At 44.1% G+C, this 121,189-nt stretch overlaps 3 protein-coding genes across 3 annotated transcripts; 2 read left to right on the top strand and 1 right to left on the bottom strand.

The window, feature by feature from the left end:
• Nucleotides 1-10,023: 10,023 nt before the first annotated feature.
• Nucleotides 10,024-77,148, top strand: STOX1 (storkhead box 1). The gene is made up of 5 exons (XM_036734675.1): nucleotides 10,024-10,107; nucleotides 10,189-10,423; nucleotides 64,561-64,713; nucleotides 69,092-71,519; nucleotides 76,764-77,148. Exons 1-5 carry the CDS (start codon nucleotides 10,024-10,026, stop codon nucleotides 76,918-76,920), a joined length of 3,057 nt encoding a protein of 1,018 aa, XP_036590570.1. The 3' UTR covers nucleotides 76,921-77,148.
• LOC118828215 (60S ribosomal protein L35) lies at nucleotides 26,871-27,309 on the bottom strand. The gene has a single exon (XM_036734677.1). It carries the CDS (start codon nucleotides 27,268-27,270, stop codon nucleotides 26,899-26,901), a length of 372 nt encoding a protein of 123 aa, XP_036590572.1. The 5' UTR covers nucleotides 27,271-27,309; the 3' UTR covers nucleotides 26,871-26,898.
• A 12,654-nt stretch (nucleotides 77,149-89,802) lies between the features above and the next one.
• DDX50 (DExD-box helicase 50) lies at nucleotides 89,803-116,489 on the top strand. Its single transcript, XM_036734676.1, has 15 exons — nucleotides 89,803-90,058; nucleotides 93,836-94,135; nucleotides 95,291-95,366; nucleotides 96,539-96,717; nucleotides 97,288-97,405; nucleotides 97,522-97,707; nucleotides 97,909-98,054; nucleotides 99,000-99,149; nucleotides 101,910-102,071; nucleotides 102,639-102,758; nucleotides 103,976-104,049; nucleotides 107,249-107,408; nucleotides 110,436-110,570; nucleotides 111,086-111,130; nucleotides 115,998-116,489. Exons 1-15 carry the CDS (start codon nucleotides 89,966-89,968, stop codon nucleotides 116,280-116,282), a joined length of 2,229 nt encoding a protein of 742 aa, XP_036590571.1. The 5' UTR covers nucleotides 89,803-89,965; the 3' UTR covers nucleotides 116,283-116,489.
• Nucleotides 116,490-121,189: the final 4,700 nt, after the last annotated feature.

Below are 121,189 nucleotides of genomic sequence, written 5' to 3' on the forward strand. Positions count from 1 at the left end.
GAACAGAAAGAGAAGATTGTATATAAAACTGCAGATCTCTATTATGTACATCTGATTTTCTTTTTTAATTAATTTTTGTCAATGAACAAGAATTTATTTTTTCTTCCATCTCCCCTAGCCAAATGAACTACCAGATGTCAAAGTTCACTTCAAACTAGCAGGCATCAAAATAATTTGGTTCTGAATAAAAAAAGATAGAGAGGTTCATTAGTGGAGCAGATTAGGCCCGTAAGTCAAGAACAGAGGAGCTGAATGTCTGATAAACCCATAGACTCCCACTCCAGGGGTAAGGACTCAGTATCTATCAAAAACAACTGCAAAAACTAAAAAGTAATCTGGTTTTTCTTTTTAAGTATAAAGCAAATTCATTCTGTAGCTTTCAAAGCTAACCTACTTATCCATGCTTCTTTCTGACCTTCCTTCAGCTCTCTTCTCTATAGTTTTTTTTTAAAGATGCCTCAATGACCCTCTTATGCTTTTTTTCCCTTCTTACTCATCCTTTCTCCCCCGCCCCCCACTGTCTTCTCTTCCTCGCAATGGAAAAACAAACCAAAAAAAAAAAAAAACAATCCTTTGTAACAAATATACATAGTCAAGCAAAACACACTGGCTGTGTCTGAATGTGTCTTTTCCTGAATCTTGAGACTGACTAGAATTTTTTTTTAAAAGCACTTGATTTTATTGAAGCACATTATCCTAAGAATTGTGAAATAGTGATGATGTGTCCTTCAGCCATGGCCTCAGTCATGGGATCATGGGTTCTGAACTTGCAAGGGTCTAAGGATCTAACCTCCTCATTTCCTTTTTTTTATTCAAAAGTTAAACCCCAATAACATGAGCATTTCCCTATACATTGTAGAACAGAAGAAAGGAATGGTACATGACACTGTTCAATTCTGCTACGTAGAGCTCACTTTTTCTTTTTAAGTGTGTAACAAATGTATCATGTTACTTTCAAAGTTATCTTGTTAGTCTGTGGTTCTTCTGGCCTTCCTTCAGTTCTCCTCTCATTTTTTAAAACCCTATCCCTCTCTCCCCTCCTTTCCCCAGTGAAAAGGAAAGGGAAACCCTTATAATAAATATGCATGGTCAAATGAAACAGAATCCCACATTGGTCACGCCCAAAAATGTATATTTCATTCTGCATTTTGAATCCATTACTTCTCTTAGTTGGTGTGTAGTATGATTCATCATTGAGGCTCTGGAATTGTCGATGATAATTACATTGATTAGAACTTTTAGGTCATCTAAAATTGGTTTTCTTTACATTATTGTTGGTTGCACTCCACTGCACCAATTTAAAAGTGTCTTTCCAGGTTTCTCTAAAGCCCTCCTCTCTGTCACTACATATGACAAAATGGCATTCCAATAAACTCATATAATCAATCAATCAGTATTTCATTAAGTGCCTACTATGTGTCAGGCACTGGGCTAGGTGCTGGAGATACAGAAAGAGGCAAAAGATAGTCCCTGATCTCAAGGAGCTTACAATTTAATTAGTTGAGACAAGATGCAAACAAATACATAAGAAGTACAGCTAGGTGGCGCCATCGTATACAGAGCACCAGGGACTAGAGTTAGGAAGACTCCTCTTCCTAAATTCAAATCCAGCCTCAGATACTTACTAGCTGTGTGACCTTGGGCAAGTCATTTAACCCTGTTTGCCTCAGTTTCCTCACCCATAAAATGAGCTAGAGAAGGAAATGGCAAACCATTACAGTATTTTTGCCAAGAAAACCCCAAACAGGGTCTCGAAGAGTCGGATACGACTGAAATGACCAAACAACAAGCTGTCTACAAGATAAATGTTGTCATTGTTTGTCCTTCGTTTTCAGAGAGGACCATTGATATCACAGGGTGAGGTCTTGAATTGGATTTAAGTGAGGCAGAGCTGCACAAAGTCGCCAGCCTCACTTTTTCTTGTCCAGCGGCAGGACAAAAGTTAAGACCATTGGCAATGGCCTGGAATGCAGTGGTTGATCTTGGAGTATTCGATGTCTGACCAAGCTCTAAGTGCTCCATGGCACCTATTTCTGCCATCTTCATGGCCATTGAAACAAATTGTTCTCATCCACCCATTCTGTTGGTGGAAAGCTTCACATACTTGAGGTGGACATCCCCCTAACTCACCAATGGTTTTGAGGCCTCTTGGTTACCCTCAACCTGCTTTAGCCCATCTGTTGAAGTGTGGCCACTGTGTATACTACATCTTCTTGGAGCCAGAGGTGAGAGTTGGGTGGCAGGTGGATACCAAAGGTCGATGAACAGCCCTGAAAGGGGTTCGGGGGCCCTCATACTAGAGGTGCCAGTCCTTCCTGATCACCCCATACATCCCAGGATAAATAGGAAATAACAAAAAGAATGTTCTGGAACTAGTATATCATAGTTTGTTCAGCCATTCCCTAATGAATAGGTACTTCCATTTCTTTGCCCCTCTAAAAGGAGCTGCTATAAATATTTTTGTACATATGGGTTCTTTTCCTCTTTCTTTGACTGGGGTATAGACTAAGTACTGTCTCTGGTTCAAAGCCTTTGGTAACTTTGGGGGCATAGTTCCAAACTCATTTCTAGAATGCCTGGACCATTTCACAGCTCCACTAACGGCACATTAATGTGCCCATTTTCCCATAGCTCCTTCAACATTTGTTATTTTTGTCGAGTTTGTCAAACTAATGGATCTGAGGTAGAACCTCAAAGTTGCTTTAATTTGCATTTGTTTAATTATTAATTTTCTGGCTACAGATAGCTGGGATTTTTTTTCCTCTGAGAATTGTTTGTTCATTACCTTTGACGATTTATCGATTAGGGAATAACGCCTGTTCTTATACATATGAATCATTTCCCTATATATCCTGGACATGAAACTTTTGAAAAGAAACTTGCTGCAAAGATTCTCCCCTCCCCTGCCCCATGATTGTTTCCCTTTTACTTTTAACTGTATTTAACTCTTTCATTTTCCAGAGGAGAAAATAGGTTCAGATTAGTAAAGTGACTTTCCCAGGGTCACACAAAATAAATAGCTGAGTTGGTATTTGAACCTAAATCCCTTGATGAATCCAGTGTATTTTGCATTTGTTTCTGTCATTAATATTCATGGTGCGCTCAGAGGGAAAATGCCTTAGTACCCTTCCTTCCCCCTGCTCCTTTCCAAAAGCCTGAGAGGAGAGACTCAAGACTGGTGGGGGGAGGGATGGGAGACTGAGCTCTTTTGAGCTGGGCTTGGGCAACTGGCTGGGAGCCAGTTCCCTTCAGAGGATTTGCATGTAAATGGGGTCAGGAGGCCACTGGGGCTACCCAAGCATTGCACCCTCCTCCCCCTCGCTGGGAAATGCTCTCCAGGCTACCCCTTCTCTTAAAAAGCCTGAGATTCAGCCTGACCTCCTGCCCCCCACCTGCCTGGCTGGGCTCTGTTTGCCAGGGTCCGGTTTAAAAAGCTGGAGGCAGGGTCAGTGTCAATGTCAAGACTGCATCGGTCCCTGGTGACTGGTAGTGGCTGGCAGAACGTCTGGGCAGGCTCAGGCATTCTTCCCAGAAGGCCGTCTCCTTGGTTCCCCTGAGAAGAGGCCTTAAGCCCTGTTTTGGATCCCATCAGCCTTCCCTCTGACCTCCGCCTTAATGAGCCTTGAGTAAAAACGTTCTAACTGGTAGGGGAGGAAGAGCCAGAGGCCCTCCCCTTGTTAGCAGGAGTCCTCTGGGTCGGTGTAACCCAGGAGGAGCTAAACACTGAGGGGCTGCTTTTTCAAAAAGTAAAATCCAGTCAACAAACCTTTAACAAATGCCTGCTTCATGCTGGGTACTGCCAGCCTTCCCAGAGCTCAGAAATAGCAACCCCTCACATCTATCTGTAGGATCATAGACCTACAGCTAGAATGGCCTTGGAGGTGACCTAGTCTAATGCCATCATTTTACGAGTGATGAAGCCAATGTCGAGAGATTAAATGACTTACCTTAAGTCAGGGGTGACCAGGGACAGGAGGGGGATGGGAAGCAAACACTTCTGCATCCAAAGTCAGCACGTTCCACTGCCCCTTCCACCCATCCACCCATCCATCCATCCATCCACCCATCCAACCACCCACCCACCCATCCATCCACCCACACATCCATCCATCCACCCATCCACCCACCCACTCACCCATCCATCCATCCACCTACCCTTCCATCCATCCCTCCCTCCATCCATCCACCCACCCATCCATCCATCCATCCATCTATCCCTTCCTCCCTCTATCCATCTATCCATCCATCCATCCACCCGCCTACCCACTCATCCATCCATCCATCCACCCACACATCCATCCATCCACCCATCCACCCACCCACTCACCCATCCATCCATCCACCTACCCTTCCATCCATCCATCCTTCCCTCCATCCATCCACCCATCCATCCATCCATCCATCCCTTCCTCCCTCTATCCATCTATCCATCCATCCATCCACCTACCCACTCACCCATCCATCCATCCACCTACCCATCCATCCATCCATCTGTCCAACCATCCATCTGTCCATCCATCCATCCATCCACTCATCCATCCATCCATCCATCCATTCATCCATCCATCCCTCCCTCCCTCCCTCCATTCATCCATCCCTCCCTCCCTCCCTCCATCCATCCATCCACCTACCCACTCATCCATCCATCCATCCATCCTTCCCTCCATTCATCCACCCATCCATCCATCCATCCATCCCTTCCTCCCTCTATCCATCTATCCATCCATCCATCCACCTGCCTACCCACTCATCCATCCATCCATCCCTCCCTCCCTCCCTCCCTCCATCCATCCATCCATCCACCTACCCACTCACCCATCCATCCATCCACCTACCCATCCATCCATCCATCCATCTGTCCAACCATCCATCTGTCCATCCATCCATCCATCCACTCATCCATCCATCCATCCATCCATCCATCCATCCATCCATTCATCCATCCATCCCTCCCTCCCTCCATCCATCCATCCATTCATCCATCCACCCACCCACCCATCCATCCCATCCACTCATTCATTCAAGAAGTATTTATTAAGGAGCCAGGCACTGTGTGACACACGAGAAATAAAGGGTCAAACATGAAACAAGCCCTGTCCCCAGATGAGATAATATATATAAAATGCTTTTTAAACCTTGAAATGCTAAGTAAACATTAGCTATAATGACTATTATTCCACTGCAGATGCAACAACGTCAAGCAAGCCTATTATGTGCCAGGAACACAGGATACGGAGACAAACATGAACGGACCCTGCCCTCAGGGAGCTTACCTTCTACTGGCCAAAACAAAAAATACACAGGAAAACAAACAAACTCCTTCTGAGAGGCAGCAGCCACTGTGAGTGGGATTGCACATGGGGAGGGGTCAGGAAAGGTCACCACTAGAAGGCTGTGATTAGGCGGAATAGCTGATGACAATAATTCAGGCTTATATCGTGTGTGCAGGGCATTGCGCTCGGGGCCTTACAATTATTATCTCATTCGATCCTGGAGACAGCTCCGGAGCTCTCATTATCCCCATTTCACAGATGAGGAAACTGGACCAAACAAAGGTTAACTAAATTGTTCAGGGTCACAGGGGTACTAAGTGTCTGACTTCAGGCCCAGCCCACTGCACCACCTAGCTGTCCTAGCTGAATTTTAAAAGAAAGTAGGAATTAGCGATATTAGGTTTGCAAAGCACTTTTTTTTAAAACAGATGTTGACTCTTTTGTCCCTCACAACAAACCTACCTTACAAGTGTTAGCCTTGCTTTGCTAATGAGGAAACTGAAATTCAAGGAAGTGACTAACCCAGGGCCATACAGCTAGTCATTTGACTCCATCTGCTTAATTCACAGGCTGTTAAAGATGGAAGGGACCTTTGAGGTTATCTAATCCAGCCCCTTTATTCTAGAGTTGAGAAAGAGGGGGGATCTAGAGAAGGGACAGGATCTGCTTGAGGTCACCCTGGCAGGACATCCACTTTTCCACCAGTCCTCCTTCTGAGTCCAACCCCAGCTAATTTCTAGAAGGCGGATGAGACACAGATAATTTTGATACAGCAACAATTCCTGATAAAGTACATTAAACACGCACAGAACAAAGTGCTTTGTGAAGTCTGAGGGGGCAGATGATCACCTGTGAGCAGGTTCAGCACGAGCTTTCTGGAAGAGGTAGCAATCATTGTGGGCTCTGAAAGATGGGAGTGGATTCAAAATATTAGGGGCTTCTTTTTCTCTATATTTATTTATTTTCTTTGAGGCAGCTTTGTGTAATACAGGAAGGAGCGCTTAACCTAGGATCTAGAAACTTGTTTTGAAAAAAAAAGTTGATAACTGTATTTCAGTTCAGTTGGTTTGTTTTGTAATCTTGGGTGATTTATTTTATGCATTTAAAGACATGATTCTGAGAAAAGGTCCATAGGTTTCACCAGATCAGTGATCTAAAAAATGGCTATGAATCCATGGTGAAAGGAATTAATTTCTAGACTCAGAGTAGGAAGACCTGAGTTCAAATCCCCCCTCAGAGAGCTTGTGACCTTGGGCAAGTCATTTACCTCAGCTTAGCACAGTGCCTTTTAAAATGTAAGCATTGGTTGACTGTCATCCTGTGAGCCACAAGTATCTTTCAAAGATGCAACCACTGAGTTAAGGCTAGATTGGGATATTTGATGGTGGACAGATTTCCCATACTCTCCTAAATCTAGGCACATGGATATGGTTTTTAAGGATTGGTTCTATATTCTTTGAAAATCAGTGGTCAAATTGAGAAAGAGACAGGCAGACAGAAGAAGAGAGAGGGGAGGAAAAGAGAGGGAGGCAAAGAAGAGAGGGGTGAAGAAGAGAGAAGAGAGGAAGAAGGAAGAAGAGGAGGCGGAGGAGAGAGAGAGAGGAGGAAGAGAGAGGGGGGAGGGAGGGAGAGGGAGGAAGGGAGCGAGAGAGAGGCAGAGAGAGAGAGAGAGAGAGAGAGAGAGAGAGAGAGAGAGAGAGAGAGAGAGAGAAAGCTGGCATTGACTATTCCAGTATGTCAGAGTCCTGGGATTTGCCACAGTCTGGTATTTTTCTTATCTGAGAGAAGGGCAGGGGCAGTCTTTGCCTCTGGTTCTGCTCAGTTCTAAACATGTTCAGTTCTCCCATACAAGACCTGGCTGCCATCTTGCTCTTCCCAGGGGGGAGGCCCATAGGTTAAATGCCGGCATTGTCCAAGGCCACAGATTGGAATCAACTGTGGGAGTTTCTGGCTTCTCTGCTCTCAGGTCAGATTTCTCCTTTGTGCCTCAGGTCACCAAACAGGTTTTCAGCCCCAGGTGAAGACCATCCTTAAATCAGCAAAGAAAAGGGAATGATCTGGACTCTGGGGCAGAAGAGTGGAGGCATAGAATAATGGAGCCTAGAACAGGAGGGTGGAACCCAGGCATCTGCCTCTAGGAAAACATTTTACAAATAATAAGTATGGTGCTGAGCAAGCCTGCATCCCCTCGAAGCTGGCCAGTGGGCTGCAGAGTCAAGAGGGCCTGGGTCAGTTTTAGCCTCTGCCATACTCTGACTATGTGACCATGTGACAACCTTTGCCTGCCCTCAGACTACTCTCTAAGACTATCCTTTTCAGAGCAGGTGCTCGTCTGTGTCAGAGAAGAGAATTTCCTCACCAGGAATTCCCTACACAGATGAAATCACAGATCTGTTGCCGCCAATCTCCTGTGCTCTAGGTTAATGTATGGGTGTACAGGGAGCTGCCCTTGGGGTCAAAAGGACCTAGTCCGGAGTCCTAATTTGTTACTGTTGTTCACTTGTGTCCAACTCTTTGTGAACCCTTGGATATTTTTTTCCGTGGAATTTTCTTGGCAAAGATACAGGAGTGGTTTGCAAACAGAGATTAAGTGACCTGCCCAGGGTCATATAGATAGTAAGTAAGAAGGGGGAACCACAAAAACTTAGGCAATTTATAGTGCAAATATTATGTTATAGTGGAAAGAACATTGTTTTTGCAGTGAGAAGACCCGAGTTCAAATCTATTTTTAGTAACTTATTTCCCCTCTCTGGACCTCAATGTCTCCATCTAAAAAGTGGGAGTTGGACAATACAGTCTCTAAGGTGCCTTCCAGCTTTAGAGGCAAAGATTCTGTATCACCGCTATCCCTTTGTATAGCAATAGCCTGGAGAGAAGTGTCCAGTTCTGACATGTGAGGTCCCTCTGCTTCCTTCACATCCTGGGATGCACTGGATATCCCACACCTGGGCCTGGGTGTTTTGGAGGAAGACCCATACCAGGGATCAGAAGAATCCCATAGAAGCTTAGATCTTGGAGGAAGAGAGAGGGGTTACCTGTATCCTAGCCCTGTGTCAACATCTGTCCCAGTGGTGGGACCAACCTTCAAATCCTTCAAGTCAGAATGTTAGAGATGGAAGGAACTCCCAGATATATTACCAGTTTATTAGGTTATGCTTAACATCCCATCTCCCCCATTCTAGCACAAAGCTCAAAGCTCTGGGCACAACAGACCCTCACGATGCTCATTGTGCCAGTAGTACAATGCTCTGGGTATAGTAGACTTTTGCAAATGTTTGTTCAATTGTTAGATTCTAATTCAACCTCCTGGATTTAACTGGAGAAAAACTGAGGCACAGAGGAGTGGACCTGATTTGCCCACGGTCACAAAAAAAATTAGCAGTCGAATTCCACCATGCCGAAAGTTTGAGTTTTGTAGGACAGATCGAGGTTGAGCTCCTACGACATGTCCCTCCCCGTCTGTGGGTGCTTCTCCTCCTAATGAAATGGAATAGGTCCTTGGGGGACTCTGTGCCCCTCACTCATGAGCTCTGGGACCTTTAGCTTGAAGCAGCTTAGCTTTTACGGGGAAAATCCTTTTTTATGCCAACTTAGCTGAGACTCCAGGGTTTAGAGGCAGTAGGCGAGGAACTGGGGTTGGTCAGTTTTTGCCTCTGCAAAATCAGGAACTTAGATGAAAAGATGTTTACTTCGTCCCACTGAGCTACCAAGAACAATGGGCCTTCCTTGGGGGACCAAATGTGTGCTTCCAAAGAATGAGGGGGGATATTTGGGGCAGATGAGAGGAGAGGAAGAAGTGATCAGCCATGTAGTGAAAATGGAGTCAGGAGGCTGGCAGCCCGAGCTCTACGCATGACCTTGGGAAAATCCCTTCTCTCTGGGTCTGTTTCCTTTTCCATCACTGGAGCGTGTGCACTAGATGGCTTCCAGGACCCTCCTAGCCCTGACATTTCGTGTTCTAAGGTCATTCTGAGGTCTAAGGCTCTCCCAGCTCTGACACTCTCTGTTCAACAAGGCAAGAGGGTGTGGGGTGTGTGTGTGTGGGGGTGTGTATGTGTGTGTGTGATACATCTCTTCGGTAGTCTAGCGAAGCCCACGGAGCCCTTCTCAGAATGTTTGTTACCGACGTTCCTATTTGAAGGATGCTCCACTGGGAAGTTAGTCAACTAAAGATGTAATTTCCCCATCCAAGTTCACGGCTCCCCTGAAATCTATTCACGGACCCCGGTTTAGGAACCCCTATTCTGAGTACTCTTTCAGGTCAACATTCTAGAACAAAATGTTCCAACATTCTGTATTCGACGTATTTTGGCCGTGAAATTCTGGGTTCAACGTTCCAATATTCAGTATTCTAAGGTCACCATTCGAAGCTGAAGGTTCTAATCGACTTAGTTCTTAGGGCCACGTTTGGGCCCTTTCCGGAGCAGGGGGCTCCCCTTCCCTTCTGCCGAACCCCGTTTCCCTCCCGATCCCCAGGGATTGTGGCTCCAACCCCAGATCACTTGCTCGCCTCGCCTCGCCCCGCCCCTTTCCCCCGGCTGGGGCCTTCCGGCCCGACCCTCCCTCACTCCGGCCCCCGCCCCCAGCTCGGCCCCCAGGAGTTTGGAGTTCGGGCCCCGCCCCCAAAGCCGCGTTCCCTAGGCAGCCGCTGCTGCTGCCCAGTAAGCCCATCTCCTGGCTGCAGGCTGCGAGTTGCGCGCTGCGGGGCGGCCGCCGGGGCGGGCTGGCCCGGGGCTGCGGGGCAGGCGAGATGGCGCGCCCCGTGCAGCTGGCCCCGGGCTCACTGGCGCTGGTGCTGTGCCGACAGGAGCGGGAACGGGGCGCCGCCGGGACAGCGGACCCGGAGCTGGAGCCCGCGGCAGCCGGGGCGAGCCTGGAAGAGTTGCTGCCAGCTGGCACCCCGGGGTCTCCGGAGGCGGAGGATGGGGAGCCCGGAGGCCGTGCGCTCTTCCGTGCCTTCCGTCGTGCCAACGCGCGCTGCTTCTGGAACGCGCGCCTGGCCCGCGCAGCCTCCCGGCTGGCCTTCCAGGGCTGGCTGCGGCGCGGGGTGCTGCTGGTGCACGGGCCGCCCGGCAGCCTACAGGTGCTGCGGGACGCCTGGCTGCGCCGAGCGCTGCGCCCGCCGAGGGGCTTCCGCATCCGCGCCGTGGGTGAGTGAGCGCGGGAGGGAGGGGGGCGGGCTCGGCCGGAGTTGGGAAGCAGGGGCGCGGGTACCTGTGGGCTGGCGAAGGGGTGGGGGGATGGGGCGAAGCTCCAGAGCGCGCAGGCAATCGGGTCTGGCTCTGGAACGCATCCTTTCTCTCCGGAGAGAGGCTAGGCTAGCAAAGGAGGGAACCTGACCCGCTTCGCTTAGTGTCCCCGCCTGGCAAGCACCTCCCTCACCCAAGTGCGGGACTTTTCTCATTAGGTGGTGAGCTCCACGCAGAGCAGCTCCCGGGACCGATCCCGTGGGGGCCTGCCTATAGACAACAAATAATTTGGGAGCAAAGAGCCGCCCCCTTCACGGCTAAACTTGGGTGGGCGGGCGGGGGTGACCTTCCAGTCTCAGACCAGCTCTTACCAAATGTTTTAGTTCTCTCCATCCCCCTACCCACCCCCTTCCATTTGGTTCAGAGCTGTGATTTCATCAGAGTAGGGAACTCCTGGTTCCTTGGAAGAAGGAAACCTTCACCACCGATGCAGACTGGTAACTAAGGTACAATTAACAGAGCGCACCCTGGAGCGCTGAGGGCGGCAGAGACTTTTCCAGGGTCACCCAGCTAGTACGTCAAAGGCTGGACTTGCACCAGCGGTTCCCCTCCAGTAGACACCTAAGATCCAAGGGGGAGGAGAATCGTGATTATAGGCGTGGTCATGGGGCGTGCCGGGAATATTTGGTAAATGATTACATTTCTTTCTTGTACGCATATGATCGGTAAACTTTTCATTTGTTTTCTTTCACTTTAGCTATGGGGCAGGGGGAGGTTTCCGAAAGCCAAGGGGTTCTGAGAATGGAAGGCTGGGATCCCCTACACTTCGCTAGCGGCTTTCCTGTAGCTTGAAAGAGTTCAGCCCAAATGAGGCGAAAGCCTCCCTCGTGTTTTGTGTGGGTTCAGCTGGGACTCCAGGGCTTCTCTGCAGGAGGTCGGGAAGGGAATGGTGTTGGTCAGTTTCGTCTGTAAAATGAAGCGGTTGGGCCGAAGGATTTCTAAATCTATCCGAAGACAAAGCTTTTTTTGTCCAAAAATTATCTTTGGTTTTTATGTCACCCTTATTTTTGAATATATCCCTCACCCTGCTCGGGAGCCATCCCTTGTAACAAAGATTCCAAAAAGAAGAGAAAAAGGACCACACTCACCGAGACTGACAATAGCCTAAGTGTTCGGCAGCGGAGGGTGGCAGGGAGCTGCATTTTCTCAGGTCTTCTCAAGGCCAAGTTTGGTCATTATTATTATGCTGAAAAGAGTACCTTCTTTTTCTGTGCTTTTCAACGTGTATTTTTTGTCGTTTACAGTTGTATTGATGTATTTTATTTTTATGTTACATGTTACTTCCATTTCTCTTATAACAAAATAAAACGTTGTTTGATAATACAATGACCTCATCTGAAAGTGCACACAGTATTTCACATTTGTAATACCCCTCCTCTGTTTTTTTTTTTTTTTAAAAATGAACAGAAATCGATTTTCTTTTCATTTCATTCCCCCACCCCCAATTGGGAAAAGAAAAAAAGAAAAAAGCTTTTCTTGCATCAAATATTCATAATTAAGCAAAATAGAGCCCTCCAACGCCTGTACATGAATGTATATGCCTCATTGCACACCCTAAATCCATCACCTCTCTTTAGACTGCTTCAGATCTGTGGTCTCTTGCCTGGGGGTGGCTCCTCCTGAGGATGTAGCTGGCCCATCTGTGCCTTTCTACCAGACTGGGTTCTTCTTGTTCATACCCTGGAAATCCTGTGAGTTGAAGGTACCCCCTTCCCAGGGTGCTGGAGTCTTTGAATGTTCCTGGGGAGAATTGCAGCATTGCCTACATCCATCTGTTTTCCCTCTATCTCACTCCAAGGCCACTCTTTCTCCTTCTCAGAGAGCATGCTTCCTGGCTAATACTTTTTTACAATTTACAGATAGTTGCTGCAGCCTTCATACATTTCTCCCCTGCCCTTCAAGTGGTCAGAGTTCTGATTTGTCAGAGATTTTTGCGATCTGGAATTCCCAGTTCTTGTTTTCTGTCCTCAGATCACATTGTATCTCTTTGTTTAGACATCTGTTCTATCCCCTTCCTCAGAATGTAAACTCCCTGAAGGCAGGGCCTGCTTCTGCTGTATCCCCAGTGCCTAGGACAGAGTAGATGCTTAGGAAATACTTGTTGGCTTGGCTTGATTAGGCTTGGGGCACCTCAAGGTACTGAACTGAAACCAAAGGCTCTGTGAGTGAAGCCCCTGATTGTTTGAAATTTGGACTGAACCGGCTGCTGAGCCCAGTGCTTGGATTGACCTGGGAAGATTGAGGAGCCTGGAGTGGGGGGGGGGACTGGCAAAGCCCTACCTTTTCTCTTGGCTAGGCTTAAAGCTGGTAATTCTCAGAAGCAACTCAAGTAGCTGCCTTCCTGACAGCTCATCTCTAAATAAACAGGGAAACTAGCTCCCAAATTACCAGCCTCCCAGTGCAAACCCTGCCTGACCTTTGCTTTCTTGTTCCCTTTTCTTTTTTTTTTTTTTTTAGAGAACCAGCCATCAGTCAGACTTTTTCTTGGAGTTTATTTGTGCTCTGTTAGAAGATAGAAAGCTTTAATGCTTTCCTTGAGTCTCCTTTCCAAAGGGTCACTCTCTGCTTGTGCAAAATATCTGTGGACTAGGTTCCCAAGCAAAATCCTGCCTTCGGTTCTGTGGTTGGACAGTCGTAGAACATGGAGTGTCAGAACCAGGAGGGACTTTAGAACATACAGTGTTAGTGCAGGAAGGGACCGTAGGGCCCTGAATGTCAGGGCTGGGAGGGACCCTAGGGCATAGAATGTCAGGGCTGGGAGAGACCCTGGGACATAGAAGGTCAGAACTGAGAGGGATCCTGGGGCACAGAATGTCAGGTCTGGAAGGGACCCTGGGGCATAGAATGTCGAGGCTGGGAGAGACCCTGGGACATAGAAGGTGAGAGCTGAGAGGGATCCTGGGGCACAGAATGTCAGGGCTAGGAGGCGCCTCGGAGACCACATCTAGTTGAACCTTCTCCTTTCCCAGAGGTGCTGACTGAGCCTTGGGGAGCTGCTGAGTTTCCTTTGGTGAAGGAGCATAGGTCTTTGGCTCACCCCTGTCCAAGGCTCTTTTCCCTTGTGCTGCCTGAAATTTCAGCAAGTTTTTCCTGTGAATATTTGGATGCTCTATCCAGTACTCCTTAAACAATAGGTCGTAATCCCATATGGGGTCTATGTAGATGGGGGGGGCAGTATAGAAATGGCAGTACTATATCTGCAGGGATTTGTGACTGTAGTTGGTTTGAAGGCAGGTTGTTAACAAGTCATTAGCTAAGCCATCTCTGGGCTTGGGGGCACTGGGGTGCAGTGGGGAGAGCCGGGACTTTGGAGTCTGAGGACCTGGATTCAAATCGCAGCTCTCTCACTTGCTACTTTTGAAGATGTCTTTTCCTCTCTGTCTGGTGATGGGTCTGCCAACTCTAAATGTTGTCATGCTGTGATTCCCTAATGCAGAAGTTCTCACTGCCTCTTTCTCTACACCTTCCCTAAACAGTTTCCCTATTCCCAAACTTAAAGTGTGAAAGAGCTTCCTGGGACCACTGAGGCACGGTGCCAGCATGTTCCAGAGGCCAGCCTTCCGTGCACTATTCTGTGCTGCCTCTCAAAGCACTAGATCATAATCCTGATTATTGTGTCTGTTTAAAGACAAATGTCCAAACTGGGCAGGTTGTGGAACTGGGCAGAGGGGCTGCTATTTTGCACTTATCCCACATCTCATCAGGTCTGCCCACTTCCAGCGGCATTCCCCACCCATGCCCATCTTCCCTCCTTCCCAACGCTTTATCCGCTGGTCTCTTGTTTCTCTTTCTGGTTTGAATTAGCTGTCCCATGTCTGGTGCTTCCGACATTAAATGGAGTATGAAGAGTGCACCAGGAGGGCAGAGGCTGGGCTGGGACAGGGGTGAGGGGCCACTGTGTTTGGGTGAGATAATGGAGGAGGAGTGTGTAAATCACAGCCGATAATGATGATGTGACACAAGGTACCAGTTAGGCGATGGTAGCCTTCGGTCTCTCGGCTCCATTCGCTGCCATCTGAAAGCCGTTCCATAATTAAGGGAACATTTGAAAGAGTGGAAAGGCAGTGAATGAGCTTGTAAACCCCAATCCCTAAAGTCCAACTCTGATCCTGTCACCCCCCTGCTCAGAAACACCACCACCAGTGACCGTAATTGGCATCTATGTGTGTTCGGGGCTTTTAAGGATTGTGCAGCCTTTCACAAGCGCGATCTCATTCAAGCCTCGCGGCCGCCAGTGTAGTAGGCATAATAGCTACAGCATCATTATCCCCGTTACGCAGATGAGGGAACTGAGGCTGAAACAAGCCCAAGACTGGCCAGTGATCACCCAGCCAGAAGTGCCCAAGACTGGCTTCAAGATGTCACCTAACTTCTATGGACTCCCTCCTCCAATGGGGACCACTCCTGTAGGTGCTCAGCATTTATTTCTAGGCATGTTGATACAGTGGAAAGAGGATAGGAATGGGAGCCTTATGATCTGGGTTCAAATCCTACCACTGCCATTTAATAGCTTTGCTTTTCACATCTGCAAAAATGGAGATGATCATCCTGGTACCATCTGACCCATGGGGTTGTTGAGAGGCAGTGGATGAGTATGGCAGAGGGAGTAGATGGAGCACTGGACTCCAGCATCCCAAGGCCTGGGTTCAAACCCTTCCATTGATACTTTCTAAGCTGTGCGACCTAGGGCAAGTCACAAAACTTCTGGGCAGGCCTCCATTTCCTCATCTGTAAACAGAAGGGGTTGAAGTCAATGTCTTCTAAGGTCCTTTCCAGCCCCTTTGATTACTATTGATAAACTTTAAAACACTGTAGGAATGTGAGTTATCAGTGGAACCCTCTCATGTCCACATGGGAGAACGAAGAGTGGGGTGATGGCCTGATAAGGTCAAGGCCATACGACTGATTGGGGCACAGCCTGGATTCCACAGCTGAGCTCTCACTTCGATGACATTTCTTGAACTGAACTCCAGAGCAGGACATATGATAGGGATGAAGCCTGAAACTCTCCATATTAGGGCCATTGCTTTTTAGAGCCCAGCTAGAGGTGTCAAAGAGACCAGAAAATAGCCAGAAGATTTATGGAGGAGTTGGATGAAATGTCTTGTAAGGAGAACTGGAGAAACTCAATGTCCTCCAGGCTAAGAAGTTGGAATTTGTTGGTGGCCTTCGATGCTCTTGCCAGCAGGGTTGACTGATCCAATGTGGGGATGCTTAGGGAGGACAGGCAGCCTCTCAGTGAAAGCACAGAGACATCAGAGGAAAAGGAACCAGAAGCCTCAGCATTGGTAGGTGCCGGAAGGCAAAAGCACTTGTTACTCATGTGATCTCCAATAAGTGACGGTCCTCTGTGGCCCTCAGTGTCTTCTTCTGTAGAATGACTCAAGCTCCTAGCTCTCAATCCAAGGTGGCTCCTCGATCTCTGCTGGGGCTGGTTGTCTGGGTAAGTTTGTGGTCCTTGCAGTCGTGGCAACCTTGGGCAAAGCCAGAAGGCCCCCAACAATCCAGGCCTGTACATTCCGGATATGGAATCATAGTGATAGAACGTTAGCACCCCGACAGAACCTCTGAGAATCAAATTCCACAAATGTTTGTTGTGCCTCTGTGAGGCCCTGATGGAGAAGCAGGGGGGAAAATGAAGTAACATCCTGCCCTCAAGGAGCCCTGCATACCACAGGAGGTTATGACTGTGAAGTCTCACAATCTCCAAGCATTTATTCCCAACCTTGTAGGTGCCAGGCACTGTACATGGTACAGTGACTACCGAGTACTGAGACTCGAATCAGTAAGATCTGAGTTTGAATCCTGCCTCAGATGCTTACTAGCTGGGTGACCCTGGATAAGTCACTTAACATCCTTCAGTCTCCGCTTCCTGGGAAAATGGGGATAATACCTCGCAGTGCTGTTATGAGGAACAACTGAGATAATGTAAAGCCCTTAAAGGGCTAAGTAAGTGGGAGCAGTTATTTGGCACTGGGGACAGAGCAGGGTTCCTAAATACAAGCTAATTTGAGAAGCGAAAGAACGTTAACAATTGGGGAGATCAGGGAAGGCTTCCCAGAGGAGGCAGCACTCAAGGTGAGCTTTGAGGAAAGATAAGGATTTGGAGGAGGGGCTGCCAATAGATGGGGGAACTGAGGCGCAGAGTGGAGAGCTGACAAAGCCAGGACTACAGCCAAGGTGGGGCAATGGAAAGACTGCGTGGTCACCAGATCTGGGTTCAGATCTCGACCCCTGCTTACCACCTGGGTAATTCACTTAACTGCTTTCAGTTCCCCCTCTGTAAAATGAGAGGATTGGACTGTGGCAAGATCATGCTGACTGTTCACATCCTTGTCAAGGGTGCACTAGGAGGGAGATCTTTCCCCACCCAAGGCCGGATTGGGAAGGAGACCAGTGAGTCCTGAGGGAGAAGTGTTGTGATGTCTGCCTAGGGGACGAGCTCAGACCTGGGAGGAGCTGGGAGCCATGGATCCCAGGCCAGGGGCTGAGTCAGGGTGTAGAGAGAGGAGATGAGGGAAACAGGGAGACCATGGGCTTTTCCCTTCTCCTGTGGAATGCCTGCTTCCCTTCTCTCACACAGGAGGAGAATTGTGTTTTTAGTTTCCTCCCTGGCCCCGTCCATCCTGCTCTAGTTCTTGGTTTCCCCATTCTTGTTCTTGCTTTCTACCAAAAAAAAAATAGCTAAAGGAAATGCACCAGCATTGAAAAAGGAAGAAGAAAACCAACCCTGGATCTTATACACACTTGGTGGTGTTGCTGTCTCTTCATTTCACTGCTTTGCCTGTTAATCTAGGCTTGAGTTAACCAGGCATAAAAGAATTTGCATGCTGGAGGGTGTTAATAGTCAACCTAGGCCATGAGGGAGGAGAAAGAGATCAGCCTTCCCAAGCCCTCTGTGCTAAAACAAAACAACAAAAAACCCAAGAGGAAATTCGTACTGATTGCTTTGCTTTCTTCCATGTCTTGCATTTCCCAATTCTCTCTCATTGTCTCCTTCCCAAAGAACTACCTTTTATAACAAAGAATTTTTTAAAAGGGGGAGAGGGGGGGAGGGAAGAAGCAGTTCAGCGACATTAACCAACAGTAAAAATGTCTGCTTTTCACCTACAGTGCTTCCCACCCATATCCCCCACCTGGGGGGCCAACCTTGATTTATAGGATTTCAAAACATTTGCCTTCTATTTGTTTGGTCTTTCCGTTTACACCATTTACGTCATTGTTTTCTTGGTTCTGCTCATTTTGTTTGGTTTGTGTTCTATGAATTTATCGTGCTCATTGCTTTGATGGCATGGTAACATCCCATTCTGTTCACATAACTTCTTGAGTCATTTCTAGTACTTGGTTTCCAGTTCTTTGTGGCTACAAATATTTTGGTGCATACGGTGCCTTTCTTTTTGTCACCAATATCTTTGGGGTATATGCCCAGCAGTGGGATCTCTAAGTCAAACAACATGGATATTTTTAGTCACTTTGAAAAGAGTAATTCCAACCTGCTTTCCAGAATGGTTGGACCAATTTGCAGTTCCACCAACAATGCATTAGTATACCTGTATCTCCACAACCTCTCTTTGCTTTTTGAGTAATTTTGTCAGGGTCCTTCTAGCATCTCCCCACAGTTGTGCCTGAGAAATGAAAAGAAGCTGTTTGTTGTCATTGTTCCTGACTTCCTGCTCTAGATTCATCCTCCCCAGTTTTTTTATATTCTCTGTGCCTGAGACCCCAGGAAGCTTTCGGCACAGCCAGATACATAAGACCTCCAGGGACAAAGCCCAGAACACAAACATTGTCATGCAGTGGGCTACCCAGAGATACTCTGCTCTGCTGCAAAAGTCTCACCTAGCTTTCTCCCCTTCTAAGATACTCAGTTGTTATCACAGTACTGTGGACCACCTTTACTGGGAGCCCAGGCTCTCTGAGTTAGTCGTTTGTGGAAATTTAGAGCTGGAAAGGACCTTCATTTTATAGGTGAGCACAGTGAGGCCCAAAGAAATCGTGAGCTCTGGCATTAGAAGGGACCTTAGAGAGAAAAGCACATTCCCTATTTGGGTTAGGGAAGTAAGTTTCCCAAGATCATACAAGTAGTAACTGGCAGAGGGGGATTTGAATGAAGATCTGGCTTCAGACCAAATTCTCTTTGCTGCCTTCCAGCAGCCTCAGAGAAGATAAAGCCTAGAGCCCTTGTTAGGGCCATTGGTAGTGGCTGCTATCTCCCTGTTCCTCAGCTCAGTTGCTCTGCCTTCCTTGTTGTGCTAACACCTGGCTTCTGGGATGGATGGAGTCAGAGGTCCAGGTGACATGTGCATGACTTGTGCATTAGAGCTCTTTTCCTTTTATGGTTCAGAAACTGATGTGCAGACAACCCCAATTAAGGCCTTGACCAAGGCCACAGAGAGAGTGAATGAAGGACCCTTGTCTCTATCTTTTAGATCTCCTAGATTCTCCTGAAGCACCACCTTTTCCTGGAGTCCCATGCCAAATCCCCTCAGCTGATAGTGGCCTCCCTCTACAAATCACCTTGTCTTCATTTTAAATATTCTTAAAAGAAGGCAAGTTCCTTGAGGGCAGGGACTGCTTCATTTTTGTCATTGTGTCCCCAGCAGCTAGCACAAGGCCTGGAGCTTAGTAGGCGCATACCAAAAGTTTGTTGTTTGATTTGTTAAAGGATAAGAGCAGGTGATTCAGGACTCCTTAAGTAGACATTCCCAGCAGACCTAGTGCTCTGGCCCCATTCAAAGGTGTGAACTTGTGGGCAGCCAGGCTAATTCCAGAATTGAGATTCGCTCAAGTTTAGTGATTTTATTTTTTCCCTTCCTAACTTCTAACACCCTTTGGTGGTAGGCGATTATCAGTTTCCTCTAAAAGAAGGGGGCAAACTGGAGCCTTAGACCCAAGAGGTACATTTCCATGATCTTTTATGCTCTGGTCCCCAGAGTGGTTTTGTTTTCATTCACCAACCAAAGGGGTGGGTCTCAGGATCTAGAGGGAGACAGCTGTGAACTGTGTGCCCTCTGAGATGTGTGTACTCTTTGTTTGCAGTCAGGAGGCCAGAGATGGAGAATGGATCATAAGCAGCCTTTGGGAATCTGATGCCAGAATAAAAGGACTGTCTTTGTGAACGGTGGGCCTGACCTCTGTGTCTAAGTGGGGGGAGTGCTGTTTTTACCTGCTGGTATTTTTGTGTCTTCCCCTGGATCAGGGGAGAGGATGTTTGCCAGAGGTTGAGTAGGTATACTCAAGAGCCTACCATGGAATCAGGAGGTTTCTTGATTGACTGAGAGACCCGAGATCATAGAATGGGTAAATGAGCCAGATCTGGGGCTCCAGAGTGGGCCAATGCCAAGAGGGGTTAGTTGAAAAGGCTATAAACATGGATGCCTGGCAGGGGCTTTGGCACCAGAGAGGGGGATGGGGATGAAGCTAGCCAGAGGGAAATTTAGTTTGAGACCCAGTCAGGTGGGGAATTTAGGCTTCTTTAGGATAGGTAGAAATCTTTGGGACAAAGTTTCATTCCCTGTAATTCTTTATATTACTCTTTTCCCTTTTAAAGTAACTCTTGGAGATGTACTGGTATGGTCTAGAGTTTGTGGTGACCAGGAATCAGAAGGGACAGAGGGGTAGGGGCAGTAGACTATGGTATCTCCTTATGGTTGGGGCTAAAGAAGGGAGAATTGGTGTAGAGAGATTTGGAGTCAGAAGATCTGCTTTGTTTGAAACCTGGCTTTGTTACTTCCTTATGGGAGGCAATGTGGAGGGTAGTGGTCAGAGCACCAGACTTAGAGTGAGGAAGACCTGGGTTTGAATTCTGCCTCCAACATTATCTCATTAATCCTCACAGGTAGGTGCTATTATCATCCTCATTTCAGAGTTGAGGAAACTGAGGTTAACAAAGGTTAAGTGCCTTGTCCAGGGTCACATAATTAGTAAGTTTCTGAGGCTGGATTTGAACTCTGGTCTTCCTGACTCTAAGCCCAGCACTCCCTCCTCATAAAGTCCAAGACACTTTTCTCACAACAACCCTGGTAATGTTCCCTTGTTACAGATGGGGAAACTGAGACTCATAGAGACTAAGTAATCTGCCCAGGATCATAGAGCTCATGAGTGACAGGGATATGATTTGAAGCCAGGTGTTCTGTCTCTAGAAAATACTTCAGAAAGCCCTGGAGCCAGAGTAGAAAGAGTTGGCTCTGGAGTCAGAAGACCTGGGTTCAGATTCTGCCTCTGACCATCTGTATAACCTTGGGTAAGTCACTTTAACTTCCCCAGGCCTCAATTTTCTCATCTCTAAAATGGGGAGACTAGATAGGGATTCTCTTAAGATGCCCTCAAGCTCTAGATTTATGAACCTTTAATTCTTTGGGTTTGTATCAGTGTCTTGGACCTGTTCCAACAAGGAGCCAGCAACCTCTTTCCCACCGCCTCCCAACTGACCTGGTCAGCAGAGGCTAAGGTCTGATCCTTTGACAGTCATAACGGTTCCCATTTCTGTAGCACATTAGGGTTTACAAAGTGCTCTAGGAAGGTGAAAGGTTAATGATGACAGCTTGCAGAACAGCCGCTCAGGGAAAAGACATAAAAATAGCCACTTGGCCAAACAAGTTTGTTCCCCTGGCCTCCCCTGAAATTGATAGCTGGGTTGTGTCCCCACCTCGGGCCTTTGTCTTCCAGTCTCCCGTCGCTTCGTAAAAATGTCGAAGGCACCTGGAGAGCTCATGGATACCATTCCCTTCAACTGCCTTGATTTGTCTTTTACTCCATATGTTGCCATGTGTTTGAGGGGAAAATGGGTTTTTCATTAAATCTGGAATTAGCCTGTTTTCCCCAAGGTCTATTTCTGGAGGAGGAATATCTTTTTTCCCTTGGTCCAGAGGTGACGTAAGGGAGCACAGCCCCAGCCCACCCTGAAGTAGCATTGGGTTTGAGTTATTAGTCCACATCTGCTCCTTACTGCCCCCGTATGACCTTGGCAAGCCATTTCCCTCTCTCTGAGCCTCAGCATCTGTATCTGTAAGATGACAGGTGGTTGGTCTAGGTGACTTTTGAAAGACTCTCAATTCTCTGTCTAATCTCTATCCTTCCTGTGTTCCAGCTTCTTGTGATTTGCTGGCCTGGTGGCTGACCTGCCTTCTAGGCAGGTGAGACAGTTTCCTGCCATGTGACATGATTGAAGGAGGGACTCTGTTATGTCCCCCACCTGCCTCCCAAATTTGAAGTGCCTTCACTTTTTAGTGCTTTAGGGGATCAGAGATCTCCATGGTGGGTGCCCCTTCTATAGTGTTGATGGAAACCCATCTGGGTCTTCTTGTCCTGGGCAGTATTTGTCTAGATAGGACTTTGCCTAAGTGTTCCAGACAAGTTCTACCCAAAGCCTTAGGAACCCTTCCTTCTTTGCATGAAAACAAAATGGCAGGATTGGCCTCATCAAAGACAAGCTTCTTTATTTCTGGGGGCCTCTCAGCAAACAGCTTCCCAAATGGAGGTCTGCACCATTTTCTTCTTATCGGTGTAGCACAGTATGGACTTTGGGATTGGGACATAGTATATGTATGCCATCACACTAGCTTTTAAATTTTTTTCTGTTTTATTTTTAACTCAACAATCATCAACAGATGCAAACATTTCAGTATACAAAGAACAAAAAAAATGGGTTACATATGCAACTGAATTTCAGTTACTTGTAGTTTGTTTTTTAAGTATATTTTAATTTAACAAGGTAGCATCAAAATTGCTCATTTTAGTACATTTGTGAATTTTTTAGTCTTTTTTCCATATTCTTAAATGTTTTATTGATCTTTATTTCATTCTTCTAGCTTGTCTTTTTTTCTTTCTTCCTCTCTCACTCTCCTCTCCTTCCTTTATTCCTCCCTCCTTTCCTCTCTTCCTCCTTTCCTCTCTTCCTTTTTTCTTCCTCCTTCCTTTCCTTTCCTCCCTTTCTTCCCATCCTTCCCTTCTTTCCTTCCTTCCTTTTCTGTTCTTCCTTTCTTTTTCTTTTCTTCCTTCCTTTTCTTCCCATCTTCGCTCCCTTCCTTCCCTTCCTTTCTTGCATCCCTATCATTACCCACTAACTTGCACTCCCTTGCAACAAATGCAGTCCAGCAAAAATCACTAAACACATTGGCTTTGCCTGAAAACATGTTTCCTTCTTTACACCTAGTCCATCTTCTCTCTGCCTCATCATAGGTTTTGGGAGGTTAGGACTGGTCACTGCATTAATCAGAGTTCAGCTTTTCCTCACTTCATCTTGGCAAGGGACCCAAAGTCTCCTGGGATGACTGGGTGAGGAAGCTGCCAGAGCCCAGGTACCATGATGGCACAGAAAGAGAAAGGCCTTTGGCTCTCCTAATTCATGATCTCCACTTCAACAAGGATGCTGTTCACCTCTGAATCCCCTCCTGATACACACCTAACTTCTGCCTTTTTGTTTGCACATTTCTTATTTCCTCCGCCCCCCCCTTTTTTTGGTTATTCTTTTCTTGACAGGCATCTTCAAACAGGAGTATTTCCATATACGTAGATGGACATAAAAAGAGGATTGTCCATGAAACTATGGGTCCCTATTATATATCCCTACGTACGTTTTAAAAGAAAGTAATGAACTGAATGTGGTAGTTTCACATCTGTTCTCTTTGCCTTTTTCTCTTTCTGGACCTCCTTCTGTTTTTTTTGTGTGTTTTTTAAAAAATGGTACAATGACCCTCTTTTCTTTCTTTTCTTCTTTTTTTTTTTTTGATAGCCTCACCAGTAGTTCTTGTTTCTCTTCCAAATCCTTTCCCCAAATTAAAACTGCCCTGTGTTGAAACAGCAACAGTAGCAGCAGCAGCAACAACTTCTTTGGTAACAAATAAGTATGATACAAATCCACACATTGGCCATGGCTGAAAATGTGTATCTCAACCTGTGGTTTGAGCCCTCCACCTCTGTTAGGAGGAAAGTGGTATGCTTCCTCACCTTTGGAATAGTGGTTGGTCATTGTATTGATCAGAATTCTTTAGTCTTTCAGTTTTTCTTTATACATTGCATCTGGTTCTGCTCACTTCACTGCATTAGTTCATATAAGTCTTCTCAGGTTTCTCTGAGTCCATCCTTTTTTTCAGATTGAAGAAAGGGAAAGGGAAGGACTGAAGAAAGGAAACGCTGGGGGCATAACTAGCAGTGTGATTTTCTTTCCCTGAGAAGAAAAGAAAGAAGAGATTCTCCGGGTCCAGAACCTTAATCTGTCTTTTTTCATTCGATTCCTAATCTGAGTTTCTATAGTACCTACCATTACATAAAGATCTGAAATCGCCTTGTAGGCTATAGTGGCCAGTAGAGTTTGGTGCAGCCCTCTCTAATTTTTAAAATGACTTATTCCCTTATTGGGAAAATCTAGGTCCAGAGAAGTGAAACAATGATCATTGAGAATCAGTAAATGGGGACTGAAAATATGAATGCTATAAAAACCGAAGCTCAAAAATACTACCTCCTCAAAAATCAATAAACATTTATTAAGTACCTACTACATGTCAGGTACTGTGCTAAGTTCTGGGGACACAAATAAGAAAAAGAAAGACCAAATGTTTCAGGATGCAATGAACAAAAAATAGGATTGTGTATGAAACTAAGTTTCTGTTACTTGTTTATTTTTTAAGTGTATTTTAATTTAACAAGGTAGCACCAAAATTGTTCATTTTAGTACCTTTCTGAACATTTTTGCTTGCTTTTCCATATGCTTAAATGTTTTATTGATCTTTATTTCTTCCTTCTAACTTCTTTCTTTTTTCTCTTCCTTCCTTTTCTTTTTTTCTCTCTCACTCTCCTTTCCTCCCTCCTCTTCTTTTCCCCTTCCTTTCCTTCCTTACTTCCTCTCTCCCTCCCTCCTTTTCTCTCATCCTCCCTTCTTCCTTCCTCTTTTCCTCTCTCCTTCCCTTCCACGGAGCTTACAGTCTAATGGAGGAAAAGGGGGAAAGGAGAGCTGCCAGAAGGATTCTGGTATAGCGGCATGATATTCGTAGAGTCAAAACCAAGCAGAGACCTTGATGGGAAGTGTATTTAGTTGTAAAAGTCTGGGCCCTCAAAGAGGGAGTCCTGGGGAGAAATTCATTGCTCTGCCCTCCAGCCCTCCAATTACAGGGGAGAGGCAACTGAGAATGCTAAAGAGGTTCTGAGTATCCAAGCTGAATCAGTCTCCAAGAAGATGAGAGATTTCAGACGATGAGCTTATCCTGAGGGAGGCATGAGGTTCATGGAGTAGAAACCAAGCAGAGCGGCTGATGGGAAATCAAACATTCTCTGAGCACTTCCCAGTGGAAAATCATCTTTTCCCACTCGGGTCTCAGGAAACAGTTTTTCTGTATTCTGTATTATACTTCATTTTTGAATCTGTTTTGTAGATTTTTTTTTCTTAGTACAGTGCTTAGCATACAGTAGGCACTTCATATGTGCCTATTGAGTTATCGACTTATGTATGCTTACATTCTCCTAGCTCCTATTATTGATGCCTTGTGTTTTAGTATTACAGTACTTTCTAGCTATACCTCCTAGCCTAGTCTTGGATTTGAACCCTCCCTTATAACAAAGAAGCACAGTTTAACAAAATCAGCTGACACAATGACCATATCTGACAAGGTATGAACATTCTACTCCTCATCAGTGCCATCTGCAGTGGATGGAGGTGTATTTTGTTGTCTCATCTCTGGGACCATGATTGCTTTTAGGTATTTCCATTTATGTGGTTTTAATTGTTGTATATGTTCTCCTGGTTCTGCTCACTTGCTCTGCATCAGTTCAGACAAGTCTTCCCAGGCTTCTCTAGTTTTTCTCATCCTCATTTATCATTGTCCAGGAATATTCCATTACATTCATGTAATGAATGTACAGACATTCCCCTATTAATGAGCAGCTACTTTGTTTCAAGTTCTTGGTTTACACAAAAAAAAGTGTGTCTCTGAGTATTTGCCCAGGAGATTTTTTTAAACTGGAATATAAGAGGTTAACTCAGAAAAAGGGGGAATCTTAGAGATCATTTAGTTACACGTTCTGTTTAAAATGTTATTTTCACTGATATCTTTAGTTTTTTACATTAGCAACTTAGACTTCTCATTTTTCAGTCATGTCTGACTCTTTGTGACCCCATTTGGGGTTTTCTTGGCAAAGATTCTAGAGTAGTTTGCCATTTCCTTCTCCAGCTCATTTTACATGTGAGGAACTGAGGCAAACAGGTGTGAGTGACTTGCCCAGGATCACACAGCTGGTTAGTGTCAGAGGCCAGATTTGGCCTCAGGAAGATGAGTCTTTCTGACTCCAGGCCACACCCTATCCACTGCCTCACTTAGCCAACTTGGACAGCCCATCACTATGTAACGAAAGTCCCCTTTCCCAAGCCCCTATGTCTATTTATATCTCAGAGGCACAGACTTTGTATCTGATTATTTTATTTTCCTGATATTTCCTTCCTCTTAACCATCTCATGTAACAAAACTTTTAAAAGAAAAAGGGGGAAAATACTTAAGCAACCAAATAATCCATCAACCACATCTAATGGTATACATACACCTAGCCCCCCCACCTTTTCAAAAAAGGGAGGAAGGTACATTTTTTTCAATTCCATTTTGGGGCAGGCTTTTTCATTTTAATCATTTAGCCATGTTTCCACTTGAGAAAACAGGCCCAGAGTGGAGGTGGGATGCCCAAGATCACTTGGTTAACTAGAGGCAGGGTCTTCTGACTTCCCTGCTCAGTGTTCTTCCCTCCCTGGATTCCCAGCTTCCCTGCCTGGTGTCTGCTTGTCTTCAGCAGCCACACACACTGCCTCTCACACTCCCAGTGTGGTTATCTGATCACCATCAGACCAGTACTCTTGGACCCCAAGGCAGCAGGGATAGCAAAAACAGCTGCTCCTTGTAGGGGCCCTCCCTCTCCCCCCTGCCTTAGGTTCCCCTTCTTCCCCACCCAGGAGACTTCCTGGCTCACATCTTTTTCTGTTTTCCTCCTAGCTGCCAGATGTTACCTCTTACCTTGCTCAGCTCCACGGCAGCTGGGGGTTGAGTCTGCAACAGTGTGAGGGATCCCATCCAAAGCCGGATGAACATATCCACAGATCCCTGTGTTATTAGGCCAGCCGAACCTGGGACCATGTCTGTATAGTAAGTGAGGGTCTAATAACCATCTGTGGTGAAGTGTGTAGTGCATCAAATTAGGAAGAAACAATTCTCTCGTCTGAGTCTTGCTGTGTGGCAGTGGGGGATGGTGGGGACCTCAGGTCATCCGGTCCAAATTGCCCCTTAACAGGACCCTCTCAATAATAGTTCTCATTTCTGTGATGCTTTAAGGTGCTTTTCTTAAAGTGCTTTTCTTTTTTTTTTTAATAATAATTTCTTTTTATTGAGCACCTTAACAAATCATGCCTTAACAGCAAATTTCCGAAGGGGGTACAGGCGTTCCTTCCTTTGCTGTTTTTTGGTCTTCAGGCTTTCCTCGTGCTTATTAAGCCTGCGGCGCATGGCACGAGTCTTCTTGGGCCTAAGGTCCAGAGGCTTGTATTTCTTGCCCTTATAGAATTTCCTGAGGTTCTCTTTCTGTGTCTGATTGATGACAGTTAGGACTCGGGCAATAGATTTTCGGACAACTCGGATCTTAGATAGCTTGGATGCAGCTCCTCCAGTGACCTTGGCCACTCTCAACTGGGAAAGTTCCACCTTTAAATCATCCAACTGTTTGAGGAGCTCCTCCTTCTTCTTCCCACGAAGATCCCTGGCCTTGATTTTTGCCATGATCGCCGATCAGACACACCGCCACCGCCTCCGAGGGGAAAGAGCTTAAAGTGCTTTTCTTGAAGTAATCCCGGGAGGTAGGTCATGCTAGGATTACTGTAGGATCATCCCTTTAGAGTTAGAAGGGCCTCAGTTAGTCCAACCCATTCATCTTGTAGATGAGAAAGCCAAGACCCATTGCCCTGGGCCATACTGTCACTGTCAGAGGTAGGATCTGAACCCAGGTCCTCAGGCTCCAGAACCAGCTCCCTTTTTATGGTAACATGCTATCTCTCTCCTTTTACTGTGTGGAAACTGAGGCTCAGAGAGGCTAATGACTTGCCCAAGGTCACATAACCACTCAGTGGTGGAGCTGGGATTCAGAGAATTCAGGTCTCATGGACTTTGAAAATGAGGAAGAACCTTAGAGGTCATCTGTTCTGATCTCTTTATTTTCCAGCAAAGGAAATTGAGACCCGGAGAGCAAAGTGGTTTTTTCATGATCACATAGCTATAACATATCAAAGGTCAGGATTTGAATCCAGGACTTCTGATCCGAAACCCATGTCTATTTCTGCCAAACTGAGACAAGCCTCTGATTGAGAATTCCCCAGTGATAGAGAAATGACTTCCTTCCCTGGTATCACTCTTAGCCCTTTCAGCAGCCCTCAGGGCTCCAGGCAGAACGGTGTTCTGGGACAAGGATATTGCCTTCCTCTCCATCTATCTTCATTACCTTGGGATTGGCCCACTGGTAGGATTATAATCGTATGTCATCTCTAGCCAGTTGGGAAGCTATCCATCCCAGTGGTAAGCAGGCCCTGGAGCTCACTCTTGCACCATCTGCTGGATTTCCTGCTTCCAATCTCAATTGGTTATTGTCCGTTCACACAACTGTGGGGTGGCAAAGACTTGTGTTCCGTATGGCCCAGAATCATAGGATTTCGGAGTTGGAAAGGGACCTTGGTGTCATCCAGGTTCAAATGAGGCCCCCAAGGTTAGTTCTCACTATAACATCCCTGACTAAGTGATCATCTGCTTAGAGACCTTCAAGGAGGCAAGTCCCACTACTTCCAGAGGCAGAAACTCCAGTTTTAGACAGTCCTAATCCTTCATTTCCCCCTTAGAACAAGCCTAAATGGGCCTCTTTGCAGTTTCCACCCCGTGCTCCTACTTTTGCCCTCTAGGACCCAGCAGAACAAATCCAATCCCTTTTCCATGGGACAGCCCTTCAGGTACTTGAACACAGCTTTCATGTCTTCCCTGCATCATCACCCAGCCAGTTATAACATGTCTCCTTGTTCCTTGGAGATCAGAGGGTAGAGGGAGGAGAGGCAGGGAAGAATGGCCCTCAGGATTCCCCATTGCCCTCCCCCATCCTTCCCCATCTCAGGACCCTTGATCATTATATTGACATGTGCTGCTGTGCTGAAGGTAGGTCTCTTTGTCCTTCCAGACTCTTATTAGATTGGAAGTTCCCTGAGGTTGGGCACCCTTATCTGTGTTTTGCCCCATATCTCAAGCCACAAGTTCACTGCTCAGTCCTATGATCATAGGATCATAGATTCAGAGCCAGAAGGGAACTTTAAGCCATTTCCTTCATTTGATAGAGGAAAAAACCAAGGCCTTGAAAGGTAAGTGACTTACCTAAGGCCACTGAGTCAGTAAATTGCAGTCTAGGATTGTATCTCAGGCCCCCTGACTCCAATCCACTTCTCCACAGTCAGAAAAAAAAGCGCAAGATTAGATTAGGTTAAAAAACTTGGTTCTGGCGTTGGTTATCTGGTTATGGGGCCATAGACAAGTCTTTGATCATAGGATTTGAGAGCTGGAAAGGTCCTTGGAGGTCATCCAGTCCAGCTCCCTTGTTTTGCAGTTGAGGAAACTGATGCCCAGACAGGCGAGGGACTTGCTCAAGATCGTGCGGAGCCCTCTCAGGCTTCTGGCAGCTCTGACCAACTATGCCTTTCTCTTGCCCTGTTCCACCAGTGCCCAGATCTGGGGCCTCGTCTTCTTCCAACTGGAGCCAACCTACCACCATATATATGCCAGCCCCTCCCAGGGGCACTGGAGGAGGATGGGAGCGTTAAATTCTAAGTTAACATTTAACTTTCAATCTAAATCACAGAGAGATCAGGGAGAATGAGAACCGAGAAAAGGCCGTTGGAATTGGCAGCTAGGATCACTCTTTGGAAAGGGCCATTTTGGTGAAATGATAAGGCCAGAAGGCGGATTGTAAGGGGTTCAGTCTTAAACATAAATTGGCCAGGAATTGATTATGTTTGTGGATGTTGTATCTTTGTTGCACCTCAAAACCACACAGTTTGTTTTAGGAGAAGAAACAATTACATACAGACCACTTTAAAAGCGTCAGGCCGTTAGAGAGGGGGAGGAGGGAAAGTGGAGGCACCTGTGTAGACAGCCCTTTCCAGGAGGTTAGCCACAAAGGGCAGATCTAAGACAATATTTAATGGATGAAGGTCTTTTTGGAATGAAGGACACATGGACATGTTTGTAGGCGGTAGGTAATGAGCTGGTAGACAAGGAGAGATTTGGAAGTAAGTGATGGGGTGTGTGGATGATCGAGTGGGCAATCTGTCAGAAACAGCAGGAAGGAATGGGATGCTTGAGCAAGTAGAGGGGTGAGCCTTGGTGAGGAGTAAGCCCACTTCATCATGTGAGGCAGGGACCAAGGAGGAGGAAGCGGCCAAAGGCATCTGGGTGATATAAGATGAAGAAGCAGGGAGAAGAGTGAATGATCTTGTGTCAAATGACCTCAATTTTTCTGTAAAATATGAGGCATAAAGTTCTCATCTGAGAGGGTGAGGGGAGGGGAGTCACTGGAGGGTTGAGAAGGGATGAAAAGGTTAGGAAGAGCTGCTGTGGGGAGCAGATAAAGCAGCATTGGGATGCTTCTCGTTCTTTCTCTGGGTCTCTGTGCTCAGGCAAATGAAAGGGTTGGTTCTGGAAAATAATCTGGAGTTAGACTAGAAAGATCGGGACAGTAACCTTGCCCTTGGACCTAGCAATCCTACCAGTGGGCCTATACTCTATGAAAGCCGAAGATAGAAAAAAAGAAAGGAAAGGAGGAAAGGGAAAGAAAGAAAGAAAGGACAGAAGGAAGGAAAGAAGGAAGAAAGGGAAAGAGAGAAAGAGAAAGAAAGAGAGAGAAAGAGAGAGAGAAAGGAAGGAAAGAAAGAAGGAAGAGGAAAGGAGGGAAGGAAAGAGAGAAAGAAAGGAAGGAGGGAAGGAGGACTTCAAAAGGTTTCTTCCAGTTCTAAGTATCTGCTCTTAGGATGTATTAACAGTCAAGTTTCATTGTTCTTACCAGGAAGGTAAGAGACTCTTAATATCATTCCAAGACTCTGTCTAGGCAAGATGGAGTTCTTGGGCCTGTCTTTGCCTCTTGTCTCAGTGGTGTGGATGTTGGTGAGTTGACAGGCCTGTTGACGCACTCTGGGTTTGTGTTTGATAGATGCTGATGCCCTTTGCCCCTTCAGATTGGCATCTCTAGTGGAGGCAGCCAGATCCAGGCTTGCCCCAGGTTACGGGAGCTCCCAAGAGACCCACACACAGCAGGGTGTGTAATAGCTACTCATTAGCAGACACCTTGTAATCATTGGGTCCATGGGGAGGAAGGAGCCCCTTGTTAAGGGGCAGAGGGCTCCGTCACTATCTTTGATCTTGGGCAGGTTCTTTTCTTCCCTCTGGGCCTCATTCCCCCCATCTGTAAAATGGGGATAGTCATCCCTACCCTGCCCCTTTGTCCTCTCCCTCCCCGCCCCACTGCCCAATCCCCTTCGGTTTGTGAGGCTCAGATGAAGCCGTGTGTGTGAGGAGTAGTAACATCTCTGCTGCGCCCCTCACTGCACTGTAAGGCAGGAATTGTCTCCTTTCTCCTGAGGAGGAAACAGAAACCCGATAGTTGTGTTTCACCCAGTGCTGGACCTGGAATTCAGAGAATCGTGGGGTTTTAGAATGGAAAGAAGTTTGGAAGTCATAGCCAACTTCCTCGTTTTACTGAATTTCCTAAGATCTTGGCCTAGAGAGTGTAAGTGACTTGCCCAGAGGCACACAGCTAATCAGTGTCGGAGGCAAGATTTGAACCCACGTCTTCCTGATTCCAAGGAATCACAGTACCGCAATGCCTCTCATTTAAAAAAAGTTGTATTAACACTTTTTGTTTTTACATCTAGTCATTTTTGGAACTACCCTTTCTTCTTCTCATTCAAAATTCAACCCTCTCTTGGGACAAAGAAAAACCGTTTTGAAAAAAAGAAAGGAGGGGCAGCTAGGTGGCGCCGGCCCTGGAGTCAGGAGGACCTGAGTTCAAATTCGGCCTCAGATGCTTGAGACACTTACTAGCTGTGTTACCCTGGGCAAGTCACTTAACCCCAATTGCCCTGCCTTCCCCCTTGCAAAAAAAAAAAAAAGGAAAGGAAAAAAGAAAGGAAAAACAGTTTATTAAACACGCCTGATACATGCACATACCATTCTGCCCTAGCAGTCCCTGCCTCCTGGCATACAGGAGGAGTTATGAATTATCTGTTCTCCAGAATCATTAATCAATACTCCCCCATCCCCACCTTGATTTTACAGGAGAGGAAACTGAGGCCTAAAGAAGGGTATATACTCAACCTCCTCATTTTATAGGAGAAGAAACTGAGACCCATAAAGGGATAGAGAGGCATGATCCCTTTATTTTACAGAGAAGGAAAGAGGCCCATAGAGGCAGAAGATCTTGGGACCACAGAGATGTGGAACTGGAGAGGACCCCAGAGCCTCTCAGATCCAATCCTGTTATACAAGTGGGGCCCAGAGACCTTAAAGAGTTTTCCCCAAAGTCACACTGGTAGTAAGAGGCAGGGCTGGGGCTTTGAAGCTGGGGCTCCTGCCTCCACCTCCAAGGCTGTCCCAGTCTCTGTTTTGTGCCCATCAAGTACTCCTTAACTGTGAAGGATTGTTCCTAAGCTCTTCTCCCAGGGAGCTTCCATACCAAAGCCTGGCCATAAACAATACAGACCGAGATATGAAGGACAGAAGCTAAGTAAATGCAGATGGGGTTGAGTGTTCGGGTTTATATGCAAGTGGAGGGGCAGCTTGGTGACATCCCCCAGGGTTGCCTTTCTTTCCTTCTCTCCTTTTTAAAAAAGTTTACAGACGCTTCTTGATTTCCTGGGGTGCCTTTTAGGACATGCAGAGAGGCCTGCAAGGTGGGCCATGAAAAGCACGTTTCCAGTAGGGGAGGGAATTGGGACCAGCTGAGGATGTTGATTTCCGATATTGTCACTGAGATCCTCCCTTTATCCCCTCACTTTCTGCCCCCACCTTGAGAGCTTGGTAAATGGTCTGTGATAATTGTTGTGGTTGAACGATTCACACATCCCTCCTTCCCTCCCACCCCAAGTTGTAAACATGTGAATAGAAGCCAACCTGTGGTGGTGTAGCTAACACCCCAGCAACGGCCAGAAGGCTGAGGCCCAAAGGGTGACATGGACCTAAGGAATGGACCAGGAAGCTGTAGTAAGAGGCTGACAGGGGCCTTCTCTGCAGTGACCTCTTCTCAGGGTCAGCTAGTACAACCAGGGACGTCTCTCTTTTTGTGGCTTGTTTCAAAAAGTATGTTCTGTTGTTTCCTTTTGTTTTTATATCACAGTCATCTTTAGAAGTCACCCCCACCATGAACCTTCCTTTGTAACTAAGACAAATAATTAAGCAAGGCCAGCAGACCAGAGTAGTCTAATCTGGTGGTGTATGCACCATGCCATACCCATAGGTTCCACCCTTACCCCATCTCACGTACCTTTTTTTAAAGGGAGAGAGGTGCTTTCTTAGGGCAGCTAGGTGGCACAGTGGGTAGAGTGCTGGCCCTGGAGCCAGGAGGACCTGAGTTCAAATTCAGCCTCAGATACTTAACTAGCTGTGTTACTCTGGACAAGTCATTTAACCCCATTTGCCTCAGTTTCCTCATCTGTAAAATGAACTGGAGAAAGAAATGGCAAATCACTCCAGTATCTCTGCCAAGAAAACCCCAAATGGGGTCACAGAGAGTCAGGCACGACTGAAAGGTGACCGAACAAAGGCACTTATTGCCTTACCTCTTCTCCCTGGTACTAAGAGTAGTCATAATTTAGACATTGGCTTCCCGCTGGCCTTCTTCATGTTTACGTGATTGTAGCTGGTGTTGCGTTGACTGGTCAAACAGCCATTTCCAGGGGCTTGTTAGAGTCACAGAAAGTTAGAGCTGCGAGGGACTTTGGAGAGGGAACCTTGGCCCAGGGAAGGCAAGGGACTTGTTCCCCAAAGGGGGACCCAGCTGCTTCCTTCCTGGTGACCCGTTGCTGCCTCTCCACACCAGGAAGGACAGACATTGTAGGTTTTAGAACGGAAAGGAAGAGACGGTGCAGACCATCTGGTGCAGCCCTCTCACCTTAGACGGGAGGAGCCAGAGGCCCTTAGAACCTGCCCATGTCCACAAAGGCAGGGAGTAGCAGAGGTGGGATTCCACTGCCTAACTCTGTCCTTAAGACTCGCCAGGTTCCATCGAGCACTGAACGTCATCCATTCCCCAAGTAGTCTCTCAGGGGAGAAACACAAAAACCAAAATTACTTAAGGGCAGCTAAGGAATTCGGTGGGCAGTGAGTCAAGAGGGCCTGAATTTGAATTCTGCCTCAGATAATCATCAGCTGTGGGGCCTTGAGTCAGCCACTTAAGCACCTCAATTTTCTCATATGTAAAATGGGGATGGTAATAGGAACATAGCCTGGGAGCTGGAAGGGGCCCCTGAGGTCGTCTGGGTCCACAACACGGCCCCCTCTTCCATTTTTATAGATGAAGAAACTGATTCCCAAGGAGGTGAAGTGACTGGCCCGCAGGAAGCACAGGGGCACACAGGTGGCTGCTTGAAGTATCATTGATTCAGAACTGGAAGGGACCTTAGAAACCATCTAGTCCAAATGTCCCCATTTTGCAGACTGGGAAGTTGAGGCAAAGAGAGATGGAGTCATTCCACTGAGGTCATACAGGCAGGAAGTAGCAGAGGCAGGGATTTGAACTCAGACTCCTTGACATCAGATATAGCACTCTGCTCTTTGCATGTTAGGCCTCTGTTTTGCTGTTACCTATGTAAGAGGTGCCTCAGAATTTCTTTCCGGGCCCTGAAATGCTGTCCAAATGTGATTCTTTTTGAACCCTGGCAGTGTTGGTGCCATGGTTGGGGTCATTGGTGGCTGGGGCTTCCCAGGCTGGTAAGGGGAGAGGCTGAGCCTCCTGCTATGGTCTTTCCTTAGCTTCAGGGCCCCCAAAGAGGGGCCCCTTTTCCCCCTCCCACATCCGTGGGGGGTTGCTTTGGCCTTCTGGCTCACACAACAGCAGTGGCACAGTAAGCATCTTTGCTCCTTCCCCTATCCTTTTGGGGGCCTGAATCTTGACATTTGACCTTTGGAGGCTGTAAAGCCCCCTTTCCCTGACACTGGATTACCTCCAGGTTCTGAAGGTGATCCAGTGCGGATGCACCAGGCAAGAAGGAGGCTGAAAACCCCAGATAGCCCATTTAAATGGGATGCCTGATAAAGGGGAGGGAGAGCCAGACAAAGAATCCCATTCTGTGTGGATAGAGAGAAAATCCACAGGGCACATAGAATGGGGAGGAGGGAGGTTTATCTTGGTGGGGGGGAGATCCTAAAAAAAGGCCTCAGTTTCATGTTAAAGCAGCCACTTCTGTGAAGGATAATGTTACATCAAAGGCAGAGCTCTGCGTGTTTGGTTTTTAGGTGCTAGTAGCAGTGCTATGTAGAAAATGAAAACCAAGCTCAATATTTTGTGAATGGGACCAGGGCTGTGCAGTGTAGTGGGAGGAACGAAGCGTTTACAATCGAAGGCACTGGGGTACAGATCTCTCGTCTGCTCAGTCTCTGTATGACCTTGGCCAAGTCACTTCCCCCTCCAGGCTTTCAAGGGGACTGACCTAGAGGAGCTCTAAGGCCCTTCCCAGCTCTAAATCTGGAATCTTTTGTAATCCTTTCCTAATTCGTCAGTCATTTAGGAATACAAAATTTTTTTATGTCCTCTGACCACGCTGCCTCATTTCTTCTAGAAGCCCCAAATCAGCACTTTGCAAAGTTCCTCTGCTGCATTAAAGAGCAGGATCTTAGCACCCAGAGCTGGGAAGACCTTAGAGGTCACGGAATCCAGGCCTTTCCTTTTACTCATGAGGAAGCTGGGGCCCAGAGCAGGCCAGTAACGTATCCAAGGTCACACAGGAGATATGTCTCTGAGCTAGGAAGATCATCTCTGGTGGAGGTGGGCAGGGTACCAATAATGAGGATAGCGATCCTCACTTCTGGAGGGTTTTAAGGCTTTGAAGGTCCTTTCCCAGCTTGGTTGGAATAGAGGGTCCTCCTCAAATTCAGGAAGGCCCGGGTCAAAGTCTTGCCTTTATGGCCCTGAACAAATCATTTATCCACTCCTGGCCCCGGGCAACTCCATGATTTGTAGGAACACCAATGAAATCAAGATCTGGCTTAAAAATAAAAAAATAAACTTTCCTTACTACAGCCCCAGGAGGGAGGAAGGAAGCAATTACTGTTTTGTGTAGTAGATCCATGTTGGCACTGAGTGGGACACAGCTTACAGAAGACCCAGATTCTGCCCTTAAGGAATTTATAACGAAGTAGAGCTTTAAGTATGGTTAACCCCCTTTTACAGAGAAGACTTAGGACTCAGGTTAATGACCTGCCTGGAGTCACATTGCCAGTGCCCAAACATCAACTCGAACCCAGATCTTCAGATTCCAAGGTACCAGTACTGTTTTCACTAGCCAGTACCCAGCCATAATGTTTTAGGAAGTAGGTCTTTAAAGATCACGTCTAACTCCCTCATTTGACAAATGAGGAAACTGAGGCACAGAGAAGGCAATTAGACAATGTCATTCAATGAATTACAGGTAAAACTGGCAGAGCTCTAACTAGGGATGGGCAAACCAGGCTTTGTCCTAGGGTAGTGAATTTTAGAGGGTGACAACCATGCTATCCTGGAGTGTACCTCTCCACCAGCAGCGGCCATCTCCCAAATCTTCCTGCCACACCTCTTCCCGTGGCTTATTTTCTCCGTAATGTACTAGAACCTAACTAGGTGGTTCAGGGCTTCAATCCAGGCCACCTTATCCCCCTCCACACTGTCTCCCTTTGTCCAAGATGTAGAAGACTAAATTCTATATATCTCTAATATCTACTTTTCTGTATTCTGTAGAGAGAAGTAAGTCATAATTCAGGGTTCTGGGTATGTAGGCCTGTTGTCAGGGACTTGCAGGCCTCTGACTGAATCCAAACTTCACAGAACAAAACCCCTTAATAAACGAATTTGTTCTGTAAAACTTGGACTCAGTCAAAAGGCTGCACCCAAGGACCTAGAAGGCCACATGTGACCTCAGGGCTGCAGGTTCCCAACTCCTGCAGAGCATTTCATTTTGGTCTGGCCCCAAACCTCTCCTTTTCACCTCCCCTCCCCCACATTTCTCTCAGCCTGACACCTCAGGAGCCCCCTAGGCCTGAGGTCTGGAGCTGGACTAGCAAATTAGCCTAAATTAGGGGAAGGTGCTAATTTCTTCCAGGCACAGTTGAGCTGCCCCAGGCCTTGCAGTCTGCTGTGGTTCAAATTTATCCTGCCTTCCTCACAACAAGGGCGGGGAGGGAAGCTTGATTCCGGAGCTTCTCTTATGTTGTCACTGGGCTTTGAGATGGAAAGTGAATTGTCCAGTGTCCCAAAGCTAATCGCGCTTACAACTCCCAGGCCGTATCCCGCTTCAGCCTGCCTTGTTGTCTCAGGAGCTTTGGACTTTTTAGAGCTAGAAGGCCCTTGAGAGATCATTTAGTTCAGCCCTCCCCATTTGACAGCATTGAAAACTGAGGCCCAAAGAGGTGAAGGGATTTGTTTAGGATGACTCAAGTAGTTAAAGGCAGGATTCAAACCCAGGTTCCTTGGCTCCAAGTCTAGCACCCTTTCTCTCTCTATATATATATACTTTTCCTCACCCTATTCTATACCTTCCTTGGACTTCAGCTTCTTCCAGTGTTTCTGGTACTTTCCTAGAAATGTAGAATTTAGAGCAGTTTGGCCTGAAAAAAAAAGATTGAGACAGATGTTGGTGTAGGGTAGGGTTTTTATTCTGGGGTCCATGGACCCCTTGGGGGTCTATGAATAGATTTCAGGGGGTCCTTGAATTTGGATGAGGAAAAAATACATCTTTATTTCCATGTTATTGTTTTTATTTGTATGTTGCTCTATTTTATTTTATGCTTTTAAAAATAAAATTCTGAGAAGGTGTCCATAGGCTTCACCAGATTGCCCAAAGGGACAAGAGCACACACAAAAAGGTTAAGAGCTCCTGGCCTAGCTGATAGAACACCGGACCTAGAGTTAGGATGGTTTGAGTCCCACCTCAAACACTTACTCGCTGTGACCTTGAGCAAAATCACTTAACCTCTCTGGACCTCAGTCTCTTCATCTGTAAAAGGAGGGGGGTTGGATTTGGTGACCTCTGGGTTCTCTTTCAGCTCTAAATCTGTCCCCATGAGCCTTCTGACAGAAGTTGGACAGGTGGGAAACAGAACGAAAAGATAGGTACAGAAAGGCTTGGGGTAAGGAGAAGTCTCGTAAGCCCTCCAAGGGGATGAGTTGCTGCTTGTAGGTTCCTAATCGCTGGGGTCTTAAGAGAAAACCGAATGACCACTCATCGATTTTGGGTCAGGTTGGGTTTGGCTGATGTGGTCTGAGATCCCTTCTGAGGGTCAGTGATTGTAGAAGGGACTGTGGATATCATCGAGCCCAGCCCTGATTTTACACATGAGGAAAATGACTCTCGAAACCCTGGCTGGCCCATTAGCTAAGGACAGAACCAGGATTTGAACCCATGTCTTCTAAGTCCAAATCTAGTGCTTTCCCCCCATCAAGCGGCCTCCCCCTTATTCCACCAAAAAAGAAACTGGGAAATTCAATCTTAGAGAGAGATCATAGTTTACATTATGTTGTGTTTTATTATGATTAGCCTGCAGAAGAGACGGTTTAGAGGCATCATTTTAGTATAACTCACAATCACATAGGGAGATTGAGCTGCTGCTAGCCATTGGTTGGATTGTTTGTGTAAGCAAATGGCAGATGACATACCACAAAGCCTGGCCATCTTAATTGCTTGGTTGTGGGTTATCAGTGTCTAAAACCTATCAATCAATCGATCAATCAACAAAATTAAACACCTACTGTGTGCCAGGCACTGTGGGAGGTGCTGGAGATGCAAAGACAAACACCAACAGCCTCCATCCTCAAGATCATCTCTTATATCAAACACAATCCAACAACACTGACTTTCCTGTTGAAAGGCCACCATGTTGGAACAGATTGATTGTTTGTCCATCTTGGGGTCTGTGAGCAATAAAGTCGGCCCCTTTCCCTTTTGTGAGTTTAACCTCCCAAAACAAGCCCCCAGTGGCCTTGAGGCCTTTCGTCCCTGCTGTCCAAACCCATTGCCCAGCAGGGGGCTTTTTTTAGAACTGACTTTCCCAAGTTGGCCCAGCAGCGTCCTATTAAGGAAAAACCACCAAACTGGAAGGCAGAAGCTCCGAGTTAGACCTCTGGCTCGTAGAATCTTGGGATTTAGAGCTAGAAGTAGTTTTGGAGACCACCTGGTCCAGACTCTTATTTACAAACAGGGAAACTGAGGCCAAGAAAAGTCAGATAAGTAGTTCAGGCTCACACCAGTAGTAAGTAGCAATGGAGATCTAACCTCATGTCCCTTGACTCATGTGATGGATGTAACTTAAAGACTGCTTGATTTGGAGCCAGGGAACCCATATTCACATTGATTCTGCTAATGTGTGACTCCAGGAATATCGCTGGGACTCAGTTTCCTCATCTGCAAAACCAGGACCTGGAGCTATATGATTTCTTTTGTGTTTGTTTGTTGTAGGGCACCCTAATAAGGAAACTCTCTCCATTGAGAGAGCTTCATTCAGCTACGGTCTTAGAGAGTGCCCTGAGGCACAGCCAGGTTCAGTGATTTGCCCTGGGTTTTATTGGGGGCCAGACCAAGAGAGAAAAGCTGAAGAGAGGGGCCCAGACCAAGGTTTTTCAGTCATTCCCAGTTCTGGATTGAGAATGGCAGCTTATCAAAGAAGCCGCCTTTTACCGAGTGGTTGGGAATTGGAAACTGGTTATAAAACATCACACTTGCTCCACAGTCCCTCAAAAGCACTTCCATTACAAAATGTCATAACTGTCCCACAAGCCACAACTGGAAGACAGGCCTACTGTTGTAAGATCGTCAAGGGTCCAGGAAAAGATGAAACCATACCAGCAATAGTAATCAGTCAGCAAGCACCTAGTATGTGCGGCTCACTGTGTCGGATGCTGGGGATACAAGAGGAAAACAAACAATCCCTTCCCTCAGCATCATAGCTAGAGGGCTGTTCCTTGGGTTATAAAGATCTGGGCCCCAGTTTTGTCTCTGACCCATCCTGGCTGGGTGTCCCTGGGCCAGTCACTTATTTCTTAGTGCCCCAAGCAAGACAGCTCTTGAAGGTTTTACCTTGTGGGTTGGTGTGCATTGGTGGGAGACTTTTTTCACTGGGAAATCTAAGGAAATCACATTTCTGGTCCAAAATAATGATAGTGGGCGCTTAAATCTCAGTACTTTTATTGAATATGAAATCTCATCATTTCATTTGCCTGCGCAACATTCCAGAGCACATTAAACAAAAGAATCAACAGAAGAATGTCTTGTTCCAGGAGTGTTTATGTCTGAACTCTGGGAAGGAGATGAGAATGAACTGGTGATATCATGAGGAGCTTGGCTTTGGTGCTTTTTAGGACCTTTCCCCACTCTAAATTCGGCGTTACAGGAGAATGTGAGATCTCAGATGACAGGGACAGTCTCTTTTTGTCTCTGGAATCCCGGTGCTTGGCTCTGTGTCCATGAGGACTGACAAGAGGCTTCCTGGGTAGAAGTGAATGCTTGGGCCCTCGGTGCTCACCCACAGGGCTTGAGCTTTCAGGGGCTCTGGCTCCTGAGCTCCTCCCTCCTCTCTCTCCCCCCTCCCCCTTCCCCAGGAGCTGATCTCGGCCAGCTGCGCGGGGCACACATTTAATGGCGGGAGCAGGCACTCAGCAGGAGGTGGGACATGTGTTTCTTGGATTCCTTTCATGGTTACAGTTCTTTCATCTCCGTCCCAGATTTTGATCCTTTCTGCAGCACAGGTTTAAAAATTAAACCAGATTAATTCTATACCTGGCTCGGGGCATCATTCCTGGGTTCGGTTTCATTTGGGCATGGATTTAGGATTTTTAGTTCCCAGATTTTTTCTTCCTCCTCCATTCCCAAAATAAATTTTATTTTGGGAAGGAGGAAAGAGGGGCTGCAGGGGGGGGAAGCTTCTCAGGAAGACTGCTTAAAGTTTCCGTGGCAGATCCCCTAAATTAGCCAGGAGGCTCTAGGACAGCTCCCTCATTGGGGACGTTTCAGAGATGTCCCAGGGAGTTGGCTGTTATTTTTTTAGGCACCACTGATTACCCCAGGCCAGCCTGCCTGCTCCTTACCCAGGGTTAGTTACTCTTACTGGGGAGAGGTAGGGACTAGAAATAAAGCAGGCATTGTTCCTAGTGTCCTGTTATCCCTGGGTTACAGTTACTGCTTTAGGGCAGGAAGGAACCTCAGGAGCTGTTTAGTCCAAACCCCTCATTTGACGGATGAAGAAACTGAGGCCCATGGAAATTAAATGGCTTGTCCAAAGTTGCAGACCTTGTAAGGTTCAGATGTAGGATTTGTCTTTTTTTAAATTCAATTTTATTTTACTTTTGGTTCCAAATTCTTTCCCTCTTTCTTCCCCCTCCCTTAACCATTGAGAAGGCAAGAAAAACAAAACTATATTAATATGTATGTCATGCAAGACAAATTTCTGCATTAGCCATGTCCAGAAAGGAAGGAAGGAAGGGAGAAAAAAGAAAGAAAAGAAGGAAGGGAGAAAGGAAGGAAGAAAAGAAAGAAGAAAATGGGCTTCAGTTTTCTCTCTGAGTCCATCAGTGCCAGATCTGGAGGTGAGAAGCACATTTTATCATGAGTCCTTTGAAGCTGTGGTTGGTCATTATGTCGATCAGAGTGGTAAAGTCTTTCCAAGTTGATTATCTTTACAATATTACTGTTACTGTATAAATTGTTCTCCTGGTTCTACTCACTTCATACAAATCTTCCCAGGTTTCTCTGAAACTACCCCCTTCATCATTTCTTACAGAACAATAGCATTTCATCACCTCTATACAATAACTTGTTCATCCCTTCCCCCAATTGATGGCCATCCCTTCAGTTTCCAGTTCTTTACCATGGCTATAGGTTTGTACATATGGGTCCTAGGGGCAGCATTTGAACCCAGGTCTTCCTGGCTCCAGGTCCGAGATTCAGTACTATAGTAATCCAGTGGATGACAACCTTGATGCTGGAGCTAGAGGTAGCATGGCCTGGTGCAGAACCAGGAGCAGCAGGTAGATGTTTCAGAGAGGGTAATTTGTACTTGACCTCAGGAAGACTCCTGCCAAGGAGAGCTGTTCAGCAGCCGAATGGGCAGCGGTAAGAGGTGGTGGCTTCCCCCTCCTGGGAGGTTTCCTAGCAAAAGGTAGATGACCCTTTGTGGGCTCTGCTGCAGGTGTCAGTTGGTATGTACAGAGTGAAGATTGCAAGATTTAGAATGTCGCCATTCATCACCATATTTTAATCGTCTCCCAACTCTGCAAAGTAGATCCTCTTCCAAAGAGCTTTACGTGTGTTATCTCATTTGAATCTCACCGATCAGCTATTGCTATCTTATTTTAAAGATGAGGAAACTGAGGCTGAGAGAACCTAAGCCAGGAAGGGTCTGAGGCGGCATTTGAACTCAGATCTTCCTGCCTCCAGGCTCAATGTTCTCTCCATTGTACCACCAGATACCTTAATGTATTGTAGTATTATCTCTGTAGGTCTCTTATCCCTCTCCTATGTACTGAGGCTCAGAAATCCAGAATTGGAAGGGACTGCAGAGGCCATCGAGGCCTCATTTTATAGATAGGAAAACTGAGGATCAGACAGAGAAATGACTTGGCCAAGGTCACCCCAGGGAGTGTCAGCTGGGATTCAAACCTAGGTCTGGTGGCTCTGGGGCCAGTGACCTTTCTTCTGTGCCTCCCCCACCCCTGATCAAAGCTCTGGGACTGCCCAGGGATGGGGCACTATCCAATGCTGTATCTCTGTGTACACACACACACACACACACACACACTCACATACTCACTCTCACACACATTCTGACACAGATACTCTTACACACTCACACCCTGACACTCTTACAACACACACTCACGCTCATACACTTACAAATACTCTCATACACTCACTCTTACACACAGTCACTCTTACAAACCTTATACTCTTATGCTTACACACACACTCATACACTTACACTAGGACACACACTCACACTGTGACACATACTGACACTCACTCATATACACACTCTGACACTCTTAAACACTCATACTCTTACACACACACTTACACCCTGACACTCTTACAACATTCATACTCTTACACTTACACTCTCACACACTCACTCTTACACTGACACTTACACACTTACACGCTTAGACAAATGACTGGAGGAGCCCAGCTGACAACTGGTCCTGGCTGTACTCGGTGGGATCTGTTTCCTTTTGCCGTCCTGAAGAGACTGAGTCTTAGTTTTCAGGTGACACACGCTTGCTCCCACAGCTTTCCCAGTGTCACAGGTGGAATCTGGAGTCAGTAGACCTGGGCGTGAAGCTGAGCCGGGTGATTCTTGTCAAGTCACTGCCACTCCCCCTCTGCGAGACTCAGTCTCCTCTTCTGGAAAGTGGCCACTTGCGCTGTTACCGCCTCTGGGGTTGTGGAGATGACTGAAGGCTGGAAGGGGCCTTCGGGTGGGTGGTCTAAGTCCCTTATATTACGAGTTTTAGTGACATACCTGAAGTCACCCAGGTAGTAGATGGCAGAGCTGGGGTTCTTACCCAAGTCCCACCCTTCATTCCGCCGCACCAAACCTTCTCCCATCATGCACTCCATCATCCTCATTATACAGAGGAGGAAACTGAGGCCCAGACGAAGACAGTGCTTTGTGAACTTTACAGTGGCTATAGAAATGTGAGTTGTTGTCACTATGTGGCCCCCCATCCCCACCCCAAGGTCTCCTTTATGTGTTGTCTACGCCATTCCAAGGTTAGCTCCTGGACCACGGGGACTGTCTGGCTTTCTTATTATATCTTATGCCCTGCTGCTTAGCAGAGTCCCTGGCACACAGAGAGTCCTTAACAAATACTCTATCATTTCTTCCTTCTTTAACTGTTAAATAAAGAAACCCTGTCTTCTTTGCAGAGGGGAGGGAGGATGGGTCTAGAACATTTCATACATTATTAGGTTTGGTTAATATGGGGGTTAGTTTTTTCTTCCTTTTCTCCTGTTCTTTGTGACAAGACATTGGTCTCTGTGTAGGGGAGTCTTCCCAGGGAGCAGGGAGGGAGATGTTTAGAAATGAAGGTCGTGCAGAAACAAAAGATAGCAATAAAGATTTTAAAAGAAAAGCAATTTGTGTGGCACAGAGGCCGGAAGATTCCACCCTCAGAAGACCGGCTGACATTTACATAACATATTAAGGCTTTCCAAGCCCCTTCCTCACTATAGCCCCGTGAGATAGGGTAGAAGAATAAGGAGGGGTTTGGGGAGACTCTGGGGAGAGGGGAAGGGGGACAGCTCTGCGTTTACTAGGCTGGAAGCCTTTCTCTGGGCTGCAGCTTCAGTTCTGGAGGGGGATGGGAGGTAGGTAAACATTTGGTGGGGGCAGGGGAGCCAATAGCTCCAGCAGATGGGCCCTGGGGTTTTTGCTGGGCCTCATTAACAACCTGGTGTAAATGTAGGCCTTGCCTTTCTTCTCTGGGGGTGGGGGGTGACTGTAATCTGAGGAAGCTTCCTAGCTATCGCAGGTCAGCAGTAATAATGGATGGATTAGCTGGAAGGTGGGGGGTAGTCAAGTGACCCACTGACCTGTATGTATGGGGCAAGGCTTGAGGTGAATCTTAAAGGAAGACCCATTGGTTCTTCTCAGCTTAATTGTGGGAGGAAGGAAATTTTAGCATCCTATTTGTATGGAGGTGGGCTTGTAGCACAGTGCCTGGAACGTAGTAGGGACTTTATAAATGTTTATTAAATTGAATTATAGAAGCCATCCTAAAGGCTTGCTGAGGCCCATGCAGCCCCCTTCTGCCCTGCCAAGATGGGGGTGGGGAGGGTAACTAAGAGGATTTAAAGAAAATTCAAGGGGGCTTAAACTGAGATCCTCCTGGCTTCCAGCTTCCTGACAGCCCACAAAGACATTTCCCATAGCTCCGTTTCCATGAAACCTGTTCCCCAAAGCTGCTTTTTACCTCCCCTGAAAAGTTCCCATTTTCAAATATTCTGTGATCTGCCAGGGCCCAGCTGGGGGTGTGGGAGACAAAATCCCCCAGAGCCCAAGTGAAAGAGGTCTTTGAGCCTGAAATAGGAGCTGATGCTTTCCAGATTGGGGAGAGAAACTTTCAGAGGCACAGTAAGAGACCTGAATAGGCCACTGGCCCAATTGGGGGATGCCAGGGGAGCACGTGCATGCCCAGGGAAGCCTCTCCAGGGTTGGCTGTTTTTGATTCCCGGCCAGACCCTGTTACATTGCTGTCTATTGGTCACCCACCCCCCATTCCCACATACTTTCTTATGGAAAGGGGAACTAACTATGGTACAATTGGGGGTGAATTTCTGCTGGTATCTTGGCTAAAAAAATGCATTTACAATCACCTTTTTTTTAATCAATGCAGACCTGTGATGTTATTGGTTATAGACAACTTTTATGAAGAAGACTGCCCCCACCAATTTAAATCAGGGACTGTTTTGCAAACTTAAAAGTCCAAAGACTTTAAGACTAAGCTCCCAAGGCACTTAGGAAATTACTTGCCCAGGTTAACACGTCAGCTGTGTGTCAGAGGCCAGACTTTCAAGTTTGCCCAGCTAAAGGTAATCTCTGCTGCCTTTCTATGAACCACATGCATCATTGACGTACATTTATTAGATACCTACTGTGGTCCAGGTGTTTGGGATACAAGCGCACCCTAAAATGAAGCAGCATCAGGCCTCAAAAAGCTCCCAGTTAATCAGCAAGCATCTACTGAGGACTTCCTCTGGGCCAGCACTGCACCAAGCCCAAAGAATACCAAGACAAAGACAGAAAAGTCCGAGAACTCAGGGGGCTTATATTCTCTCGAAGGAGATGATATGTACACATAAGTACATATAAAAAACTTTTTAAAAGATTTATTTGAAGGGTACCTAGGTGGTAAAGTGGATAGAGCAGTGCCTCTGGAGTCAGGAGGACCCGAGTTCAAATGTGACCCCAGACACTTACTAACTGCGTGACCCTGGGCAAGTCACTTAACCCTGATTGTGCCCCCACTACCACCAAAAAACAAAAAATTAATTTGAGATGAAGGGGTATGCTTAGTAACAGGGTGGGGGAAGATACCAGAAATGACTTCAAGTAGGAGATGACATTGGAGCTGAGGTTGGAAACCAAGTAGGCCTCCCCTGCTAAGAGGGGGAGATGAGGAAGGATCAGGGCATGTCAGGTTTGAGAGACAACGTGCAAAAGCTCACAGGTGGGAGATGGAATATCATGTGTAAGGAACAGCAAGTTTGGACAGAGGCTATGTGAAGGGGAGTGACATTCTAAGCCTAGAAGGGGAGCTTGGAGCTAGGTTGGGAAGGCCTGGAAATGCCAAACAGGTGTTTGTATTTGACCCTGTCGGGAATAGGGAACCACCAGAGAAACGGGTCTTAACTTTGCTAGTGTCCTGGACCTAGTGTCTGGCAAAGTCTCTACGCTAACCCATCATGTATTTTAATGCATCAGATAAAATAGAGGATTTTGAGGGCATCAATTATATTGAAGCACAATTATCCAAATATATTTTATATATTTTTATTTTAATATATTTTAAAATTTATTTTATAGAGTTTAAAATATATTTTTAAAAAACCAAGTCCACTAACCCCAGCTTGAGAACACCTGTATCTAGAATCTATTGATTATCAGCCACAGGGTCAACCGTCAATCAATAAGCATTTCTTTAGTGCCTGTGGAGTACCAGGCCTCATGCTAAACTCATCCTCGCAGAAGTGAAGCCGTGGTCAGACAAACTTGTGCTTTGGCCTCCGAGGAGAGGATGTGTCTGAAGCAGCACTTGAACCCAAGTCTTGCACACAGTGGATTCTCAATAAATGTTTGCCATATTGAATTGGCAGCAACCTGTGTTGATGGCAGGAGGGAAGGAAGACCCATGCCAATGAAATCTCAGATACCTCAAGTGTGGAAGGCAAGAGGGCAAAGCTATGTCTGCCTCCTGTGGAGCAGATACAGCCCTCTTTAGGGGTGCAGGAGCCCCTTACTGCTCCACAGCTCTCCCTGGGAGGCCTGTTGCTAGGTATTTCAGACTAGCTGGGAACCAATCGTCAGTAAATTCCTTGGGCAAATGGTGAGAATTACCCTGAAATAGATGCAGAGGTAGCCCCTATTTGCCTCTTTAAATCCTGAGCTAGTCCCTTGTGGATCTTAACAGGCACCTAAATTTATTGGCTCCATATAACAGGCTTCCTTTCAGGAAGGGTAGAATAGGAAAGGGAACAAGCATTTATTAGGCACCTACTATGTTTTGGGCACTGTGTTAAGAACTTTACAAATATTATCCTTGCTTCTTTAGGGTCTGACTGGTCTCTGTTATGAGAGGAAGCTCCTAGCAGCTGTTACCATTCTGATTTCCTGACCCCACAATTCTGGGCTATGGCAACCTTCAGCAGAATCTATTCATTTTGTGATAGAGGAAAGTGTGGTAGCATACTTTCAAAAACAATGTTTATTGGTCCAGTTTTTTTAAACCTCACTCACACTTCACAGTAATGACTTCACCTCCCAAGGAATCCTCCCTTGTAGCAAATAAAAAGAATTAAGCAAAATAAAATGATGAATCAGTGTGATTTTGTAGCATATACAATATTTCACACCTCTCTGATAGAGAGAAAAGAATATTTTGTCATCAGCCCTGGAACAGAGATGGGCCATTATATTAATATAATTTTTAAAAAAAAATAGTTAATTTTAGTTTTCAACATTCACTTCCACAAGCTTTTGAGTTTTAAATTTTTTCCGCCTCCCTCCCCTCCCTCCTCTTCAAGACAGCTGATAAAGGCTCTACATATATGTTCTTATTAAGCATATTTTCGTGTTAGTCATGTTGTAAAGAAGAATTAGAATGAATGGGAGAAACCATGAGAAAGGAAAAAAAAGAGAGAGAGCAAATAGTATGCTTCAGTCTTCATTCAGACTCCGTAGTTGGATGTGGACAGCATTTTCCATCATGAGTCTTTTGAAGTTGTCTTAGATCCTTGCATTGCTGAGAAGAGCATGAGGTGAAACCTCAAAGTTGCTTTAATTTTCCTTTCTCTTCATTAGTCACATGGAACATTTTTCATATGATTGTTGATGGTGTGCGCTTCTTCTTTTGAAAATGTCTGCTCCTATCCTTTGACTACTTACTTTTGGCTGTGATACCTTTTCATGAGAAATTTCTTGAAGGAGATAAAAGAAGATAGAAATAATGCCTCACTTTCACTTTCTTTCCATTATCAGGACTGAGTGCTCATGTTAGAGGCATGAGCAGCATCTTCTGTAAATATTTAGGGAACCACACTGAATATTTAGGGAACAACATTTAGGCCTTTAGGACTTCATAACAGAACCAAAGCAGCTCCCACGCAGTCTGGTGAATGAGTGTAAACTCTGAAAGCAGGCACGCAGAGCCCACCATCTGCCCCCCAGGGCAAACACGGTGCCCGTTCAGTGAGTACATTAGGAGGGGGAAGCCAATGCCACGCTGCTTTAACTGGCTTCAGAGCGGTTACACGAGATAGGGGTTATGAGATACGGTCGTCATAGAGCTAAAAAGGACCCCTGGGATCATCTGGTCCAGTCCCTTCATTTTTGCATGTGAATAAACTGAGGCCAGGAAGGGAAAACTGACATGTCAGACGGCCCATCAGTAACAAGTTTCAAAGCTGGGACTTGAACCAGAGTCCTCTCTATTCCAATTCAATGTTCTTTCTACTGTTCTGTAATGGAAGATTATCTACCCTTTAGCATAAAGCTGGTTTAGGAGAAGACTCACAGGCTCTACAGCCTTTATGATGATCTTGCCCAGTCCTTTCATTTTACAGATGAGGCCCAAGGAGGTTAGATGATTCACCCCAGTCACATAGGTAGCATGTGTCCCAGGCAGGATTTGAATCCTGCTCCTCTGACTTCAGAGTTGGTGGTCTGTACCATGCTGCCAAGCATGGAAGAAGGTGGCCAAGATGGTGATGGGGAGAATCAGTTGAAGGAACAGGTGAGGTCTGAGATAGAGAAGACTTAAGAGAACGCTCATCATTCAGAGATTTAGAGCCAGAGGGGATGGACCTTACTTACTTACTGAATCCATCAATCACCCATTTTACAGACGAGGAGACTGAAGCCCAAGGAGGTGAGATGGCTGACCCGAAGTAACAGAGGTGGGGAATGTCAATGCTGGGATTTGAATGGGGGTCCCCTGCCTCCAACACTGAGGACAAGTGATGGGCAGTGGAGGCTTGCTGGCCTATGTACCTTGCCTAGAAATTTCTTTTTTCACAGAAAGCAGAGTTTTGGGTGGAGTGTGTGTGTGTGCGCGTATGTGTGTGTGTGTGTCTGTGTGTGTGTGTGTGGTCCTGGAGCTCCAGCCAAAGGTCTTTCTGGGACCATTTAGGTCATTTTTTAATTTATGAATTGTTTGCCAAATGTCAGCCCACTTCCCCCAAGCTCCCCATGCCATGTTTTTTTCCACTAGAGATGTCAAACTGGTCAGCATCAAAATATGTCAGACCTAAGTGGGACCTTATCGATCGATGATCACCTCCCTCTCTACCCCGCCCCCTCCCATTTTCCAGAGAGGAAACTGAGGCCAAAAGAGGAAAAGTGACTTGCTTAAAGTTACACAAATAGCTGGTGTGGGATCAATATATCGACAAGCATCTTTCAAGCCCCTGGGAATAAAAACCAAAAACACCAGGCCCTAACCTCCAGGAATTCGTTGACATTCTATGGGAAACAACAAGTGTACATATGAGTGGATACAGAATTTATACAATGGAAATACAAGGTAATCTTGGCTCTGGTCCAATGCCCCAGTCCTGCAGATGGGGAGGCTGAGGTTCCATAGAGAGCTCCAGCTATTTAATGCTGGAGGTTGGGACCACAACCTGGGTCTCCTGGCTCCCTTGGGACTCCGGGGTCTTTCTAGCTGTGCTGCTGGAGCTCTTAGGTCCTGGGTTCGGTTAGGGGGGTCAAGGCAGAAGTGTTAACTTTGCTTTGTTTCATGCCATGGGCCACAACCCTCGACCCAGACCCTGGACCTTGATTATCTAGAGAAATGTGTGAAACTTTGTAGCAGAGGGGGACCTTAGGAAACCTTCCTTTCAAGTGCCTCATTTTTCAGATGGGCTCGTTGACTTGCCCAGGGTCACACAGCTAGTAATGAACAGAGCTAGTATTTGAACCTCAGACCTTTGACTCCAAAGTTTTTCTCACTGTACACCAGCTGGAGTTTTGTTAATATTGAAAGGAACTGTGTCCTAGAAAAACTAGATAACAGAGGCTGGATGGCTCCCATCCTGCCACTGCACGGGGTGAGTCAGGAATCTCAGCTTGGCACAAGGACTGATTCCCTCGATGGGTGCACATCCTGTGCTCGTGAGTGTGAGGGGCAGGCTCCCCGCCAGAGCAGCAGAAAGTGAGAATTCCTCCCTAAGCCCCTCCTGCCGGGCACCAGATGGCTGATGGCCCCCACCTCTAACCCCAGAGTTCAGCAGCTCAGGCTTTGAATTGACTTTAAGCAGGCCTGGGAACCTGCCATTGTTCACCTCCCTTCTGGGAACCAGTGGGTTCCTCGTTCCAGACTTTGCAGATAAACTTGTTGGGGCAGGGAACATGTAGGTAAACAATACTAGAGATGATGACGATGATGACATATGTGTGTATACAGCGCTTTAAAGTTTGGCAAGCATTTCACAAACATTACAGTGCATTTGACCCTCACAAGACACTGCAGGATGTTTTTATTTTATTTTATCTATTTTTACTCAGGTATTTTTACTTTATCTCTGTTTCACAAATAAGGAGGGACAATGACTTGCCCAGGGTCATTCAACAAGCATGGTTCAGAGTTTAGATTTGCACCCAAATCCATCTATCTCTCTCTGCCTCTCAGGCAGGGGTTATTATTACAATCTTAGTAAAACCACACCAAAAAATCCAGAATTCAACCATCCAGATAGTTAGAAAAAAGTAATAGGGCCAGATTTGGAGTTCCAATCCTGGCTCTCTTCTCACTACCTGGGTGACCTTGGTTAAGTCCCTTGTCCTTTCTAAGGCCTCATTTCCCTCCTTGGGAGGAGAAGGAGTTTGGCCTCGACGGCCTCTGAGGACCCTCCCAGCTCTACATTGAGGTTCCTACAGAGGGCCCACGTCAGTGATAGTTGGTGTCCTTTGGGTCACCCTGGGACACTGTAGAGTTCTTGAAGCACCTTTTGAATGAGAAAAGAAAAGCTAAGCAGTGTCCACTCTAACTGATGTCGGGAGTGAATTGGGATGGACGAGCTCCTAGAAATGTGCAATCCACATTTAATACAGTTGTTGTTCAGTCATTTTCAGTCTTTTCTGATTCTCTGTGATCCCATTTGGGATTTTCTTGGCAAAGATACTGGAGTGGTTTGCCATTTCCTTCTCCAGCCCATTTTACAGATGAGAAAACTGAAACAAACAGGGTGAAGTGACTTGCCCAGGATCACACAGCTAGCAAGTGTCTGAGGCTGCATTTGAACTCAGGTCTTCCTGACTCTAGGCCTAGCATTCTCTCCACTATGCACCTTGATGTCCTGTCTGGCAAAGAGTAAGCGCTTAATCAGGGCTTCTTAAGCTTTTTTGGCCCCAGGACCCCTTGACTCTCCTAAAAATCATTGAGAGACCCTAAAGAGCTTTTGTTTATGTAGGCTATAGAAATACATCTTAGTATTATGGTAAAAATAGTTTTGGCCTTGTGAACATCCTGAAAGGGTCTCAGGGGACCCCTGGGGACCATGGACCCCAGTTTGAGAACCAGGGACTAAATAAATTCTTGTTAATTGGTTGTAGGTAGTGCTTTCCCACTAACCTTTCCTCCAGCTCAGTGAGGTAGGGATTGCAAAGATTAGGATCTATCTAAGAAGTGCTGGAGCTCAATACGCCCCCATATCCTGAGCCTGAGTCCACGGCTTCTTACCTGGGCCCAGCACTGTCTCATTAACCAGGATATCTCACCGATGGCCAGCGACTCTTTATAAATATGAACTTCCAGTAGGCCTTTCCGATCACCTCTTAGGACAGTGCCTGCCACACAGTAGGCCCTTAATAAATCTGATTGGTTTTTTAAAAAATACGAATAAGAAGCATTGGGCTATATTGTTGCAGTCAGACTTTGATTTTGCCTATGGCTTAGGTGAAAAGTCCCAGGGAGTTGCCTGGGGCTGGGTGAGGTTAAAGGGTTTGCTCTGGGTCACAGAAGCAGGATTTGAACCCAGGCCTTTCAGATTTCAAGCTCAGCCATCTTTCCAGTGCACCAGGCTGTCCATCAAGTCTCAAGATAGAATGATGATGACAGAGAAAGGCATCATGGGATAGTGGCTAGATAGCCAGCTGGCCTCTGCTGCCAGAAGATGTGGGTTCAGGTCCCATTTCCCGCTCATCCTGGTTGTGTGGTTCTGAGTCAGTTTTGTTTTTTTTTTTTTCAGTTAGCGACATTCTATCCTAAGATTCTAAGTGCGAGAGCGGATGAGGGAGTCCCAAAGTAATAATAGTAACAGCAGGTAGTATGAATAACTTCTCCCAGTATGTGAACTCAGTTACCCATGGCTTCACTCTGGCCTTCAGTCAACGCATTCAAGAAAACAACTACCTGGAAAGAGCAGATGAGATTTCTCTTAATTTATTAATTGAGTCCACTCCAGGTCTTTCTGCCTGGATGGTCTCCAGAGGAAAGAGATATCTCCTTAAGAGCTCAGTTCTGGTCTACTAGAAGAGCAAAGGTATGAGGTTCTCTCATGCCTGACTGCCCCCAGGACAGTCGCTGGGGTAGAGAGGTGACAGGGATGTTCACAGGGAGATGCGGTTCAGGGTTCATACCATGTTCTCCTATGGCTCTCCCCACCCCAAAATCTGTATCAAGGTAAAATGTACATTGAAGGGAAAACCATGTCATGGGAGGGCCACTAGTCAGTCAAGTAATGGGGTGTGACCGGCAGGAGGGTATGGAGGCTTCTTGCAGGCTGTGTGGCTTTGGGCCATCCCTGCCCCTCTCTGGGCTGCCGCAGAGTCCTCCTCTATAAAATGTGAAGGAGTTGGATGACCTCTGCTGTCTTCTGAATCCTGTGATCCCAGTGCTAGGATTCATCTCACGTCTAGCGGAAGGACTTGCTTCACTTCATAGCCATCCTCTCCTCCCTTCGTTAAACTCCAGCAGCTAGTGCCCTATGTTGCCTCTGGGATCAAATATAAAAGCCTCTGCCCGGCTCTCAAAGCCCTCCAGAACCTGGCTCCTCCAGACCTTTCCAGTCTCATTGTCCTTTGTGACCCAGGGAGGCTGGTCTGGCTGTCCTCCATGCCTGGGACACTCCCTCCTCATCTCTGCTTCCTTCAGGTCTCGGCTCACGCCCCACCTTCCACAAGAAGCCTTTTCCAGTCCTTGATATTCCCGCATTTCTTCTGAAAGCATCCCCGATTTATCCTGACTACATTAGGTTTGTACATGGCGGGTGATTCCTTCATTAGACTGAGCTCCTGGAGAACAAAGATTGCTTGGTCATTTGCCTTTCTTAGTATCCTCAGTGATCAGTACATGGCACATAGTAGGTGCTTAATACATGCTTGCCCATCAATTAATGGGGGAAATAATTTTTCGCCACAACTTGACTAGTGTATAAATTAATTCAACGTGAAGTTATACGTGGTAGTTATATGAGATTCCAGGCCATCTTGGGGAGGGAGCGGGGAGGGAGGGAAGAAACTCTGGAACTCAAAATTATGGAGAACCGTGTGTGGTAAACTAAAAATAAAAAAAAAATTAATGGGGGAAAAATTCCCATCGACAAGGGGGGTTTGATTGGCATAGACTTCCTGAATATCTTTGCTCCAGCCCTTTGAAAAGTTCCTGTTGAATGAACCCCATTAACTATTCAGCAGAAGACCAATTTCTAGGAGGGAGCTCATTGAATATAAAGGATTGTCTTTTCCAAAACTCTTGTGACTGTGTCCATTTCTAGTGTCCTGGTCTCTTTTCCTGGATGCATATCTGACCTCTATTGATGGGTAACTCTTTGACGCTCATAGAAGGATGCCTTCACAACTTGTTTTTATTAAAAGGGAGAGCCGCCTAGTACTACTGGGCTAACCCTTTTTTGTTTGTGTTTGTGTTTTAATTTCAGTTGGTTTTCTGAATCTCTTGTAGCCGTATAACAAAGCCCCACACTATCTTATGCCCTGTTGATTTGGGCATGGTATCTTATCGCCATCTCAGAATGAGAGGCACATTGTTATAAGATACACCTTTGGTTGTGGGTTTTTTTTAAGTTGAGTATTATTTTTAATGTTTTTGAAAAAAAAATGGGTGGACATTCTGTCCTGGATAAAAGTGCTTTTTAAAAATCAAGGAACTGTCTTCAAGTTACACGGAACAAAGCATCCTTTTGTCTCAGCCTCGAGTGTGTCTGCCGGCCGTTTTGGTCATCAGTAACACACACAGGAGATACCTTTCCCACAGTGTGATTCAATACAGGCCAGCAAAAAGATGGTCTCAGATTTCACGGGCCGGGTAATTAGCTGAGTTTGAGTGGCTCCGTTAAAGTATTTGAAGGTCCATAATGCATGAATTTCTGGCCGGCTGCCTAGCACAGAGTCAACAAACACTTCTGTATGAGCTGAACTTTTTATAATAGGGAAAATTCTCTGTGTTGTGTGTAAGCTCACTAGGGTTAGGATTTGCCAGGCCGGGCTCCCTCACTGACCCCAGGGCAAGCGTGGAGCTGGGACATGAATGCAGACATCCCAAAGGGACTGCTTGCTCTCCAGGGGGAGGTGATCCGTGTTTCACTCACACATTTGGTAGTGTCCATACAGCACCAGGGACCTTAAAATTCTTTTAGGTAGATAACTCCAAAAGGCTCACGATGGAAAATGCTATCAACATTCAGAGAAAGAACTTCAGAGTCTGAATGCAGATAGAAGCATACTGTTTGTTCTCTCTTTTTTTGTTCTTTTGTTTCTTCTTTCCCGTGGTTCCTCTCCTTGGTTCTAATTCTTCTTTTACAACATGACTAATGTGAAAGTATGTTTAAGATGAATGTCTATGTAGAGTCTATATCAGATTGCACATTGTCTTGGGGAGGAGGGAAAAGAGGTAGGGGAGAAAATTTAAAACTCAAAATCTTATGGAAGTGAATGCTGATAATGAAAAATAAATTAATTAATTTAAAAAATTATTTTAGGTATCCAGAATTAAAATGTTGAGGTTAAAAATGGGCAGGACACTAGGAAATTCAACATGTGGGTTATAGGATGGTGGCCTTGGGAGCCAACTAATTTTACAAAGATGGAAACTGAGGATAGCAGAATTCAAAACGAGGAACTTTGAATCCAAATCCAGTATTCTTTTCACCATGCCCAACTGCCTCCTACACCTTTTGGGGAGAGGGAAGGAACAATCATTAAAGTATTATGGAGTTTATGCATTAGTCATCAACAAAGGTGTGTCAATTGAGAAGGAGGCGGAATGATGAGTGATGCCGGAGAGCCTGAGGGCTCTATGGGTACCCACAGGACTCTCAAAGGGAAGAAGGCCTTTAGTGCATTGGGCAAACCCTCAGTATGGGGTGGGCAAGGGATGGGGTGGGGAGCAGGTTATGTATCCATTAGACCTTTTTTGGAAGTTTGGTGAAGCCTTCTCAGAATCATGGTTTGTGGCTTAATTCAAAATTGAAAGAAGGCTCGTGAAAATAGAGATGTCATTTTTTCTCCCCATCCAAGTCCATAGATCCCTTGAAATTTCTCTGTGAACCCCAGGTTAAGATCTTCCACCTTAGAGAGTTGCCTAGAGAAGGGGTATCAAAAAGTGGCTCACCCACTGTTAAAAATGTAGTTGGGAAATATTTAACAAAATAAATAAAAATATAGAACATAGATAGTTAATATGTAGTTTTCTTAGTCAACATGCAACCACAGGGAGGCTCAGTGATCCTGTTTTTATTTGAGATTGACACCCCTGGCCTAGAACACTGAGAGTTAAAGTGGTTTCTCCTGGTTACCCAGCCATTATGTGTTAGGGGCATCATAAGAACCCAGGTCTTCCAGTTGAGTCCAACTCCAACGGAAACAGGGCCCCCTAAACTGTACACAATGTCTCCACAGGCTGCATGTTAACTTAGAAAACCACACATGTTTATAGATTTCTTTTTTTATTAATACATCAACATATTAAAATCCAATTTTAACTACATTTTAATCTCCTTTGACTGTTCTCTGGAGTGTCATGGACCCTGCATGTGACCAGTGGATGTGGCTTTGATACCTTAGCTCTACCCCAGGCTGCGCCTCCTTGAGATTCGTTCAGTCTAGTTGCATCTCATGCCTTCTGTAGACTTCATATAGAGTGTTAAGATGATTTCAAAACAAAACAAAACATAGTCCCACTTTGAGAAAGATGCTTGAGACGTGTCCCCAGTGGTCTGAGCAAAAACCTGTTAGTAAGGATGGATTCTAATTTTGGCCCTGACTTTTCTCATTCAGTGATCTCTTAGCTAATTTGTGTCTGTTTTCCTTCCTTCAGTCAACATTCAATCAGTGAACATTTATTAAGCACCTACTATGTTTCAGGCATTGTACTAAAAGCAACAATAATGCCGACGTATAGTACTAACCCGTTGAGACTTATCTTCTGAATATATGTCATATAGAAGCATCATTTAAGTATTGATATTAGAGCACCATCACGAGTGCGCATTGCCAGAGAGGGATGTGGCCTGTGTCATATCAAGAGTAAAGTCCAACAGATGGACAGTGTGGTTTCCTCAGACTGTTAAGAGAATCAGAAGAGGTGTTTTCATGCAGTATGGAAATTCATAGACAGCAGTCCCAAAGAAGGAGAGGCTATATGGTGGGTGGCAACCTGCACTATTCACACTGAGAAGATCTCAGCTTTACTGGAGCGTTGGATGGTGTGACGCTTGGGGCCCAGATTAGTTTCACACTTTTGTTCGTCCCAGGCCCCATCCAGAAATCCGGGGAAATTCTTAATCGAACAATCCAGCAAACTAACACCAAATTCAACTCGGAATTGCTGTCCAGGTGCCACATGCTGCCGTAGGTTCCATGACTGGTGTTGGAGCTGATCATAATCAGGCAAATTTCAGCCTGAGCCCCCATGTAACTCATTCTTTCTTAATAGACCAGACAGGAACCAGAAATCAAATAACAAAACTTTTAATTAAGGCAGAATAGCAAAGTAAATAAGAACAAAACAAGTCCCTTCTGCCCTCCCTTTCTCCACAATGGGATTGGATCTCCCACAGATCATTATTTTTTTTTGTAGGAAAGGGATTGTTTCTTGCATAGCTCACGCTCCTAGGATTCCACTCAAATTGTTTTGTGTTTCCCAGCTCTGTGTCCCAGTAACTGCTTTATCCCAGAGATGCTGGTTCCTCTCTCCCCTTTGCTCAGCTGTTTCTGCTATCCATCAGAGCCGTCGTCTGCTTCTTTTTCCTCAAAGGGAGTCTTGAAATAACATATGTAAAGCACTTTGCAAACCTTAAGGTACTATGTAAGTGTTAGCCATTATTATTATTAATAATCATTTTTTTAATTGGTTATTTTCCCCAGGTTTCATTGCTTCCATTCTAGATGTTCTGTCTCCTCCCCACTATAATCACATGTTCTCATACTGGTGTGTACCTGCTTTTTTAGCACTTTACTGCCTTCTTAATCATATTTATATCACCATAGATAATCCATATATACTTGATGACACTGAATCACAACTTGAAACTGTTATGAAATCTGGAAAAAAAATTTGGAGGCAATTGGGATTAAGTGACTTGCCCAGGGTCACACAGCTAATAAATGTCTGAGGCCAGATTTGAACTCAGGTCCTCCTGATTCTAGGGCTGGTCCTCCATCTACTGTGCCATCTAGCTGTTCCCCCCCCACCAAAATATTTTTTAATGCATCATCTATGGTTATAGTTTATCAAGATGCCAAAGCCCCATCTTCACTTGTGGGACTCCTGTTCATCCTTCACAACCTCAGATGCCATCTTTTCCAGGAAGCGTTTCCTGATCTACAGGGTTGGCAGTGATATTTCCCTTTGAACCTTTTGTTGCTCTCTTTTTCAACAATAATAAGCATTTATTAAGTAACTATTACGTGAAAAGCATTATTCTAGATGCTGGGGATATAAAAACAAAAAAAGAAAAAATTCTTGTCCTCAAGGAGCTTATATTCTACTAGGTGTATATAGAAACAGATAAGGAAATAGAAGTTAATTTGAGGAGGGAGAGAACAGTCAGTAAAGAAGCATTTATGAAGTGCTTATTATGTACCAAGCATGATGGTATGTAGTTGGAATTCAAGTACAAAGAATGAAACAATTCCTATTTGGAAGGGACTAACATTTCTCCTCCTCCTCCTCTTTACTCCTTTCTTCTCCTATTTCTTTCTTCTCCCCCCTTCTTCCTTCTTCTCTCTTTTCTCCTCCTCTTCTTTTTCCTCTTCTTCCTCCTTTCTTCTCCTACTTCTCCTCTTCCTTCTTCTTCCCCTTCCACTTCCTCCTCCTCTTTCTTCCCTACTTCTCTTCCTTTCTTGCCCTTCCACTTCTTCCTCCTCTTTTTTCCCTACTTCTCTTCCTCTTTCTTCCCCTTCTACTTCCTCCTCTTCTTCTTCTTCCTCCTCTTTCTTCTTTTCTCTTCTTCTTCCCCCTCTACTTCCTCCTTCTCCTCTTCCTTCTCTCTTTCTTCTCCTTCTCCCCTTCCTTCTTCTCACCTCCCATTTCCTCCTCTTCCTCCTCCTCTTCCTCCATTTCCTCTTCTTCATAATGAAGCACAACAAATGTTGGCATTGGCCATGTCCAAAGAACATACATTCTCAATCTGCCATGAGTTCATCACTTTTCTTTCAGCAGATGGGTAGGAGCTTACATTTTAATAAGGGAGATGGTCTTTGAGCCTTGTCTTGGAGGAAGAAAAGGATTCTTTGAGGGGAGAGTGAAAAGAGAGGGCATTCGTGGCATGTGGCACAACCAGTGCAAAAGTGTGGAGATGGGAATGTCATGTGTGAGAAATAAAGAGAAGGCCCAGTTTGACTGGATAGCAGAGTACTGTCCAACGAGGCTGGAAAGGTAGGTTGGGAGCAGGTTGTATAGGGCTTTAAAAACTAACTAAGGTAAAATAAGTCAGATTAGGAAGGACTTTCAGTGCCAAGCTCAGGAGTTTGTTTTTGATCTTGGTGGCAATAGGAAGCCCTCCCCACCACCCCCTCTAGTGGTACAGTGCATTATAACCCTCAGGATTGGGATTTTAGACTTTTGCTGAACTGTGGTTTCCACGAAGGCAGGAACCCTACCTTACCTCAGTTCCGTATCTCCCCTAATACTTGTATACAGTAGGTGCTTAATTGGTGTTCGTTGACTCAAAGACTTAATTAACTTATTTTGAAGTCATTCTTCTAGTGGGTAGCATGTCTTTCCCACAACTCCTCAAACTGCAGGTATTTGATCAAGGTTCTGTCTCTCGCCTTTCTCTCCTGAGCCCTGCCTTAAACATTCCTGACTGCTTTTTTCTGTGGCAAGGAAGGACCTCTCCAGGGCCTCATTACAAGCACAGGACTCAATTACTCGGCCAGGCGGACAAAGCCAAAGGGCTTTTCTCCTTCCGCTGGGTCATAACACGCTTAAATATGTACTTTGTTTTCTTCACAAAAAGTTGGGTTTGGGTGAAATGCCAAAAAAAGCAAAGCTCGTGCCAAGTTAATTGAAATGCCCCGGGCAGCCTCACCAAAATGATTGTGTCATTTAGAAATGGCTTATTATGGATTTATTTGTTTTTCTCGGGCAGAGTACCCTAGAATTAAGCATAACCAAGGCAACCATGAGGTAGCTAGGTGGCACAGTGGATTGAATGTCAGGCCTGTAGTCAGGAAGACTCATTTTCCTGGGTTCAAATCTGGCCTCAGACACTAACTCTGGGATCCTCTGCAAGCCACTTTACCCTGTTTGCCTCTGTTTCCTCACCTACAGAATGAGCCCGAGAAGGAAATGGCAAACCACTCCAGCGTCTTGGCCAAGAAAACCCCAAATGGGGTCACGGAGAGTCAGACACAACTAATCAACAAAATACAAAAAACAAAACTCTCTTGATAGGGGTATCCCTGGGGTGCAGCCCTTTGTGTAAACCTCAGGTGCTACCTTTTCCTAGCTGATCATCTCTTTTAGACTTTCAGATAATATTCCCTGTTTAGTGGAGAGTGTTTTAGAGTCACAAGACTTGAGTTCAAATGCTGACCTCACTGCTTTCTAGCCATGTCAGTACAGCAATCCTACCCAGCCTCCTTCATCAGCTCACTCTCCAGCTCTCCACTGAGAGCTTTTCATCCAAACTCAAACCTCCTACAGCTCCCCCTCCACTACCCTTCTCAGCTGAGAACTTTGCCTCTTATTTTATAGAAAAACATTGAATTCTTTCATTGTGATTTCCCTCTTCTCCCTCATCTCCTATCGCTCAGACACCTTCTGTGCCTTTCTCTTTCACCCTTGCCTCCCATGAAGAGGTGGCCTTACCCTTACCAAGGCTAAACGCTTTGCCTGTTCAAGTGACCCCTTTCCAGCCCATCTCCTCCAATGGATTGTCCCCTCTGGCATTCCCCGTCTGTCACTTCTTTTCAATCTCTCTCTTTCTACTGGCTCATTCCCTACTGCCTACAATCATACCCATCCCATAAAAACCCTCGCTCGATCTATCCATCCCCACTGACTTCCATCCTGTACCCACTTCTGCCCTTCGTGGCTAAGCTCTGTGAGAAGGCCTTCTGCAATAGGTGCCTCTACTTTTTTTCTCCCACTCTCTTCTTACCCCTTACAGTCTGGCTACTGACCTTATTAAAACTGCTCTCTCCAAAGTTCCTAATGATCTCTTAGGTGCCAAATCCAATGTCCTTTTCTCAGTCTTCATCTCCTTGACCGCTCTGAGGCCCTTTCCTTCACCTTCTCCTCTCTGATACTTTCTTCTCTCTAGGTTTGTGGGACACTCTTCCCTTGAGGTTGTTTTCTCTTGATCAGGCTACTCCTTATCAGTCTGCTTTGCTGGATCCTCTTCCAGATCACACTCTCTAATGATAAATGTCCCTCAGGGTTCTGTCCTGGGTCCTCTTCTCTCCTCCCTCTGTACTACTTCACTCAGTGATCTCATGAGCTCCCCTGGATTTAACCACAATCTCTAAGCTGATGATTCTCAAAACTACCTCTCCTGCCCCAGCCTATCAGCTGACTTCAGTTTCACATCTCTATCTGCTTTTCAGATGTCTCAAACTGGACGCACAGTAGGCATCTTAATATGTCCAATATGGAACTCATTCTCTTTCACCCTAAACTCTTCCCCCCACCTTCCCTGTTACTATAGAGGGCCCCATCATCCCCCCACTCCCTCAGGCACACAACCTAGGAGTCATCCTGGAGTCCTCACCATCTCTTACTCCTTTCCATATCCGAGCTCGGGCCAACGCCTGTTGATTTCACTTCTGTAACATCTCTCAAATACGTCTCCCCCTTCTCTCCTCTGACATGGCCACTACTTTGGTGTAGACCCTCATCACCTCATACCTGGACTATTACAATAGCCTGCTGGTGGGTCTGCCTTACCTCAAGTCTCTCAGATCCTAATACGTCACCCCCACCCCGCAGTGGCTGCCTATCGGTTGTTATTGTGTTTGTCCTTCGTTTTTGAAGAGGACCATGGCATCAGGGAAATGATGACGTGACTTGCAGGTGACTTTGATTTGAGTGAGGGAGGGCTGTGCAAGGTCAGCAGTCTCACTTTCTCCTTCACAGCCATCTGGGTCCTGTCACCTCCAGGATCGAATACAAAATGTTCTGTTTGGTGATCAAAACCTTTCATTATCTAGCCCCCTTATGCCTTACTTGTCTTTCTGTACTTTACTATCCAGCACTTATGCCACTCTGATCCAGTGACACTGGCCTCCTGGCTGTTTCATGAACAAGACACTCCATCCCTGATTGCAGGAATTTTCTCTGCCTGCGCCCCATGCCTGGAATGCTCTTCCATCTCATCTCCACCTTCCTGCTTCCCCAACTTCCTTTAAATCCCAACGAAAATCCCACCTTCTATAGGGAGCCTTTCTCAATCCCTCTTAATTCTAGTGCCTTAGAAACTCTCTAGAGATGCAGCAAGACCCTTTTTGGATGCCTTCTCCAGTGCTTTCCACTAGGAAAAAATCTCAGGAAAAATGTATGTGCTATAGTTCACTGATTAATCTGGAAATTAACATTCTTTAAGATTGAAAATACATAGTGATACAACCTAAAAACATACCATTTCGTAAAATTCTCACAGGTTGTCACTTGTCTTGATGCTTTCAAAGGCTTTCCCCAATCTCAAAACAATTTTTTTTTTAAAAAGGAAGAGAAAATAAAATTTCTCATCTCAAAGGGAAGTCTTGGTCCCTCTGAGTTCCCAGAATATATAGGGTACTCTCCACAAGGATTAGGGGCTTGGGATCAATTATAAGTGACTGTGACTCCTTCATTCTTTGGGTGAAAAATCAAATGATCCTGGTCCTTCAATGATCTCCTTTAGCATATAAGGCAGGCCAGCAGGAGGATCAGACAAAACATTTCCAGTTGTCTCTTTTCATACAAAGCATACTAAAATTTCTCCATGGATAAGACTAAAGGACCAGATAAAGATTTCCTCTGAGTCCCTTCACTATAAGTCATGTGAAATTTACCTAAGGAATCCCTGCTAATTCATTAGGGTAATCCAAATGGAGTTCCTAATTCACCTCTCACTAGGACAGGCTGGTTTAACTTAAAAGAAAACAACCCAGAAAAGCTCCTAAGGCGGTGGTGGGGCTCCCAAGAGGGAAATACTAGGGGTTAACTCTTTGGGGTTTGCAGGCCAACCTTATCCCGTAGACCTGTAATCCAGTGATCTCAGATAAGCTGTCTGGGTTCTTTTCCCAATTAGAGCAAACAAGTCTAGGTTAAAAAGGAAAAAAAAATTATCAGCTATCATAATGTGCTGTAGGCGAATGCCTAGTACTAATCTTTTAGGGATGCTAAATCCATCCTGCTCATATTACCTTTCATACTTGTAAAGGATTCAGGTCTCAGTACTTAAGCATTCAAACATGCAAAGATTATCTCAGAAGACTTGGTCTAACTTTTAAAGAAAACACACCAGAAAATGAACTGTCCAAACTGTCTGCCTCAAAACAGAGGGGAAAATGCTAATTTTTCTCTGATGGAGCCAAGAACATGAGAGTCCTGTATAGAGAATCTCTCCATTGGGTATTTGCATATGAGAAGGACTTGAAAATTATCCTGAATGAACCCCCAAAGTGGATGTAGTATGTAAAATGCAGACATTGGTATTTAGAGTGCCTCCCTCAGAGGGTTATTGGAAAATAAATACTTTGCTTATGTGACCTGCTAGGCACATGGGACTCGTTTCCTGTTTTGAGATTGGGGAAGGCCTTCTAAGCATCAAGAGAAGTGACAGCCTGTGAAAATTTATAAAATGATATCTGTTTTTTAGGTTGCGTCACTTGTTCCCTGTAACATTCTCTCTGTCCTCTAGGTCAGGGGCAGCCGAGGGGATTCTCTTGGCCCAACTGGTGGTTATATAGCTCTTTCCTGAAGAGCCGCATTCTAGCAATGAGGTGCCAGGCCAGGGATTTGCTGTTAGTAAGGCTTATCTCCCTTTTCTGCAGCTTCTGGCCTGTGTAGGCACACAGCCCCAACAGAAATAGGACCTCGTGTCACTTTTGGATAATAAGCTCCACTTGTAGGATCTTGGGAAAATGCTAGATTACCAGGGTGTGGGGGTGGGTGGGAGTGGGTGGGTGTAGCACCAGCTCTGTTTTTAAGCACCTCCCACTCCCATCATTCCTACTTCTCAGCGTTTGGGGCTTTAACTGAGGTGTCCCCCGTCTGAGGCAGTCATGAGGTTCAATGATTATCCAATGAGCCCCCTGGCTAGTCCAGAGGCTGAGAAGGCGAATTGCCACCATTTATTTATTTGTTAAGGTTTACAAAGTGTTTACAGATTTTAATCTTATTTTATCCTCCCAACAACCCTGGGAGAGGCGGTGCTACTATTATCTCCACTTTGCAGATGGGGAAACTGAGGCTGAGAAAGTTTAAGTGACTTGCCCAAGGTCACCTAAGTAAGTGTCTGAGGCAGGATTTGAATTAAGCCTTTCCTCACTCCAGCATCCTGGGCCACCCTGGGCCACCTAGCTACCCTTTGTTCCCCAAGGTGGGGTCAATGTGACCTTGTTTGTTAAATGGACTAGAACAGGAGTGGGGAACCTAGGCTGTAATATCCCCATCCTAATTCTCAAGGCTGTGTCTTTATATAGTTTCTGAAACAGGGGCCCTTCCTAAAATGGTGGCTGATGGAGGCAGTCACCAGAGAGGAGGCCCTTTGGGGAGGGCCCCAGAGCCTCTAACTTTTGCAAAGCCCTTCCCAATACATTATCTCATTTAAGCCCCACAACAACCTTGTGTTTTGGGTTCTGCAGGTATTACTGCTCTATTTCGTAGATGAAGAAACGGAGGCCTTGAGAGGTTAAATGATTTGCCCTTCAGCACACAGCAAGGAAGTGCTGAGACCACCATCTGTAGCCACCTCCGGTCTTCCTAGTTTCCCCACTGCTAAAAAATGTTAGTTTGGTTCTCTCTGATTCCATGAAAGGGGAGAAAATTGAAGTGTTTGCTGAGAACTACTTGTAGTCCTAATGGGACTGTCCAGACATTTCATACTATGGATTTTCAAGATCTGGTTGTTTGGTTTTTTTTCTCCATAGGGGATGTTTTTCCAGTACAGATGAATCCAATTACTCAGTCCCAGTTTATACCTTTGGCTGAGGTCCTTTGCTGTGCTATAGCGGATATGAACGCAGCTCATGTTGTGGTGACCCAGGAATCCCTGATGGATCAGCTGGTGAAACACTACCCAGGTAGGGGCGGAAGCCTCCCTCCTTTGCGGTGGATCAATGATGCGCTGTGGGTGGCTGGTTGGTAACACTATTCCAGGCCACCTTAACAAAACTCACAGGGATCAGAGGTCGAAGGCCCAGAAAACTTTAACAGTGACAAATACCTTATCTTCACTATGGCACTTCATCCTTGTTCATTGTAAATATTGAAATAAGTTTTGTAATAATAGTCAATTGACATTTATATACAGTATTTTAAATTATTTAAGTTAACATATTCAAATTATTTATTTAAGTTAAATTTTTGGTATGGTAATATATGGTACCTGGACAGGATAGTCCCGTAGAAAGATAACAGGTTTGGAATCAAGAGATCTGGGTTCCAATCCTACCTCTGACACTTACTACTTGGTTAATCTCAGGCTGGTCACTTAACCTCCCTGGGCCCCTCAGTTTGCTCATCTGTAAAATGAGGGTGTACAGAATTATTGGGCCATAATTCTAAAGTTGGAAGGCCCTGGAGTCCCAGAGTGGAAGGACACCTGCCTCAAGAGCTGGTAGGTTTCCCTTCACCGGAGGTTTTTAAGCCAAAGATGGATGATTTCTTATCAGGTTTGTTACAGTGAAAATTCCTTTTATGTATGGAGTAGATGAGATGGCATCTAAGGTCTCTACAGCTGTGAGCTTATGCTCTTGTTTTCCAGAACAATAGAATATCTGTATCTAAGCAGGGCACTAATTTTTAAAAAATAGTTTTGACAGGAAAAGAACCCACATGTACAAAAACATTTATGGCAGCTCTTTTTGTTGTGGCAAAGAATTGGAAATTGAGGAGATGTCCCTCAATTGGTGGAACAAGTTGTGGTACATGAATGTAATGGAATACTACTGTTCCATAAGATACAATGAGCAGGAGGACTTCAGAGAAACCTGGAAAGACTTAACATGAACTGATGCTGAGTGAAATGAGCAGAACCAGGAGAACACTGTACACAGTAACAATCACATTGTGAGCTGACTCACCCTGATAGACTTAACTCTTCTCAGCAATGCAAGGATCTGAGATAACTCCAAAAGACTGATAGTGGAAAATACTATCCATATCCAGAGAAAGAACTTTGGAGTCTGAATGCAGATGGAAGCATAGTATTTGCTTTCCTTTTCTTTTGTTGTTTTGGTTTCTTCTTCCTCATGGTTCCTCCCATTTGTTCTAATTCTTCTTTATGTCTTGACTAATGTGAAAATATGTTTAATATGAATGTAGAAACAGAACCTATAGCAGATTGCATGCTGTCTTGGGGAGGGGGGAGGAGAGAGAAGGGGAGAAAATTAAAACTCAAAATCTTATGGAAGTGAATGTTGAAAACTAAAAATAAATTAGTTACTAAAAAAAAATTTTTAGTAACTTCCCAACTTGAAAAACCAATCAATCAGTAAGCATTTATTAAGTGCCTAATATGTCCTGAAGTCAGTGCTTCTTAGCACATTGCCTGGCACATAGCAAGCACTTAAAAATACTTGTTGAGTGGCTGATACAAAGACCACAATGAAGCAGTCCCTGCCTTCAAGGCACTTGAATATTAGTTATGTATAACTAAACAATATTTAGAATTTGATCTGGACAAAACCATTTGATCCAATCTCTTTGGATTTTTTTGCACCATTTTTTAATGCTGACCTTAAACACATACCAAATAAAACAAGTATTTCTATATACAGTGTGGAATGGACAGAGAGAATTACATCTGGAATGGCGTGTCTATTATGAACATCTTGCTTTTATTTTTAAGTATACAACAAATTTAACCAATAACTTTCAAAGCTTTATTCCTTCTAACCTTCTGTTCTCTTACTCCTGCCTCCCTTGAAAAAATTAAAACAGTGTGAAAATATGTTTAATAGGAATGTATGTGTAGAGCCTGTATCAGATGGCAGGCCATCTTGGGGAGGGAAGGGGAGAAAATTTAAACCTTATGGAAGTGAATGTTGAAAGCTGAAAAGAAATAAATTAACCAAAAAAAAATTAAAAAAAAAACCCCTTGTAACCAATATACATAGTCAAAGAAAACAAGACTCTCACATCAGCCTTGGCCAAAAGTTTGAGACTCCTTCTGCATCTTGAATCCATCACTTCTGTCAGGAGGTGAGTAGGATGCTTCACCATCAGTCCTTTGGTATTGTTGTTAGCTGCTGCACTGATCAGAGTTCTTAAGTTTTTCAAAATGGTTTGTCTTGACAGTGTTTTTGTTACGATATAAAATCATCTCCTGGTTCTGCTCACTTCACTCCGCATCAGTTCGGGCAAATCTTCCTAGATCTCTCTTTGTCATTCTATCCATATACCGTAATTTGCTCAGCTGTTACCCGATAGATGGGCATACCCATATTTTCCAATTGTTTGTCACCACAAATAGAACTACTCTGAATTTTTTTTTTACATATGCATCCTTTTGCTCTTTCTTTAATCTTTTTGGGAATAGAAACCTAGTAGTGGTATTGCTGGGTCAAAGAGTGTGCCCTGGGTAGTGACTTGGGGAAGCACAGTCCTTTCCTTTGAGAGAAGAAGAAACTGAAGCCCTGAGCAGGTAATAAATGACAAAGCCAAGTCTTCTGACTACAGAGTGCCATGGTCTTCCACTATGTTGTTCAGTCACGTCTGACTCTTTGTGACCCCATTTTGAAATTTTCTTGACAGAGGTATTGGAGTGGTTTGCCATATTCTTCTACAGCTCATTTTACAGACAAGGAAACTGAAGCAAAGAGGGTTAAGTGACTTGCCCAGGGTCATACAGCTAGTAAGTGTTTGAGGCCAGATTTGAACTCACAAAGAGGAGTCTTTCTGACTCTAGGCCCAGTGCTCTATCTGCTGCATTACCTAGCTACACTAAATCAGCTTCAAATATGTGATCTGGGGCTGAGGTGGTGTTGTTATTCAAAAATTGGTTTTATTATAAAATTAACAGTTGGCAATAAAAAAAATCAAATTAACATACACAGTAAGAGGTTGAATCTTAGGTAATATCCTTAGCTTTTAACAAAGTAGAACCAGGTGAATAAACAAACAACAGACAAGCCAACACTTGATTTTGTTCTGCGTCTCCATCTAGGTCTCTCTGAAACATGGCAACTTCTATTTTTTCTTTTTAAAAATATGTAGTTACATAGTCACTGTATTTCCTAATCTAGTTCTGGCAATCTCACTTTGCATCTCTCTATATATCCTTGTTTGTTTCATGTATTTATTGTTTTCTCCCACTCTGCGGTAGTCATAGTATTAATTATTATAAATTTATTATTAAATTAAATTATTATTAAATATTTATTAATTAAATAATTCATATTATTAATATTTTTATTTTTTGAGGCTGGGTCTTCTTATCTCACCTGGGCTGGAAGTGTACTGGTCACCCATGGGCCTGATCCCACTGCTGACTGGATCTGCTCCATTTCCAGCATGGGACAGTTTGCCCCTCATTAGGCAGCCTGGTGGCCTCCCACCCTTGGGACTCACCCTGTTGGTTAGTTCACTGCAGCTCAGAACAACACAGCTCAAGAGACGGCCTAGACTCTCTCTCCCCCAGTAGCAGGGATTACAGGCTTGAGCCACTACACCCAGCTCCATCAATTGTTCAATCATTCTCCAGTCTTCAAACTTAGAGGTTCTCAAAATGGTAACTATACATTTTGGTGCCCAGGACAGGCAGCAGAAAATGTAGCCTCAAACTGACTTTGTAATTCATGATGTAAAAATGACCTGATTTAGTAAAGTACAGCTGAACTGGAGGAGAGGCTCTGGGACGTTAGCTTTGTGGTGGGAGGAACACTGAAACACCCTCTATGTAGGAGAGAGACTCCAGACATGGGCACCCTGATGGGAGGAGAACAGAGGGAGAGACTTCATCATTAGCCCTCTGCAAAAAGCCCAGGAATACTCCCCACTCTTGGTCAGAGACACAAGGAAAGTGGAAGAGCAGAGAAGGACAGGGCTGGGCTGGTGAGAAAACTTGCACTGTGGCAGCATTGTATTTTAACTTTTGGTTCAGCTAAGTATTAAACTCAATTGTTTCCAGGCTGCTAGAAGAGCATAATTGCTATCAAGCAAAATAGAAAATTTTAAAATTCTATGCTCCTTGAAAATAATTCTTAAAATTTTTGCCTTCTAAATATTGGTGTCCTGAGGCAAAGCCACAGTCACCCCATCTTAGTTACAGCTCCACAGAGTGTTTACAATTGTATGTTGTCACCAATAGAGCTTGTTGCTACTAATGTTTGGCCCTTTGCACAAAAAGTATAATTAGGAATTAATTCTTCTCCAGAGATCTGGTCATTTCTGAGTTAGTGATGTCATTAAACACTTTCAAATGGAAGTAAGTCTTTGTCATACATTTCTTTGTTTTAGGCATAGCCACTCCCTCACAAGATATTCTCTATACCACCCTGGGCAATTTAATTAAAGAAAGGAAGATCTACCATACTGGAGAAGGATACTTCATTGTGACTCCCCAGACTTATTTCATCACAAACACAGCAACCCAAGAGAAGAAGAGAGTGCCACTGGAAGACGGTCACCCACTGTCATCTCCGGTCACTTACCTGGTCAGTATGGACAGCCAGGCAGAATTAGCCAAAGAAAACATCACTAGCCCCTCCCATTGCAAATCCTGCCGATGCTTCCCAGAACCGTGTCTGGGAGAGGGACCAGCAGCACCACCTATAGGTGAAGGGAGTAAGAAGTGGCAGAAGAACTTGGGGGAAGTCAAACCATTAGTGCAGAGCCAGGCCATCATGACATCAGAGGAGAACCGCCTTTGTGATGGGACCAAACCCTTACCAGCCACCAAGGACAAAGAAAAGAGCAAGAAGTTTGGTCTCCGTCTCCTCTGGCGCCAGATGTCTAGAAAAGAAAGGCCCAAGAAGGACCACAGGACTTTTTCTGCCCAGTTCCCACCTGAAGAGTGGCCTGTCCGAGATGAGGAGAACTTAGACAATATTCCTCGGGACGTTGAACATGAGATTATTAAGCGCATCAATCCTGAGCTGACTGTCGACAACTTAATCAGACACACGGTCCTAATGCAGAAATATGAAGAGCGGAAAAAATACACGAGCCAGGGCACATCCACTGACCTGCTGGCAGCCGGCCACAAGCAGCTGCCTCAGCAGCAGCTGGTGAAAGCCGGGCCGAGGAGACGGCAGAGTAGGTTGGGAAGGCATCGGAAGAAAGGGCATTCAAGCAGAGAGAGGTCCAGAGGCCGCAGCCAGAGAGGCTCCCAGGGCAGTGAGCCAAGGTCAGTCATCACCAGACCAGAGAAACCCTCCAAGCAGCTCCCCGCTGAGGCTGTGCCCTGTGCCAAAACCCCAGAGGAAAGACTGGCTCAGAAACCTCTGGAGGAGGCTCAATCAGGTGTTGACAACCCCCATTTCATTTACAAAAAAAGAATCAGCAACCCTTTTCCAGGCTTTCCTCACAGGGGGAACCCAACAGTCAGAGGCTATAAGGGCCAGAAGAGTGGCAACCTGAAACCCAAGCAGACTGAGAAGCCCAAGAAGTCCTTCCAAAGGTCAAGGTCTTTGGATTCCTCAAGAAATGTTGACAGTGAAACTCAACCGCCGTGCACTGAACAGCCCAAAGACAAGGTGAAGCCCGGAATACTGTTTAATCCTAACACTGCTGCTGTCCAACCTGTCAGTGATGACTTCCAAGACCGCCCCTTGAATTACTCGCAGGGTGGGTTTCTCAGAACAAGTGGTAAGGGCCATCCCTTCAGAGAAAGTCAGTCTGGGCAGAATGCCTATGCTGGCCAAGACAAGACAGTCCCTGATGTCCAGTGGAAAATTCACTCCTGTGCTGATCCACTGGGGGAGAGCCAAACTGAAACACAGCATCTTTCTGTGTCCCGGGCTTCCTGTTTAATAGACCATGCAGCCCCTGGACGTGGGCTGATCGATCAGACCTTTGTGCATCAGTTCCAGAATCTTGGCCTTCTGGATCATCGTCTGAGCAGCGCTCACCAGGTCAGACAGCCTGAGAGGCAAAGCAGAGACACTCCAAAGGAGCTGACTGTGAAATGTTGGGAGACCTTTACTCATGAGAATGAAGGGCTTACTGATGACGATGACCATCAGGCTTTGTACCAGAAGGACGTGGATGGTGATGAGGATGCCTGCAGCTCTTTGTGTTTGGAGGAGGAGGACGACGAGGAATACTTTGCTGAGAAACACGTCCTATGTCCGACTCGGCCAGGCCACATCCCATATTCCTTTCCAGATGGAAGCCTGTGGGACAATTTAGGAAAAACTCAAGTGACCGAGGGACCCCTAGGCCACTGGAAGATAAACAGCGACCTGACTGATTATAGCAGCAAAATACAGCGGTTTGAGCCTCAGATTTCTGAAAGAAGTGACTATCACAGACCCGCTGGTTCTCTCACTGACTCGGACGGGCGCCAGAAGATGAATTTCTCAGGAGAAAACCGTGGCCTCCGTCCATGTGGCTATCGCTGTGATGAGGATGCTGGTGAGGCCCCAAGGGCCCAAGCTTCTTCAGAGCTTGTCGACGGCAGTATATTTGACTATTACAATACCAGTGAGGCCGACTCTGAGGCAGAAACTTTGCAGAACTCCGCCGGGGAGATGGGGGAGAAAGCGGCTTGCTGGGGTCTGGGGCCGCAGGGCGAGGAAGCGAGGAAACATTTCAGACAGAAGCCAGAGCTCTTCAGCGACTCACGGATGCCGGGTTTGGCCCAGAGTATCCAGCAGGAGCAGAATCACTTGGAAGGAACTGAAAACCACAGTCTGACAGGAGACAGTGGAATCGATTCTCCACGGTAAGTACATCAGTCTCTCACTGGACTTGGCGGGACCAAGGACAGACTGAGACGGTCAGGACCAGTACTTTCTTCTGAAGCATATTACTAGGATGTGATTAGGTCTATCTGTACTGTATCTGTCTCTTAAAGTGAAGCATTACTTAAGGAATTGTTTCAAATATAATTTCCATAAAACTGATTTAAAATTTTGATCTGCTATTTAGTTAAAGCTTCATTGAGACATCTCTGAAAACAGAAGGAAGGATGCAGACTGCCAAGAACTTCCAGGTGTCTAAATCTAGAGATTTAGAACAGAGACCTGGAAGGCTTGTGACATAACGCTGGGTCTGTGCACTATCTACCTAATTTTGAACAAATAAATTTGATTTGTCGGCATTGGATTCCCCAGGTTCAATTTAAAAAGAAGCACTCGAAGGATCATCTTGGTAGGGTTGTAGAGTCTAATCACTAGTGAACAGCCATGAGGTCATCTGAAAACATTTGAAATTTTTGTGAATGTTAACGAAGAACCTAGAGAGATATCAGACAGTTGAGGAATTACGTCTCAGTGGCATTTGGTTTGCCCTCAATGAAATCCAAGTTATCTCTGTTAGGGCACCTGGATTTCCTAGGATAAAAAATAACAATGATGATAACAAACCATCATTTACACAGCACTTTAAGATTTAAAAGGCACTTTGCAAATATCTCCGGGATTTTATACATGAGGAAACTTAGGCAGACAGAGGTTAAGTGACTTGCTCAGGGTCACACAGCCAGCCATTGAGTGTCTGGGGTAGGTAGAAACTCAGGTCTTCCTGAGTCCAAGTCCAGAGTCCTATCCACTGCTGAAAATCAGGTGTTAAAAAAAAAAAAACATAAATGAGAACATGACTGGTTTTTATTCATTTCTGCCCAATTCTTTCCTTTTTACAATATTTATCTACGTGGGCAAATCATTTACCTTCTCTGGGTCTCAATTTCCTCATCTGTAAAATGAGGGCGTTGGACCACGTGCTCCCAAAGTTTCTTTCTAATTAATCCGTCAACAAGCGCTTATTATGCACCTACTGTGTGCCAGATATCGGGCCAAGCGCTGCAGATACAAAGACAAAAGTGAAATCGTCCGTATCCTTAAGGCATTTCCATGTTAACGCAAGCATGTGAACATATATAGGATATGCAATAATGATGAGAATGCTTTGGGGTTTGCAAAGCGCTTCATAAATATCCTCTTGTTTTATCTTCACGCAACAGCTCTGGGAGGTGAGTGGGATTACTGCCCCCATTTTACAGATGAGAAAACCGAGCTGGGACAGAGATGAAATGGCCATTCAGTGTCTGAGGCAGGATTTGAGCTCAGATCTTCCTGCCTCCAGGTCCAGCACTCTCTCCACTATGCCACTTAGCTTCCTTGAAAACAATTCGTGGTAGCTTGAGGAAGGAGGGAACTATGAACTGTGAGCTGAGCGGGGTCAGATGAGCCTTCAGGTTGAAGCCCCAGATTCTGTGATTCTATGTTCTAATTAAAATTCAGTCTTTTATAAGGGTTTTTTAAAAAAAAAAAAACCAAACCTCCAAGCTCATGAATAAAGAATAAAGGGGTTTATTTCTTTTCCTCTGTTAATTAAAGAATAAGGTCAGTGATTCTACTGGATTCTACTACATTGAAGATCCCTGTAGACAGAAGCTCCCCAGCTTTTGGTTTTCTCTCAAGTCCCATGGTTGATGTGTAGGCATCAGCATTTATCATGAGGATACAGAGTACCCCATATGTGTTTTTCATTTTTCTTTTTTCTTTACAGCTTAGTCACTCAAAGTCATTCTTTTTTTTTTCTCAGTTAGTACTTTCTTTTTTTAATTTTTTTTTAATTTTTATTTTTCATTTACAACACTCAGTTCCACAAGTTTTTGAGTTCCAAATTTTCTCCCCCCTCCCTCCCCCAAGACAGCATGTAATACGATATAGGTTCTACATATACCTTCACATTAAACCTATTTACACAGTAGTCAAGTTGTAAAGAAGAATTATAACCAATGGAATGAATCATGAGAAAGAAGAAACAAAACCGAAAAAGAAGGTGAAAAAAAGAGAGCAAATAGTTTGCCTCAGTCTGCATTCAGCTTCCGTAGTTCTTTCTCTGGATGTGGATAGCTTTTTCCATCATGAGTCTTTTGGAGCTGTCTTTGAACCTTGTATTGTTGAGAAGAGCCAAGTCTATCAAAGTTAGTCATCACAGGTATTGTGTGTCTGTAATCGTGTGTAATGTTCTCCTGCTTCTGCTCCCTCACTCAGCATCAGATCACGTAAGTCTTTCCAGGTTATTATGAAGTCCGTCTGCTCCTCATTTCTTATGGTATTCCATTATATTCATATACCACAACTTGTTCAGCCATTCCCCAATTTATGGGCATCCCCTTGATTTCCAGTTCTTTGCCACCACAGAAAGAGCTACTATAAATATTTTTGTACATACGGGTCCCTTTCCCACTTGTGTGACCTCTTTGGGATACATCCCTAGCAGTGGTATTGCTGGGTCAAAGGGTATGCACATTTTTATAGCCCTCTGGGCATAGTTCGTGTTTTTCATTTTTCATAAAATATATTTTTATATGTGGAAGTTTCTATAATTTGGATGAACAGACTTTAGGTAGGTAATGATCATTTAATAAGCATTTATTAAGTGCCTACCATGTGCCCTGGCACTGGGTCCTATATATGCATGATGGTAGTTGTCACTAGAATGTTTATGATGAAGGGGGAGGAGGAGGAGGATATATGGGGTAGTCACTGTTAGGATTGTCCTCTCCCTCCTCACCACTGGCTATTCCAGCTGTTCAAGCCTCCTGCAAGAATTTCCTGCATCCTCCCAGATGGTGGAGAGGGGAGGGGCAGCATTTTCCTAGGGGTTCTGTGACCGGATGTCAAAAACTAGCAGACTTAGTCCTGATCTCTCCATGTTTGCTGTTTAACCACATAGATCAAATGTGCACAAGGAAGGACTAGGGAAGGGTGCTTCATCAGCTTTATGTGTGTGTCCTGGATCCTTTCACAGAATAATGTTTTAAAATACATAAAATAAAATATACAAGATTACAAAGGAATCCAATTAAACCAAAATATATTTCTCAAAATATTTTTTCAAATATTGAGAGACCCCGGGTGTAGACCCCTGGCGTAGGGGAAGAATTATCAGGTCACATGAACAAAGGCAAGTTGACCCATCATGACTGTAAAAGCCTAGGACGGAGGAGAAGGAAGGGATCTGGAGGAGGCTCCTTGTAGGACATGATGAGTTTTCTCTTGGATTTTGTATGAGTGACTTCTCCTCTTTGGGTCTCAGTTTCCTTCTCTGTAAAATGAGCAATTTGGATTATATAATCTGATCTATAAGGTCCCTTTTTGCTCTGAGTCCCATGATCTTGTGACCCCTGAGTGATAAATAGGAAATGAGAGATGGCATTGGAGATGACCGCTGAGATGCGTACAATGTGTAAAATTATTTGTGAACACTACAATCATTGTTTGGTCCTCTTGGTTTTGTTGGTGGTGGTCATTTTTCAGTCATGGCCTATGCTTCATGACGCCATTTGTGGTTTTCTTGACAGAGATACTGGAGTCGTCTGCTATTTCCTTCTCCAGCTCATTTTACAGATGAGCAAATTGAGGCAAACAGTTAAGTGGCTTGCCCAGGGTGACATAGCTAGTAAGTGTCTGAGGTAGGATTTGAACTCAGGAAGATGAGTCTTCCTGACTCTAGGTCTGGCACGCTATGCACTGTGGTGCCCCCTAGCTGCCCCTGGTCCTCTCAATAGCTCTGTGAAGGAGATGCTATTAGAGATTAGACATAGGGACTAGGCCAGTGATTTCATTGTTACATAGAGTGACACCTCGGCAGTGTATAGTCTTAGAGCAGAAAGGGGTTCTTAACTTGAGGTCCGCAGACAAAGGCAAAGTTGAAGTTGGGGGGGCAGAAATCAAGTCAATAACGGAAACATTTACTGAGTCCCCAGGATGCCCAAGGCACTGTGCTAGAGAGCTGCGGTTATACAGAGACAAAACAAAATTATTCCTGCCCTCAAGGAGCTTAGGTTCTACTGGGGTCAGTGTACGGAAAGAGGAAGAGAAGGGAATAGGAGAAAGATGGATTTGGCTGGAGCAAAGAGGCTAAAATGACTCTCACTATTTAGAAAGGGAAATGTGCCAGTGAAGCCCGCCATATTTATTTATTTAAGATAAATTGTTATTGTGTGTGGTTTGTCCTTCATTCTAGAAGAGAACTGTGACATCGGGGAGATGGTGACATCAGGGAGATGATGATGTAAGCTGCATTGAACTGGATTTAAGTGAGGGAGGGCTGTGCAAAGTCACCAGCCTCACTTTCTTCTCTAGAGCCATCTGGGTCGGGTGGCCAGATATTCATCAGGACCACCAGAGATAGCCCAGGATGCAGTGGGAGACCTTAAGGCCTTTTTAAGCTAAGGCCTTTCCAAGTTCACACTTTGAGTGAGGCACCGCCCATTTATTTAAGATAAATTGTACTGCTCCAAGTAACCATGCGGTGACTGAATGTTAGTTTTTTACTGCCTTGCATAAAAAACTACGCTGGAGTTTAATTAGAGAGATACCTGCTGTTGGACGGGAGAACAGAAGGTCTGTTTAACACCAGTCGAATGTAAGCTCTTTGCGGGTGGGAGCTAGTTCAGTTTTGTGTTTCAATCTCCAGGACCTAACTCACGGCCTGGCACATTACTAAATGCTTGGGTTTTTAATATTTCTCATTTTAAATATATTTTTTATCTCATCTTCATTTCCAATCTTCCTTCCCCTATGCAGCAATACATCCTTTGTAACAATTAATTAAAAAGAAAGAGAAATAAATCAATTCAAAAAAACCAACCAACAAGTCAGTGGAGTTTGACAGTGTATGTCGTGTCCAGCACCTACAGTCCACCACCTCTGCGAAGAAGGGAGGAAGATCCTTAATAAGTGTTTATTGAATCGAATTACATATGTAATACATGTGATGATAGCATAGATGGCCAGCTGTGGAACATGTTAAGCATGAAGAACATTTGCGACTGAGGAGCTGACTTCTTTTACAAATGCAGTTCAGGCCTAACAGGATTTTTTTTTTAACTTTTTCATAGTAATAAATAACCAGGGAATACAATGCCTCACTTGCTTAATATAAACAGAAATCCAAAGCAATTTCCTTTTTTTTTTAAGTAACAACTTATTTAATTTTTCTATATCTTTAGGACACAGAGCCTGGCATCTAATAATTCTGTCCTCCTGGAGGGGCTAAAGAGAAGGCGAAGTTTCCTACAGAGCTTTGAAGGCATAAACAGCACGAGGAATGGACAGATGCTCACGTCAAATTCCTTACTTCAGCTGACACCTGTAATAAATGTTTGAGGCTTCTTTTTCTCTGGGAACTTGAGGCTAATTTTTTTTTTTTGTAAAAAATGTACAGCCTTAACTGTAAATGTTTTAACCCGCTGCCTATATCAGATTCACCCGTGTATTACGTATGTGCTTTATAATTCTTGAATATTTGTGCTCTAGTCACGGACTTTGTTCTATTTCTGATCTTTTAAAAAAAAAACCTCCAACTTTTAAAAATAGTTTATTTGGGTATAGAGTCATTGGAAATATTAGAATGTTTACAATAAAAAGAAAAAAACAGATGTGGCATTAGTCATCTTTATTGCTGTGCAACATAGTCGAAAGGACATGGGAGGGGTAGTTAGGTGGCATAGTGGATAGAACACTGGCCTTGAAGTCAGGAGTACCTGAGTTCAAATTCGGCCTCAGACACTTGACATTTGCTAGCTGTGTGACCCTGGGCAAATCACAGGGGGAAAAAAAGGACATGGGAATGACCTCTCTTTACCTGAATGTCCTGCCAAATGGGAATAATATTAATACTTGAGCTGCCTGGCATAGTAGGATACATCCTAGATGCATCTGGAGTCCCTAATCCAACCAGTCCCTGGTAGAATGAAAGTCCTTTGAGGGTAGGCATTTTCATTCTTGTCTTTGTATCCCTAGTGGCTAGCACAGTGCCTGAGATAGTCTAGGCCCCTGTAGTTATAGATTTAGACTCAAGAAACCCCCTGCCCCCCCCCCCCCATTTGACAGATGAGGAAGCTGAAGGCACTGAGAAATTAAGGGTCACACAGTTAATAATTATCTGAGCCCAGTCTTATCAGTTCCAGGTCCGGTATCTGTCTGCTGTGCCACACTGCCTCGTCAATAACAAATATTGATCTTAATTATGTTGATTACTTAATTATAATCACACTGATACTTTAGCTGGAGGGAGAGGATTGGGAAAGGTTTGATCTTAATTACATTGATTATTTCATTACAATCATATTGATAATTGAAAAAAGAGTACTAGGTGGAGAGAGGGTGGGGATTGGGGAAGGCTTGCTTCCTGGAGGCAAGGGTGCTTGACTTGGGCTTCAAAGGATGGGAAATTGAAAATTGTCTTTCTGTGTAATTGGGAAAAAAATACTATTAAAAAAATAAAGGGTGGGAAAAAAACAGGCAGAGGAGGGGAAGAATAGTAAGAGAGTGGCCAATGACACAAGTGAAGGAACTAGACTAGAATAAAGAAAGGCAGGGAGAGGAGAAGCAGGGAACGAGGCTGGGAAGGTAGGATGGAGTCATTTTCCAAGGGCTTCAAATGTAGGATCAGACTTTCCTTGGTAGGTGCTGAAAGCCAAGTAAATCAGTCAACAAGCATTTAGTAAGTGCCTATAGTATACTGGGAACTGTGCTGGATCATGGGGATACCAAGACAAGAATGAATTCCCTGCCTTCTACTGGAACAATGATGGTCAGGCAGTGGTATGGGGTAGAGAAAGAGGTTGGAAGACCTCAAAGGCTATTGCAGTGGTCTGTGTGGGTGGTAATGGGGACTCTATTAGGAGTCAACATTGGAAAGAGAGGAAAAGGAGGAAGGAATGTTATGTAGGTAGAATTTACAGGCCTCGGTAAGTGATTGAATATGAGGATAGAGAGAGAAGGAAAGATCAAAGCTAACCCTCTGATTTGGAACCCAGGAGGCAGGGTGACCCACCTCCAGGAGGAGTGGATTTGGGGGGATAAATAACAACCTTGGTTTTGGACAAGATGAGTTTGAGATGCTGGTGGCACATCTCGGTGGAGACATGCTGTGGCCAACTGGAGACGTGGATTTGGGAAACTGGCAGAGAGTGGAAGGTGAACCCCTCACAAAGAATGGTAGGGAGGGGAGGGAATTCTTGCTTAGGTCATAGTTGGACCAGATGGCCGCTGTGGCCGCTTCCAACTCTGAGACTTCGAACAAGTGCACAAAAGAAAAGTGTGGAGAGGAAGGGGAGGTGGTCAAGGTAGACCCTTAGGAACACCACCTGCAGGGGTCAGGACAAGAATGGGAAGCCAGTGAAGGAAGTTGGTGAAGAAAGAGAACCAGGAGATTGTGGAGGTTCTGAAGCCAAAGGAGGAGAGAAGGTTGGGTTTGGAGGGGGTGGTTAATGATGTTAAATGCTATAGGGAGGTGAAGGGAAGATGAGTATTGAAAAGGGACAGTTTGGATTTAGATCCAGAATGACCTTTGAGAAAGCAATAGTGAAGATGATGGAAGCCATATATGGAGAAATTAAAGGAGAAGAGCTGGTGGTTTGTGGCAAGGGGGCCTGAAGTATGGAAAAATGTTCCCAGGAGTTTGGCAGTGAAGAGAAGGGTGAGGTTAGGTGGGTCAGCAGAAGGCATTTTTAGATCTTCAGTCATATGAACTTAGAGCTGGAAGGCACCATAGAGGTCATCGAGTCCACACTCTTCATTTTACAGATAGGGAAACTGAGGCCCACAGACTTTTGACTCTCAAACCTGTTCCCTTCTACTGTCCTGTGCCATCTTTGAATTATGAAGATTTCAGTATGCTTGTGAGTAAAAGGGGAAAGAGCCAATCCTGGAGAGAGTGAGAGGTACGTGAGAGAGGCAGAGATGAGTGCTGGACCCAGTTCAGAAGCACAGGGTCAAGGGCTCAGGCTGAGATTTACCTGATTGGGGAGAAGCTTTTCCTCTGTGCCTAGTGGGACCAGGAAGGGGGTTGGGGCAGGAAACAGGGCTGAGAATTAGAGTCGGGGGCTGAGGAAGTTCACTTTGGAAGACTTCAATCCTGTTGGGGATGGAAAAGGAGGTCATGAAATTGCCAGATTTTGGCATTGGAGAGGTATGTGGTAAAGAAAAAATTGAGGGAAAGGACATCTGGTATATGAAAAGAAGCTAATGAGTAAGAGAATAACACTAACTAGTGTTTAGAAAGTGCTTCAGGGTTTGAAATGCCCTTTACTTACATCTATTATCTCTTTTGATCATCACAACCACCCCATGAGGTAAGTGCTAAGGGTATTAAGATCGTCCTCTTACACATGAGGACACTGAAGCTCCAAGATGGGCCTTGACTTACCCAGGGTCACGCGAGACGTGGTGTTTGAGCCTAGGTCTCTCCTGACCCGGAGACCAGGGAGTCTCCTTCCACTCTGTCTCTCTGAAGTCCAACTGGGACTCTGGAGGACAGAGGCAGGTAAGCGCTTCTCTTCACGATGTTGCCCATCCATGTAGCTTTGCCAGAGGATTTTGTTTTGTTTTGGGGAATTATTTTGGCTTTGTCAAACCAAGAAGTCAGTATATATATATATTTGGAAGCAGGACATGAGGGTTAGTTGAGGCTACTTGAATTTTTGCTCTAGTAATTAAAGGAAAAACTTCTTTTAAGAGACTTTGTCAACACAAGGTTATCAAATCAGGAAGCAGTGTAGTGTCATTGAAAAAAATACTGGATTTGGAGTCAATGGACTTGAGTTTGAATTCCCACTTATTTCCTGTATGACATTGGACAAGTCACCTAACCTCCTTGGGCTTCAGTCTCTTCATTTGTTAAATGAGGAAGTGGAATTAGTTGACCTCTGAGATCCACTCTAGATCTATAACCCCATGACCTTCCTGTTCTTTGGCCCATTCTGCCACCTCTGAGCAGAGGGAGCACCAACCACAGGGCTTCCCTCCTGACTTTGGCCTAGGAGGTCGGGGCTTCTTGGTGCACCAGGGAATTAAGGCAGGCTAAGGCTTGGCCCGATATGCATGTGCACTAGTTACACCCATCCAGCTAGCCTTTCAGCATGGATGATGCAAGTCTGTAATTATGTGGCCTAAACATGGCCCTTTATGAACCAGATACATTCCTCTGTCATCTCAAAGACACCTCATGAAACCACGGGAATTACAGTTGAAAGAAATGTCTTAAATTGCTGTGAACTCCCCAGGGCTTGGGGGAAGATTGTTCCTTAAGATATACGACTTCCAGTGTTGTAGATTAATTTGACACGAAAACTTTAACTGGACCTATGGACTTCTTTTCCCTTTGACTGTATTCTCAATTAAAAAAAAAAAACAAGCAGCCTGGCTACTTTCTTGACTCATCCTAAGTAGAAAAGAAAAATTAGCATGTGTTGATAGAATTGGCCTTGTCTGATGACTTCCAGGGAAGCAAAGTGATAGAGTGAAAAAAGGACTGAATTTTGAGTCAGGGCTGGAATCCCTCCTCCAACACTGGTGTGACCCTGCATCTGTAACTTAACCTCATCATACCTCATTTTCTTCATTTGTAAACTGGGAGAGAGAAGTTTCTGCTGAGCTCAAAATCTATGGCCCTGTGATCCACTTTGCTTTGATAACTCCTTCCAGGGTGACCTTGACCGAGTCATTTCACTGGGTCTTAATCTATAAAATGCTTCAAAGGGTTGATCTCAAACCTCACTTCCAGCTCTCAACCCTATAAATTACTCGTTGCTTGTCAAGGCATCATTAGAAATTCACTCTTTTGGGTCTTCTCTAGAGGTTCTCGAGAAGAGTGAATGAAACTGAACTGAGGGGATTAGACAACTATTATTAAACACTTGCTGTGTGCCAGAACGTGGGGGAGAAGCTGGGAATGCAAAGATGAAAAGGCATATTAGTCCCTGCCCTCGGTGAGCTTAAGATACTTTGGCAAGAGTAATAGCTGAAGCCAGCAGGGAGGTTGACATCTAAGCCTTCTCTCTGGAAGCAATCTTAGAGATTATCTAGTCCAGCCACCTTATTTTAGGCTAAAAAATTGAGCCTGAGAAAGATTAAGTAATTTATCAAAATTCACACAGTTGGTGAGGCCCAGAGCTGTGGTAAGAACCCAGGCCTTCTGGTGCAGGGCCAAGGCTCTTTCCTCAACAGGGTTATGTGGGAAGAAGGCTGTTTGGGAATGTGATACAGGAAAATGGAAGCTCTCTGAAGGCAGGGCTGGTTGGAATTTTTTGGTTCTGTTTTGTTTTCTGTCTTCGCTCCCAACCACCTAGCCCAAAGCACAAAGGTGCTAAATAAATGTTGATTGAATTGAATTAATGTACCCAGTAGGCATATACCCTATTCCTAGTGGCATTGATTGGTCCTGAAAATAACATTCCAAGGGCAATCAGTTCCACTGGTAGATACAAAAATGCTTCTTGACTAGTCAAAAGGGTTTGGCTACGATGTATTAGTCTTATTAAGGTAAAACAGTAAACTCAGATCTTTTCAGGGGAAGCCCCAAGGCTCCTTGCCTTTTGAGAGCCCCCTCTCCTCCCATCTCCCTGCCTTACTTAGGAAAAGCTAAAGGTGAAGAATTGAGATCCATTTGTATCTCTGGGCCCAAATCCACAGCTCCAACTTTATAAGGGCTGGGTTCGATCTTGGGTGTATCAACTAAATCCTTTTTTTTTTTTTTTTGCTAAATAGCATGTAAAGTAATAATAATTTATGAAAATAAATTAATAATACATAGGAAAGGCAGTGTGGCCGAATGGATAGATGATCCGGGAAATAATAAGGAAGACTGTAAGTCTTAAGACCTCTGACACAAGGTCTTGGGACCTTGATTGAAACACTTAAACACGTGGTTAAGTTATTCAAGTTATTCAATAACTTGGAAAGTTATTGGAAACTATGGAAAGTTATTCAACTTGGTGCTGAATAACTATCTAAGACTATATATTACAGATAAATTGCTGATTTGAATCAGTGGAGAGGGTTTTCACACTGGGAGTTACATATGCAATAGTCATAGTAATGGGTTAAAAAAAGGATGGCAGCAGAGTGGAATGGTACGTGGACACACAGACTTTGAAGTCAAGAAGGCCTGGGTTCAAATCCAACCTCTAACACAAACATGATTGATCTACTGGTGACACAGATCACCGGCCTCCCACCCACTTCCCTGCTCATCTCACACTGCGCCCCTTCACAACCTCGGTGCTCCAGGCAGACCGGCTTATTTGTCATCCCTTAAACACATCCTGTGTTCCTGCACATCTATTATCATTTCTCGCCTGTTCCCTGTGCCTAGGAATCTGTTCTACCTCATCTCTATCAGGGTGATTTCCTATATACCCTCTCCATCCTTCAAGACCCAGCTCAAACGCCATCTTCTTCATGAAACCTCCCCTGAGTCCCTAAGGCAGGGTGGGCTCCCTTGTCTGATCTCATAATTACTTGTGCTTTATTTATGCATTTATAATCTCTTTTGTATTCTGGTTATTCATGAGAATGTTATTTCTCCTAGTAAAGTGTAAGCTCCTTGAGGGCAGGGATTGCCTTATTCATCTTTGTATCTTCAGGACCTGCACTTTGTACATGAAAGGTGCTTAATAAATGTTTGTTAAATGAAATTGTGTATACTGTGGAATGAATGAATAACAAGTCATTTGCTAACTGTGTCAGGCACCGGACTGAACAATGGGGTTACAAATACAAAAGAGAGAGACCCTGCCTCCAGGAGCCTTACATTCTGATGGGGGAGACATCACACAGAAGGGAGTGATGGCCAGGGAAGAGTGGGATAATGAGTTCACATTCATATTCCTGACGACAATCAGGTGAGGTGGGGGGTACAAGGGAGCACTTTTTACAAATGGAGTAGTAGGCAGAAAAGAGACAGACCCTGGAATCAGGGAGTTCCCTTTTTACAGATGAGGAAACAGGTTTCACGAGGGCAAATGGCAGAAACAGGAAAGAGCAGAGATAGAATCTGGAGGCTGAGGACAAGCTCGGCTCTTGACCGTCCAGCTGGGTCACCACAGACAAATCTTTGTACCTCAATAGAACCCCATTTTCTCCTCTGTCAGATGACAGGATTGGCTTAGAGCATCCCGGAGGTGTCTACCAGCGCTAACCTTCTATGACCAATGATCTGTCCAATGTCACAAAGGGAGTAAAGGGAAGGAGCCAGTGCCGGCCACAAAGGTCTTCCTACTCCAAGTCCAAGTTTCCTCCTTGACACCAGTATGGAGTTCCCTTAGGAGATTGTTTTTTCTGACCTTGAACTTGGACCATAGTTAGCCGAGCCCATTGTAAGCATTACAATTCACGAGCAAATTCCTTTGTCTTTAATATGGTGATATTACTTATAGCAAGGCTTGAGAGGTCGGATTGGATTTCTTGATGAGTCACGCCCTCTTGTGGCCCAGATGATGGGACACAAAAACATAACTGAAAAATTCAGAATTTCCAAAGCAGTGAGAGTTGATATGAATGTTAGAGAAGTTTGGGGGGTACAATTCCAGGGTAAATTGGGACCTACGCACCCAGAGAGATGAAATAAATGAGAAATATGACTACTCGGCGATTGGCATGAGAATTCACTGTTTGATTTTGGTTTTTATGTTACTCATCCTGCTGTGTCTCAGTTATCTCCTGGGAGGAGTAGGCAGGAACGAGAACATCATGCTTAAACTCATTTAACTCCCTCCCCGTGTGGATCATGGGCATGCAGGTCTGGGAGTTGCCGGGGAACTTGGAGAGCATGGTCACCTAGTGTACTCCATTTTACAGAGGGGGCAGTTAGATCCAGAGAAGGGAAGTAAATTGTGGAAGGGCCCACAGCTAGTGAATAGCGGCACAGCCGAGACTGGAACCAACGTCCCTTCACTCCCCATCTTTTCACTCCAGCTTTCCGTGCTAATTTCTGAGTTACTCAATTTCACAAGCTCCTAGGAGAAAGACAGTATGGCACCATGAATAGAACGTAGGACTCAGAATCAAGAATACCAGGTTCAGATTTGACCTCAGACGCTTACTAGCTAGGTGACTCTGGGCAAGTCGCTTAACCTCAGGCTGCCTCAGTTTCTTTATCTGTAAAATGGGGCATAAGAATAGCACCCACCTCCCAGGGTTGTTGTGAGGATCAAATGATATAATATTTGTACAGTGCTTTGCAAACTTTAAAGTGCTATATAATGTTAGCTATTATAAGAAAGGGGCCAGGAAAATGGAATTCATTTTAAAATAATCTGAATCAAAAAAAAAAACCACCCAGGTGGCATTTGTTACCTCCCCCCCCCCCCCCCCCCCCCCCCCCCCCCCCCATCACCACCACTTATCCTCATTTCTAGGGTTGCTTTTAAAAAATGATAGTTCCACCAGGACAACATTGTACACAGTAACGGTCACATTGTGCGATGACTGACTTTGATAGACTTAGAGCTTCTCAGCAATGCAATGATCTAAGACAACTCCAAAAGGCTCATAATGGAAAATGCCATCCATCTCCAGAGAAAGAACTAGAGAGTCTGAATGCAGATCGAAGCAGACTATTTTCCCTTTCTTTCTTTTTTCTTTCTTTCTTGTGGTTTTTCCTTTTTATTCTGATTCTTCTTCCACAACATGACTAATATGGAAATATGTTTAATATGATTGTACATCTATAGCCTATATGAGATTGCTTGCTATCTTGGGGAGGGGGGAAAGGAGAGAGGGGGAAAAATTAGAACTCAAAATCTTATAAAAGTGAATGTTGATCCTACATGGAAAGATGATATTTGTTACTCATGAGACCTTTCTCAGTATTAGGGTAGTTGAAGGGAATATACATATATATAGACAGAGGGCACAGGGTGAGTTGAATATGAAGGGATGATATCCAAAAAATAAAATTAAGGGGTGAGAGAGGACTATATTGGGAGAAGGAAAAAGGGAGAGATAGAATGGGAGATATGGGAGGGACAGAAAGGGAGAGATAGAATCTCACATAAAAATGGCAAGAAAAAGCAGTTGTAATGGAAGGGAGGAGGGGGCAGGTGAAAGGGAATGAGTGAATCTTGCTCTCATCGGATTTGACTTAAGAAGGCAATAACGCACTCATTTGGGTATCTTACCCTACAGGAAAGCAGAGGGGAAGGAGATAAGGGTAGGGGATGATAGAAGCTAGGGCAGATTGGGGGAGGAGATAGTCAAAAGCAAACACTTTTGGAAAGGGATAGGGTCAAGGGAGAAAATTGGATAAAGGGGGACAGGACAGGATGGAGGGAAATATAGTTAATCTTTCACAACATGACTATTATGGAAGTGTTTTGCATAACGATACATGTGTGCCCTATGTTGAATTGCTTGCCTTCTGAAGGAGGGTGGATGGGGAGGGAAAAAGAGAGAGAATTTGGAACTCAAAGTTTTAAAAGCAGATGTTCAAAAAAAAAGTTGTTTTTACATGTAACTGGGAAATAAAATATACAGGCAATGGGGTATAGAAATCTATCTTGCCCTACAAGAGAGTAAGGGGGAAGAGGATAAAGGGGGGAAGTGGGGTGACAGAAGGGAGGGCTGACTGGAGAAAGGGGCACAATCAGAATATATGCCACCTTGGGGTGGGGGGGAAGGTAGAAATGGGGATAAAATTTGTAACTCAAAACCTTGTGAAAATCAATGTTAAAAATATTAAATAATAAAAAAGAAAAAAAGAAAACAGAAGTGAACGTTGAAAACTAAGAATAAATAAACAAATGTTTTTTTTTTAAATAATGGTTCCATAATTAGCTTTAGATCAGTGGTATCAAATAGAAATAGATCCCTGCAGCCGCATGCTGACTAAGCAAACCCCAAATTAACATTATCTATAATTGTGTTGTATTTTTATTTATTTTGTTAAACATTTCTGAATTACATTTTAATCTAGGTCCAGTGGTACTCAGGAATTTTGACATAGCTTGAGGCCTTTAAGCTTCTGGTTTAAACCAACACCTTCTACTATGCATCAAGTTATAGTTGTAAATGGATACATGACCTAGATACAAACAAATGAAAGGAACAAGAGAAAAATTACCTTCCAGATCTATGGATAGGGGAAGAATTCATGCTCAAACAAGCAGCAGAGATCACAGAAGATGAAATGGGCCATTTTGATTACATAAAATTTAAAAGTTTTTGTTCAAACAAATCTATTGTAGTTAAAATTAGATGGAAAAGGTAACTGAAGGGGAAAAATTTTGTAGCAAGTTTCTCTGATGATGGTTTAATATAGAAAATATATAAAGAGCTAATTCAAATTTGTAAAATTGAGAGTCATATGGTCAAAGGATGTGAAAAGAGAATTTTCAAAGGAAGAAATCCAAGCTACCAACAACCATATGAAAAAAATCTTCTAAATCTTTAGTAACTAAAGAAATGCAAAGTGACAAAAATGACGGTTCTGTTTTTCTTGCTCAGGTGGACTGGTATGACAGGCACATGTTGCATGGATTTAGCGGAAAGAGGGCCAGAATTGTATTGTGTCTGATGACTACTAGTCACGTGATCTTGGACAAGTTCCTTGCTTTGTTACTCAGAAGCTCAATTTCCTCCTCTGCGAAATGAGGATAAAACCTTGTCCGGCTTCACTGAAGAAAGTGCTTTATGAACTAAAGTTTACAAAGTGCTAGAGAATTCTGAGTTCATTTTCCCTCTTGGTTCCACTTCCTGGCTATAAGGTACATTTCAATACTTCGATGGATCCTCCACCTCATTAATGTGGGAATTCCCTCCACTCGCGTGCGTCACTGCCCATCTACTTCTTCTCATCCTTTTAAATTCTTGTCCGTTGACTATAGAGCCAAGTGCCCAAAGAGCTCAAGTTTTTCCTCTGTGCTTTTATGGATGTGAATGCAGAGCTCAGACCGGCATCACAAGATGCCTTTCTTGACTCCCCTTAATTCTAGCGTCTTCCCTTTACCCTGGATGTAGCTTGTTGGCATGTAGTTGTTCGCATGTCTCCTCCCTTGGACTGTAAGCTCTATGAAGGAAGGGTATATTTTTACCTTTCTTTGTATCCCCAGAACTTAGCATAATGCCTGGCCCATAGCAGGTGCTTCACAAATGCTGGTCCACTGACTGATTAGTGACTTCTTTTCTGGTCATACAGTTCTTGATGTCTTTTATGCCACTCTGGGGGTATGTAGTATGTTAGATTATCCAAGTAGGTGGCATACGGATAAAGCAAGACTTAGCTTCAGGAAGATCAGAGTTTGAAACCTATTTCAAAACTCACTAGCAATGTGACTCTGGGGAGGTCACTAAACATCGTAACACCCTCAGTTTCTTCATTAAAATGAGGATAATATTAGCACCTTACCACCTTGTTGTAAGGATCAAATGAGATAATATAAGTAAAATGCTTTGCAAACCTTAAAGCATTATGTAAATGTAAGTTATTATTATTATTACTATCATTATTAGTTATTAATATTATTAGCTATTAATATCATTACCAGGTGACCTTGGGTCAACCACAATTTTAATTCTTCATAAATTGCGTGAGATGTCCTATTCATAATCAGAGCGTGGTGTAGTGGATAGAGTGCTGGAGGTAGAATCCGGAAGACCTGGGTTCAAACCTTGCCCCAGGCAATGATCAGCTTTACTTTTCTGGGCCTCGCTTTCTTCCTCTGTAAAATGAGAACATTGTGCACGATAGGCTCTAAAGATCCTTCCAGCGGTGAATCTATAATCCTAAATCTATCAATGTTAAAAGATGAGATTTTACGTCAGGCTGCGGCTTTGGATTGTTGAAAGTGCTATGTGATTTCCCAAATGCAATCCAACTGGCTTTCTCCTGCTTATTCAATCCTGGGCTCAGCTGGTCGTCCATCTGCTGTGACTGTCTAAGAGATATATATATACACTCTGATAAACTAACTCAGTGGACTGACTGTTCACCCAGCTGCATGTTCTGTTCTAATGTGTGGGGGCAGATCAAACATCTCCCATCCTTCAATTTCTAAAAATAAAGGCTTTATGAGCAGGAGGGAAGGGAGTGTGGTGTAGTGGACACAGCCACTGGACCTAAAATCAATTATTGTAATCTAATCATATCAATTATTTCTAATCTAAGCGTTGGCATTTTCTTCCTCTCTTTGAATCTCAGTTTTTTTTCCCCGTAAAGCTAACAGGTTGGACTAGATGGCCTCTAAGGGCACTTTCAGCTCTAAACCAACGACATTATGATCCTAATGGCCAATTTTCCAAAACCAAGGTCCCTTCTAGCTTCTACAATCTTGGAAATTTTGGTAAAGACTGTTTATCTTATTAATCATTCAATCAATCAAACATTTATTGAGTGTCGGGCATGGTGCTAAGGCTGGAGAGACAAATCTATGCAAAAAAGACAATCCCTGTCCTCAAAGAGCTTATAATTTAATGGTGAGAAGGAGGCTGAAGAAAGAGCATGCAGAGTGAAGGTACTCCAGCACTGCGGCACGATGAAGAAGTCCAAAGTAGTGCAGTCAAGCAAGAAAATTAGTATCAATCATTTTATAATAGTAATAAATAACATTATTATTAATATTATTACCATTCAAAGAGTGCATGTTTGAATTTTGCAAAAAAAAAAAAAATTAGATCTTGAGTTCTCTGTGCTTTTTTTTTCTATGCACCCTTTGCATCCCAGCAAAAAAGAAGATTGGTAGGCAATAAGGATTAAATGCCTAACGTATGTAAGAATAATACATATATATTACATGCATGCATGTGCTATCTATGCGTGCACATCACACACACACGTGTACATATAGCACAGCCCAGGCACCTTGCAGTAGGGGTCTTCTAGGGACCTGGGGAAGTCCACTGCCCACACCCTGGAGCATGCCACGCGGTGTCAGCACAGGCAGCCTAGGTGACCCAGTGGTTTGTAGGTCGTCTCCACCGTTGGATTGTAAGCTCCGTAAGGGCAAGGGCGGTTTCGGCCTTTATATTTTCTGCGCCTTGCACAGCGCGGGTGCACAGTACGAACTTGACACATTGATTCGACCGGCCGGCATCAGAAGAAAGAGCCCCCTGCTGCGCATGCATCCCAGGGCCCATGTCCCAGAGCTTGCACGTGAGCCGGGGTTATTCTTTGCGCGGATTGGCTGAGGGTCTCAGCGAGGAGCCAATAGCAAGCGCTCTCTTCCCATTGGCCAGCGCGCCGCGACGCTCGCCCGGCATCCCAACCCCAGGGTAGTCAGAACCGAGAAGGGGGTTGGCGTGGGGGGCGGGCGGAGATGGCCTCCGAGCGGAAGTGACGCCCGGTGGCGCGTCTGAGCCGCTTCCTTTTCTCGCCATCGCTTGAGGTGAGGGGCTCGTGTGGAGCTGGCCGGGAGGGAGCAGACGGCGGACGATGCCCAGCAAGGTCCTGTGGGGAGACCTGATGGAGGAGGAGGCGCCCTTGGACGGGCCCGAGAGCCCGCGGAGGGAGAGCGGCCGGCACAAGGTGAGCGCGGCGGGGCCGCGGGCCGCCCTGTCGGACCCGGCCCGGCCTCCACCCCCTGCCCCTGCCCCCAGTGGCCTCCGGAGGCCGCGAATCCCCCGCCAAACCTGGCAAGTCCTGGCCGGAGGGGGCGGGGTGTCGGGGGAGGCGGGACCAGAACCCGCCCCCTTGTCCTCGCGGGGAAATTGAGGCAGGCAGCCTCGCCTCCAACCCGGGGCAGGGTCGCCACGTCGGGAGGGCGGTGCTCGGGACGTCCGCGTCTCAGGGGATGCCGGGGTCAGGGTCTGGAAAGCCTCAGGTCACTGGGGCGGGGCGGGAACCTGGCCGGCCAGGGCCCTCCCCCCACTTCCTCACCCCCAAGCTGGAAGCAGACGGGTCCAGGATTCAGGGTCTGGGCAGCTTTGAATCGCGCGATTGTGCCCGGCGGAGGGCGGACTGCACCCGGCCTTCGGAACGCGAGCTCAGTTTCCTCGTCGTTGTTACGGACGTTCTGGTAGTTACAACCCCCCCCCCCCTTTTTGCATCGTTTGCCTTTCAAGCCCCACGAGATTGAGAGATGTTACAAGCATTCTGAGGAAACTGAGGCTCGGAGAGGTTGAACGTGAGTTGACCGTGGTCACGCAGCTAGCAGTTGTGGGCGTTTTGAACCTAGAACTTTATGCCTCCGGGGTCCTGTCTCCCTCCAGTTCAGTTCAACAGGTGTTTATTGGGTTTCCCCACGTGCAAAAAACCCCCGGGCTCCTGGGATACAAAGACCAAAGGAAAAACCTCCCCTGCTCTCTGCACAGACCCGCCCAACGGGGTGCTACCGCATGCAAACGTAGGATAGAGACGGCAATTCAGGGAGGAGCGTGCGCTGACAGCGAGGGGGACCCGCGGAGGTTCCCCCAGGAGGTGGCGTGAGCTGGGTGGGGCTTGAATGAAGCTGGGACTCCCAGAGTGGGAGGCGAAGAAGGTTGTGCGAGTGGGGGGCAGCGGGTGGGAAAGCGTGGAGATGGACCAGTTAGTCCTGAACTAGGAGCCTGGGAAAGTTGTGCGCCCTAGGCCCCAAAGGCAAACGAAGGAGTTTGTTCTACCCCCAAGGAGGTAGGCCCTAAAGGCTCTTAATCCCGAGAAAGCCGTGGTCAGACTTAGTCTTGAAGGTCAATTTTAGTAGCTCTCTAGAGGGGGCGAGGGCCTGAATGACCTGGGTGACCGTGGGAAGGGAGGAAGGAGAAAGTGGGAGCTCACCCTCGAGGCGGGTGGGAGAGAGCTTCGCGATAATGGCAGCAAAGCCGGTTTGTGTGTTTCGTGGTGCTCTGTCTGTTTGCTTGGGAGCTAGGTTTGTAAATAATAAAAGGCAGTGTGTGATGGAGTGGGGAGTTATGTTTCATTGATAGTGTGCTCTCAGTTTCCCACTCTAGGAATAAGGGCCTAGACCTGTGATTCCATTAGCACAGTGAAGCCTCTGTGATGAAGCTCCTGCTAGCTCAGCTTACAGGCTTGGTGAGCAGCCTGAGCAGAGAGGGCGAGTGGCTAGCTCCTTGCCTTCTTGGCCATGTAGACATTGCGCTCTCAAAATGAGCTTAATTTTTTTTTTTAGTTAACAAGCATTTTTTAGCATGCACTATGCCAAGCATTGTGCTAAGCACGGGAGGATACAAAGGAAAAGCAAAAACAGCCCCTACCCACAAGGAGCTTCCATTCTAATGGGAGGAGACAAAACATGGTCTAATTAACACAGTATACCCTAGGGGGGATCAAAAAAGGCTGCCTGAAGGAGGTGGTGCTTGAGGTGAGTCTTGAAGGAGTCAGAGATTCTAAGAGTTGGGGAGGGAATGTTCTGGAATGTTTTGTGCAAACCACAGTAGGTAGCGTGAGGTAAGGGAAGCAGAATGTAGGAAGATTGGAAAGGTAGAAAGGGGCTGATTGGGAAGAGTTTTAATGCTAAACCAGGCAGTTTATATTTGATCCTAGAGGTAAGGAGGAGAGAGAGAAGGTGACATGAATAGGCCTGCTTTAGTAAAATCGCACTGGCAGCTGAATAGAGAATGGATGAGATTGGAGAAAGACTTGAGATAGAGGGACCAATGAGAAGGCTGTGGAAATGGTTCAGGCAAGAGGTGATGTGGTGGCTGTTAGGGTGGAGAGAAGGGGAGCTGTAGAGAATGAGATTGGATTTATATGGTAAATGAGAAAAGTTGAGGGTGACACAGTGACAGTGAGCCTGGATGGGGGGCCCTTGAGGGTAATAAAAAGTTCAGAAACAGGGAGGATTTTGATAATAAATGGATTCTGTTGGGACCTGTTGAGTTTGAGGTGCCTACAGGATATCCATTTTTAAATATCCAACAGGTAGTTGGTGGTGAAGGACTATAGCTCAGAAGACAGACTAGAGCTGGATAAATAGATCTGGAAATCATCTGCATGGAGATGTCAGCAGGATTTTACTGAGCCAGCCTCTAACTTGTGAATGCTTGGAGCTGCACAAAGCAGGCCCAGAGACAGGAGTGGCAGTAAGCAAGTAGCAGTTTAATTAATCAGTTTCAGAGTGAGGAATGCTTGCCAAGTTGGAGTGAAAACACAGCTTATATACCTAAATCACACGTGGGGAAGGTGGATTCCAATTGTTTTCCAGAGCCTGAGTGGTTTTCCCATGACAGGCCCACAATACAGGTGGATAATACAATTTTGATTATTTTCCTTGGATCAGGGAGGGACCTGATTTAATTTTATTTCTTTTTCCCTTTCCCCTATTCCAAATCAGAGTTGAGAAAGCTTTTCTTGAGGAGTTATTTGTGATTTCCATTAGGATGTGTGTGTGTGTGTGTGTCTGTGTCTGTGTGTCTGTCTGTCTGTGTCTGTCTGTGTGTGTATCTGTGTTGAGAATGGGATTGGCCATTGGTATAGGGCATAGCAGTAGGTACTGGTTTGGAGAGCTCCAAGCTAAGATTCAAGATCCACTGGTAGGTTGCAGTCTTACTTCCTTACCTTCCTCCAACCCTTTAGATATGGATGAACCCAAGGTGCAGTCCTTGGCTGTCTTCTCTTTGTATACTCTCTCATTGGATTTTCTCTGCTTCCATGTCCCTGATTATCCACGCTATGCATGTGCTTCTCAGATTATCTGTGTCATCTACCATAACCTCTCCCCAGGATCCTTGTTCCCTACTTTCATCTATACTGCCTGCTGGATATTTCCCCTGCACGTCCTACTGACACCTCAGACTCAGAATATCCAAAATACTGAGCTATTTTCTTTCTGTCTGTCTCTTTCTCTAACCCTCCCCCCCCCCCCAACTATTGATGGCAACACTGTCTTCTAGTGACTCAGGTTCATAACCCTGGAATCACCTTGTATTCTCACCTCTCTTTTCCAGTAAGTTGCCTCTGTAATTTTTCTCACATCTTTTCCCCATGACTTTACTGATGCCATTACTCATGCTTGGAGTGAATTGTTTTCTTGACTCCGATCTATCAAAGTTCCTGTCTTTATTCAAGGCCCAACTCAGATGAGAAATGTTCCATGACACTTTCCTTGATTTCTGTGGTTTTCTGCCACCACTCCTGTCAAAAATGTTCTATTGCACGTTGGTTGCCTTGGCTTCATTTCTTTCCTAGTGCCATAGTTTTTTGTGTTCTAGCTTTTTTCTATTACAGTGTAAGCTCAGGGCCTTATCCTTCGTCCTTATAGATGTTGACTTGATCTAAATCACCTGAAATCATAAGAGAACTTTGTAGCAATCTTTTAAATTTATTTTATTTTAATTTATTTATTACTGTTATTTGTTTCATCAACAGAGTGATAAGAGGAAGTTGAACCACCGAGATGACTTTAAAAAGAAATTGGAAACATCAGATAATGATGATTTAGATGGACTCAGTCCCCCCAAATCCAAAAAATCAAAAAGGAAAGAGAAGCTAAATGGAGACACAAAGGAAGGGTTAGCTAGATTTCCAAATGAATTTTCAGGTTCACCCAAACCTGACAAGGCAAAAAAGAAAGACCTCTCAAATACTGAAGAAAATGGAAAGACTTCAAAGAGCAGATCGTCTCTTAGCAACTCCAGCCAGACAACAAGATACAATAAGCTAGAGGAGGTATGAAGGCTTGGTTTTGCGTTTGGTAGATCCATCAGTGGATCCTTGATATCGTCATTGTGGGTGCTCCCTCCTGTGGTTCAGCTCATAGCTACTTGCACCTTCTCCTACTGTGAGATTCCCATGCATGGACTCCCATAATATACTAGAGCTCTTTACTGAGACCTTTTAACATCAAATGGCATACCAGGGCAGAGGTATTCTTGATGTGCATCTTATCTCTTCATTAAGCTGAAGGCAGTATGTGCTGTCTGTGAATGTCGATTTCATCCCTAAGATGAGATGGCTTTGGACAGTGAACACATGCATACATACACATGCAGAAAAATTAAACAGGACTTGGGTTTTTTACAAAACCAGATTTTGGGGGGAAAGTATGACCTGTATTCAGACCAATACAGTATAACTTAGAGAATGAGGCTGATTGATTTAAATTTATGGATAATTATGCTTAAATGTCTGTTCTGTGTTCAAGCTTTGCTTTATATTATGCATTGACAAGTATGCTGAATTCTTAGGAAATGTTTCTTTAGAATGTCACATGGACTTACAGTTAGCCAGCCTCAAAAATTCCAGCCTACAAGATCTCTGATTAGTCTGAACATTCTCCTTTACCTTTTTCCATGTATCCAAAATAAAGGTGAAATTTGTAATGTCAGTAAATTTTAGTGGCCCAAAGAACCACTTAATGAAGCCATGGGTTATAGTTAAAATGTTTTTGTCTACTGTGTGATTTCTTTCAGACCTAGATTTATGTACCTGACTTAGTTCCCACGGCTGATCTGGTCTGTGTTTTATCTCAGTGTCGTCCTGCTTTAATAAGTAATAATATTGTTACGTAACATGTATGTATAGACATATACATAGGAGACATATTGATATACCTTAGTTTATTAAGTGAATTCAGTAGCATATGTGAATTAAATATTATTTTACATGAACTAGGCTACTAATTAAAAGATTGTAATTGTAATATCCCCTAAATTTATTGGTCTTTTAGGTTTGGCAGTTTATCTGCTTTGTAAGTTTTGGCAATTTATAAAATTAAATAATAATAGGTGAAAATTAACTTAGGAGCCTTGGAAAAGATTTTCCTGAGTATAGAAGTTAGGATGAAGTATGAGCTATATTTGAACTTGAATTTAATTTTGATAGGACTTAACACCTGAGCAGAAAGAAGGTGCCTTCTCCCGATTCCCTATCTCTGAAGAAACTATAAAACTTCTCAAAGGTAATATGAAGCTTAGTTCAATGTGTAGTGAAGCAAAACTACTCTTGTGCCTTTTCTGGTGAAAAGAAAAGTATTGTTTAAGACAGTATGAAACAACTGATCTTTTATTATGCTTGTTTCTGTGCTGTCCCGATTGACCTGTTCGCAGCTTAAGGAGTCCTGTCTCTCAAAAGTTATTTTTTAACATTGTGAATTAGTTAGATGCTAATTATTATTTATAAATGTGATTTATTATTATTACTGAGGAGACACAGCATGATACAATAGCTAGAGACTTGGCCAAGGAGTTGGGAAGACCTGGGTTCAAGTCCTGACTAAGACATGCCAATTTTGTTGCATGAGCCTGGGCAAATCACATGACTGTACAGTGTCCCAAGTGATGACAGAATATATTGAAGACAGTTGTTGATTTGCACGGGTGGAGAGAGGCTTTACATTGGAAGTTTCTTAGATCAGTAAAATTGGGTTGAGACGAAAAAAATTTTTTTTTTAATTTGAACTGTCTTGAATACTTTTAATCTCTATTTTGGGAATTGCTTCATTTTACCTAGGAATTTGTGGGGTTTTGTTTTTTTAAGAAACCTGGGATTGTATCATTTCAAGCAACCTCTTTAAGAAGCTATTTTTAAGCCTGGGTTGAAGTTAAAGCTAGCCGTCTGTTGGTGAGCCACTGTATGCAGATTCATTCTCTTGGGCCATTGATTTATTTTGTCATTTGGCATCACACAGTGTTAGCACTGGAAGAGAATCATGTGAGCAGTTAGTCCAGCCCTCCTGTCTTCCACAGTGAGAACTGAGGCTTTTCCAAGGTCCCGCAGGGAGTTTCTTGGACTCCCAGGCCTCTGGTCTCTTCTTTTTAAGTATGGACAATTTAGCCCATTGATAAACTTATTTGTAACAACTTTGAGGTGAATTCCCTTTGCACTGGTGGAGTTCTTGAGGGGTTGTGGGAAGGGTAACCTGCTTCCCAATCCCCTCCATCCTCTGTGTGGGCATAAGCACATCTACACTATAGGCTGGTAAACATGATGACCCTGCTTCTTTGGAGTATAAAGGAGAGTGTGACTGTCATTTGGACGGCCTCTCTACAGAAGCCTCGAGGAATCTGTGTTGGTCTTGCAAGTACCAGAGCTGATGCTGCAGAACCATTCTAACAACATTTCGTTTTACAGCTCGAGGGGTAACTTATTTGTTTCCCATCCAAGTGAAGACATTTAGTCCTGTATACGAAGGGAAAGATTTAATTGCTCAGGCACGGACAGGAACAGGGAAGACATTTTCCTTTGCTATCCCTTTGATTGAGAAACTCCAAAGAGATCAGGAAGAAATGAAAAAAACCCGATCTCCAAAGGTAACCATTACAATTACAGGCATGAATAGCTTTAAATATTATTATGAATGAAAAGAGGTGGTTGTCTAAACTTCAGTATCTGAAAATAAGTCCAGTGAGTCTTCTGGGTCTCAAAGCAAACATTTCAGAAAGAATCCTCTTACTTTTTGGTAGTTGTAAAGATTTTTGAAGCAAGATGTTACTGTTTGCTCTCTGTAGGTCTTGAGATTTTTTTATAACTTCATAGAACATAAAGCTGATAAGTTTATTTTAAAAGTGCTTGTACATGTAATTATATTCAGTAACACCTTTTCCTAGGAATCTACACTAGGTTTATGAAGACTAATTTTTTTTTTTTTAGGATTCACTTTTTCATGTGACATTAGAATATCATGCAGATGGTAGAAATAAGTCGTGTTCCGCCCCCCCCCCCCAAAAAAATACTTTAAAGGGGACTTTGGTAGTTCTTTTAACTTTTTAGAGATGTGTGATGCCATATTCAATCCCTGCTTTTAAATGTGTGTCTCTGTGAATTTAGGTCTTGGAAATGCATCTCTCTCTCTCTCTTTTTCTTTTTAAACCATTACCCAGGTACTTGTTCTAGCTCCAACAAGAGAATTGGCAAACCAAGTAGCCAAAGACTTCCAAGACATAACTCGGAAACTTAGTGTGGCCTGTTTTTATGGAGGAACACCATATCAAGGCCAGAGTGAGTGAATATTTATGGTAATTGTTAAACATACAATTATTGGTCTGTCAGAGGAAACAGAAATTCTTAGACTTTTTTATTTATAAATATTATTGGCTTTTTTTCCTTTTCCTTAGTTAATCACATTAGAAGGGGTATTGACATCTTAGTTGGGACCCCTGGCCGTATCAAAGACCACCTGCAGAGTGGCCGTTTGGATCTCTCTAAATTGCGTCATGTTGTGCTTGATGAAGTGGACCAAATGTTAGATATGGGCTTTGCTGACCAAGTGGAAGATATTATCCATGGATCTTACAGAACAGGTATTTCAAAATAATGTTAGGGGGAGATTAAAAAAAAACTTCATGAAGCCTTTGAATTTTCTGGGGTGTGTATGAATGCATAAATGTTTGGGCTTTGACCTTAGAAAGTACGTTCATGTTGGGTTTGGGGATTTGGCTGGAGAGCTTTGAAGGGTCTTACAATGATGTTCTAGGACACTGAATCAGATTTATTTGTTTAAGGTTCCGAAGACAATCCTCAGACCCTCCTGTTTTCTGCAACTTGCCCACAGTGGGTATATAAAGTTGCCAAAAAATACATGAAAACCAAATACGAAGAAATTGATCTTGTGGGAAAAATGACTCAAAAGACTGCAACCACTGTGGAAGTAAGGAATTTTGTTTAAAAATAATATAGTTCTGCTATAACGAAACACATGTTCCCAGGAAGCATCAAGCTATGCAAAATCAGCAAGAAAACCACAGGGCTTATGGCGGAAATGGGGTTAGGACACAACCCTCACAAACCTTGTCAGTGACATCAAAAAAATGATAGGAACTTAATGAAAATTGTAGCACAGTTTTATACATGTTAAATGTTTAAAAAATAAATACTACGAATAGTGTCAGCATCCATGGCCTCCTGCCCAGCCTTCTCCTTCCTCTCTTTCCATAGTCCAAACAAGTTAGGCAGGTTGAAATCCTGGCCTCAGTAGGCCTCCATCGAGGTGGGGGTGGGGGATGAGAACTAGCCTTTCTCTACCTGCAGTTCCTATGCACCAGAAGATAGACAATAAATTTGGCAATTTACCTTGACAGATACCTGAAGTTTGTGGAAGTAGGCATGGAAGGATTGCAGCTTCTGAGTTATTTTGAATTTTTCAGTATTTTTGCATTGCCAATGTTTCTGTTGAGAAGCAAACTCACTTCTAGTTCTGGTCAAAATGTTCCTTTCTATATTGATTGAACTGGAACAAATTCTCATTTTTGAAACGTGTTCATAGCTGAGCGAATTACTAGCATTTACATAGTGCTTTAAGGTTTGCAAAGTGCATTTTACAACGACCCTGTGAGATAGATGCTCTTATTCATAATGGTGGCTATTAGTGTTTAGGTTAGAAGTATTTGGGGGCATAAAATGAGTTCTCTGCACCCGTACAGACCAAGCCTCATTTTTTTGCTCAGTCAACAGAGCTCAAGATGTACTTGGTCTGAGGCAGAAGATCAGAAATAATGGTAGCTTTTGGAAGTTACTGATCATTTGGGAAGTAGAGTTGACAGGGACTGTCTTTCTGTGATTTCGTAGATCACATTTTTGAAATTTTCTCTCAAAGCATTTGGCCATCCAGTGCCACTGGTCTCAGAGGGCAGCAGTGATTGGTGACGTCATTCAGGTCTACAGTGGAAATGACGGGAGAGCCATCATCTTCTGTGAGACGAAGAAAAACGTGGCTGAGATGGCCTTGAATCCTCACATAAAGCAGGTAGTTACTTTCTGTAGAGCTCTGGCAATTGAGGCCATGGGAATGGAAGATGATTAGGAGCTTGTTGGTTTGTGGGACCTGTTGGATTGACATTCAGAATTCAGTTAAGGTCAAAGAACTGAATGTCAGAAAAAGAACAGTCTCTCAGGTCAGGTCATTTGCTCCATCATTACTGGTTTTGACTAAAGGCCAGTGCAAAGCAATTTGATTTTTAAAGTACATTAGTGGCAGGGATCAAAGGGAACAAGAGTTGAGTAAGTTTCTGAGTGTAAGGAGCATTTTAGCCTTGACTTATTAAAAGACTCAACAAATAACACCCATTTGTCATTTTAACAGCTGTGGTTTTTAAATAGCCTATGCAAACAGGCACTCTTAGTAGTCCTTTATGTTTCCATGTTGGATGGCAAATACTCATTGTTGCAAGTAGTTACTGTTCTTCAGTGGAGACCAGTGAAGTGCTCCTAAGGAATTTCTGGAGTTGTTCCAGATACAAAGGGCAGAGTGAAAGGGAATGGAGAGGATCTTTAAGGTCTTCTTGTCCCTAGGATCTAGCAGAATGTCGTGTACAGGGATCATGGACTCAGGCCACAGAGGAGTGACCAAGGGAGGGGGGCCTGCAGAGCTGCTCAGCTCCCTGACAGGGACAAGCTGCAGTGTCTGAAAGTACGTAGCTTCCTGGCCTGAGCTGCCCCTAAGATCCTTGAAGAACATAGCACTCAGCATGCAGAATAAAGTAACAAGACTGCAGATAACAAAGGCTTGGATCAGACAAACCCTCAGCAGTCTCTAGAAGTAGGCAGGGCCAGCCTTAACACAGATTTCAATTTAAGAAGGGAGACTAGAAGAATGAGTAAACAGCACGTCTCTCATAGGGGAGGCAATTAATAATTGCTTGTTGAATTGAATCTTTAGGAGGGATCTACTTTGACCAATTTAATTATTCTGTGCCACCTGGAAAAGTTTGCAGCCAGAATAACCATTCTGAAACACACAGTTTTTGATTTGATCCAGTGATTTTGGTGCCTGCTTGAGAAATGATTTGTAAATCCCATAGGTACAATAAATAGCATCCTGGTCTTTATAGGCTTGTAGCCAGCCATTGCTTAAGTGGGACGTGGTTCTGAAGGTAGCTTCCAGCTGCTAAAGCATTTGATTTTGGTCATGAACACATGTAGAGAATTGAACCTATGTACGTGGGGCAGAGATAAGGATTGTTGGAAGGAGTTTTGCAAAATGCCTTGATTTAAACATGTCTTGCACCTTAAAGAATTTGAGCTCCTACTTCCTGGATCTATTAGATGCCCACTTAGCAAGCTAGAATTTCAACACAGTTTTTGTGTTAGCAGTGGCTGACATTTGCTTATCTTGATGAGCCTTGAAAGAGAACATTTCCTTAAAATAATTACCTAAGAATTTAACTTCATGTACTACTTAATTGGCAACAGATAGTCAGCTGATCAAAAGGTGCTAGGAATATTCCCCCAAAAGCCACAACTTTTGTTTTTAATCATTAATATTTAAAGATTCTTCTTTGTGCTGTCACAGATTGAACTTAGAGCCATTTTTAAGCCTGTGTGGGTAAAAGGTAGACCATCTCTATGCCAAATGAAGGGTTCTTTTGGGCAGCCAATTGAAGGGGAACATACTCTTTCGATACAAGGTCCCTTTCTGTCCTTCTTTCTAAAATACCCTTTGGTTTCTTGGTTTACTTTCAAATGCAAACATAAGTCAGTTTACATACTGAGCCTTGGAATCCATGAACCGGCTTCTGATGGCCAGAGAAAAGCAGCCCCTAGGACAGGGGCTGCCCTTTGACACTAAAGGAGTGGGGGTAATTTACCTTCTCTGTGAGTTTCAACTGGTGGCCCAAATAGGTTTTTGTGCACTGACCTGGGGACCTGACTCCTGTTTTTGCAGCATCACTTCTTCGGGAAAAACCTGTTTAGAGTTCTGAATGGCAAGAAAACTTCTGTGACACAGTCTACATGGAGGCTGCCAGTGTTGTCATACTGAGTGTATTGTCATCATTAGTGGTGCTCAAAGTGAAAACTTGAGCATGGCTTGTCTTTTAAGTGAACCAGAAAGAGACAGTTGCGAAGACCACTATGTGATACACAACATAGTTAATATGGATGATTTGGTGGCTGCTGCTTCTTAACACTAGATGAAATTATGGCTTTCCTTCTCTAAAGAATTAGATGACATTTCATTAAAATGTAACTTCTTTATCTCTGTTTTCTAAGAATGCTTCAAGGGACCGTGATCCTCTCCAGAAGACTTATGGGTCTTTTGAAGCATTAGAGACCCCTGATGCAGAGCATTCAATGCCTCCACATCTTGGAGAGTCACTCACCATGAGCTGTGACCAGAACAGTTCATTACCTGATAGACAGACTTGGGGTGATGACCCAGCTTGGAGCAGGGCTTCCTAAACGTTTTCCACTTATGACCCCTTTGGTACTTCTTATACTGAGGGTCGTGACCCCATAGGGTCACGGCCCACAGTTTAAGAAGCTCTGGCTTAGAGGACTGGTATACCTGAACTTGAAACAGCTTGATGAGTTGGTTATGACCTGTGTCCCCCAGGCAGAGCCTTCAGCAATGCTGGCTCTGAGCCATAATGATTTACCGACTAGAGGAGGACTTTACTAGGCCATGTTCATAAAATAAGGCTTATAAAATGTCACAGGATCCTCCTGGTTCTAGCAGAAGTGAGCCCTAGCAGTGCTTTTAATTTTTTTTCTGCTTCTTTATAAATAGAACGCACAGTGTTTGCATGGTGATATTGCACAGTCACAAAGAGAAATCACATTGAAAGGCTTCAGGGAAGGCAGCTTCAAAGTTTTGGTGGCAACTAACGTGGCTGCGCGTGGTCTGGATATTCCTGAGGTTGATCTCGTGATTCAAAGCTCACCTCCACAGGTAGGAGATGAGGATATGGTTTTAGTGGGAAGGCCCTGCCATTTTCCTTTTTGACAGCAGTTTAAATAAGCTTGGTTGCTTATCGGTGGTGTGTTCTTTCTTCTTCTGGCACGGAGAGGCCCGGGATGTTTTCTGTTTCTCCTTGGCCTCTTAGGTATTCTCAAAGATTAACTTTTCACAACAGCTGTTATTATTATTATTGTTAGTGCTTAATCTGTATTTTACAGATACTCGGAGAGATTAAGTAACTTGCCCAGAGTCACACAGCTAAGGATGTGTCTGAGGCAGGCTTTGGGGTCAAAGCTTTCTGACTCCCACTCTCCCAGTGTCTCCACGAAGCCTCCTTGGCTGGCCCATGGTTTTATGTATCCAAAGTAGGAAGCAACAAAACTATTGGAAGGAGGAAATAGACCATGGAAAACTTCAGCAGGGAGGGAAGATTTGACTTTTACTTTAGAGGAAATAGTTTTCAAAGAAACGGTCAAAAGATTTTTATAACATGGCTATTATATAATTTTATAGCTATTATCATAGTCTTCCTGAGTGTAGTTCTCTCTTCTTATTCAGGATGTTGAATCCTACATCCATCGTTCCGGACGCACAGGGAGAGCTGGGCGAACAGGGATTTGTATATGTTTTTATCAGCCAAATGAAAGAGGCCAGCTGAAATATGTGGAAGGAAAAGCGGTGAGTAGAGTGATAGTGGTCTGCCTCTGCTGCAGTGGGGGAATGGTCATAGACATGGACCTTCTGCTGATTCTCACCTTTTGCTCTTGGGTATGAAATGTACAGAAAGTTAAAATCTTATTTGAGACTTTTTGCTTTAACAGAGCTGTTATTGTGGAGAAAGTCTCATTCTCATTTTTCCCTTGGATTTTAAAAAGCTTGATAGCTTAGAAAAATAGGAGCGTATCAGAGGAGCATTTCATTTTAAATTCAGTCTTAGGTTCCTTATCCCAGCAAAAGGGTCAGGTAAATGTTAGTATTGGGAGTGAGAATTTCTTGGAAGGCTTATATGGATAGTTAAAAGGATATTCCTCCCTTGCCATCCCCAGTTGTGAACTGTCCATAACAACTTACTCTCTGCACTTCTCTTTCATATTTCTCTTTGAATCTTTCATGGAAGATAGACCTTGCTCTGTTTCCCACAGAAGCACTTCAGTCATTCTATCTTTTTATGCTTCACTCTTGCTACATACTAGCACACCTCCTCTTCTGGTCATATCTTTCATGCATGATGTCTTTCATATTGCTTCCTGTGTATCATTGGTGACGATGTGCTGCAGCATACGTACAGCCACCTTGTGTCTTTTCATTGCTCTTTGAGACAGTTCCACAGTTTTGATTCTTCGAGATCTTGATGTTCCATGATTCTCAAGGAGGAAAATACTGATGTTAATAAATGTCTTTGCCTCAGTAAACAGCTTGGGCTTATTAAAAGCAGTATGTGGTTCCCTAAATGTAGTCCAACCCATTCTCCTGTTCAGTTCTGGGTGCACGTCATTGTTGATCTGTAGAGTGCTTGTCTAAGATGTTTTGAACTAAGGGATTCCATGGGGACCGCCTGCTGAATAATGGCTTAATAAAGGTTCTGAAAGAAATTACTCACATGATGATAAGTAACTTTTGTCAGGAAAGACTCCTTGTTCACATAGAAAGAGTCATCTTTTGGAAATCACCAGTTCATCCTATTACAACAAACAAATATACCATAAAAATTCTATTTTATCAGTTTGTTGTGGGTTTGGGTTGTTTTTTTTTTTTTTTTGCATAAATAGACCTTAATCTGGAGTTTGGAAATATTTCAGCGTATGTCCAAGAAAATAAAAATTGTCCAAATGTATTAATTTAATAATTATTTCCAGAGACTTCCATTTTCTTTAATATGATTCTTTCATTTTCAGGGAATAACTTTTAAACGTGTAGGTGTCCCAACTACAATGGATTTAGTAAAATCTCGGAGTATGGATGCTATCAGGTATTTTTTTTCTCTTGTCTTTGGTGCACAGTTTCAATTCATTGAATGTTTATTAAGCACTAACTGTAGTGCTTCATTCAACAGATTTCTAATTTCCAAAGTTCAGATAGCCAGTTATTACCAGTATGGTTAGCTGCATTAAAGTATTTCTGTTTGCAAAGTTGACAATGAAAATCGGTATCTATTGCTTCTTGAGGAGAAAGAAGTGTGAACCTGCTACTTGGTAATCATCTTGATTCCTCGTTAACTACAACAACACTAAAAAGATAATTAACTAAAAAAATCAAATCATTACTCCCTTTCATAAACTAGCAGTGAAGTTTGTGGTGTTAGTAGTCATGAATAGAATACTAATTCATATTTAAATCACTTTGCTATGAGTTAAGATAAGAATGACTGATAAGCATGTTATTTAGGTCATGTGACCAACAAGATGAAGGACTTATACTCATGAATTCTTGGACCTTTCCAAAAATAAAAGATAAGGCATTTGTACTTATCTGTACAGTTTAAAGCATACCAAGAACCCTGATGAAGTGACAGCTTGATGAACTAACAGCCAAGAAAGCTACTCCCTGATCCCTAATATACTGAATTACCACTTTCTCCACCAGCCCCTATGCTCTGCCACAGCTGCATAATGGGTCCCATTGGCTTGTGTTCTGGGATCTATTCAGCATTTTCCCTGATGTTTCTGTCATCTTTCCTGGCACAACTCCCCCTTTCCCTTTATTTACTCTGCTCTTCCCATCATCCTGTGGCAACAAGTAACAAAACTCAACTCTCCCTATCCTTACATAACTGTGAGGAGGAGATGGGAATACAAGAAAATGGAAGCTTGCTCTCCCTGATTGTTGTGTAGCCATACTCAGCCAGAGAATTAAGAAACAGAGGGAAGTAGGGCAGCATGGGGGAAAGGCTCCGTCAGGCTGGAAGAAAAGGGGCACTGGCTCCCAGCTGAGGCCATTTCTGTCCCTTGAGAAGTCATATCTGACAGACTGAGGCTGTCCCCCTAGTGGGGGACGAAGCTAAGAAAGCTTTGAGATCTAGCCTGTTAGGGGAACTGTCATCAAAGAAGAAAGAGTCAGAAAGTGAAAAGTAGGAGACTATAAGGAAAGAAGACTGAAAGTGACAAAGGTCTCAGGAGGCAGTAAACTTGGTTTAAAAACCATGAATACAGATAAACCAATAGGGACAGTATTAATAACAGAATGTAAGATGACCTTCAGGACTTCTGAACAAGTCTAAATATCTCTGAATTAGTATTTCAAGATAAAGCAAAATCAGCTTCTGTTGAGGCAGAGGAACCTCTGGATTCCCAAGAGAGCATAGAACCACAGCACTATATTCCCAGATGTTTGAAAAAATAAATAAGAATCATGAAAGCAGAATTTATTGTCCTGCACAGTAGAAATAATTTGCAAAATATAAAAACTTGAATAGAGGCGAGTCTTACCATCCACAAAAAACCAAAACAAAACCCAGGAGAGAGAGAATTAATTAGGAATGCAAATACACAGAATTTTAGGACAATTTGGAAGAATATTCAGTGCTTATGGCAATGCATGTTTGATAAAAATGACAATCCTAATAAGACAATTTGCAGTTTTAGTGCCATCAAACTATCAAAGTGATATTTTATGGAACTCAATAAAATAATGATAAAATTCATTTCAAGAAACAAAAATATCTAGAATGAAAGAACTGCATATGGCAGAAATCAAACTTTGACAACATATTATGCCACATTCCATGGTAAATTCAAAATAAATTTGTGGCATTCAAGATCACCCCATAAAAAAATTTTAAAAGCACATTCACAACTGTGGGTAAGAGATATATTTTTAAGCAAGGGGTAGAGGCAATTGCAAAAGATAAAATAGATAACCTTGACTGCAAAGTTATCTTTATAACTGAAAAGGTGCACAAACAAAATTAATACATATAAGTGGTTAAAAAAAATCTTTGCATCAAATTTCCCAGATAAGGGTTTAGTATCCAAGATAAATAATCATTATATGCACAGAATCCATTCATTCCCCAGTCAATAAGTAGTCAAAGGATATGAACAAAGTTCTTAAAAGAATTGCCAATTACTAACAACCAGATGAAAGAAGGCTCCAAATCATTAATAAGACAAATACAAATCAAAACAACCCTGAAGTTTTCCATCATACCTGCCAGATTGGTAAAGATGATGAAAAGATGTTGGAGGTACTATTGAGACAGTAGGTAAACCAGTGCATTGTTGGTGGAACTGTGAATCAGTGAAGCTGTTTTGGAAAGCACTTTGGAATTAAGCAGATGATAGTGATTAAAATGACCATACCCTTTGATCCAGAGATTCCACTACTAGGCTTATACCCAAGGACTCTATTGGTAGGTCCCCATATACATATGTATAGCAGCACTTTTTGTGATTGCAAAGGATTGAAAACAAAGCAGATGATCATTGATTAGGAAAGCTTTCAAATTTTGGTTCATGAAAAAAAACCTAAACACAGAGAGAGATGAAGAATAATGACATTAATTTGGAATTGACCAGCAAGAAATCATTACCTTTAGAACCCATTACTGTCATGGAATTTTACCACACTGTAAGAAATGTGTGTGATGAATACAGAGAAGCATTGGAAGATCTTTGTGAAGAGGGAAGTCAGCAGTAGAGCCAAGAAAACGACACAATGACTATAACAATGTAAACGGAAAGAACACTTACATGTCAAAAGATTAAAAGTGAAATTTGCAAAAATACAACCAAGCACGGCCCCACCCCACTCCTCTGCAGGGGCAGTAGTTCTGTGGATGTGGTACATCGTAAATCTTTTCAGACTTTTTCTGTGCCATTTATTAGTTTGGCCAATTTCTCTTTTTTGTTTTTTTCTTTAAAAATCATTTGTCATATGAGATGGCTTTTGGGGGGACATCTGGGGAGAGTCCGATGATGCAAAAATAAAAATAATGATTACTCCTGTTATACTATAATCTAGAAGAAACATTAAAGTTAAATATGTGCAAAATATTGCTAGACTTTTGCAGATATTTTCACATGATTTTTGAAAATTTAATAATGAATGAAGCATTAAATATGAAGAGACAGTTTAATGGACTTATATTCTGGTTAAAAATTCTACAACCTTACCTAGAAGTAAAAATCCTGGTTTATAACAAGAAAATGTTATATTAAATAAAATTGTAGGTCCCTGGCTTCAGTTTCTTTTGTTGCTGTTGAATTTTTCCGGCCATCAGCTCAGAGACTGATAGAGGAGAAGGGGGCAGTGGATGCATTGGCAGCAGCATTAGCACACATCTCAGGTGCCTCCTCTTTCGAACCACGCTCCTTGATCAACTCTGATAAGGTACAGATACTTGGGGCAGTGATAATGGAGGGCAGCAGATTCTAACTGAACCTCGATAAATGTGCCTTAGTACTATGATTGTTTTAACTCTTCTTGTGCCATGCTTCCTGTGTCTTATGTAAGCAAAACATGCTTAGTGCTGTTAGGCATTCTCTCTTAAGGAATTTCCTCCAGCAGGAAATGTTGAGTCACACATCTCTCCCAAATCATACTCTCGGGAAGGACCCAAATGCAAAAATTCTTTCAAGCAACCTTGACAGATGGCCATCCAAGTCTCTCCTTGAGTACGTTCAGCGGTGGAGAGCCTACCTTCCTGAGACACAGACTTCACCTCTAGACAGGCCTGTCACTCAGAAGACCTTCCTTTTATGGAGGTGAAGTGTGCTTCCCTGGAACTTCCGCAAAGGAGTCCCAGTACTGCTGCCCGGATTAATACTCTCTGCTGGCTTCAGCCTCTGCCCGTAACCACGTCTCTTTCTCCTCTCCCCAAGGTCCCGCTGTTAGCCGGTCATCAAGTCTCATTGCTTCTGTTCATGGTTCCTTGTAGCTATCTTCTCTCTGCTCCCATGTTAATGCTTGTCCCTCATCCTCCTCTCTGGTGCATCCTCCACTCAGTGGCCTAAAGAACAGAACTAAAAGTTTCTAAAGTACTTACTCCGTGCCCCCTGTTTCCTAACCTGCTCCGACTGTCCTTTCCAGCCTCTTTGGACTTTTCTCCCTTCCTGAATTCTGCTGTCCCGCCAGACTTTCCTGCCTGCTTCATGCACTTAACACTCTTCTGCCTCAGGGCCTTCATGCTGGCTGGAGATGCATTTTCACCACACCTGTGCCTCATAGAACCTCATAGTCATGCACCACCTTCTGCATGAAGCTTGTCATGGCCCTCCCCTCCCTTCCCTCTGCCTGGCTTACTTTGTGTTTTGAACAGACACACACACACACACACACGCACAGTGTGTGTACATGTGTATATATATATGTATGTATATGTAGATTTATATGCGTATATGTATATATAGATATATATAGATAGGCTGCCCTGCTAGAATGTAAGCTCCATGAGGGCAGGGATGATTTCATTTTGGTCCTTATGTACTTACGTTCAGCCATTTTTCAATTGCGTCTGACTCTCTGTGGCCCCATTTGTGGTTTTCTTGGCAAAGATACAGGAGTGGTTTGCCATTTCCTTCTCCAGCTCACTTTACAGATGAGGAAACTGAGATAAACAGGGTTAAGTGACTTTCCCAGGATCACACAGCTAGTGTTTGAGGCCAGAGTTGAACTCAGAAAGACTCATTTTTCTGACTCCAGGCCCTGCACTGTTCCACCTAACTGCCCTTTTATCCCTTGCCTCAATTTTCTTTTATTTTTTAAAAATCAATTTAAGTTCCACAAGCTTGAGTTTTAAATTTTCTCCCCCTCCCCAAGATGGCCTGCAATCTGATATAGGCTGTACATAGACATTCATATTAAACATATTTTCACATTAGTCATGTTATAAAGAAGAATTACAACCAATGGAATGAACCATGAGAAAGAAGAAACAAAACAAAAAAGAGCAAATAGTACCAATTTTCTAACAGGTATTTAGTAAATGCTTGTTGACTCTAGTCAGTTACCTTTTTTGGGGACACTCGATCAGTGTCTATCTTAATGCAGTACTTGAAATTGAACACAGTGCAATAGATGCGGTCTGACCACATGGACAACGAATAACAGCTGACCTTCTATATAGAGCCTTACAGGTTACAAAAGTGGTTTACAAACATTGTCTCATTCGCTTCTAACAGATCTTAGGGGCAGAAGTAATTATTATCCCCATTTTACTGATGAGAAAGCTGAGACTCAGAAAAGTAAAGCACATTTACCCATGGTCACGCAACCGAAGGGACAGAATCCAAAGCTCTTCTGACTCTTCTACAATACCACGCCAAGTGGAATGTAATTATAACTTCCATGGACCCTAACATGTCACTTTTGTTAATGCAACCCAAGATGTTTTTCTTTATCATAGTAGTGGTCATGTCTCAGAATAATCTTCCTGTGACGTGTTGCCATTGATTTTATGAACCTAAGATGCACAACTTTGTTTCTCTCTGTTAACTTTCATGTTGTTGGTTTTAGCTCAGGGCTGCAGCCTGAGAGCTGAGTAACACTCAATTTGTAAGAATTGAGCAGTTTCAAACCTAGTCTTTATGTTTAAATGTGCAGTGAACTTTGAAAGCAGAAAGCACCAGTTCTACTGCCGCAGTCCCCTTTTCATTTTGTTGTCTGTATTAATGAGGCACTTTGGTCAGCTGGCCTGTTTCAGGTAAAAGTCTCTGCAGTCACAAACCTTCTTGTTTCCAGTTTGTTCCTACTTGAATAAAACCTTCCCTTTTTTGGGCTTTATAATTTTCCAAACTGGTTTACATGCATTATCTCATAGGCCGATAAGGGATAACACCTTCCTTCCTTCCGTGCTTTTAGTAATTTGTGTGACATGTCTGAGGTGACACAATAATAAAGCAGCAGAGTGTTAGCTAGAGCTGGGCCTAGAAACCATGTCTTCTACCTCCTGCTGCATTATTCTCTTTCACCACATGAAGAAGCATATGCCAATGTTTTATTCAATATTAATTTTTAAAATTTCTAACTACAAAAACTACCAAAATGCTACAGCGAATGAATGATGTAGATAATGTGGCACAGTTTGTTGATTTGTTAAATGAATGCTGAATTCTATTTTTGAGATATTCTGCCATACTCCATGGGGCATATTCAGTGACCTTAAGGAGCTCAGTCTTGCTTTAGTAATTCTCTATATTTTAAATTATATTAGAAAATAAAAGTTAGGTTGTCTAATGGATTTTCTAGCTAATTTACTGAAATGGAAATATTTGTAATTGAGTGGTTGCAAGATCTGCATTAGCATGCAATATGTAATTTCTTTGTGTTGCTTTATGTGTGCCTTTAAAGGCAAAATCTGCTTTCTTTTATTAGCCTGAAATCTATACTCCCTGTTGACTGTGATCTTTACCCCTGAAGGGATTTGTGACTATGATTCTGCAAAGTCCAGAAGAGTTACAAGACATCAGCACTGCTAGGAAGGAGCTCAGCAGGAAGCTGAGTAGTGACACCATGTCCCGCATTGTCCGCATGTGCCTCCTAAAAGGGAAAATGGTAGGCATCACAGTTCTTGTGCAAAGCTTTGTAAGCAAATGAAACTGTTTAGAAGGTTAGCAGGTTTAGGGCTTCGTTTTTTACAGCACAAGAAATAGAATCTCTGGGTGCTCGCTTCTTTCTGATAAAATATAGCAGTAGCCCTTATCCGAAGAAAGTGAAAAGTCACTGTTGTTTCACAAAATTCAAAACTCCTTAGAGGCAGACATAATTTCTTAGTCCTTGAAGTAGCTTTTGTTAATTCAAGTTGGACTGATATTTTCGTTGGTCTGTCATCCTTGGCAGCTTTGGAGGAGGGGTAGGTATTTGATTCATCTCTGTTACTTTAGGCCTTATAGACAATGACATAAAATTGCCCATTTTTAAAGTTATTATTATGCTTGCATGGGGTTTTACTTAACCTTTCTCTTCAAAAAATCTAAACTGCTGGGAAATTACCATCAAAGCCTATTTTAGGGAAGATTGCCTCTTAAATATTTCAAACTCAAAGAAAGTTTTATCATTTCTCTTCCTAGGGTGTATGCTTTGATATTCCAACGAGTGAATCAGAACTAATGCAGGTAATCTTTTTTATGCCTACTTTTAGAAGAATGCTAAACCAGCTGTTCTGAATTCTTTTCTACTGTGAAATTACCTGATTGCTGCAAGTTGTTTCTTGCTTTAAAAAACAAATTTCCTATATTCTGAACTTAAACACTGAAAAAACAGCATTTCCTTTTACACAGTAAAGCACAAAAATAGGATTCTACATGAAATCACGAATCTCTACCTTATACTCCCTGCCCTTCTCTGAAAAGTTACATCCCAAACAACCATAATACAGCACCCAAAAACAAATCCTGCAATAGCAGAACCAGCAAAAAGATGGGGTGAGATCTTTTAGTCCAGGAAACTTGAAAGAGTAGCAAGAAGGGTCTAGCTCTCTCAGGTAAAAGGGGAATACAGTCTGAGACAGGAAGCATCACAGCAAGCCCCACCTCAGCAAACCAGGGGGAGATCCTGAGTTTCACTGCCATGGAGCAGGCAAACATCAATACCACGATGCACCCTTTCCCCCCCATGTCTATCAGCATAGCCAGGGGAAAGGCAGATTCCACCTCTGAGAACCTCCACATGCTTCAGCATAGCCCCCAGCAAATGGGTAGATGCCAACTCTACAGGTTCCTAAGCAAACAGGCACTAGCCAGCCATGTGCTTCAGCATAGCCCTGGGCAGAGAGAGAACTGCCAACAGCTGGACCACTGTATGCTTCACTGGGGAAATGCAGAAACACCCCACCAGCCTCAGCACACATAAGAAACCAGCACTAGGACTCCAGCTCAGCACCAGGTAAGCTACCAGATCCCTATGGCCTCCAGCAATGCCAGCCACCTTCCTACCCCCTCAGCACAGCACCAGACACAAGGGTTCCCCTTGGGTTTCAGGGCAACATCAGTACAGCACCAGGTAAATAGCTAGAGCCTGCAGCCCCTCACAGAGGAAGCCTAACATGGTGTCCCTGGGAGCAGAGCTCAAATTTAAAAGAAAGGAAAAAAGCCAAAAAAAAGTTGAGCAACAAACATCAAAAAAAGGATCTGACCATAGAAAGTTGTTATGGTGACAGGGAAGATCAAGACACAAACTCAGAAGAGGACAGTGATGTCAAAACACCTGTGGGTAAAACCCCAGAATAAAATGGGAAGTGGTCTCAAGCCCAGGAAGAACTAATGGAAGAGCTCCCAAATCATATAAGAGAGGCAGAAGAAAAGTTGGGAAAAGAAATGAGAGTGATGCAAGAGAATAAGAGTCAGAATCAATGTCAGAATCATTGAACTACCTGAAAGCTATAATCAACAGGAGGATATGGACAGCATCTTTCAAGAAATTATCAAGAAAAATTGCCCTGATATCCTGGAACCAGAGAGCAAAATAGGTGTTAAAAGAATCACCACTAACCTCAGGAAAGAAATCCCAAAATAAAAACTCTTCAAGAACATTTTAGCCAAATTACAGAACTACCAGGTCAAGGAAAAAATACAAGTGGCTGGAAAGAAAGAATTCAGGTATTGGGGAGCAACAATCATAATTATACAGGATTTAGCAGCTGTGACATTAAAGGATTGGAGGTCAAGAAACATGGTGTTCTGGAAGGCAGACTACAACCAAGAATCACTTGCCTGGCAAATTTAAGTGTAATACTTCAAGGGAACAAATGGTCATTCAATGAAACACAAGGACTTCAAGATTTTATAAGGAGAAGACCAAAATTGAACAAAAAATTGATCTCCAATATCAAGACCCAAGAGAAGCCTAAAAAAGGAAAAGAAAAATAAGAGATTCAATGGAGCTAAACTGTTTATATCCCCACATGGGAAGATGATATTCTTAATTCTTAAAAATGGTGCCACTAATAGTACAGCTAGAAGGAACACACACACACACACACACACACACACACACACACACACGGTACAGGTATAAGGTGAATTTGAGGGAATGACTTAAAAAATATAAAAGTGATGAGAAAGAGGAATACATTGGGTACAGGAGGAAGGGAGAGGTTGAATGGGGTAAATTATTTCACAAGAAGAGACATGAAAAACCTATTACAGTGGAGGGCAATGGGCATTGCATTGCTTGAACCTTCATCAGAATTGGCTCAAAGAGGGAATAATACACAGAATGAGTTGAATATTGAAATCTGGAAAGACTCACACAGAGTAAAGGTAAGGGACTAAGGGGGGATAGCAATCCAGATCTCAGAAAAAGCAAAAGTAGGCCTAATTAAAAGACATAAGACATCTTGATAAAAGATGCCATATGAAGTAATATCAATATTGAACATAAATGCACCAAGTGGTATGGCCTCCAAATTCTTAGAGAAGTTAAATGAGTTATTGGTGCATGACCAAACAAGATTTCATTGTGAAATGTAAGAGAGATAATTTTGATTTTATTAAATTAAAAAGTTTCTGCACAAAGCCAGTGCAACCAAGATGAGAAGGAAAGCCAAAAGCTGGGAAACAATCTTTACAGCAGGCATCTCTGATAATGGCCCCATTTCTCAAGGCCATTGCCCAAGTGATAAATGTTCAAAGGATGTGAACAGGCAGTTTTCAGATGAAGGAATCAAAGCTATCCAAAGGCATATGGAGAAGTGACCTAAAACACTTTGATTAGAGAAATGCAAATTAAAACAACTCTGAGGTACCACCTTACACTTACCAGATTGGCTAATATGACAGAAAAGGGAAATGGCGAGTGGAGAGAACATGAGAAAATGGGAAACTAATGCATTGTTGGTGTTGTGAACTGACCTGGCCATTCTGGACAACAATTTGGAACTGTGCCCAAAGGGCAACCAGATTGTGATCCCTTTGATCCAGCAATACCACCACTAGGTCTGTATCCCAAAGAGATCATAAAAAGAGGGAAAAGACCTACCTGTGCAAAAAGATTTATAGTAGACCTTTTTGTGGTGGCAAAATATTGGAAATAGAAGGAACGTTCATCAGTTGGGGAATGGGTGAATAAGTTGTAGTGTATGGATGTAATGGAATACTATTATGCAATAAGAAATGATGAGCAGGCAGATTTCAGAAAAACCTAGAAAGGCTTGTATGAACTGATGGAGTGGAATGAGCAGAACTAGAAAAACATTGTACACAGTATCAACAACATTGTATGATGATCAACTAAATAACTCAGCCCCTCTCAGCAGTACAATGATCTAAGACAAATACAAAGGACTTAGGAAGAAAAATGTTATCCACATCCAGACAAAGAACTGATGGACTTTGACAGCAAATCAAAACATCCTTCTTTCATTTACTTTTATTCTTTTCATGTTTTTTTTCCTTTTGGTGTTTCTTTCACAACTGTGACAAATACAGAAATATATTTTACATGATAGTACATGGACAACCTATGTCAAATTAATGCCTATCATTTTAGGAGGAGGGAAGGGAAAGGAAAGAGGGAGAAAACTTTGGAACTCAAAATCAAAATCTGGTAAAAATGAATGCTTGAAAATTGTCTTTAAGTAAATAATTGGGGGAAAATACTATTAAAAAAAGGGAAAAAAGTACACAACAAATTCTTAAAGTTACTTCCAAAACCCTCCTGCTCGCATGTTCTTCCTTCTGAACTTTTTTCTTCTATGCATTTAAAAAAGTGTTAGGATGGCTCTCTTTGGGGGGAGGGGAGGGGGAATCACTATCATAACTTGTTTGGAAGTGTTGGTCCATTTTCTATTCACAGTGAAAGTTCTGTGTACCATGCCAAGAACAAGAAATACCCATTATCACATAGTCAGATATGATGGGGTAAATCAAATCCCTTAAATACGTAAGGCCAACACCTCATGTAAGTTTGTAAACCTAAGATTCCTTATCTCCTGACTCCAGTGTTACACTTTATTTCTCCTAATGAGGAATGAGTTTTTTTACATCCTCTTTTTTCCCCCAGTAACTCGAACTTCCTCTTTTGGCCATCATATAAAAAAACTTTGGGGATGCTGATATTTCTGGAATAAATTACAAACCATGTCAACTGATGTAGAGCTCTGATGACTCATTGTGACATGGGGGTGACCCTGGCTTCTTGAGGGCTAGTCCTACCACACTGGAAGGACTTCTAGGACAGGACAAGTGATGGATTCCTGATCTAAAGCTCAAGCTTGGCTTGGCTTTGTGAGAATGGTCATCAACAGCTTGGCCAAAGAGTAATGGATATATTGTCCATTGCAGCCTCCCAAGCTAAGGGCTGTAAAGGTTAGGATTTGCCCACATGGAAAGAGTAATGCCATGTGGACAGATGTGCAGGCCTTGGAAGTGTTATATATTTCACTGCCTCCAAAAGGGCTTAGCTTTGGAGTCAGAAGGCCTGGGTTCAAGTCCTGCCTCACTACATTTATAGACAAGTGGGAGTAATGGTCTTTGTACTGCCTGGAACATCATTGTCAGCATTAGTTAAGTTCTCGAAGGTTTTCATCATTTGGTCTCTTGCCTGGCTATTCAATTTTTCTCATTCCAGTTGATGTTTTTTCTTATGCTTTAGAGCATGAAAATTGACATTCAAGATAGTTTAGATTGGTGGTTCTTAACCTTTTTGGTGTCTGTCTAGTAAAGCCGATAGACCCCCTCTCAGAATGTTTTTAAATACATAAAACACAGGATTATAAAGGAAACACGAAAAATTCATAAACCTTACATTACAAACCTTTAGGTTCAGAGCCTCTCTTAAGAGCTGCCATTCATGAGCTTTATGACATATTTTTAGGCTTCTCAGAGACCCTTTTCCACCTCCTGGCTTTTGTCTATGTCCTCATTATTTTAGCCAGATATGACTCCTGAATGAAAGGCGGACTGTAGTTTTGTTAAGGGGGGGCTGCTTATTTCCGGAATTATCCTGTGTAATTTTTATTAATCTCGTAAATTGTCTTCGCAGGCAGAATGGAATGATTCAGATTGGATATTATCAGTGCCAGATGCATTACCAGAATTAGAAGAATATTATGATGGAAGGAGATCGTCCAACACAAGACAGAGAGGTGGCCGGTCAGGTGGTCGTTTTGGAGGACGATCAGGTGGTCGTTCTGGTGGTCGGCAAGGCGGTAGCCGGTCAGGTGGCCGGCAGGGTGGTGGCCGGTCAAGGAGTCGACAAGATAACAGGAGGCGTGGAGGTGGAAATCGATCAAGGAGTCGGGGCAAGAAACGAAGTTCCAACAGTTAATTCTGCCAAAATAAGCTAGTTAATTGGGTCAAATCATGTGTATCATCCACCACAAATTGGGTCTTCATAGTTGAGGGATGTGTCTGCTATTTGCAAAAGCACTGGGTCATATTTTTCAAAAATAACATTACAACCATTCATGTGAAAACAAATCTACTTATTCAGTTATACCTTTGAATAAAAAAAAACCTTTTATTGTCTCTTTTCGTTAAGTGTAAAGAGTCTCATTATTTTCAAAATTTCTCGTTCCCTTTGCTTAAATGCTTCATGAATCCATGACTTTATTGGTGTGGATCCTGTCTCTCTACCCACTCTGTTTTTTTATCCAGGCTCACAGAATCTCAAGGGAAGAGAAAGATCTCAAAAGTCATTGAGTCTAATTTGTATCTAAACAGAAATCCCCTCTTCAAAACCCTGACCAAGGATTTTTTAGCCTCTGCCAAAAACCTAGAGACAAAGAACCAGCCCACCCCATTGTGTAGATGGACAGTCTATCCATCTTTTGGACACCTGGAATTGTTAGGAAGAATCTCCCTACTTTGACTTCCTGTAGCTAAAAAAAGCCAGCCAGGCCCTGGGTGGTAGACAGTAGTTCTCTGTCAAGTTAACGTTGTTAGGCAATAAACATTGAGTCTGCTGCTGGGCCTGCCCACAACCTTCACCTTTTTGACTTGGTAGGCCCTGGGAGAGCTTGTGCTTAATTGGCATAGCAGTTAAGAACACAGAACACGGTGCAAATTGTAGATGTAGACGTAGAACATTTGAGGAAGTGATACCCAGATTTGTACAAAGCCTTGGCTTGTGCTCGGCTGATTGTTTCCAAAGTAATGTGAAGGTGATAAATGCTTTGTACATTTGGGAGAGAAAATTTGCCATTAGAAGAGGCCGTGTAACTGACTTCTGTGTGATAATTGAGAGGGGATAATGAGTGGTAATGGGAACAAAAAAAAAACCAAGTCCTGGTCTAAGGGGACCGGGTCCATTGATTGTTGCAACAACTCTTGAGTTAGGTGCTATGTTACCCCATTTTATAGATGAGGAAACAGGCAGGTTAAGTGACTTGTCCAGACTCCTTAAGCTAGGAAGCGTCTGAGGTCAAATTGGTCTTAACTGATTCTGAGCCTGGTGCTGTATGCACTGCACCACATAACTGCATTACCTGCGCTGAATGAGTTTACAATCTAATGGAAGACAACACAAAAAGAAGCTGGAGGGGGTGGGTGCCAGCAGGTGGTCCCCTGTGTTCATCATGTTCAGTAGGGTTCAAACCAAGCAGAGCTGCAGGTGGAAATCAGAGTTGACCCTGTTCCTTCTCATCTGATGTGAGCTGTCCATGTCCTCCACACTGAAGGACACTAATCCAGATCGACCAGCTGTCCCTCCTTTCTCTTGTAGGATGACCAGCCTACTTCCTTTTCATACATTCATTTCTCCTGGACTTCTGGGCTCCTAGAGTATTTCAAGGGTTACTTTTGACTCTTCTGCTTGGAACTGGTATGTTGTCGAAACTACAGGATCGTAGTGCAGTCGAGTCTCACTCCATAGCCTTCCATGGATTGTTTGGTATGATTCGCTATTGTCGATGGAGAAAAGCCACAGAAGAGCATGTCCCATCCATAGCCACAGTGGCCTTTGTGTAGGTACAGTGCGCACAATTTCTTTGTGCCCTGAAGTGCCACAGGTGAACTGTGATGTGCTATTTAGTTACTGTTCCTTCAGGGCCTGCTGTACCCTGTGCAGGGCACTGTACTCAGGTCAAGGAACCAATGAAGGAAGATGCTATTATGTGCTCCTAAGGACCTTAGTGTTTAGTAGGAGGTAAGACAGACAAAAAGCGGTGACATAAATTAGAACTGGAATATCAGAGCTGTAATTTACTAGTCTTCAATTCATAGATGGAAAAATTTGCTCAAGGGAGGAAATTACTTGTCTGAGGGCAAACAGCCAGTTACTGCTTGAACAAGAATGGCATAAAGATGGAAGTAAGGGCAAAAATAGTGAAAAGTATTTGAGTGCTGGGAAGATGGCACCATCTGATTGGGTCTGTGAAAGATGCAAAGAATTTCCAGGAGTCAAAGTGGGTGTGTGGAGAGGAGGGGAGATAGATTCTCAGGGTGAGCACTAATAACTCATTTATATAGTGCTTTATGGATTGGCAACTTCACTACAATCTTGTGAGAAAGGCAATTATTTTACTGATTTTGAAAAACTCCCGACTTTCGAGAGGCTAATGACTCACCCAGAATCACGTTTTCTTAGTGAGTGGGTGAGGTTAATAACATCACTTCACTTACAAAAAAAGGGTTGGTTCTAGTACATGACCTCTAAGGAACTTCTTTTCCAGTTCCAATTGAGGAGGCACTCAGTAAGACATCAGAAGAGATCAGAGCTGGATAAAGATTTGGGGAGATCATTTACATTCCTGTTTTGCAAGGTAGGTTCTGCGCATGTCTTACTTTTACATAGGAGAAATAGACTTTGAATGGTTAAGTGACTTAGAGTTTATGAGGAGGGCTTAATGTGGGGTTCATTCCCTAAAAGGTCCATGAATTTGGATGAGAAAAATATGTTTATTTTTGCTAACCTCTGAAATTTAGTATTTCCTTCAATTATTTAAAAGACTATTAGGAGACTTTCAAAACCAAAACTTGTTATCTCTCCCCCTAAAATCTCCCACCTCCTACCTTCCCTGATACCATAAAGGAGAACATTTTCCCAGTTTCTCAGGTTCACAACTTAGGAGTCATCCTGGGCTCCTCACTATCTCTTACCCCTCCATATTCAAGATATTATAGCAAGGCCTGTCTCACCTTTGCAACATCTCTTGAATATATGTCTTTTTTCCGCTTCTGACTACCACCTTTCATCACCTCACACCACCTTTCATCACCTCACACCTGCACTACTACAAATAACCTGCTGGTGCATCTGTCTGACTCAAGTCTCTTCCGTTCCAATGCATCTTCCAGTCGGTCACAAAGTGATTTTTCCTAAAAGCACACCCCCTACTCAATACCCCAGTGGCTTCCAACCATCCCCAGCAGCCAATGCAAAATGCTCTTGTTGGCATTCAAAGCCCTTCATGACCTACCCCCCTCCTGTTTTTCCAGACATGTATTCCTGTATTTCTGACATATATTCTTGGGTCCAGTGACACTGACCTGTCCCTGGAAAAAGAGATTCGATCTTGGTTCCTGACTGCCCCTCCCTCCCCCCTCTCTCCCCCTCCCCCGGTTTGGAATGCTCTCCCTCTTCCACTCTTGACTGCTGACCTCTGTGGCTTCCTTTAAGTCTCAACTTAAAATCCCAACTTCTACAGGAAGCTATCCCCAACCCCACTTCATGCCAGGGCCTTCCCTCTCTTGGTCCCTGTTTGTTCTGTACACATTTGTTTGCTTGTCTCACCCATCAGATTTTAAGCTCCCTGATGGCAGGGGTTGTTTTTTGCTTCTTTCTCCAGTACTTAGCACAAGCACCGTATCTGGCATATAGTAGGTGCTTAATAAATACTAATTAGTATTATATAATTATAATATTGGTATATTAAATACTAATTAGTATTAATAAATACTAATTGATTGATGGATAGGAAGGGCCCGCTGACTTTACCGGATTGTCATGGGGTACCCGACACAAAGAAGATATGGAATAGACAATCCCTAAAGTTAGAGAAGGATCTTAGGGATAGTCTAATGGGTTTGATTCAACAGTTGTGAAAGTGCCTGCTCGGAAAGTTAGCGCCCTGGGGCTAAAAGAATAATACAAGGTGCTAATCTCGGTGTTTACTTCCACTAGGGAACAGCTGTTTCCAACAAGGAGTAAAGGGGAAGAGGGAGAGATCTGGAACACCTGAAAAGGGAGAAAGAATGGGTCAACAGAAGATGTTTGCCAGAAGATGAAGCCGCTCCAAGGTGGAGATGGGGACAGTTGTTTTGCCCGCTCCGGCTGTACCATAAAGCTGGAACATCAGGTTGAAGCCAGATTATAGCATCATAGAGTGACACAGAGGGGACTTTCGAAGGCATCTCATGCAATCCCCCGCAGGAAACAGATTCAGGTTGGGTGGTGGTTACTAAGTGGCAGGGCCATGATTTGAACCTAGGTCTTCCTACTGGTGCATACTGCCTCCCACCAAAATGAAGGCCTGAAACGCCAGGTAAGGAGTTTGTAATTTATCCTAGAGGTCATAGGAGTGGCTATGGGCTGCTAGGGTGGCTCAGTGGATAGAGCTCTGTGCCTGGAGTCATGAAGATTCATCTTCCTGAGTTCAAATCTGACTTACTAGATGTGTGACCCTGACCAAGTCACTTCACCCTGTTTGCCTCAGGTTCCTCATCTGTAAAATGAGCTGGAGAAGGAAACAGCAAACCACTCCATTACCTTTGCCAAGAAAACCCCAGATGGGTCATGAAGAGTCGGACAGGACTGAACAACAATAATGGGAGGCCAGTGAAGTGACCTCATGAACCCTGTGCTGGGTGTCAGAGGGAGGGGGAGGCAGATCGCCTCGGCCCAGGAGCGCACGTGGCCCTTCGCAGGTGGCCTCTGCAGCCTCGTCATCCGTACCTGAGCAGGGGCAGGGCCGCTAAGGTGCTCGCCTCCTCACCAGGTACATGAGAGTCTAACCTGAGCCTCTCGGGGCTCTCCCCACCACGACGCGCTGCCGCCCTGCCTCGGTTTCCTTTCCTGTAAAGTTAGGGAGCTGGACCAGACGGCCCCGAGGTCCCCTCCGGTTCGGGCATCACACGACCTCAGGGAGAGCCCCTGGGTGGCCTACACTTCCTGACCTCCTCCCCCGGGGCAGCCTTGTCTCTTCCGGCGGACTTCTCCCCCGCCCCTCTCCCAGCTGTCAGCTCTGGCCCTGGGAGGAGCCTCCTCTCAGACCCCTCCCCTCCCCTTTCCCGCCC

Source organism: Trichosurus vulpecula, chromosome 8, assembly GCF_011100635.1.
Source record: "Trichosurus vulpecula isolate mTriVul1 chromosome 8, mTriVul1.pri, whole genome shotgun sequence".
NCBI classification, from domain to species: Eukaryota; Metazoa; Chordata; class Mammalia; order Diprotodontia; family Phalangeridae; genus Trichosurus; species Trichosurus vulpecula.

What these genes read in the sequence shown, in the direction of transcription:
- STOX1 (XM_036734675.1), top strand. Translation starts at nt 10,024, where the DNA reads ATGGCGCGCCCCGTGCAGCTGGCCCCGGGCTCACTGGCGCTGGTGCTG. An exon ending in CTTCCGCATCCGCGCCGTGG is followed by an intron (nt 10,424 to 64,560) that starts GTGAGTGAGCGC and finishes TTTTCTCCATAG; the next exon opens with GGGATGTTTTTCCAGTACAG. An exon ending in GCTGGTGAAACACTACCCAG is followed by an intron (nt 64,714 to 69,091) that starts GTAGGGGCGGAA and finishes TCTTTGTTTTAG; the next exon opens with GCATAGCCACTCCCTCACAA.
- LOC118828215 (XM_036734677.1), bottom strand. Translation starts at nt 27,270, where the DNA reads ATGGCAAAAATCAAGGCCAGGGATCTTCGTGGGAAGAAGAAGGAGGAG.
- DDX50 (XM_036734676.1), top strand. Translation starts at nt 89,966, where the DNA reads ATGCCCAGCAAGGTCCTGTGGGGAGACCTGATGGAGGAGGAGGCGCCC. An exon ending in TTCAAAGCTCACCTCCACAG is followed by an intron (nt 102,072 to 102,638) that starts GTAGGAGATGAG and finishes CTTCTTATTCAG; the next exon opens with GATGTTGAATCCTACATCCA. An exon ending in CCTTGATCAACTCTGATAAG is followed by an intron (nt 107,409 to 110,435) that starts GTACAGATACTT and finishes TTACCCCTGAAG; the next exon opens with GGATTTGTGACTATGATTCT.